Here is a 144,179-nt window from a genome sequence, read left to right on the forward strand (position 1 = left end):
CAGAGTGGTAGAACTTGATAGTGGCCAGAATCACAATTAATGGTAATTATGGCATTGATTAAAACAATTGAATCGCTAGAAGCAAACTTCAGAAAGGCCTAGGAATGTAGTATTGAAGTTTTGCTGTGGTTCCCCAAACTCTCACCGCCTCCATCTCCTTAATCATAGTAACTATCGAAGAGCACATTGCAGGGAAATGACCGCTTTGATTCTAGGATGGTGACTGATAGTCTTCAGCAGCAGGGTAGTTTGTGATCTCAAGGGTCATTCCAAAAAGGAAATAAGAATATAAATACCATACTGGGTCAGGCCAATGCTTTATCCCCTACAGAATTTTGTCATGTAGTTGCACTAAAGAATGACTGAATGAGTGGTCTCGTTATCCTTCTTCATGCTTTGCGATGTGACTTTGTCTAGTCTCAATGAATGTCTTGTATCTACCCCAGCACTTAGTGGAGTTTTGGGAACATATTAAGCACTTAGAAATACCCTAATTTACTCATATGGAGGAGCTTCACCACTCATCAGGATTGGATTATCATGGTGACCTTCTCAAGAAATGGAACTAAGGTCTTGCCTTCCCAGAAGTTGATCCAATTTTGACTCTCCCCTCAGGTGAATATTGGCATCAGCTGGTTCTCTAAACCTTATGGGTTCCCATCCCTGGTTGTGGAAGGTGTCTTCAAAAAGATCACTGAAGTGTCATCTTGCTGGAGTTCCTCGTTGTTTGGAGTGAGGATGGGACCAACGGTTAATAATGATGATGACAGCATTCATTAAGTGCTTACTATGTGCCAAGCCCTTGACTAATAAGCACTGGGGTGAACACAAGCAAATCGAGTTGGACACAGTCCCTGTCTCATGTGGGGCTCCCAGTCTCAAGCCCTATTTTACAGATGAGGGGGAATTGAAGCCTAAGAAGTGAAGTGACTTGCCTAAGGTCACACAGCAGACAAGTGGCGGAGCCGGGATTAGAACCCATGACCTTCTGACTCCTAGGCCCATGGTCTAGCCACTGGCTTAGAATGAGCTCTCTAGAAGGAAGAATCCCAAAGAAATTCCTTTAGGTGACATAATCCCTTTCATGACCTGGCACAGGCACCTGACAAAATGACTCCTTCCTGCCCTTAATTTTAAGAACTCCATCCCTTAACCTCTTATCCAACGTTGTTAAAGCTACTAGCAAAAGTGGCGATGGGCCACAAACTCAGAATTCTCCATCTTTTTCATCAGGGAGTGTCCAGAACTCAACCTCATTTTCTGTTGCACCTCCAGAAATTGCCCCGATTCTGTCCCATTCCTGGCATAACGAATCAAGACTGACACAAGGCCAGAGGGACTCTGGGAATTCCCAGCAGGAATTCTGAGAAGCTCTTTAGGGGGCAAATATCTCAATACCTATACCTATTTGAAAAAATAAATTGCCTTTTGCGCACTGGACTTCTGTGCTCACATATTCCTAGATGGTTCCTGAATGGTTGGCCATTTGAAATGTCAAGGAAATATTGTTCATACCCAAAATGAACTAGGCCCTCTCTTGTTGAACCGTTAGATATTTTCACACAGGGAAACAATGAGAGAATACACCCTTGTTAGTCCAGACTTTTCAAAGTTCCAATCTCCTTGGAAATCACGCTTTTTTGATTTTACTCTCAAATGTACCAAAGGGGATTGAAAATGTGAGCCTCTGATTTCACAATTTCTCCTTCCCCTAAGGCTCCCATTTAAGTGGCCAACGGTTTTTGTTTTGTTTTTATCCTGGCTAAGCCAAGTGACAGTATAGGGCTGCTTTGTTACAACCGAGTTGCCAAAACGATTCCCAAGCGCGAACGATGCTTTTGTGCCAGGTCGGGCTTCCTTGCCGGCAGCTATTTCCACATTCACGATAGAAAGCGTGTCTACGGGCACGAGCCGATACATGGGAAGGAGACACATCTCGGAGGATTATGAGAGCATTTGCAGGTGATGCATAGTACTAAAAGCTCCGCTGAACTGCTCTAGTACTGCTTGAGTCAGTAACAAATTGAAGCACTTTATAAAATTTGTAGCTCTTCAATAATTTTGAATCACTCTAAAGTGCTCATGCTCCAAACCATAAAGTCTTCCTTAACCACTGCAAACGTATAAAAGGCACATCATCAAAATGACGGTAATCAACTCCTTCAATTTAAGATGTGAAATTGTTCAGGATTTTTTCCCCCTTGTTTTTGTTGTTCGCCAAGCGCAAAAAAAAAGTGGTCCTAAGGACACAGTGTACAAAATTTCCATTTTTGATATCACCAGGTGATCAAAATCCCAAAGATTTCAGGTGAGGAAACATTTTTTAAAAGTAATTCCATACCTCCAAAGCAGTGATCTGTCTTTTTTTTTTTATCTGACATCTCAACTGAGAAAGGAAGAAGAATTGCGGAACAAGAATCTTCAGGAATGCCCCCACGATGGTATCAGCCCAGTGCAGTCAACAAGAGATAGAAAGCACAAATGGAATTGGAATACATACTCAATAGAGTGACAGTTTTCTTTATGTTAAAATATCTTTTCCCCCTGGCCAACGCTACTAAAGAAAGAACAGTGTAACATTGTCATGTTGACATGAATTCTCTGTTTGCCTTTGCCTTGTGGTTTATTGAGTCCACTCCATTCAGCTTAGTTACCTGTAGGGAAAAGGTCACATCAACCATGTTCCAGACTTGTTAAGAGTCATGTTCTCCTAATGTGAAATCCAACCCGCTCCAAACGAAGGGCAGGTTTGGGGCTAGTCCAGTGATCCCCAGTTACCGAGGTAGCACTTTTTCCCCAGTAACAATTCTCTTTTCCTTGAAGGAAAACTCAGTCTGACCTGCTACATATTTTAAACTAGTCTAGCAGTCATAAAAGAGAAGGCAGTATGGCCTAGTGTCAGGGGTTCTGGGTTCTAATCACATCTCCATGATTTGCCTGTTGTTCAAGTCTCCCCTCGCACTTAGACTACCAACTCTATGCGGCGCAGGGACTGTCTCAGACCTGACTGTCTTGTATCTACCACAGTGCTTAGTAAACTATTTGCACATCATAAGTGCTTAACCAATATCACAGTTCTTCATTATTACTAATGTGAGCAGGACCAAAGCCAGGACACTCCATTCATTCATTCATTCAATCATATTTATTGAGCGCTTACTGTGTGCAGAGCACTGTACTAAGTGCTTGGGAAGTACAAGTTGGCAACATCTAGAGACGGTCCCTACCCAAGAACGGGCTCACAGTCTAGAAGAGGGAGAAAGACAACAAAACAAAAGATGTAGACAGGTGTCAAGTCATCAGAATAGAGATAAAACTAGGTGCCCAACATTAACAAAATAAATAGAATAGTAAATATGGACAAGTAAAATAGAGTAATAAATCTGTACAAGCATATATACAGGTGCCGTGGGGAGGGGAGGGAGGTAGGGTGGGGGGGATGGAGAGGAGGAGAGGAAAAAGGGGGCTCAGTCTGGGAAGGCCTCCTGGAGGAGGTGAGCTCTCAGTAGGGCTTTGAAGGGAGGAAGAGAGCTAGCACAGTGGATGTGAGGAGGGAGGGCATTCCAGGCCAGGGGGAGGATGTGGGCTGGGGGTCGACGGCGGGACAGGTGAGAATGAGGCCCAGTGAGGAGGTTAGTGGCAGAGGAGCAGAGGGTGCAGGCTGGGCTGGAGAAGGAGGGAAGGGAAGTGAGGTAGGAGGGGGCGAGGTGATGGACAGCCTTGAAGCCGAGAGTGAGGAGTTTTTACTTGATGTGTAGGTTGACTGGCAGCCATTGGAGATTTTTGAGGAGGGAGTAACATGCCCAGAGCATTTCCATATGTGCAAAGAAGAGACAGGGGCTAAAGGGGGCAAATTATGAAGGAGAATAGGAATTTAATCCTTTCATTCATTCATTCATTCATTCAATTGTATTTATTTGAGCGCTTACTGTGTGCAGAGCACTTTACTAGGTGCTTGGAAAGTACAATTTGGTAACAGATAGAGACAATCCCTCCCCAACAATGGGCTCACAGTCTCAAAGGGGGAGACAGACAACAAAGCAAAACAAGTAGACAGGCATCAATAGCATCAAAATAGATAAATAGAACTACAGATAAATACACATCATTGATAAAATAAATAGAATAATATGTACAAATATACACAAGTGCTGTGGGGCAGGGAAGGGGCTAGAGCAGAGGGAGGGAGGAGGAGCGATGGGGAGGGGAGGAGGAGCAGAGGAAAAGGGGGGCTCATTTTGGGAAGGTCTCCTGGAGGAGGTGAGCTCTCAGTAGGGCTTTGAAGGGGTGAAGAGAGCTAGTTTGGCGAATGTGAGGAGGGAGGGTATTCCAGGCCAGAAGTAAGACATGGGACAGGGGTTGACAGTGGGACAGGCGAGAACAGGGCACAGTGAGAAGGTGAGTGGCAGAGAAGCGGAGTGTGTGGGCTGGAATGTAAAAGGAGAGAAGGGAGGTGAGGTAGGAGGGGGCAAGATGATGAAGAGCTTTGTAGCCAATAGTGAGGAGTTTTTGCTTCTTGCGAAGGTTGATAGGCAACCACTGGAGATTTTTGAGGAGGGGGGTGACATGCCCAGAGTGTTTCTGTAGAAAGATAATCCAGGCAGCAGAGTGAAGTATAGACTGAAGCGGGGAGAGACAGGAGGTTGAGAGATAAGAAAGGATGCTGATGCAGTAATCCAGTCGGGATATGATGAGAGATTGTACCAACAAGGTAGCGGTTTGGATGGAGAGGAAAGGGCGGCTCTTGGCAATGTGAAGGTGAGACCGGCAGGATTTGGTGATGGATTGGATGTGTGGGGTGAATGAGAGAGCGGAGTCAAGGATGACACCATGGTGGCAGACTTGTGAGGAGGGAAGGATGGTAGTGCCGTCTACGGTGATGGGAAACTCAGGGAGAGGACAGGGTGTGGGAGGGAAATTAGGAAGCTCGGCCTTAGACTTGTTGAATTTTAGGTGGTGGGCAGACATCTTTTAGACTGTGAGCCCACTGTTGGGTAGGGACTGTCTCTATGTGTTGCCAATTTGTACTTCCCAAGCGCTTAGTACAGTGCTCTGCACATAGTAAGCACTCAATAAATACGATTGATTGATTGATTGATCCAGGTGGAGATGTCCTGAAGGCAGGAGGAGATACGAGCATGGAGGGAGGGAGAGAGTACAGGGGAGGAGATGTAGATTTGGGTGTCATCTGCATAGAGATGATAGTTGAAGCCATGAGGGTGAATGAGTTCACCAAAGGAATGAGTATAGATGGAGAACAGAAGGGGACCAAGAACTGACCCTTGAAGGGGTGAAGAGAGCTAGTTTGTTAGTTAGGGGATGGGAGGGAGGGGAGCCCACGAAGGAGACTGAGAATGAACGACCAGAGAGATAAGAGGAGAACCAGGAGAGGACGGAGTCCGTGAAGCCAAGGTTGGATAATGTGTTGAGGAGAAGGGAGTGGTCGACAGTGTCAAAGGCAGCTGAGAGGTCGAGGAGGATTAGGATAGAGTAGGAGTCATTGGATTTTGCAAGAAAGAGGTCACTGGTGACCTTTGAGAGGGCAGTTTCGGTGGAGTGGAGGGGACGGAAGCCAGATTGGTGGGGGTCCAGGAAAGAGTTGGAGGAATCTAAGGAATGGAGAAGTTTAAGTGACTTACCCAAGGTCACACAGCAGGTGGAGCTGGGATTAAAACCCAGGAAGCACTGGAAAAATGCCACTGATTGATTTATCCTCAAACCCATGCTCATTCCACAAGGCCAAGTTGTTTCTGTTCAATCAATCAACATTATTTATTGAATGCCCACTCCGCAGCATGCTCTATTATGTTGTATTATGCACTTGGAAGAGAACGCTAGAGTTAGTAGACAGGCTCCTAAAATACTCTCAAGGAATTTGCTATCTAATGGCACCCTCAAAGCTATCGGTATTATATTTAGGCAACTCCCGGTTGACCATTTTCCAACCTTTCTTAGAAGGCCAGCCCAGCAAGTAATTCTTCTTTAGGTCTAACGAAACTCTCTCACTGCTACTCAAGTCCATTTCCTCTTTTCAGTTTCTGTGTGAATAGGAAACATTGGTCAATGCTTTCATAATAAATCCCTCAAATACCTGGACAGCTCCAAGCTTCCTCCCTCAGAATGCTGAGATAGTTTCACAGCTTCATCAAACCCAAAGCTGCATCTTCATCTATGTATCATGTCAACACATCTTTTTTCAGTTTATTTTTCTGTTGATCCTAGTGGGTCTGGATATACACTGGCATGTGGTACGCGTTTATAAGGCAACCATGTTGTATTTATCCAGTGCTTTTTAGATTTCCAAAGTGTTTTCACATAGGGCATCTCCAACTCTAACAGATTATAGAGGATTTAACAATATGGGTCAGTGAGAGAAGAAAGAAACCCCAAGTTTCAAAGGAGCAGAAGGTTGCTTCAACTCTCAAATTCCTTGTTTATGATAGAAAATAACTAATTCTGTTGTTTCGTACTCTCCCAAGTGCTTGATACAGGGCTCTGTCCACAGTAAGCAATTAATAAATGCCACTGATAGATTGAATGGACTTTGTTCCAGTATTCTGAAAGAGTAAAAATCTTTGGTCATGACAAATCTAAGATGACTGAATCAAATGTAACAAAAATAATATATAATTTCAATCACATGAACGGTAGAAGGACCTTGGCCATCAGGATGATAAAACACATGTTCGGGCCATGAAGAGGATCTTCATGCCTCAAGATCATCAAGAAAAAGAATCTTTGGCTGGCTTAAGGTATTCTTCTGCTTTGAGGCAGACTGGATAAAATGACCTCTCTTTACAATTCCATGATTCTAAGAATCATTTGGGAAGTAGAAAAATGGAGCAGGAAGTTAAGATAGTCACAATACAACAATAGCATTCTTTTTTTAACCGTCTACACATTTCCAGTATTTTAGTTCTTCTAGTCATCACGGCAGATATCTAAAACAGAAAAAGTATGCCACTTAAAACATAAATAAAATGGGTTAAAAGTAATAATCAGGGAGCCTTTCTCTCCACAGGATAAGAAAATGATTTACAAACAGACATGTCAAGAATCACTTCATCTACTGACACGGAGCTCTCTCTGAGACAAAGTACAGCAAAACTGTTCGACAGTTCACAGGAGGGTCCATAAAATTAGGAGACTATCAGGGGAAAAATACCATAATATTCATTCTAGGTAATTATTACTTTCACTTGTCTATGATCCCAGACTTAACTCCTTGGGATCAACCACGGTCTAGTTCCCTTCTTTTGAATTCCAATTCCCGGACCTTTTGAGTTCATAATTGTAACTGCATGATGTTTCACTGGATAATACTTAGTACAGTGCTAAGCGCTTAGTACAGTGCTCTGCACATAGTAAGCGCTCAATAAATATTGATGATGATAATAATAATAATAACGGTATTTTTTAAAGCACTTACAATGTGCCAGGCACTGTACTAAGCGCTGAAGCGGATACAAGCAAATCAGGTCGGACACAGTCCTTGTACCACATAGGGCTCACAGTCTCAATCCCCATTTTATTGATGAGGTAGCTGAAGCACAGAGAAGTGAAGCAACTTGGCCAAGGTCACACAGCAGACAAGTGGCAGAGGCGGGATTAGAATGCAAGGCTTTCTGACTCCGAGGCTCATGCTGCATCCATTACATCATGTTGATTCCCCAAGTGTGATACCCATTTATAATAATGGTATTTATTGAGCACAATGCACTATACTCAACATTTAGGAAATACAAAAAGAGACACACTCTCTGCCCACAAGGAGCTTACTCTTAAAAAGGGAGACAGAAACAAAATTGTGTAAACTATAATAAGAAACAATAAATCACATATAAACAGTAATCAAAGCAATTGTTCATTTGAATTATATGTACATATGTGTATGGATATATACACACACATACAAAACGGCTGAGGTTTGATATAAAGCATATCATTGCTGGAGATGCGGGTGGATTTGTCCAATCTGGGGTTCCGGGAACTGGGTTAAAGGGAAGGCTTGTTGGAAGAGGGATTTTAGGAGTACTTTGAAGATGGTGAGAACTATAGACTACTAGATTTGGAGAGAGATGGTATTCTAGGCCAGAGGGACAGACACCAGCAGCATCGCCTGGTGGACACAGCACTAGGAGTTAGAAGGATCTGAGTTCTAATCCCAACTCCACTTGTCTGCTGTGTGACCTTGGGCGAGCTGCTGAACTTCTCTGTGCCTCAGTTACCTCATCTGAAAAACGGGGATTAAGATGGTGAGCGCCAGGTGGACATGGACTTTGACCTGATTAGTTTGCATCCCCCCCAGTGCTTAGTACAGTGCCTGGCACAAAGGAAGTGCTCATCAAATTAAAAATAAAAAAAGCAGCTGAGGCCTAGTCCCTCCACAAAACCTCAGGAACACTGCGGTGGTTGCTACGTTAGTGATCATTGTGGACACAATTGTGATTGTAAGCACGTTGTGGGCAGGGAATGTGTCGGAAAAATGGTTAAACTGTACTCTCCCAAACGCTTAGTACAGTGCTCTGCACACAGTAAGTGCTCAATATGATGGACTGACTGACTGTGGACTCAGAGACACCACAAGTCTGAAATCTGCTCCTCTAGCCATGATACCTTACTGATCTCTATGCTTAAGTGATGTCCTTATCATCATCAATCGTATTTATTAAGCGCTTACTATGTGCAGAGCAAAGTGATGTCCTTATGCTGTGTTATGTGGCTATTACCAGTTCCCTCTCTCCCTTTTAATTTTTAGATTGCAATCGTCCCAAGGGATAGGACTGTGTTTAATTCCCACCTATGAATTCTTTCCCTGCACTTTGTCCAGTGCTCTGCACGCGGTAATCACTTAATACAATTACTACTACTCACCTGGTTTACCCCTGAGCAGTAAGCATTTCCTCAGGGGCTTGGGTGTTTTCTGTTCATGGAATCCTCAAAGCAGATTGACTGGCACCATCATTATTCCCCATGGAAATCCACGATTGTGCCATCTAAACAATCCTGAGCTGATGTTCTAACTCAATCCCTCTTTGACTGTGGTTTCGTTACTAGGCAAAATTTGGAAAAATGTGCTAAGATGATGTCCATTATCTTCTACCTTAGTAACAGAGACATTTAAGGTGATCTTTTATTCTTTTGGTCGCAAAAGTTGCAATATCTTTTGAAATAAAGTCCTAAGATCTAGATAAGTTTCAGATGAAGAGATTTAATCCTATTTGTATGGTTGGGTCGGCCACACAAACGCAAAAGTTGTTCCTTCAATGTTTTCTAGGAGAAATAAGGGTAGGAAGTTTCAGGATTTATACTTCTGCAAAGTCTAATATTTTGTTGGCAGCTACAACACTACTTCTAGTACTACAGAAGAAAGCATTCATTCATTCATTCAATCGCATTTATTGAGCACTTACTGTGTGCAGAGCACTGTACTAAGCACTTGGGAAGTACAAGTTGGCAACATACAGAGACGGTCCCTACCCAACAGTGGGCTCACAGTCTAGAAGGGGGAGACAGACAACAAAACAAAACATATTAACAAAATAAAATAAATAGAATAAATATGTACAAATAAAATAGAGTAATAAAAAAAGCATGTCTTCAGAAAGTCTCAACTCTTTCAAATACATGTAAGTTCACTAACAAGTATAATTACTTTATTTTTATAAGTAGTAATAATAATTGTGTCATTTATTAAGTGCTTACTATGTGCCATTTACAGATACAAGACAATCAGTCCCTGTCCCACAGAGGGCTCACGATCTAGGCTGGAAGGAGAAAAGCATTTAACTCCTATTTTACAGATGGGGAAACTGAGGCACAGAGCAGTTAAGCAACTTTCCCAAGGCCTCACAGCAGGCAAATAACAGAGCTGGGAGTAGAACACAGGTACCGTGATTCCTAGGCTTGTGCTCTTTCCACTAGGCTGCAGTGAGGTAAGGCGACTTCCTCAAGGTCACACTGTCAGTGGGAAAATTTGGGTTATGTAAATCATGTCTCCTGATTGCTACCTCAGTATTCCGCAAAAATCTCCACAAGATGTTGGAATAGGAGAGCGCTTAGTACAGTGCTCTGCACACAGTAAGCGCTCAATAAATATGACTGACTGAATGAGAGAAATCATCAATCGTATTTATTGAGCGCTTACTATGTGCAGAGCACTGTACTAAGCGCTTGACCCATAATCCCAGGAAGATAAAAATGATTTTTCAGTCATCTCATGGAATTAAGGCCAGGACATAGGAGAGCGCAGGCAGGACAGGCCTCTTCCTTCCTGGATCTCCCTGCCAGGAGGAGCAGTATACCCAGTGGAAAGGGCACAGGTCTGGGAATCAGAAGACCTGGGTTCTGATCTTGAACCACTTGCCTGCTGCTTGGCCTTAGGTCAGAACCCATGAAAAGGGGCTATTTTCCCCAAATGTGAAAAATAGCCAATAAGCAGTTGAAGCCAAGGGCCCTCAACCCTGTCAAGCAGGAGAGCTGGACTCTGGGGCCATTTTCATCCCAGGAATCACCAGCTCCTTTGGTGCCCTGCCCACTGACCTAGTGTAGAAATGAACAAAGCAATTAAATAAAATTCTATAAAGTAGCCCCATCCCCCTAAAGACTTCACCTTAAATTGACTCTTCCCACAGTCTTGTCAATTTCACCCTCTTCTTGGTGAGGTCTTTATTCCTGCCAGCAGAGAACTCTCAGTGTTCTCCATTTTGATGTCTGCAAATTTTCCCTTAATCCCATGTGACCCTATCCTTTGCAAGACATTCATTCCTGCGCCCAAACACCATTCAGTGACTTTCCTGAATAGCAGAGTCCAAGCGCTTAATCATATGCAATCTCCAACTGCCCTAATCCTAATTTCTTTCCACGGCTTGGGAGAATTGCTCACGGCCTTAGCGGCTTTCGACTGGTCCAAGATTCTCACACCACAATAGCTTGCAAGTCAATCCTTTGCGGTAAGGAATTACAGCTTTGGGAAGCTCTTTTTAAAAACCCGTTCAGATTTGTCTGGTGAGAAAGAGAACACTTGTTCCGAAGACACCGTGTCCCTGGAAAAACAAAATTATATGGCCAAACTGTGGATCGCATGAAAAAATAGTGAGCAAAGCCACACCCCTTTGCCATTCTCCACAGTCCCCTAGAACTCTGAGAACTTCTGAGGAAAAACGGGGGAGGACTGTGGAGTCCAGGCTGTTCTGAACCAGTCTTTGAAAATCAAGATGAGGTATTTTACCAATGCTATTTCTTAAAAGGATCCAACCCTCATCCCCAATACTCCAAATGGCCCAATATTTTCCATTTACTTAGAACTTTTGTTATCTGAAACCACTTATAAATTCTCATTGTGAAATTAAGTGTGATTCTGACCTTTTCACAGATCTAGAAACGTAATAACAGGAAAGCAGCAGGCCAAGGGCAAAACCAAAGCTTCCTTCTAACTTTCACAAGCCCATAACCTCAGCATTATCCTCTACTCATCTCTCTTATTCAACCCACCCATTCAAATTATTCATGAAATCATATTTATTGATTGTTGTGTGCAGAGCACAGTACTAAGCGCTTGTGAGGGTACAATACAATAAACACATTTCCTGCCCACAATGAGCTTATAGCCCACAGAGGGAGACAGACAATAATATAATTTACAGATATGCAATTACGGATACAGTAATCAAGGCAGCCTAGGATGTTTGGATTAAAATGGTAGTAGTTTGAGTAGAAAGGAAAGGGCAGATTTTAGCAATGTTGTGAAGGTCAAACTGACAGCAATTAGTGATGGATTGAAGCACTCAGATTACAATTGATTGATTGAGACTAGGAATAATTTCTCCAAGAAATATCTTAAAACTATATTCCCCTAACTATATTATAGAAAGCAGCATGGTTCAGTGGAATGATAAGGGACTCTGCCACTGCCCTGTTCAACAACTTTGGGGAGATTAAGTGGCTTGAGGGCAATAGCCCAACCAGCCTAACACAAAGATGACATGCATGTACATGAATTCCCTTGGGAACCAAGTCACAGCACCCATTTACTCATTTCTTTTGTAATGGTTTTCTTTTTGGTGGGTGGCATTATCTCTCTACTTTCTTCATTTTATGCTTCCAAACTGGGGAGATGAAATATCAGATACATTTCTCTGAGTTACCTAATTTTTTTTTTTTTTGGATGGCAGAGCATTGTACTAAACACTTGGGAGAGTAAAATAGAATTAAGACACAATCCCAGCCCTCAGGGAGCTTACAATCCTAACAGGACAGTCAGTCAGAAAATAATTTACAGATCAAGAGGAGAAGAGGGAATGGATGGACGGTGAGTAAACAAGGCCTTAAATAGTGGAGAACATAAGAGTGAGTATAAAGTCCATTGTTGTTGAGATGGTTAGAAGGAAACACAGGTAGAATTATGATCTAGCAGATTTCTGGAAGAAGTCTAATCTTTTAGGGAACATATCTACCAACTCTGTTGTACTCTCCCAAGCACTTAGTATAGTGTTCTGCACACAGTAAGCACATAATACCACTGATTGTTTTCTCCTCCCGTTCATTGGCCTTATGCAGACTGGAACGTCCTGGGCTTCCTTTTGGCTTGCTTTCTTTGACTGAGCTCCATCTTTCAGAAGCTAGGTTGCCCTGAAGCCACCCTTTTCAGCCATATATGTTGCCAATTTGTACTTCCCAAGCGCTTAGTACAGTGCTCTGCACATAGTAAGCGCTCAATAAATACGATTGATGATGATGATACAATGGTGACCACAGGAGGCCTCCACCACCTACCCTATGTATCAGGAAAGCATTCATGGAAATAGAAAAGACCAAAACCCAGAGGAAATACACTGTTGTGCTTTCCTGCTTAGAAAATATAAAACAAAACAATGGCATTTGTCAAGGCCCCTCTCAGGATCACATCTAGAGAGTTTCCAGTACTCCTCCAGTCTCGGCTACCTGAGGGAGAGTCAAGCAGAGGCAAAGCCATTCCATTCCTAGCTTGGCCAGTGGCTACCAGGTGGAAGGCAATCTGCTATATGTCAAAAATTACCTGTGCTGCGCAACAGCAGCATGGGAGAGAGTCGAGGGTGGAGGCTTAGGTTTCCTGAGCTGAAGGAGGCAATGGTAAACCACTCGCATATTTTTACCAATAAAACTCTACGGATACAGTACCAGAGCAATTCAGACGGAGAGTCGGGTGTGGTGGGAGAGATGTGTCCATGGAGTTGCTATGGGTAGGAGACGATTCGACACCATAAGACGAGACAAGATTTGTCAAATACTTACTAAAGCACCAAGCATGAGTTAATCAGGTTGGACACAGGTCCTGTTCCACATGGGGCTCACAGTCTAAATGGAAGACCATTTAGACTCAGGGGACCATAAAAATAAAATGAGTTGTCCCATCCCGATGTCAGCTCATCTCACCACCTTCTCTGCCACCTCTGCATCCTCTTGTGACAAACATGGGTCTAAGAGGGTGGAAACAAGCGGTGCTGGGAGTCATTACCATAGGTGCTTAATCCATGGAGGTCAGAGGGGTGAGGGCTGTAGAGTTTAAGCTCATTCCAGACCATAATGTTGCTGTGGGCAGGAATTTGTCTGTCTATTCTCGTATTGTATTCTCTCAAGTGCTTAGTACAGTGCTCCACACACGGTAAGTGCTCAATTAATACGATTGACTGACTGACATTACCTTAGGTGCTTAATCCATGAGAAGGGTGATGGCCCTCAAACCTCTTTGATCTAGGCTCTCAGCCTTGCTTACTCCAGGTCTCTGACGAGGCCTGATTGTTTCAAATAGACCCCAAATGGCCCATTAGCTTTTAGAAGTCTGTCCCTTTCCTTCCTTCACCCCAGCTAAAATTCTTAGTCCCTCTTCAGATCAATGCTCAAAATGAAAAATTGGTATTTAATGAAAAGTTGGTATTTATGGATTCTACCCCCACATTGTTTCTAATTATTGTCATCCCTTACCACATACGTAGAGACTAGAGAGACTAGCTGGTCAGTTGCTCAAATGACATATCAAATAATGACATTTTTATCAATGGTATTTACTGAGCACCTACTGTGAGCAGAGCACTCTAATAAGAGCTGGGGAGAGCACAGTGAAAGTTGGTAGACACATTTCCTGCCCACAACTAGATATCCGAAGACACTAAGGCAAACCCAGAGTCTGCATTCCCCTTTAGACTGTAAACTTGTTGTGGGCAGGGAACACATCTATCCACTCTATTACGCTATACTCTCCCAAGCACTTAGTACAGTGCTCTGCACACAGGAAGAGCTCAATAAATATAATTGACAGTCCAGATCCACCTGGAACATTTTTAATTTTCTCTTATGTGTAGTAGATGTGACTCCACCCAAGGGCGTGTACTATATGAATGTTTATGAGCACCTTATGTCTCCTTTCTCTACTTGATCAATGAAACAGCATGAGTTAGGGGATACCACAGTGCTTTGCACATAGTAAGCGCTTAATAAATGCCATCATTATTATTATTATTTAGTCCCACCTCTGCCACTTGTCAGCTGTGAGACCTTGGGTAAGTCACTCAAATTCTTTGTGCCTCAAGTTACCTCCCCTGTAAACTGAGGATTAAGACTAAATCCAATATGGAACATGGACTGTGTCCAATCTACTTAGCTTGTATCTACCTCAGCATATAGTAAGCCCTGAACGAGTAGCACTAAAGTGTGAATTGTCATTCACGGGTTGGGCTCATTCCTGGTCCCTCATGAGGCTCACAGTCTTTTAATCCCCATTTCGCAGATGAGGAAACGGAGGCACAAAGAAGTTAAGGTCCAAAGTCCAAAGCCCAGCAGACAAGTGGCAAAGCTGGGAGTAGAACCCAGGCCCGTGCTCTTTCCATTAGGTCACGTTACTATGGCATTTATTAACTGCTAGATTGTGAGCCCACTGTTGGGTAGGGACTGTCTCTATATGTTGCCAACTTGTACTTCCCAAGCGCTTAGTACAGTGCTCTGCACACAGTAAGTGCTCAATAAATACCATTGATTGATTGATTGGTAAGTGTTGGGCTAGATACAGGATAATCAGGTCAGATATTGCCCCTGGCCCAAATGGGGCTCACAATCCGCATTTTATAGATGATGAAAGAGAGGCACAGAGAGGTTAGGTGACTTGCTCAAGGTCACACAGCAAGCCCCTGTCAAAGTTGGACCCAGAACCTAGGCCTTCTGATTCCCAGACGTTCTTTCCACCAGTCCTCAGTGCCTTCCTTATAATTTTATGACTGGAATATTCTCCAATCACAGGGCCATTTCTCCTTCTGGCAGAACTTCAAGCCTTTGTTGATAAATTCCTCTCAACTAATAAGAGATATAATGAATCTCCCCCTTCTAGACTGGGAGCCCGCTGTTGGGTAGGGACCGTCTCTATATGTTGCCAACTTGTACTCCCAAGCGCTTAGTACAGTGCTCTGCACACACTAAGCGCTCAAATACGATTGAATGAAAGAACGAATGAATTCTGCCTTATCAATCAATCAGCATATTTACTGAGCACTGTACTAACGGCTTGGGAAAGTACCATAGAGTTGGTAGATACATTCCTTGCCCTTAACAAGCTTACTGTCCATTGCTATCTATCCCAAAACATCCTCTTCATTTGCCACATAATATGCCCATACTCTTTGCCTTCGCACACTGATGTGGTTTATGTACTTGGTTCAATCCTTATCCTGTTGCTGATATGTATGTATATATATATATATATATATATATATATATATATGTGTGTGTATATATATGTATACAGGTATATATATATGTATATATGTTTGTACATATTTATTACTCTATTTTATTTGTACATATCTATTCTATTTATTCTATTTATTTTATTTTATTAGTATGTTTGGTTTTGTTCTCTGTCTCCCCCTTCTAGACGGTAAGCCCACTGTTGGGTAGGGACTGTCTCTATATGTTGCCAACTTGGACTTCCCAAGTGCTTAGTACACACAGTAAGCACTCAATAAATATGATTGATTGATTTAGCTCTCTTCCTTTAAGGCCCTACTGAGAGCTCACCTCCTCCAGGAGGCCTTCCCACACTGAGCCCCTTCCTTCCTCGCCCCCTCATACCTCTCTCCATCCCCCTCATCTTACTTCCTTCCCTTCCCCACAGCACCTGTATATATGTATATATATATATGTATATATATGTGTGTATATATATGTATACATGTATGTATATTATATATATGTACATATGTTTGTACATATTTATTACTCTATTTTACTTGTACATATCTATTCTATTTATTCTATTTATTTTATTTTGTTAGTATGTTTGGTTTTGTTCTCTGTCTCCCCCTTCTAGACTGAGCCCACTGTTGGGTAGGGACTGTCTCTAGATGTTCCAACTTGGTCTTCCCAAGCGCTTAGTACAGTGCTCTGCACACAATAAGCGCTCAATAAATACGATTGATTGATTGATTGATCTTCCGATTACCTGGACCCATCTACCTCCCTTCGAATACGAAGTCCTAGCAAGCAGGATGAGCACGTCTAATACTTCAATGCAGCCACTCAACAGTGTCCTGCAGACTTGACGTGAGCATTAAATAGATTGAATGATCCAATCGGTGGTAATTACTGAGTGCTTACTCTGTGCAGAACACTGTACCAAGCGCTTGGGAAAGTACAACACAGATGGTAGATGTGATTCCTGCCCATAAGGAGCATACAGTCTACAGGGAGAATGAGTTTGTAATAACATACTGTGCTTATGCTTTGGGGTCAGATTTGAGGTGACCTTGAAAACAATTTCACAGCAAAGCCATCTGAAACACAGTGTTCAGATTTTTTACTCCCTTGGTCCAGATGTGAAACCGGGATCAAACACCTTTCTTTTCTGGAAAAGAGTGTCCTGAGTTGGGACTTGTGGGGAACATTATTATTATTATTATCATCATCATGAAAGTGTTCAGTTCAGTGTTTCAAATGAAAACATAGTTTACATGGTAAACCGGAGGAATATGAGATTATCCTCCCAGAAATCAAAGGCTGGAAAGAAAAACAAAAACAACAACAACAAAAATTACATAGTCTTGATTGGGTTCTGGACTGGAGGATCATGTGCATTATCACATGACTAGTGATAATGAATTGCAAAGTTATGCATCTCAAACCCTCCGATTTTTAAACCACATAATATTTTACATTCCCAAGAACGCTATGTGGACCAAGTATGAGTTAAATTATCTCCAGTTACTCTTTGTGGTGTTTACATGTACTTTTTTGTAATGTAATGTACTTGCAATAATTGCTATTCTTTTTCTAATGGTCAAAAAGGCCTTTTGTATATATTTGATTCCAATAAATGATCTAAAAGACATAGCAAATTATGTTTTAAAAATGTTACTTAAGGTCTTGTTTTTTTTCCGTGTTTTATAAGTCTGAAAAATGATGAGGGAGAAATGTTTGACAGATATACAAGATATAAAAATTTAAATACAAGAAAAGCAGGTTTTATTTGTCTGGTTCTCAAGTTGCTGTGTTTAGGATTTGGGTAGAATTGTGTAAAACAATGTAACAGTTTATACTACATTTGTGGGTATGGAGCATAAGTAATTTAAATAAATTGTGGGGGGGAAGTAAAATACATGCAGACTGTTATAACATATCAGCTTTTAAATAAGAGACTGTTTTAAACATTTCTGCCCCCATTTATAATTGTAGTTCACAATAATCATCAGTTTGAGCATTTCTTATAAAGAATAAAACTCTTCGTGTAGCCATTCGGAAAACTTCGATTTGCTCATTAAAACCAAATAAACCTCAGTGTTTAAACTTGTGCTAAAGCATTATTGACGGGGTACAAAAAATGTCACAGTCACTTGTGAAGGAAATATAAAAAGGGGAAATAAAAAAAGGCCAAAACAAACCCCTTCCACCAAAAAAACCCATGTCAATAAAATCTCACAGTGTTTATATCCTTGGCAATATTTTAGTGTAAATCTGCAAGTCTATTTCTTATCCATCCTGTTAATTAAAAATCTGCCTGGCATACAAACAACTACCAAGAAAGAAGATAAACAGCTTCTTTCAATCTCTTAATAAAATATTAGCAGCAAAATGACATGGGTTTCCTATACATAGTGTAGGAAAATGAATGTGTACAGTTCAATAGGTGCATAGGAGTAAACCCCTTCTCTCCCTGCCCTCCCAAATATATATAAAATTATTACAATAATTGATCAAGCCAATTTATTTCAGTCCTAGAAGGCTAAAGGGCTTTTCTTTGAATAATAATAATAATAATAATGGCATTTTTTAAGCACTTACTATGTGCAAAGCACTGTTCTAAGCGCTGGGGGGGGATACAAGGTGATCCGGTTGTCCCACTTGGGGCTCACAGTCTTAATCCCCATTTTACAGATGAGGTAACCGAGGCTCAGAGACGTTAAGTGACTTGCCCAAGGTCACACAGCAGACATGTGGCAGAGCTGAGATTAGAACCCACGACCTCTGACTCCCAAGCCCGGGCTCTTTCCACTGAGCCACGCTGCACTGCTTCTTTGAAGGTGTTCTTCCTTTGGTATATACACAATTATTGAATGCAAACAACTAAGTTTACAAGTATAATCCTTAACATGATCAACTCAAGATTACTCAAGTACTCTCATTTTGTAATTCGGATCTTATTTCCCATTGAATTACATTATCTGGAGAGCACAAGGTTTTCAATACTCAAAATTCAAGTTCTGAAAAAAACAGACCCTAACCTCAAAGCCCATTATAAGAATTACATTCTACAGTATACATGCACATTGTTTAAAAACGTATTTAAAAACTTAACGTTACTTTCCTGTTTTAGAGACATTTTCTTTTCTAGGTTTACATTATTCCTTCCTCTTTAGCTCTCTGCTTCTTACTGCAGCATAGTAAGCTATTATCCTTGACCGAAAATACCCTATCAACTATCCGCAGGTGGGTTTGGGCAGTGAAGTTCAGAGTTTTATATTTTCTTATTGCAACTAAACCTCACACTTAGTGCGACCCCAAAGGAAATGCAGAGGTGGAGTGCCATTATATTAAAAGGATTTTTTTTTTCAAAGTAGAGAGGATGGCTTTTGGACTGTTTATACTATAACACGAAACAGACAATTGGAAATAATTGGAATAAACTGCAGATGACAACAGGATATTAGGCTCTTGTCACAACTGGTCATCTCCGTCACCCTGCAGCAATAGGCACATGAACCCATTATATTTCTTTGTCACATTCGTTCCTTGATCTACTGAAGAGAATAAGGAAAACTGCTTATTAAATTGTGAGCACTACCATGTCTTAATTCTTACCTGTGTCTTCTCTCCCAGCTCTTAGTACAACACTCAGCACACAGTAGATGCTTCATAAATACTGTTACTACTACTACTGCTGCTTATATCATTCCAAATAGTTAATTTTCTCTTTCCTTGCTTCCCTGCAAAGGAGTGAATCTTTCATTGCACAGTTTTAAAGGTTTTGAGGTTCAGCAGTACTTTTATAGCTACTATCTGGAAGTAGGATGGTGTGTGCTTTTAATTTGCTGAACTCCTTATTAGTTTGGAAGCGTGGCTTATAGGTTCATCATCTCCTTGTCGCCAAAAAGTAACTTCCCTCTTCCCTCCTGCTCCCAATAAGCTATGGCTTTCAGTAATGCAATAACTAGCATTATTTGGCCTCCTAAGGACTCATGCTTTATGACAATAACATCAATAACTTTAAAAAAAATATGTCGTTTCTTGGCACCTATATTTGCCTTTAATAAGTATGCTCCACAAAGATGCCTATCCCCCCTTTTTGGTGACACTATAACATATGGAGCATCAAAGACCTTCATGCTAACCAATCTAATTTTGGGCGTGTAAAGTATTTCACTATATAATTTAGAATTTTAAATAATTGCTTTAAAAGTGAATGGGAATTTTTTAAAATGAAGACGTTATCATTTATATCTTTATTGGATACAAAAGGTAAATAAAGGTATTAAATGTGGCATTTTATACACTTTAAGCAGAAATAGTACAAGACTGGGAATCATAAGACTTACAAAAGAACTCTTGTATTTCTTTATCCTACTTTACAAACCACTCATACTTTTGAATGGTGCAAGTTTCAGATATAGACAGGTACACAAAGTTATAAAGATGAATAAAAATGATCTAAGAGCTTATGGGAACACTGCTCCACAAAATTTTACATGTGTTATTTGAAAAAATAAAGTAAAGCACACATATAAAATCCCCAAAACAGCCTTCCTAGTAAGAACTTTGTTGATCAAAAAGGAAATAGTAAAGTTAGTTTCATCACTTAAGTGATTTTACAATCAGTACAGCTATTCAGAGAATACTCTATTGTGTGATGCTTTTGAGATTCCAGACATTTCCCTCTGTGATTTGAAACAAAAGGAAAATATTCTGAAGCTAATACTACAACTTGGTGCACTTACAAATGATCAGGACTGACCTAATATAAAATCACAAACTTTATTTTCTCCATATGGACTATAGGACAATAGGCAGAAATCTCACAATTACAAAAATGGAAAGAAATGGGGAGGGGGAGAAAAACATATTTGGTGGGATTAAAACTAAAATACTATAAAGGAATTATTGAAAGTATTAAAAGTATCCAAGCATCTTTTGCTATCATTCCCAGTACTTACTATTTAAAAAATGAAAACTGATGTGGTTGCACTGTCTGAGTTTAAAACATTTTCAATGAAAATTATATCTGATTTTTTCTTAGAAAAGAAGCACATATTCTGTTTTGTCATTACAAAAAGCCTGAAAACAACAAACCACACTCCTACTGTGACTAAAGCTAATTCCAAGTTTTGCCCATCTTTATTTATTTTCAAGAATCTTAGTAGTACCTGCATAAGCCTACACACACTGCAAATGATTTCTAAATGTATAACCCTAAAACTATTTTGTATATACCACACTAAATTAAAACTGATGTGAGCTGTTTTATTTTGAGTCAATGGTTTGCCTCTGTACAGTCAGTAAATTTTCCTTAAAATTTAGAGCATCGACAGTTCTCCAGCCTGAGAAGCAGCGTGGCTCAGTGGAAAGAGCCCGGGCTTGGGAATCAGCGGTCATGGGTTCTAATCCCGGCTCTGCCACTTGTCTGCTGTGTGACCCTGGGCAAGTCACTTAACTTCTCTGAGCCTCGGTTACCTCATCTGTAAAATGGGGTTAAGACTGTGAGCCCCACGTGGCACAACCTGATCACTTTGTATTCCCCCCCAGCGCTTTGAACAGTGCTTTGCACGTAGTAGGAACTTAACAAACGCCATGAAACAAAACAGCAGCCTTCAGATTCATCTTGAGTTATTTTCTTTATCGAAAAAGTCAATGCTTACCCCATTTGCAAGTGTGTTTTTTTAAAAAACTTGAATATGCCCATTCCCCATTTGTCATCTTTAACAAAAATATCAACGGGTAAGTTGAACAATGCATTAAACGAAATCCATTTCAACCAGCTAAAACTCTGTTCCTTCAAGAGGAAGAAAGCCTCCAGGCAGGTAGTTGGTTAAACCATCTGGATCAATTGTGGTCTCGTCCTTTTTAAAAAAAGTTCTCCAGGGCAAGACTCCACAATTCACCTGCTAATCTGGTTTCAACCAACGGTTCCCTGCTCCTACCTAAACCTCTTTTCCCTTAGTTCTGACAACCGAGGACAAGGAAAATAACTGATTAAATTTCTCATAGGAACAGCAGCATTCCTAAGTGGAAGGACCACGGACCTGGGGAGTCGGAGAACCTGGGTTCGAATACTGGCTCTGCCACTTGTCTGCTGCTGCTGTTGGGTAAATCACTTCCAGCACTTAGAACAGTGTTTGGCACATAGTAAGCGCTTAACAAGTACCATTATTATTATTATTATTAAGATCTCTCTCCCCCTAATTCTCTCATCTCATTCATTCATTCAATTCAATCGTATTTACTGAGCGCTTACTGTGTGCAGAGCACCGTACTAAGTGCTTGGGAAGCACAAGTCGGCAATGATAATAATAATAATAATTGGAATTTGTTAAGCGCTTACTATGTGCAAAGCACTGTTCTAAGCGCTGGGGAGGATACAGGGTGATCAGGTTGTCCCACGTGGGGCTCACAGTCTTAATCCCCATTTTACAGATGAGGTAACTGAGGCCCAGAGAAGTTAAGTGACTTGCCCAAGATCACACAGCTGACATGCGGCGGAGTCGGCATTCGAACCCATGACCTCTGACTCCAAAGCCCGTGCTCTTTCCACTGAGCCACGCTGCTTCTCTCAAACGGTCCCTACCCAACAATGGGTATAATAACAGGTATAAAATACACGTTCTCTCTTCCACTATGAGCTCCATGTGGGACAGGACTGTGTTTGACCTGATTATATTTTATCTATCCCAAACCTTAGTACAGTAGCCAGTACATAGTAAGCACTTAACAAATACCACTATTATTACTATTTGGAGGCCGGCCAGTTAAGGTGTGCTGCCTTCTCCAGACTAAACAACACGGCATAAACGTGTCGAAGAGAGTGTAGTTCATTCTCCCTTATGTTCGCAAAGAAGAAAATGAAGAGCTGATTTTTTAGGTTCTTCAAAATAGGAGAAGCTTTGGACCCTAGTAATCAATCAATCAATCGTATTTATTGAGTGCTTACTGTGTGCAGAGCACTGTACTAAGCGCTTGGGAAGTACAAGTTGGCAACATATAGAGACAGTCCCTACCCAACAGTGGGCTCACAGTCTAATAGAACTTTCCCAAAAAGTCTAGAAAAATATAGAATGGCATTTCATACCCCATCGAAGTATTTTGAAGGTAAAAATCTAACTTGATAACCTGCCGAACTTGGCCTCCATGTGATATTTGCTTTTAGGGTGCTAAAAATCCTACATGTCTTTCAGAGTCACAGAAATTTTACAGCAATTCACATTTCCATCTACACGTAGTAGCACTTTTGAATACTCAGTTACCTTAACTGATGACGTTTATATAAATTAATACAAAGTTCATTAAGCATTGGACCTGTAAATTACAGGCATGTCAGGCTAGTATTGATCTTTGAAGCCCATGGGGAAAATCTATATCCATCCCCGCTAGACATTTAAAATACTTTCAACTTGTATTATCTCCTTCAACCCATATAAAAATGAAAATGTTGGTCAGGAAAGGTGTTCGATGACTTATGGTTGCCAGGAAAAACTGGCTGCAAATACTATAATCAATCTGGTGTGTCCCCTGAACTCCCAAGAGGATCCCAAGTGCCCAAAGAGGAGAACTAAGCAATATCTTTCAATGAAGTCACACTTCCCCTTGTGAGGGAGGGTGGGAAAGTGAGTTGTTACAGAGACATCTTATATCACTCCTCCCCTTGCAACTCTCAAGAGGTTCGGCCTAGTAAGTGGGGAATGATCAATCTGGGAATCTGGGAGAATTGGGGAAAAACTGGGATGGGGAAGAAGATTTCAGAGGGTTGGTGAACCGCTTGCAAAAAATGATAATAATAGTCCCAAACCATTCCTCCAGCAGTTGGCAAATTACTCCTCTAAGGAGTATGGGATGGAAAGTAAATAGCGCTGAGTTCCGGGTAATTTAGACACTTTCAAAGAAAAATAAGAATTATTTCCTAATGCTTTTTTTTTTGAGTTTTCTGAAACTCTGCTCTGAGACTGAAGCTTGAAACTAAAAAAGAAAAAAAAAAAGAATAGTGCTTTACATCTTGCTCAAAATGCTTGCTAGTGTTTTAATAGAAGCTCCTTCGGGACAGGGATTGTATCTTCTAACCCTACTGAATTTGCCCAAGCACTTACTGCAGTAGTCCACACAAAGCAGGCACTCAATAAATGCTATTGATTAATAGTATTAAGTCTTCATAGGCATAAGCCTGATTTTTAACCTCAGACTCTTCCCACAGCCTCTAGCCCCCTTAAATAACAATGAATTTAGGTAATAATGAAGTGAAGCCATTCCTTAAGGGTATATGTTAATCCGTATATTAAAAGACCACCTGCCATGTGAAGGAAAGAAGAAAAGTGTTTTTTGTCTACCGGAGAGACAAGTTATATTGCTCTAGGCACTGGGGACTCCTTTGAAACCCTTCGAGTCCTCAAAATATGAATGCTAATAAAAGCCAGAGGCACTCAAATTAAACCACACAACACCTGACTGACAACAGTATAGGGGCACTTTAGAAGTTGAATTCATTACAAGTTGAATCTTACTGTGTTCTTAGTAAAAAAAAAAAATCCCAGCCTTCATTTATGCCAAAAACGCATCACACCATACAATAAAGTGTTGCTCCGAGTGAACATAAGCATATCTGTCCACTACTTCACAGTAATCCCCATCAGGGATGACAAATCGCCAGCAAAGTCTTACCAGTCGTAGTATTTTATTTTTTTGGATCAATGAGACACAGGATAACTACCGAGAAAATGATGTGATGTCATTATCTGCACTATGAACAACCCAGGCTGTCCTGTTGGCTATGGGAGACGTGTATCTTTAGTATGATTGACATTTATTGTGCCCACTAAGTAATATGGTCAGTTGTCTTTGGAGCTATGTTTTTCTCAAGTTAACAAAAATCAGCTAAATAAATATGTACAATTTAATAGGATGGGTTGTACAGCTCAGCAGGAGGAAAGACAAAATACTCTTTTTTAATCCTCAGCAATATGTCTAATCATTGTACAAAAATGAGGTTCAAAAAAAAATCCGTCCACCGTTCCATCAAATAAGCTGTGGCCAGGGCAAATTCAGTCAAGGTGTGGCTAGGAATAGACTAACCAATTAACACAACCACACATAAAACACAAAAAGACTTGTTAGCAGAAAGGAATATTGAAAAATAAAACACTACTTTGGAAAATTTGACACGTGTTTTATGACACTGCCCATAGCCCTCCTTCTAAAAGTTATAAACAAGTTCAAGTTATGTGACACTGAGTTAATGATGCAATTACATGAATAGGAACTTTGTTTGCAACATTACATAATAACGGAGATCGAGAGAAGAGAACTAGAAAAAGAGAGAAATGTCAGTTCAAACTCTGGGACCACAAATGTCATTAGATTTGAATCTTTGAGTCAGTTAAAGCTTCATGATAACTCCATATTCGAAAATCCCGTAGTTTTGCTTTTTCTGAATGAATAATTATTTGCCATTTAAAAAAAAATTTCAATTATAAGAGAGCTCAGAAAATCTACCAGGCATTGTGGAGTTGATTATTTTATAAAAAAAAGGCTGGGGCTTTGAATATTTTGCAATACTTATCATTTTCATAAAAAGAACCACCTTCACATCCTGTGGGATTACTGTAATAATTTTCACCATCAAACTCGAGTTGGGTTTTTCATTACCCCCTCAAACTCCTCAACTGCTTTGGTGAATTTCCCTTCAGATTTTTTCCAGGATTCATTAATTGTTTTATTTTGCTCCTGACTACGCCTGGTTAAGAAATAATCTTTCCATGAGTCTGGATGTCCTTGCTCTTAAAAATAGCAAACTAATTCTATCCTCCACTCCAGCTCCTTAAAGTGCCATCTCTACACACAGACACTTAGTCAAACTTGAACACATTATTTGGGATGCCCCAAATCTGGAGTTTTTGAAAAATATGGTTCTAAGTGCAAGGCTAAAAGAGTTTTTGAGTTAGTTGTCACGTAGTGGGTGGAGACACCCTGACTGGAGAGGTACACAAATGGACAGAACTGATTGTCTTTATATAGAAAAGTCATTCAACAGCACAGAGTTCAAAAACTCAAAGTACTGCAAGCTTTGTATGATTTTAGGAATTCAAAGTTTAAAGGTATAAAGCCCACCTTTATAAGCACTATTAAAATGGTCCCTTTCCTTATCTGTCACTGTTTTTTTCTGATGGAACAAAGGGACGATGCTTTGAAATGCAATCGGTTATTTTTAAAAGTCAAGTTCTGTGGGCTTTACAGTCCTAATTTTGGTTACAAATGTAAAAATCCAATAAATCTAAAAGTGTAACATTTTTCATACTTAATTTTGAACGTAAAATTACTATCCTAATTAAGATAAAATCTGTCAAGGAAATACACTCTTGATTAATTCCTACCGCAAAAATAATATTTCTCAACCTAAAAAGCCAACAGTTTAAAACAGACCCACGTAATCCAGTCAGTCTTTAGTTAGAGCCCATTTAAGAGCTAGTCCCAAAAAGGGCAGGTATTTTAATTTCAATGACACACAGAATTAATTTTGGGGTAAGAGTTTTTAGTTAAGAACCCTGACCATTTGGGGGAATCCAAAGTGTCCTCAGACAGGCAACACAAATGAACAGCTCTTTCTACTGGACTTTCAAAAACACTTTTTAATATCCATTTGAGAAAGATTTTTGAACTTCTGGATACATAAACATCCCCAACCACATGTAATATACATTCAGCAAACGTATAATAAAAGGATTCTATATTTTCATCTTTTGTAGATCAATATATTATATATCCGATATATAATATATGTACACACACACACACACACACAATACAAACATACAAGTCAGCAGGATTACAAAGTAATTTGTAAAAAAAAAAAACGTGGATCAGTGTTGGTAACATAACTGGATCATTTTAGTGAATTGATGGACTGTGTCAAGCTATACGTGGGGCAACACAAAAATTGCGACCCAAGTGGATTTGGAAGGACCAACTTTAGCACCAAGCTGCACTTGCAAGTGTTCATATGGCCATTCACTACTTACAAAGGATTGCAGAGGTTGAGACAAAATACATTAACAACACTCCCGCTACTTTCGAGCAGGAATCCTTGCTGATAATACACACCTATACCTCCACTAAATGAAAATATGATACAGCTTCCTTTTACTGTAATATACAGTAGCTATTTCTTCCGTCCTTTTGGATTCTTTTTTTTTAACGTAATTCTCCTGGAAGAGCAACTAAGACTTTTCCAACAGAAGTGATTTTCTCTCCTTCCCCCTCCTCTCAAGTATGGCTCAGTTTCAAGATTGTTCATTAGGCAGCCACCCACCACCAGTACCGTAATAACTCTAAGGGTCATCATCAATGACAAACATCACATGCAAAATGGAGGACAGCTGGGTGTTTCTGGACACCATGGTGATCACAAGCATTATCCCCATAAATAATCCCCCCATTGGCCATACCAAAAGAAAATAATAAAAATAATAATGATAAGGTTTGTCACAGTTCCAATGCTGCAATTCAACAGTCAAGTTACCTGACATTAGGCAACCCAGTGAACAAACTAACTTGTGATTTTAAACAATACAACATTAATTCACCCTGAGACTGCAGAGGAAGCATTTAAAACAAGATATTCGGATGATATGTTTCCTCCTTTTCTTTACGCGTGTTTTCTTCTGGTTTTCTTCGGCCCAATGAGAGCGCATGGAGTTGACTCAAGAGTTTAACGCCGATATCTTTTTGTGAGCTGACTTCGGTTATGCCACAGTCAGGTACTGGTGATAAAAAAGCCCAAAAAGGCTCGTGGAAAAGAGGCAAGCAGCAATCCACCAGGTCAGAAATGACAGAAGCCCTCGGAAGAGCAGAGGAGTGAAAATGTTCTTCAAGCTGCTCAATGCCACGGTTACTTGTGTTACAGTTACCTTCATTTTTCCATCGGTAGATGGCAATTCAGGGTAAACAGAGGAGGAGCATGGGTTAACCTCCATTGGAGAGTCAGAGCTAAACTCAGGATAGATCCCCCAGGAATGATTCCCTGTAAAATCCAAGAGAGTAAATGAAGCATAAATGAAGTACAAATAGTACCAAACTCTAAAGCCTTTAAGAACCAGGTGTTATTATCTAAGCTAACAACAGCACAAATAAATACAAAAAATTTACCAGTCCTCTAAATTGCTTTAAGAGCCGGCCCTCCTCCCAAAAGGAGCACAAGTAATAGAATTAATTAAATCAGAAGTCTTCACAACTATCCTGACCATCTATCCTAGGTGAGTAGATATTTACCAGGCCATAATTGAAGGCAGACATGAAATTGAAAAACGTCTAAACTGAAATCTGATCTCATTACAGTAAATCCGGTAAAACAAATGAAAAAATCATCCTTTCTTTATAGCCAAGGTCTGAAGTCAAGTCTGATCTTCTACGAAGCCCTGCTTCAAAGCAAAGAAACCAAAACATTCAACATCCTTTCTAACAATGAAAACTCGTTTCTCTTAGAATTTGAATTTTCCAAAACTACTTGTACTTTCAAGACCAGAGGCTTTTTTTCCTTCACCCTAATAGTTTTCATTAATTTAGGTAATCTGTAAATTATAGTTTATAATTAAAAAATTTTGAGAATGCAAACTCCATGCATATATCTAATTGGGGTTAACAGAACTTTTACATTCATCATCACCACCACCTGTTATATGCAAAAAACCTACTAGGCCCTTGAGGACTAGAGAGAAGTGTAAAATACGAGCCTTCGGGGAGGGATTTACTATTTAGTGGACTCTCCACTATGGAATCCATATGTTCCTGTGGAATATACCTCATTCATAACTTTCTTAAATAAACCATTCTTCTCTACCCTCTCAGATAGACCTATGGAGTGGAAAAGAAAGGAGAAGCTATCAACTCAAAAGAAGAGCCTTGACTTTCTGTAAAAGGCTTTGTGGACTAAGTTTTATTATCCAGGAGAAGGAAAGGAAGGAAAACCAAAATCTTATACACAAAGAATGAATAATAAGAAAGGTTTAAAGTTCCAAGAATACAGAAACTGGAGTTTCCAGGAACAACCACTGTGACATTTTCCACGTAAACAAATACTTCTGTTTCCTCGCTACTTTTAGGGCTGTCGGCTTCAGCTGAGAAGGGCCCATGTCATTATGTGAACATTGCGGCACCCAGACACTGAGCACTTAGTAAATGCACTGAATTAATAAGAACATCTGCAGAGTGAACACAAACATTATTGTTCTCATTTGTCATATCATGCCTACCTAGTGTTTTCAAAAGCAGAGTTGTGTGGAGCAGCATTACCAGAGGTGCCACATACTGCAGGGCAATTACACAAAGGTAATAAAACACACGAGCCACCTGCAACCAACAAAAGTCTTGAATGACTGAAGATGCAAAAAAACCCAAACAAATCCTTAATTCAGCTGTCACGTTATGAATGATCACACCAAACCTCTAAATAGGTTGTCAATTTAACTGAGCTGCTTAAGATAGGTGACTTTTCTGAAAGAAAGAAGTTGAACACTAATATGCTTCCCCCACGACACCTAAAATATTGCCGTTGGGAATATCCAACTCTCTGGGACACCGGCTATTAAGAATACATGAAAAAAGAGAGGTTCTTTTATTTTTTCTTTTAAACGGTGACCAAGGTTATCGAAAAATGTTACACAACGAACAACTCACCATTTGGAAGGAAGAATATAGCTTGTCGATGCGTCAGAAAAATGTTAAAGGCTATTTTTGAAGAGCCTATTTTATTTCATCTATGAAAACTAATGTCTCAAAACAAGTGAACTCCCTCATATGAGTTACAAATACCAAAGTCAAATCTAGTGAACGGCAGAATATGTGGGACGAGTGCCTGAAAAAAGGCACCGGCGCTGCATGACTATGGAAAGTCATGGGGAAAGGGGGAGGGAAAGAGGCAGAGGAGTGGGGGAAGGGGAGGAAAAGGAAGAACCACAAAAAGAAGCAGAGAATAAAAATGTGTGGCATTTAGTACCGACATATAACTTCCATGTCATTAATGTGGGGCAGAACTAATCAACGATATCTACTGAGCACTGCGCAGAGCATCGTAGTAAGCACTTCGGAGAGTACAATCCAATACGGTAAGTAAACTTGATCCCTGTCCACAAAGAGCTTACAGACTAGAAAAACCTCAATAGATTTGTCTAAGAAGCTGATGGCAGCTAGAAAAAAATAGATGGAAGATAAGCAAATCTGACCCGTCATCTTAATGATGTTACCAACCTCCTTCCAATCGATCAACAGTATTTACTGAGCGCTTTTATGTGCAAAGCACTATACTAAGCACACAACAATAAAGATCAATCAATAGGAGCACTTTAAGTGACTGCAAAAAGTAATTTTTTTTAGGCAGTTCATTCATTCAATTCAATCGCATTTACTGAGCGCTTACTGTGTGCAGAGCACTGTACTAAGTGCAGGGAAGGGCTGAAAGTATTACACTGGGCTCTTCCAGGCAAGGCAGCTGTGCTATTTGGCTGGGGGATACAGACAGTTTATAACCACTGCCTGAACTTGCTAGAACTTCCAAACTTTCTCCCAGCCCTGCCACTGCCTGCCCATGTTCCTGGGGAATTGGAAAATTGTCTTTTACGGGGATGGACAGAGGACATGGAAAGGTCAAGATGCAGTCTACCTAACAGGCACAACTGATGAGCTATGGTTCTTCCATGGGGTACGTGGGTATGACCTCTACACTGTAAGCTCTTTATAGGCAGGGAACATATCTACCAACTCTCCTGCCAATCGATCAACAGTATTTACTGAACGCTTTTATGTGCAAAGCACTGTACTAAGCACACAACAATAAAGATCAATCAATAGAAGGAGCACTTTAAGTGACTGCAAAAAGAAGGAACTTTTTTTAGGCAGTTCATTCATTTAATTCAATCGCATTTACTGAGTACTTACTGTGTGCAGAGCACTGTACTAAGTGCAGGGAAGGGCTGAAAGTATTACACTGGGCTCTTCCAGTACTTTCCCACGCACTTAATAAAGTGCTCTGCACATACTAAGCGGTCAATAAATACCAATCAATGATTGAATGATTAATGCCCGGTGGTAAATGGCCCTCTAACGTGTGTTTTGCCTCCTTGGTTCAGTCACTGTTAATTAGATTTAACACAATTACATTTGCCATGAAGACTAGTACAGAACTTTTTACTTCTGAAAAATCATCTTAAGCATGTTCAACTATGCAGATACACAAACACACACACCCACACACGCAAGAATCCCACCTATTAGTTTCTTTCAGATGAGTACATCCCTCATTCTAACCTAAAATTTCAGAGTTAGTTATATTTATTATGCACTATGTGTTTAGCCCAGTTCTAAGTGCTTGGGTAGGTTCAAGATCAGATCACACAAAGTTCCTGCCCCACATGGGGCTCAGTCTTGGAAGTATGAATAACAGGTGACTTATCCCCATTTTACTAAGGCACTAAGGAGTTGCCCATGGTCACACTGCAGGATAGTAACATATCTATCCTATTTATTACATATCTACCCTATTTATTTTATTTTGTTAGTATGTTTGGTTTTGTTCTCTGTCTCCCCCTTTTAGACTGTGAGCCCACTGTTGGGTAGGGACTGTCTCTATATGTTGCCAATTTGTACTCCCCAAGCGCTTAGTACACTGCTCTGCTCATAGTAAGCGCTCAATAAATACGATTGATGATGATGATGATAGTAACAGGGCTGGAATTAGAAGCCAGTTCACCTGACTCTCAGTACTGAACTCTTTCCAGTAGTCTGGGCTGCCTCCTAGCAGGAAATCCAGAGCTAGGAATAGAAACCCAACTCGCTATCTTCTCTCTGTTCTGTGTCAACCGCTCTGATAACTACATTAACCTGAAGAAAAATGTTCAAAAATGGTCTACGCGAATGACACACAATTTCCTACATTTGAAGAGGGGCTAATTAACAGGCCTAAATTCATTTTTGTTCCTTGAAACCACATACCATTCTCTGCAGATCGACTGTACTTATCCTTCCAGCTTCCTTCTTCATCTGATCGACACACTTCTGGGCCAGGTTCAGGTAAGCTTGTAGGTGACTGCGCATCATAGCCAACCGCAAAGCGCACAACAGGATGATCAGCCACAGCCGTAAGGTATCAAATGTGGATTCTGTCATTCTGCAGTTTAAGAGTTGACACAGAGTTCCCAAAGGTCAAGGCACACTTCAGTGACATCTGAGTATTTATCTATTAATTGAATAATCTCCAGGCTGGACTGTAGTCTTAATTGGAGATTGCTTGTGACAGATTATAAAAAACTTCTCTACCTCTTGCTAATGATCTTCTTCTCTAGAAAAGAGAGGGCTGAAAAACATTGAGAGCTGCAGCTAAGAGGGAATCTGGAAGTAATACCCTTGCCCCATCACCCTCACTAAGATAAGAAACTTTGGGCCACCAGATCGAAAGGGCAGATCAGCAAAAAACACGTTTCTTTCCCTAGCTAGGAAGAAGGCTAAGTTAGCTCAGATGCTTTCTTGTATACAACTAATAGAAATAGTACTTACTGAGCACTGACTTTGTGCAGAGCACTGTACTAAGTATTGGGAGAGAATACACATTTGGGAATAAGACATGATCCCTGTCCCTTAGGAGGCACAGTCTAAGAACCCAACCTAAATTTCAGCATGTAAAAAACATTCGGATGAAACCTTCCTCTTCAGTTTGAGGCTATACTGAATACACTCTTTAATATACTTATAGAACCAAATCAATTATTAGGTCTATATAGGACTACGCATGGCTTCTCTGTTGGCAGCTAAACATTCTTTATTTGTACATCCTCTCTTGGAATAATGCAACCTAATCAGAACACTCAAATACTCTGAAGAGAATCTTACAGGTTTAATTCTACTGGACCCCAGACATTTAAAGTATTATATGTACACATAAGACACTACTTTGGAATGATTTATGACCAGACGATGTAGTTTAAGACAGCAGAGAATTAAATTCAATAGAACAATTATTAAAAAACCATCCATAATTTCAGTACACCGGAAAGTGCATTTATATTCTGAATATAAACGTGCCTTACAAATATTTGCCAAGCATTAGACTTTTACTAAGTACAGACCCTTGCTAAAACCATCAGGGACCAACTTTAGTTCTTTAAAATAAGTGGTGCAACAACTTAAAGACTAGTAATGGTTTTCCTAGAAAGGACGAAGGAAGCATTTAAAACAAAATTATTCCAATAAAGTGGTTCCGCCATACTAGCAAATTCTCTTCAAGTAATTCATGTGGATTTCAGGCCACTTAGGGGTTGAGTCTACACTACAGCCAATTTTGGCTTCTGATTTGCAAATACAGGATTTACATTCTATGAGCTTCAGTCTTCATTAAAGGAGGGGGGTCAGCTATTTTTTATGGTATTTCTTAAAGGCTCACTGTGCGCCAAACACTGTTCTAAGAGCTGGGGTAGGTACAGGTCGATTAGCTATTTGCTTTTTCTGTAACTTAATGCCTGATTGATGGAGACAAGATGCCTGCCTGGTTGCTTTTGCTAGCCAAAACAAGAGCTCCAAAATTTAAACAAACAATTTCGAAATTTACTAGGGAGCTTTGATTACTCAATGAAATTGTCCAGCAGTTGGCAGGAAGGTGGAAGGGAGAGGTGAGGCTATTGTATTTGAAGGGCGAAGAAAGACGGGAAGTTGAAAAATAGAGGGCTAATGAGGAAAATGAGGGGGCAAAGCTCCCAGCTTCCTGTGGCTCCATTTCCATAATGTTGGCCTAAAAATCGTGTCATAATTCTGCAGCAGAACCCGAGAGCCTCTTCTCTATTTTGTCTCCTCCTCTACTGAAACTGGGGAGGAGAGGAGGAAGAGCTCAGAAATGCTAACTAAGGAGTTTCAGATTAATGTGGGAGAGCTGGGTCTGAAGCAAGGTCAAATTTCAGAGGAAAAAAATATACCTACTATGATTTTCAAACAGGTGTGTTGTCTACATTCCCATACATTTCGGGACGATGAAAATTTCACTAACATGGCTTCAGTTTTCAATGAAATAAGCTAATTTGAACTGGGTAATATTCACCAGTAATGTGTAATTTGAGGCAAGTATCCAGGCACCCTAAACAGATTTACTTAGTTATATTACATCCTTACTATTGCCTAGGACTAATAAACTTTTGTTTTTATTTTTTCTATTGAATATGACAAAGGACAACTTAAAATGTTTATTTTTGGTATGTATTACCAATGCCAAATTATTTAACCTTTGAAATGGCCTTAAACAGTGAACAAATGTGTATCAATCATAATCAGAACCAATTTTTTTAAGCTACAGATATACGAAAGTTTGCTATTCTTAATTCTTAGCTTTGGAAAAAAAAATGAGAAAATATGATAAAAAGGGAGAGCTTTTAAAGGCTAGCTTAATGATTATTAACGATTAATTACCATGTGGGACAATAGGCCCTTTATATTTTCAAGAGTAAAATAGTTTCAATTTTAATATTGTAATCTTCACTATTCACAAACAAAATAACTTATCAAAATAAATCAGTAGCTACTGAGATCTTAAAATGACCCCCCCATCCAAAAAAATTACAAAACACATTCATACTTACAAGGGTACACTTTCTTTACCCAGCGGAGGGTTCATAATGTAGTCCTTGGTGATCGGTTTTACCCACAGTAGAACCATAAGCAAAGGTGCCAAAAAGTTTATATGAAGTAATGTTCTAAAATATGCAAAACGTAAACATGAAAACACTGAAAAGGAATAGGCACAGCTACTTATTCTGCAGAAACTGTGGTTATGATGGAAGAGGGAGTTCATTACTGGTACTCTGGGTTCTTCACTTTCAAAATATAATCGTGGAAGTGTAACGGTTCTCTTAACTGAAAGGTAGCAATGAAGTTTCTCATGTAGGGAAATCATCTTTATATGCATTTAACTGCTACTAAAAATGGGCCTCATTGTTCAACATAAAGTTACATCCATTAAATCGGTAATTTTAAAAAAGCCCTTCTATATAAGGCAAACAGCCGACAAAAGCTTAAATTGCAACACTTGAATTGAACCACAATTTCTCCAGTTCTTAATTATCATGTAAAAATGTAAATCACATCATCAGAACCATAAGTGATTCATAAACTTCCATTTCTTCTTGGATCATTAAGATGTACCGGAAATTAATTTCTTACCTTATACAAGTCAGAGGAATTTACTTCACTTCTGACAAGGCAATATTCCCCAAACAGAAAAGTACTTCAGAGCTATAGCTTCTTTGTTAATTGTACTCTGGATTTTTTTCCCCCATAGGACAAGTGATTGGAAAAGATTTTTTTTTTTTAATTGAAAGAATAAAGGCAACTTCCTTAGAAGAGCTATTTTATTTTACAGGCACTGGGTGCTTTGTGAACAACTGGCAGTGGCTAAAACAGGGAGAGGGTCAAAAGGGCTTATTTTAAAAATAGGAGGTAACTCAAATACTACTGCGTTTGCAAATGATAATCTTTTTAGGAAGATCCGACGAGTTGAGCAAATCGTGGCCATCTGATGTGTGTGGTGGCGGGGGGCGGGTGAGCGCACAGATATAAAAGTTTGGTTGTAGCCTAGTGATGCAGCAAGTTCTTGTGTCTGCCATGAGGGTGAGTTGAGAACAGATTCTCTGTGCCAGTTTCACTACACTCCGAGAAGAACTAGCTTGCCCACACTCCTGTATCTAGGCAGAGTGCTGCACACAATAGAGTAATAAAAGGCTGCATCAAATTGAAAATAAAAAGAGAGCGACACCCACCCCCCCAAACAGGAGCGGTAGTGACAAGACAATTTTCACTTAAGTCGCCACAAAAATGTCAGGGGGGTGGGAGGGGTGGGGGAGAAATCACTAAATGCCAAATGATTTTCATCTTGCAGGCTGAGTAAACCACTGGGCTCGGCGGAAGAAAGCAGCACTATTAGGTATGCAGTGTTGCTAGGGAACACTATAGTATCAAGGAGCAGCCCACAGCGGTTTCAGTAGCTTGTGAAGGGCTCCCCTCCACCCACCCTTTTCAGCATATTTAAATCATAACGCCGGGGTTAGTGGACTGAAGTGTGTGTGTGGAGTGGAGGGGGAGATTCTGGTTTTGTCTTAAAAGAAGCCATTAAAGAGATGAGTGGTGGGAGAAAGGCAGGATGCAGCCAAGAGCATGCTGAGTAAAGGGAGAGAAAAACGGGGAATGTGGAGATGTGGGAGGTGGGAACCAGTATACCCACACACAAAGCATGTGCGGAAAAATGGAGGTGGCAAAACAAAACAAAAGCACTGTCAAAATTCAGCACACGGAAACCCTACACGAGGAAGAGATATGAATCAAAACAGCCCTAAAAAGGAGAATGCAAAGAAGCCACATCATTAAACATTAGGTTTTGCAGAGGAGCGATGTCAGGAGAAATGATTATTCAGACGATCCCAGTGACTGTAAACAAACATATCAAAAGAAGCATTTTAAACTTGGGCTTCTGTTGCAGAAAACAACTAGATGGGAACTTGAACCTCTGAGCTGAAGGGGATATAAATCTGCTCTTCCCCAGTGTTTCTAGATCAAAAAAATAGCTATGCCTATCAGAAAAAGCGACTGAGAGTTTGTTGCAATAAGCTGTGAAATATTTGGAGACTCAGTAAAATATTACCACTTTGAAACCGAAAACTGATTTGGGAAAAAAATACATGTCCTATAATGCAATGTTCAGTGCTGGAAAGCAAATATTTATGTTGTGTTTGAGGGCACCAAATTCAAGTAAAATAATTGCTGACTTTCCCAATTAATGTCTGTAGAATGCACACTAGCAATAACATTGGTAAAAATTGATCAACTATTAGTCTGGTAGCTTTTAAATGACACATTTTTAGATTTCCTAATTAAAAAACGAAGCAAAGTTATGTCTTCTATTATAAAATGATGACACACACCTGCAGATTTGGTTATAAAGGCTGTAATGCTATAAAATTGTTCAGTTATAAGCATATGGAGAGAGAGAGAGAGAGAGAGAGAGAGAGAGAGGAGCTTTATATTTAACTCAAAATTTTTTTCATCTGTGATTTCTGAATGTTTTAACCTTGTTTTTACATACCGTACAATTTTCATATATAATTTCCTACAGTAAAACCAACTAAGTAAATCTTGCTTAACCAGCACTAGAAATAGAAAGTAAAGTAGGTCAAATAGTTACTTGATTCTTAATTTTCATTACAATGAATTGCATATACCTGCATCAAGATGGAAATACAAATATTTATCTGCATGTGCTTATGTACATTTTCCGCTTACTGTGTTATTTTTTCTGTTGCCAAATTCAGGGCATCCAGATGCATTTGAGCCAGTCGCAAACCAGGGAATGTCAAAAAAGCACCAATAAGTGAACAGAGAATCGCCAGGAAAAATTTGAAGGTTAGCTTAGAGACCGGACCCCTAAAAAAGGAAAGACAAAAATAATATACTTTGCAAGACTTCTGTTCAGTTCTGTCTTTCCCTTCCAGTCTCCAATTTCCCTTGTCCACTCCATACTGCCAATCACCGTTAATAAGAATACAAGCAATAAAACCAAGGTTGCGAAGTATAAACATTTTTCTCCCAGATCCTACACTGAAACTTGAAAAAACCAAAAATTACCAATCGTTTATGAAGCTTTCCATTTTCACAAGTGAACTACCACATTCTGATACTTATCCAAAAACATGCAAAAATACGTGAGTAAACTGATGCTTGAAACAATGGAGCAAAAGACCCTTTATTTGTTTATATATTTTTGTGGACAAGAATAGATCAGCCCGATAAGAACCCAGGTTAAAATAAGAAATAAAAGATAGAATCAGATCAAATCGATCCTAAAATTTTTAAAAAAGTAGAGTAACAATGGTGTCACCAAAGCAGTGGCCGTGGTACCCTCATTAATTTCTTCAGAGCCAGAAAACAAATATACTGAGCGAATCATAATGTCTGACGGTTGAATTCTCCAAAATGAAAATTTTTTATTTTTCAAAAACTTACTGGGATTCTAAACCTTGCTTTTCAAGAAACTGCATCGCATTTTCCGAAAAATTTGTAAACCCTGTGTGATATTTAAGGAAAAAAAATTGATTATTTTTATCATAGGGTCAAAACAGAATCTTTGGCAATGAAATGCTAGAAAGCTGAGCATCTTAAATTTTCAAGTGTCTAGCTTAGTTCTTTCATGTGCTAATTAGTATGCCACAATGCAATAAAATTTGGTTATTAACAAGAACAGTCTTTGAAAACATCCCTTTGATATTTGTACATCCCATGAACGTGAATAAAATTTGCATTAATTCTTTAAGAATTTGAGTAATTTTCCAGCATCACAGGGATTCGTTTAACTGTATGAGGTTAGGGGAGGATTAGAAAAGGAAAAGGTAAGCAAATAAAATTGACAAAACAAACAAACCACAGTAGGATATTAATCTGTTGAGCAATGTGGTGTGCAGTTACTCAGAATGCGCTTCAGCTGACACACCCCAAAGAGGAGGGAATTAAAACTGAATAAAATTTGGAATTGAACTTAATCTACCGCTACTAAATTAACAGTGGGCATGTATCACTTAAACAGCAATGTTTTGTTTTTTTTTTATGTGATATAACTTTTACCTGTTTCAAGTCCAAATTCTAGATAGTTTTCAGTTACAATCAGAATTGCCATGGCTTTGACAAAGAAAAAAAATCCAAAGGTAACACACACTGATCTTTCACCACCATCTTCTACTTTGAAATAATGTGTAGTTAATGAAAAAAGTACCTTGCTGGGGAAGAAAAAAGTTCAGGAAAAAAAAACCCAACTCGGTGGTTGTATAACAGAATTAGCTTTATATCAACTGACATGCTATTTTGTCATCTGTGGTTTGGTTCTAAAACATAGAAAGCCCCTCCAAATGACAGCAATTTGGAAATAACCAAGCTAGAAATCATTTCCCCAGGAAGCTGAAACCAAACTTGCAAGAATCTGGAAGGACGCTTTGCTTTAATTTGAGGAAGACGCATGGTGGCCATGTTCTATTACTCTAGATAATGGTTTGAATTCTGCTTGCCATTATATCACACTTGCAAGTCACTCTAGTCACTTCCAAGCTTCCAACAGGATCTCAATGTGATGAACTGTCACTAAAAGAATCCATTTATGAATGGGAGAGGAGGTGCTGACATTGTCACCTTAAGAGAATACACCCTTGTGAATCTTACCATAATTACTTCATAATTTTACGGTCATTTTCACAATTTTTAGTAGTTACGAGCATACTATAAGATTTTATACATACATAGTAATGTTCCATATTGAAAAAAAGACACCTCAGAAAGTAAAGTTTATCTACAAGTGAACGTGTAGCTGAAAAGGCCAGAGCCACGTTGTGCAATGCAAAAAGGTTGTTCCTTGTTATATCATCATCCTCAATGTTTCTTGTGACTGGTGTGGTTTTCTCTTTTGCCCTTCTGTCTCTCATAAGAGATGTTTAGATCTGAGGATCAATGTGGGTGTGTAGGCTCAAAGTTGATTGGGAAGTTCAGAAACCAAAATTCTCCATTAAATTCTGGGAAATCAAGCCTTTCCTCTCCTTGCTGCCACATCCTCATCTGATAACGACCCGAATAACAATGCTGATGAAACGTTATAGGCTTCCATGCAGAACTAATACGATAAAAACATTTAATAGATATACAACCACCAAACTAAAATAAAATTCAGTTAATGATCATTCATGCCACTATTGGTACACTTATTTAATGTCTTGGAAGAAAAACACTAGACAATTTCAACTTGACCACCAAACATCAGAAAAACCTGTGCATATAGTTTACCACCTTGGAAAAGTTATTTACAGTATAGTAACTGATGGAACAATATATCTGGGTTATCTTAGAATTAGTTCAATTAAAAACATGATTGCAATACATTAAAACTGCATTTCAGTACTGGGGAACTCATTGTATTTACACCTGGAAGAACATGAAACACATTTACCCTCTCCCATGCTTACAAATTCAATAAGCCTGATTTTTACACAGCTGCTGAAATTTTTCGAAGCTAAGCCCTCTCAACACGTTTCTAAACCTAACTGCGCGTGTTAAATACCGGACATTATCATTAGATTTCTTTAAAAATACCATAATGTCAAATACTTAAACAAACGGACTACTTGGTCTAATTAACTTTCAAGGTCCAAAACTGGTTGGAAGCAATGTACACATGAATTTGTCTTTCCACTGCAAGTGTGTTTCATCAGGAGAATTTTTCAGAGGGAAAAAAAAACTTCTGGTGTTTGCCCTAAATTCTACAGCACGAGGCAAGCTTTACACTATGACTGGACTCTGCAGACAAGTGCCCATTTTCAGAGAACCTTTAGGCTGGTCCCAGGGGCTTGAAAGTCAGCATGTCTGTCTGACAGCTGCATTTCTGACTTTTCCATTCTACCCTGCACCTCAGATTCCTTGGAAAGCAGCTACTGACCAAGAGACGGCTCTTAGACAAATTAAGAAACAGGCACAAGGAGCTATTCCTATCTGCACAGTGCTATCCCAACCCTACAATGTTGAGTGATGATAAAAAGCAGGATAAGCAGATCTCTTTATGAGGTGGCTAATTAGTCAGGTACCAGTTAGCACCCTTAAGACACAAGGGGGTTCTCTGAAATTTTCAATCTGCTGTCAGGTTTGCCCCAGGCAAACATGGCCCAGGTGCCATTTTGCATTATCAAACTCCACACTTTCAAACAATTAGCTTAGTGAAAGCGAGCTTATGTAATTTGACAACATGCATATTTATAACAATACAACGTTTCTGGATGCTCAAATCACAATCAATACAGGAAGGATACATTTCAATATAACTTGCCTCACCTCCATTTCAATTTACACAAGGCAAAATCTGTATATGAAATTGGAACAGAATTGTGCATACCCTTGATGTAAGATTACTAAACTGAAGCTGCTCCCCTAAGGGCAGATTTGTTTTTGTTTGACGCTTTGTAAGTAATTTTCAACCCAACCCATTTTAAAAAAGGGAAAATTTTCTGCTTCCCACTGCAGCCTCTCTCCCATCACATCTTCCCAGAGCCTCAATCCTGACCTGCCTTGTTCCATCCCAGCGGGAAGGGCAGACCCTCCTAAAGTACAGTAACTAACTAAATCCAGAACCATACAAATGATAGGTTTGGAAGGAGGAAAACATTCAATACTGGAATTTCAATACAACAGAAATAGCACAAATACCCCTAACTAATCACATACTACAAATTTTTGTTTTATGGGATTCATGTTTCTCTCCAAACAGTCCCAGATCAATTTGACTGAAAGATACTTCATCATCATCAATCGTATTTATTGAGCGCTTACTATGTGCAGAGCACTGTACTAAGCGCTTGGGAAGTACAAATTGGCAACATATAGAGACAGTCCCTACCCAACAGTGGGCTCACAGTCTAAAAGGGGGAGACAGAGAACAAAACCAAACATACTAACAAAATAAAATAGATATGTACAAATAAAATAGAGTAAAAAAATATGGACAGATACTTATTTCATAGATCTAATTTTTTTTGCATTGACACTGCCACTTAATAGCATTGACCTCTGAACACTAAAGAATATGACTGAAGAAGGCCGAGATAGTTACCTCATGAAAAGTTCATGGACTTGAGAGTCTTAGAACCTGGATTCTAATCTCGGCTCTCCCACTTGTCTGTTATTGTGGCCTTGGACAAGTTACTCACCCTCTCCTATTTCAGTTTTCTCATCTGCAAATGGGTATTCAATTTCTGTTTTCCCTCCTTAGACTGTGAGCCCCAAAAGAGGACAGGGACTTGTATCGACTGCAGCACTTATACAGTGCTTGGCACAAAGTACTTACATATCAGTTATTAATATCATTAAATCCCCTCCCATGAAATACCCAGGACTGAAAAATCGGGTTATAACACACATATACTAAAATTTTCAGTTTTAGAATATATTTTTTTTTTGAGAGAGAGTCATTTCTGAATCCTTGTCCATATAAACCTTTGACATTTTGGAAATGTTCACAGTAACAAGTCTAAACTAGCAGCAGGTTGCATTGGGCCAGACCAGTTATTCTGAACAATTGAAAGTGACTCCCTCTAGGCATATCTTGTGCCCTGAGTCCTTAGTTGGGTTATTCCTAAATTACCTTCAGGAGATCCTCTTCCCCTCGTCCCATGTCACTAAGGGCAATTCTCCTCCAGGGCTTCTCAGCAGCAAGAAAGAAAGCCCTGATAATGATCTGTACGGTATTTTATTTTTTTTAAAATTATTTAGCATTATTATTATTACTACTACTAATAGTAGTGTTTGTTAAGTGCCTACAGTGGGTCAAATACTACTAAAAGCACTGAAGTAGACATAAGTGAATCAGGTTGGACACAATCCCTGTCCCTCTGAGACTCATAATTAGAAGAAGGAGACTAGGCATTGAGACCCTATTTACAATTGAGGAAACTGAGAATCAGTGAGCTAAAGTGATGTGCCCAAGGTACACAGCAGGCAAGGGGAAAAGCTGGGATTGGAACCCAGGGCCTCCAACTCCCAGGCCTGTGCTCTTTCCACAAGGCCATGCTGCTCCTCACAGATGTGCTTACACATCAGAGAAGCAGCATGGCTCGGTGGAAAGAGCCCGGGCTTTGGAGTCAGAGGTCATAGGTTCAAATGCCGGCTCCGCCAATTGTCAGCTGTGTGACTTTGGGCAAGTCACTTAACTTCTCTGGGCCTCAGTTGCCTCATCTGTAAAATGGGGATGAAGACTGTGAGCCCCTCGTGGGACAACCTGATCACCTTGTAACTGCCCCAGTGCTTAGAACAGTGCTTTGCACATAGTAAGTGCTTAATAAATGCCATCATCATTATTATTATTATTATTGTTATTATTAAAGGAAAGGATTTTCCCTCACAAGACATCCCCATGTTCTTTTGACACTAAGTAACCCACCTGCATAAAATAAGAGTTCAAGGAAAGGATACTTATTTCAATGAACATTTTATTTCCTGCCTTCCTTTCAGCAGGGCCAGTAATGCCCGGCATGAATGCCAGTGGCTAGTACACTAGTCTGGCATACCAGCTTGCAGCACAAGTGGTAAAGGTTGCTTTCATCTCAGCTTCAGTGGAAAGGGTCTAGGTGGTGTCTACTACTGACAGCTCTGGTACTCTCCGGTGGCCATCATCAACCATGGGCGTCCCCTACGTACATTTCCTCTGGCTGGCCACATCTTTCTTCTAGTGGCAAGAAAACCACAGCTAGTGTTCCAGTTATGAAACAGAGAACTAGAAGCTGCAGAATAAAGGACAGCTTCCAAGTACCGGCCAGTGCTGTTCCTCTGGAGTTGGCACATGCCATTCCCTCTTTCCCAGAAGTGGCCCAAGAAGCAGTATGGCCTAGTGGAAAGAGCACGGGCCTGGGAGACAGAGGACCTGGGTTCTAATCCTAGCTCCGCCCCTTGCTGCTATATGACCTTGGGCTAGTCATTTAACTTTTGGGTGCCTCAGTTACCTGCAAAATGGGGATTAGGACTGTGAGGCCCAAGTGGGATGTGGACTATGTCCAACCTGATTATACATCTACCCCTGGAATGTAGTTCCTGGCACACAGTAAGCACTTAATGAATACCTAAAAAAAGGTCTTGAAACAATCAATCAATCGTATTTATTGAGTGCTTACTGTGTGCAGAGCACTGTACTAAGCGGTTGGGAAGTACAAGTTGGCAACATATAGAGACAGTCCCTACCCAACAGTGGGCTCACAGTCTAAAAGGGGGAGACAGAGAACAAAACCAAACATACTAACAAAATAAAATAAATAGAATAGATATGTACAAGTAAAATAAATAAATAGAGTAATAAATATGTACAAACATATATACATATATACAGGTGCTGTGGGGAAGGGAAGGAGGTAAGATGGGGGGGATGGAGAGAGGGACGAGGGGGAGAGGAAGGAAGGGGCTCAGTCTGGGAAGGCCTCCTGGAGGAGGTGAGCTCTCAGTAGGGCCTTGAAGGGAGGAAGATGAGGCTAAACATAGTTAAGGACTGGTCTAGTGCTTAGAACAGTGCTTGGCACATAGTAAACGCTTAACACATACCATCATTATTATATCTGGCACTGGTGTAAGCAACTCAACATTTCCAAATGAAAGAGCTTTCTAAGGTTAGAAACTCACTGAACATTTTTCTGCTAACCCTACTATCGGAAATAGTTATAACCTAATACATGGATAGTCCATAATTCTTCAGGGACCATCATATTACTTCTTTAGGATTACCTAGATTACTTAGCCGATTTTATTTTATGAAGTCACCGCAACTGTCTGTTCAAATGAACTGCTTAAAGAGGTAGTTTGAGTTGCCGAACACTACAAAACAGGCACGCTTTGTGGTTTCTTCTCTTTGGACCTGCCTGTAAATTCAATTATTCTTCACCCAAGAAGGAGGATGAAAAAAATCTAAACCTTTTTTGAAATTTTACATGAATCTGTAAATATAACTATTCAATCAATGGCACCTACTGAGTGCTTCCTAAACACTTGGGAGAAGCAGTATGGTCTAGTGGAAAGGGGACGGGTCTGGGGGTCTGAAGGATCTCAGTTCTAATCCTGACTCTGCCGCTTGTGTGCTGTGTGACTTTGGGCACGTCACTTAACTTCTCCAACAGTTATCTCATCTTGAAAACACAGATTAAGATGGTAAGTCCCTTGTGGGACATGGGCCGTGCCTACCCTGATTAACTTGTATCTACCCTAGAGCACAGAGAAGCAGTGTGGCTCAGTGGAAAGAGCCCGGGCTTTGGAGTCAGGAGTCATGGGTTCAAATACCGACTCCGCCACTTGTCAGCTGTGTGACTTTGGGCAAGTCACTTCACTTCTCTGAGCCTCAGTTACCTCACCGCTGTTGGGTAGGGACCGTCTCTACATGTTGCCAACTTGTACTTCCCAAGAACTTAGTACAGTGCTCTGCACACAGTAAGTGCTCAATAAATACGACAATAAATGAATAAAACGGGGATTAAGAGTGTGAGCCCCACGTGGGACAACCTGATCATCTTGTAACCTCCCCAGCGCTTGCATATAGTAAGCGCTTAATAAATGTCATTATTATTATTATTATTACAGTGCCTGGCACATAGTAAGCACTTAAATACCATAAAAAAATACAACAGAATTGGCAGATATGTTCCATGCCCATGACCTTACAGTGTAGAGGGGGAGACAGGCATTAATAAGCCCATTGTTGGGTAGGGACTGTCTCTACCTGTTGCCGAACTGTACTTTCCGAGCGCTTAGTAAAGTGCTCTGCACACAGTAAGCGCTCAATAAATAAGACTGAATGAATAAATTAATAAATTTAAAGTATAGAATTTAAAGACGTGCAAGTAAGTATTGCGGACGGGGTAAATATCAAATGCCTAAAGAGCACAGTTCCAAGTGCAAAGATGATGCAGAAGGAAGAGGGAGCCAGTGAAAAGAAGGCTTAATTGGGGAAGGCCTCTCTTGCAGATGTGATCTTAATAAGGCTTTAAAGGTGGAGAGCGGTGGTCTGGTCAATATAGAGGGGGAGGGAGTTCCAGGCAAGGGGGAGGACATGAGGAGGTGGTTGGCGGAGAGACAGAGAAAATAAGGGGACAGTGAGGAAGCTGGCATAGAGGGATGAAGAGTGGTTTGGACTGTAGGTGATCAGCGAGGTGAGGTAGGAGGGGGTGAGTTGACTGAGCGCTTTAAAGCCAATGGTATGGAGTTTCTGTTCGATATGAACGTGGGTGGGCACCCACTGGAGGTTCACGAGGCGTGGGGAGACACGGACTGAGCATTTTTCTTCTGGATAATGATCCGTGAAGGCAGAGTGGAAGTATGGACTGGAGTGAGGAGAGACAGGAGGCAAGGAGGTAAATGCAGGACCCAAAGAAGGAACTGTTCTATTTCCTTTACATTAAAGTTACATGCAGCTTGATACGTTTCTATACTCGGCAGTTTCCGCAATTTCAATCAAGTACTTTCAGGTAAATAAAGCAATTATAATAATCTGAACAAAATGAAATGCATCAATAATATGTTCTGATAATCCTCAGCAAAGCACAGGTTCCATACTTCCAGGATTTCTTGCTAAGGAATGTAGATTAGCTAATAATTTCACTTTTAATTATGGAGCTCTAGACTTTACTGAAAAAGGTATCTGGAAGCAAATGCCTTCACAACAAATGGCTAACAATTATAAAAGACTCCCTCTCCCTTACATTATTCATTTTACAACTTCATTCTACGTTAGACATTAATGAAGTAGGTCTTTTAGTAAATTTTCAAAAATGCACACAGAAAACTACTCATGCAAACAATCATTTTCTTTTTCTGTTAATGATTTTTCCATTCTTAACCTTAACCTCTCAGTACGACGAGCCAGGGACCACCTGCTGTCAGTGCTAATTCATTTTACTTTGTATTACAAAATTCCAACCTTACGAACAAAGAAAATGTGACGGTGTAAGGGGAAAGAAAAAATTTATTTTAAAAATTCTACATGAAGTAGACTTTATAGAGTTCTACTTCAGAAATATTGACATTTTTTGCTATCAGGTTGAGGTTGTAATTCTTATATGCATATAAATTGAAGAGCAATAGGAAAAAAATATTTGGGGGGAATGAAAGGAGCAATTGGCAAAAAAAATATAGAAAAATACTGCACGTTACAAATTTTCAACTTGCCGTGAGTCCTTATAGAAGGGTGGTTTTTACCACAAAAGTGATGTCTACTACTTAATTCCCCATGGTACCTACTAAAGTACCTCAAACACTGAATTGCCCAATGAGTACTACTGACTTATTGAGCGGATTCCTTTAGATAATATGATACGTGGCACCAGAGTTTCTGTTTTCCACAGAATCTCACATTACATTTCAATTAAGCAGGTGCATAAATCTAACTGTCAGCTTTTGGATATTGCTACCAGAGACATATGCAATTACTACCAATCTACAGATGAAATTTCCCTTCCCAGGTCACATACTTTATGACAAATAGTAGACATTTTAAATTTATTGAAGAACAAACTTGATTAATACCCAATTCTCATTTTAAGAAGTCATATCTTTTCCCCAAAACATATGATGCATTTTTGACTCAAGCTGCTTATATCCTGATCCTAATTAGTTCCCAAAATATTCTTGATCTACCCTTTCCTAGAAAAAAAAACCAATAACTGCTTCAAAAAGAAATATTTTGTGCAGTACTGTACAGACTTGATGGATCTTAACGTTACAGTGACTAAAGAAGTTGACATAAAATTCTATATCTTCTCTGCAAGCTGATCACCTTTTCCTTTAATAGATTTTCAGGCAAGCAAAGTTTTTTCTAGGAGAAAGCAATGAAACATCTCATTTTGTGATGACTGCCAAAACAATTTTGCATATACTATTACTATGCATGACAATAAGCTACCCAAAGCTGTAATTCAAGTGGTAGTTGTTTTTCATTCTCAAAACATCTCAACTTTCTGAATCAGTTTCCTACAGAAAAGGCAACAGTGCACAACTAAACCATGCATTAATGTTCTAAAAATCAATTCTGTATCTCAAAATCCTTACTATAAGCTATCAAACGTTCAACTGTGCCAACTAAAATTTTTAAATACTCCTTAAATACCTTGGCATTACTGAGATCCCTAGTTTAAAATATTATTTTTCCCATATCTCAAATGGAGATACTACCACTGCTCACATTTCTAAAACCTGAACATATTTTGGAAGCTCCTTCAAAATAACTTCTATTTAACCAGAACCTAAGTAGGGTAGACTTTTGTAATCGTTAAAATCAATTACATTTGAAAGGGTAAAAATAAATACTTTAGATACTTTTTCCTGGACAATGACTTCAGAAACACAAAATAAAAATTTGGGAAAATAATTTCACTGTAAAAAAAAATTAAGTCAATAACTGATAGACAGGGAACTTGGGTCTGATTTGGTTCCTACGCTCAGTCACAACTATTCTAGCCACAAGCTAATATAGGTCTCTGCCCTGAAAGCTGAGTAATTTGGGAGCATTCATGATACATATGCTACAAAGGCTTGAAAAAGAAGCAAGCTTTGAAGCAATTTATGTTGTCTACTGGTTTCCAAATACCTCAGACTCAACAGCTTTGATTCTTTAGCTTTGATTCACTGGGAGGTTTGATATGATAGACTTGTCTGTTTGAGGGTTTCGTATATATTTTCACTTAAAAATGACTAGAACATTTTCACAAAGTGGAAGCATAATTTCACTAACATCTACAGAATTCAAAGACTGTAATTCATTACATTTGTTCATTGTACTTAAAAACTTTTTATAGTTAAAAACTGCCTTCACTGATCCTCAAGCTAATAGGGCTGCACTATAAACATACAAAGTGTTTAGAACCCTGGTATTTATTTAATCTAAACTGTCTACTCTTTGAAAGATTCTTAGGTCAGATAAATATGAGTTTACAAACTTTTCCCAAATGATGTTTTTCAAAGAAGCCAACAAAAATTAAATTATAGCACTTTGCCCCTCAAATCGCTGGTTTTGAGTTATACTAGCACTGTAGCGACGTGACTATTGAGCCAATTCTTTTAACAAATACAATAGGACTATGAAGAAGCTTTCAGTACAACACTTTTCTTCTCACTACAATTCCTGAACTGGTCCAAGGTTTATACCTGGGCTATAGTTTGAAATAAAGTTATCTTTAAAATATTTGCAGGTAAACACTTGCAGAGCCATCAGACATTATTCTTAAAGTCTCGTTCTCAACCAATAGATTGCAAATTCTTTGAAGGTCAAACCATGACACTTTACTGCATGCTCCTAAAGCACTTAATACAGTGCTCTCTGCACAGTGGCTGCTGTGGATCATGATGGTGACACACAACACATTTTTTGATGGCAAAATATATACAGAAAATGACTTCTGCTCTTTTCCACCTGCTTGTATCTGCACAAAGCATACAGACTGTAAAGAAACCCGAACAACTTCATGGAAGTGGCTGGACCTTTGAGGGGCAGATGGCTGCACAGGGGGTGACTGGGGAAGCGTTGGGGGTGGTAGGACTTTATTTCCTGCCACCCCTATCTCTTTCTTACCGCCCCCACCACGTGCTCCTCCTCCATCTCATCAATTGATCAATCAATCCTATTTACTGAGCACTTATTGTGTGCAGAGCACTCAACTAAGGGAGAGTATAATGGATTTGGTAAATATGTTCCCTTTACGCAACGGTCATCTCATGTTGTTCAATGTCTTAAAAGAGGAAATGACCAGAATTCAAAATTATGTGAATTAAAAGCATGCTTGAGTACTGAAGATGGATAAGATTAGGAAAGAGATCATCCCTTCGCACTGTATCAGAACCCTTGCCCCCTCCCTAATCACCATCTTCAATTGTTCACTCTCCAATGGCTTCTTCCCCACTGCTTTCAAACACGCCCATGTCTCCCCTATCCTAAAAAAATCCTCCCTTGATAGCCTAGCTCCCTCCAGTTATTGCCCCAGCTCTCTCCACCCATTCCTCTCCAAACTCCTTCAGTGAGTTATCTACACTCACTGCCTGACGTTCCTCTCCTCCAGTTCTCTCCTTGACCTCCCCTCAATCCAGCTTCCGTCCCCTTCACTCTAGAGAAAGTCCTCTCAGAGGTCACAAATGATCTTCTTGCCAAGCTCAAGCACTTAGTACAGTGCTCTGTACACAGTAAGCGCTCAATAAATACGATCGACTGAGTGTGGTTGGAGAACAGGAGCTAGGGTTGAAAGAGAGACCATGCTGAGGACTGGAAGGTTGGCAAACATGGATGAGACTGATACTAAGAACCAAGGGAAATGTTTAAGATAGGTGGAAAGAGTTCTAGGGCTAAAGAAGAGATTATTTCTCTGTATTTATGACATATTCCATCGAATTGCCTTCTCATCATTCTAGGAATGCTCATTTGATCTCAAAATATTAAATCAATAGTATTTATTCAGTGCTTACTGTGTGTAGTTCACTGTAAGCACTTGGAAGAGTATAAGATAACCCAGTTGGTTATCCTGTTATCTGCCCACAATGAGCTGATTGCCCGGAGGGGGAGACAGACAATAATATAAATAAATTATGGCAATATGCTTAAGTGCTGTGGCACTGAGGGAGGAATAAAATAATAGAATATTATTGGTGCAAATCCAAGTGCAAGGATGACGTAGGAAACAGCAGAAGAAGAAAGAAGGGCTTAGTCAGAGAAGGCCTCTTGGAGATGTGCTTTTAATAAGGCTTTAAAGGTGGGGAGTGTGATTGTCTGCTGGATGTACAGAGGGAGGGCATTCTGGACCAGAGGCAGGCTGGCGGCGAGGAAGATGAGATAGTTACAGTGAGTAGGCTGGCATTAGAGGGGTAGGGTGTGCGGGCTGGGTTGTAGGGTGGAAATCAGGGAGGAAAGGTAGGTGGGATACGGTGATTGAGTGCCTTAAAACCAATGGTAAACGAGTTCCTGGTTGATGCACAAGTGGATGGGCAACCAATGGAGCTTCTTCTTGAGAAAGAGGAAGACACAAAATGAACATTTTTGTAGTAAAACGATCAAGGTAGCAGAGTGAAGTATGGACTAGAGTTGGAAGAGACAGAAGGCAGGGAATTTAGAACGAAGGAAGTAATCACAGCAGGTGAGTAATTAAACTTACCTAAATCCTAACAGAAAATACCCATTAATGCTCGACCAAAGGAGGGGACAAAGTCCTTTTTCCCTTTACTATTTCCATTATATTCACCAGTTCTGCATTTGATCTTTCAACATTTTATGTAAAAATTGGTAGAAAATCGATGATGCTTTACTCACCTCTAAATGAACTGAAATATTTAAATTACATATCATCAGTTGAGGTTTCTCCAAGTGGGACAATTCCACTAGTAAAGCCTGCAGAGGTATTCTGCTTCAGCTGACTTACGTGCCTTTTTTGGAATTAAGTAGGGCTTCTTGTCCCATATAATCAATGGAAACATGTGTTTGACTAATAAGCAGTCACAGACAACAAGAACAGGAACAGAAGCCAGGCAGAGGTCACCCCAACTAGACTCTCTGAACGAACGACTCAGGGAACGAAAGGCGCCCCAGACTTAGTATCTGAGATTGAAAGATGGGCCATCAATGGGACTGAAGGGTGGTATTCGCCCATATTAGTTTGATCATCTGGCACGTTCAGTGATCCCAGTCTTCTGAACAACTCGACACAGCTACAACAAGAGGGAAGAGATATTTTCCCCAATCCAGGAATTATCCGAAAAATTACGCACTCTGGTATGCACACATTACTGCATTTCCTCAGCACCCCCACATTCTGCAAAGGGTCAGACGGGGATCACGGGGGGAGGGAGTGGTGGTGGTGATGGTGGGGAGAATAGGCTGTATTCTAAGCCCATCAGCAAATTCTACCTCCTGTGATGGAGAGACAGCAAGCTACTGGAACCCTGCAGGGATAGCAGTGTTAGGAGACTTTCCCGAAACCTCTGCCAAAGACTAAGCTAAACCAATTCAATGCTGAAGACTGCGTGGAACCTTTGCTCTCATATTATTAGGCGGTGCTGACAGTGGGGTGAGAGGGGAAATGCACTCATATGATCAATAATTTGACTTGCCGTTCGCAAAGGAATTTTCTCAGTCTTTCCCAACAGGTATCAAGGACAATATCCCGATCTAAAATGAAGCTGCACAAAGTGAAAGGTTATACTTTTATGCACAAATGTTATGAATATTGTTTTCCCGGCAAAATACCCTGTGAGCAAAATGGAAAACAACTTGAAAACGCTTCATTGTAATTTACACCAGTCTAAAATAGTTAAAAACTAAAACTCAAAATTGCTGAAAAGCAACACTCTTGATCTAGACAGGGCAGTGTTCACTATCAAGCCAAATGTCTGCTTGCCTTTATGTCAGTTACCCTATTCTTTTGACAACTGATTTTAATAGTAATTTAGCGTTACATGATCTATCTTACTATTAAAGCAGCCCTTTCAAACCCCCAAATTTCAGTGTTTTAATTCAATCTGTTATCACTGCTATAAACAAAAAAGGACAATAGTCTATCAACTTACTCCATGTATTTTTCATGACTTGGGCTCCTTGTTTTTTCAAGATCCTGTCTGATATGATTTGGTTTAATCCAAGACATTCTGAATTTTATCAGAAAGAACATTACTAAAATTTTTTGTTATTTTTTTTCTTGATTATAACTCATGAGTACTCATCCTACTGCACAATCCCATAACAGTTTAATTCAGCATAATTTTAAACCAAAAAAGCCAATAATTCTAACTCAGAAAATATTATCATGTGTCTCAAACAAGCCTACTAACAAAGTTGTTATTTCCAAATTGTCCCTTTATAATTGAGAATTTATGACAGTAAAATGAAAATATAAGTTAATAAAGCATTATGTGAAATGAAAATGTTTAGTGAAGGATACACTGCAAAAGCCAAAACAAGCAGGCACCAGACTATGCTGATATTCATTTCTTGGGAGGGTTTCATGAAACTGTAGTAGACTTCAGTTACTAAATACACCATTGTAGCTGCCACTGTGAAATCCACCAGCCACTGATATTCAGGGAAATAATGCAATGCTGAAAAATAAAGATTTCAGGGAAAAATGTTTAAGCTTTCATGAATAGCCAATGAGAAGTAACCCAAAATTAACTCGGAACGAGTCAGACTCAGAACTGTTTGCTGACTTGCAATATGTTTACGAATATGATACTCCAAAAATTCTGTTGTTTAAGGAATCTTGACCCTCAAAAATTAAATGTGCGCTAATGTTAAAACTTCCTGAATTAAACGATCCAAAGAAATTTGAACTTATTACCTGCAATAAAATTGATGTTAAAAGGTATAAGATTTAAATAAGCTGATGTTTTCTAAGTGATCAGTTGCTTTTAAAAAAATTCTAATTTTGCTATTCAAAACAACTCATCTTTTCGGTATCTTTTTGGCAACTAAAACCAGTGCCGGATGCACAATAGGTTTGATCTAACCGCTTACTTCAGAGAAAGAGAAAAGGGGCTTAGTCCGCTTTACATCAAATCATTAACCTGGTTAATAGAAAAATAGCTGCACCATGTATTTCTGCAGGCTACAATTTAAAAGGAATGTAAGATTATTTTTTTGGCAGTAGTAGACTCCTCTTCAAACTGAGAAGTCCTTTTGTATTTTGCTTTCAGCCGAGTCCTTTTCCTGAAACCCACCCCTCCTCAAGTCCCTTCATCACCGTCAACATCACTTAAATGTGAACAAGACTTCTTTCACCAATTCACTTGATATTTCCATGTCCATTCACGTGACTTTTTAAAAATGGGCAAAGTGGTTAGTCACACTTACTCGACCCCAAACTGAAGTCAGAGGTTCAAATTCTGGTGGGAAATTGAGGCCCCAAACTAGTAGAGCAGTCAGAGGAAGGAGGAGGAAATTCATCAGCAGGCAGGTGTGTGTGTGGCTTTCTTTTTTCTTTTTGTGTGTGCGTTTGCGGGGGGGCGGAAGGGGTGCGGTGCCCTTGTTGGGTCTTTTGCCCTACACACATTCGGAAGCTTCCCACAAGATCACAATAATTACTTCTACAGAACAACATCACTAACAGAATAGTGTAACAGGCTAAATATGATCAACAACTACATTCTAACCCCTAGGGCAATTATAATGCCGTATCTTAAACTTCAATGTTTAGGGAAAAATACCAGTCCTGAGATTGAATAGGGCTGAAAAGGGTGAGTTATAATGGCAATTAAGATTTTTTTTTCAACGAAAAGTGCTATCACTTTTGAACTGAACAGATAGATGTTGCTGAAACACACACACAAAAAAACTATTCAAATGGAAAATTAACTACATTTTTATGCAAACTGGGTTTTTTTTGCTGGAGGGTGAGGGGGAAAGAGGGGGATAAAGCCAAACTGACTTCTACAAGTTCTAAGGATCAATCACTTTTTGAGACAAACTCTTGGTGTCCTTTGACATTCCCCTCAACATGTAGTAGGTGTTCAATTAATATTGTTGAAAGAATGCGTTATCTTCTGTCAACCCCTTCAGGTTTCACCTCACCAAATTTTCCTTTTATCCTTCTTTGTGTGTATGCAAAAATCAACTTTCAAACACTGTCAAAATAATAATTTGAAACAGGCATATCTATTATTACTACCACCAGAAATACTACATGTCTTGAATCTTCTTATATTGCAAATTTTCAACTTGTTACTTAATGATACAACTATTCCCTTGGGTTTATATTGCACCTTTTCTCTAAGAGCTACGAATGTTTTCACAGACATAAGTTCCTGAACTTAAACTCCCAACATCTCTGTGAGATAAGGGTGAGGCGAGAGGGACGGGAGGTGCTTCAGTTTCAGGTGGAGAAAATGAAGCTTGAAAAGGATCAATATCTTGCTCAGAGTCACAAGTCTGTGAGAGTGAACCTGGGATCAGAAACCTGTGCTTTCTGAGGGGCCATGTCATTAAATCATTTTGCTCTCTTTAGGAAATGACCACCACAAAAATATGTGAGACAGAGTACGGATAATTAGACACAAATAAAAGTTCAGTGACTGAAATAAATGAACGTACATGGGTTTGGGTTTGTGAAAAGAGGACGATCCTCAGAGACAAAAGGGGTGGGGGTTCTTACTGCTGCCTCAAATGACAAACACAATTATTTATATGGCTTTGGCATGTTTTTGGACTCTATGCTTATGGCCCTAAGTGGTATAGTAATAATGGTATTTGTTAAGTGCTTACTATGTGCCAAGCACTGTTCTAAGCACTGAAAGAGAACAGAGAAGCACCTTGGCCTAGTGGGAGAAGCACAGCCCTCAGAGTCTGAGTTTTAACCCAGGACCTGCTACTTGCCTACTAGGTATGCTTAGGCAATCACCTAACTTCTCTGGGCCTCAGTTTCCTCTTCTGTAAAACGAGGGTTCAATTCCTGTTTTCCCTCTTACTTCGACTGAGTGTCCCTTGTCGGACAGGGACTGTGTCTGACTTGATCATCTTAAATCCACCCAAGTGTTGATTATAGTGCTTGGCACATATTAAGTGCTTAACAAATACCACAATTATTATTATAACTAGAGACAATTACACGAAACAACTGGAATTTTTCAATGAATTTACATGGACTACCTACATGTCTTGGTATCAATTCCTAGTATTACTTCAAAACACATTATTTTAACTATATTTTATTCATTTGCAACTAAGCTTATCCATTCACAGAAATCTGCCTTACCCAAAGTGTCCATTTCAGTAACTGACTTTGTTTCCAGGTGAAGATCAATGTCCTTTGGAACGGTAAGAGGTTTATTTTCAATGTGGCCATTATATTTCCTATAGAAAGTAAGATATATGATTTATATAAAAGGGGGTAACACTCAAATTTAGCTATCAAACTAATCTAAAAGGTGGGTTTCTTTTTTTCTTGAAATAAAAAAAGTTCAGGATTTTGGAGAGGTGTGAAGTTGCGTTCATATCAATTATCAATCCTAGGAAGCAGTTACAAAGATTAAGCAAAATTATCTACCGAGTTTTATTATTATTAGAGGATATCAATTACCTGGGAAAATAAACCAGTAGTACAGAAAAGAGACGTTCCTAAAAGGAGCAAATATTTGGCTCCTAGCATTGATTAGTATGTGAATAGCTTAAAAAATAAACCCTCTACTGCTTGGAATAGGATTCAAAGACAATCCAAGGAGGCCTTCAAATGAAACTGTTGACGTGGAAACTTTATTCAGTCCGGAAATGAAAAAGGAATGAATGAAGAGAAAGTTGTGTTTGAGATTTAAAATAGGGGCTCTCCAATAAAAACTAGGTTTCTACGTGCATCAAGAATTTAACAAGGAAAAACTGCAAGAAAAAGTAAAGAAACTTCAAAACTGGTCAACATTACAGCATCTTTAGGGTGAGAAAGGGGAAGGAGGTGTTTCTCCAAGGACACTTTCATTGTGTGGTCTCCGGATATGTAAAAACATGTAGCAGGTATATCCTATCATACATAAAGGCTAAGGTGACAATATTTAAAATACCTGAAAATGTTTCACTTATTCTTAATAAAAATAAAATTGAGGAAGCAAAGCCCAAGCTTATTAAATGTTTACTTTTTTGAAAAAGGTTACATTTCAACAAATGTGATTACTGCAGCACAAAAATATATTAAAATAATGTAAGCATTTCAGTGTGTTACAAATAAAATTACCGTACATACCGTACATACTGGAGATAAATTATTGTATACACTGCTTTATCCCCACCATATGAAAAGTAAGAAATGAATTAGTCTGAAATCAAAAGAGCTAAAAAGTCAGAAATTGTAAAAGTTGGCCAGAAACTATGAATATACAGATGAAACAGCTTGAAAATACAGAGTTTATGTAATATTTTTCAGCTAAGCTCTTTTACTATGCCATTTAGTATGTATCACAATTTCTACCTTTACAATCAATTCTACCCCTCAGAGAAAATTTTTATCAACTGCAGCAAATGATGTCAAACACAGATACGGCATTTACCTATCTTTTTTGCTTTTTCCTTTTTGCTGCTTTCCTGCAAGAATTCTTAATTCGTCTTCTGTAGGATGCTGATACCATCTTAAACTGTGAAGAGAAGTCCATTTAAAATTAATTAGCCAAGAAAAACACCCAAGCATATTTACAGTAAATACCATAATGGACCATTTACTCTTGTTATTTTCCCCATTTAAATTGTAGCTACCTAAAGCAAATTTTCTGCATCAAGAGAAGAGTAAGAACAAAGCCCTGCCTTAAGTAGATTAAGATAATATGGGTGAGTATCACATTGAAAAGTGAAATCTACAAATAATTTTAACACCTTATTTTGCACATTATTTTCAACCTCCTGCCTTCCAACAGATCTTGGACCAGAGTTATTCACAAGTGGGAAAACTGGAAGAAGTTTCACTGTCCTGAGAAGTACTTAATGGGGATAAAAAGATCTGAAAGACAGGGTAGATGAAAGACCTACAGAACCAAAAGACCTAGAGAACCTCATGACTAGTTAAGTTGAGGAATAATTCAGTTTCCCTGTATTTGACTTACACTGTCCTTCCTTCAGAGTCCTGAAACTAATAACTCCCTGCTGGAATCCTAAAGACACTGGTCTGGATCAGCTCTCCATAGAATTAAAGGAGCTATTCATTAGAAAGTGTCAAAATTCCCATAAGAGTTTGTCTATAATGCCAAAATGAATTGCTCATTAGCATTTGAGAGAAGTGTCACAGACCTAGCCTTAAAATGAGTTGATCAATGTAAGGTTGTCTACCCTTGCCAAACCTATCAAAATATTGATTAATCTTCCCTAAGAATGTAGTTCTGGCTACAATGGTCCTGCACAAGATTCATACTTTGGACTGCTATCACCTTTCGAACATGTAGTACATTAAGGTTGCCATCACAAGCATGACCATACTGACGTTACAAAAAAGCACGACGACATATTTGGAACTAAAATACACAAAATGGTTTACAAACAGTGTAATCAGTTTAACTCTTTTTAATAAAAATAATAAAATAGTTCTTAGAAGGATTCTAACAAGACCAACTAAACTGAGGGAAGGACAGTAATGGCTTTATTTCTGTCAACAAACTCAGAAAGAACCTGTATGAAAGGCCCTGTCAGAAACCTGTTTAAAAAAAAACAACCCAAAAAGCAACCCAGGAGGGTTATAGGAGAATATGAATGGGGTCCAACCTTATAACCAATTTTAGAGAATTAAAAAAAAATTTTTCAACAGGCAAAATACAACTGCTGAAATTTATATTTAAATGCAATCACTATGCTTCTGTCCATTATACATACACTAAGTCCATGATACATTACGGAGTGCCCTTGCACTTGGATTTGATCCCTTTTGTCACGCCTCCCTCAGCCCCACAAACACTTATGTATATATGCGTATTTTTTTGAATTTATATTAACGTCTGTCTCCCCCTCTAGACTGTAGGCAGGGAGAGGGTCTACCGATTCTATTACACTGTACTCTCAAATCAGTTGTATTTATTGCGTACTTCCTGGGCGCAGAGCACTGTACGGAGAGCTTGGGAGAGTACACAACATAACAGGCACATTCCCTGCCCACAGTGAGCTTACAGTCTAGGGAAAAGAGTTTACTTTCCTGAGCACTTAGTACAGTGTTCTTCACACAGTAAGCACTCAATGAATACGACTGATTGATCGACTGCTAAGACACCTGTACTAACCATTTGAGAGAAGAATGACAAGGCATTGCTTCCTCTCCTCAAGGGGCTTACAAATTAATGAGGAAGCCAGACCAAAATTACTTATAGCAAAAGCAGGAGGAAGAACTAGAAGCTGAGGGAATTCAAATAATTATCACTAAGGTTTAAGGGACCAAATGATCAACTCCGGACACGTGATGAGTAACGATCACTCAACGAATCTTCTCTACTTTGGACATTTCCTGGGGAGGTAAAGAAAACGTAGCTGGGCATTTCAAGAGGTAAGAATCTGCTCATAGGCCTCACGTACTGTGCATTTGAATAGTAGGTTTCACCTGCAGGAAACACTCTTGGGACCAGGCAACATGCAGGGAGAGAGGCAAAGGAGTTCCAGAGGTTGGGTGTTCACATCCTTCTTTATGTATATATATATATATATGACAGCATTTGTTAAGCGCTTACTATGTGCAAAGCACTGTTCTAAGCGCTGAGGGGGATACAATGTGATCAAGTTGTCCCAGGTGGGGCTCACAGTCTTAATCCCCATTTTTACAGATGAGGTAACTGAGGCTCAGAGAAGTTAAGTGACTTGCCCAAGGTCACACAGCAAAGGTGATAAGTCTACTATGCATCTGAATAGATTTTTGCGTGGGGGTCAGGTGAGGAACTTGAAGCAGATGGAGACGTTGGGAAAAATGAGCAATGCAGGAGATTTAGCTGGAAACTGGGACCCTTTAGCAAATATAGTAAGGGCACTAACGTGGAGAACAGGCAGTTCCTTCCTCTTCCCCCATACAAAATCCACTATTCCAATGTACGAAGTGCAACCTATCACTTACCTCTCCGGGAAAAGAGGAGCCAATCATAAGAAGCCTCAAAACAAACAGGAATGTTTAATTATAACAAAAAACGCACAATTCTAAATCGAAGGCTTTAAAAAAAAAAGTGGGCAGGAGTGGTGAAAAACCACAGTGATTTTGTATAAGGACCAGGAATTCCTTTCTGCTAAAGAAACAAGTAAATGACAAATTACCCACCCTCACCCAAAACCCCTCCAGCTTGCAATCAGGTGAGGGAAGGATGAGTAGAAGCAGGGCTCCCCACAAGTCCTCTTGGAAACTGGGGGAGACAACCTTTCTTCCTGGCTTCAATCGGCTGCACTCTCCTGCTTGGGAGAAGTGCAAATAAGGCTCTTTGGCTGCCCTAACATTTTCAAAATAAAATGTTCGATTATATCTGTGATGGGAAACTACAGAAAGAAGAATGTGGAAAACCTTTCCAGAAGACCATCTGGAAAGAAGAGGAAAGAAAATCTAACATTTTTTCTACTATACCATTAGTACCCTGCACCCACAGATAGTGGAAATAGGATGGGTAGTCTTCAAAAAATAGATACCACATTTCTTAAGCTTCCTGCGAGGCTAACCCTCTTCTGCGGAATCTAAGACTGCTGTATTCAAATTTCTTTAGGCGTCTTCACCTACAAATACTTCTGAAAGGCAAGTGTCTTCCCCTTCCTATCCTCCTTCTTTTCTTCCTCCTCCCAGATTTCTCCCTGGAACTTGCTTCTGGACTGCCTCCACTTCCTAGCCATCGTTTTGAGCTGGTTGACTACCAACTCTGTTATATTTTACACTCCCAAGTGCTTAGTAGAGTGCTGTGCACACAGTAAGTACTCAAATACCACTGGCTGATTGTCACTACCACTGTGTAATGTGACAGGGTGTATCTGCTTTAAAGCCATAGCTGAATCAATTGACGTAATCAAAGCCACTGAGTGTAAAACAAACAGCATTCTCCCAAAGCATCGGTGGTGGCATTTTATATAAAATCAAAGAGGTGATAATTTTTGTGGTTTTCCATAAAGATGGTCAATGAACTATGTGGTATTAGAGACAGACAGAGAGGCTTAGTAGCAAGAGACCAGGGGCTTGGAAATTGGTAAACCCAAATTCCAGACCCAGCTCTTCCAGCTGGCCCGCTGTGTTACTTCTTTGGGCCTCCATTTCCTCAACTTCTCTCCTGCTTCTTAGACTGTGAATACGCAGTGTCTACCCCACCAATTAGAATGTAGTACACGCTTAAGATGTACCACCATGATAAATGTAGATGCAAATTTACAGTCTTTACCTGAGCCAACAAACTAAATTTAAGGCAGATGACAATGGTGGGCTAGTATATTTCACTAAGACTAGTACAGTCCATTCAATGAATTCTTGTCCTTCCTGTAGAATTACATGAAGTGCCACTGAACCAAATGGTGCACCATCATTTCACGACTCAGCTTTATTTCTTCTCCCCCTGTCCCCCACAAAGGAATGCATGTGGTGATTAAATGCATGTTAAAATAATTAACTTCATTAAATGAGCCCGGCCACACAAGGGTCTTTGCCTGTCCACATTCCTGGATCCCCACAGTGAGACACTTCTCTCAAAGGACCCACACTCCAAAAGCACTGATGCTTCCAATTTCCCACCACCTGAGTAGAAACAACAGGTGAAAGTCCATTTTTAATTCAGGAAATGAACAAACAGAATTCAAATTAATGAAACCACCTCACTTCTCAGTGCCTGAGACCTCTTCAGAATGGTTTAGGCACTCTTCAGTGTGCTCGCAAGGGGAAACGGAGTTTCTGACTTAAGCTGCGGGTCCAACAGTTTGAGCCAATCTGTTCTGCACGCCCAGGTGCAACAACACGGCTAACGACCTGATGCCAGGATGCATCATGCTAAGACACCAGGAATGTCCCAGACCGTACTGCAGTCTAGAGAGAGCACTGTTCCCTACTGGATCCCTGAATCCTGTCTATGGTGACCGGTTGTCTGATTTTACAAGAACAGTCTGGTTTTCAGCTGGTCCGTCTCCTGTCTGCTGTGGAAAGACAGTGTAGCTATCTAAACCCTAGACTGTAAGCTTGTTGTGGACAAGGAATGTGTTTAGATTATACTCTCCCAAAGGTTAATACATTGCTTGGCATACAGTAGGTGCTCAATACCACTGATTGATGGATACTGAACTGGATGTCTTTGAGTTCTGTAATTTAACCTTCATTGCTGAGCCTCCTTCCCCTGTGTTTTGGATGTGGCGGTGGAGGTCACAAAATTCCAGGAGGAAAACATCATGATCTGGCACAAGCAGAGGGCCCAGGGGACTCCGGACAAATGCTTTCGCTTTGGGTAAATTAGGCAAGCCTCCACAAAAATGGTATCCATATGATGGTATCCCATTATGTTGCAAATCAGAACTCTGGGGTGTTCTTTTTTTATTTTTTTTTTTAGGGGCCACTACTGGTCACCCTAACATTGTGCAGTACATAAGCTCTGCTTGTGGAGCTGAAGCCTCAGTTCACGGTCTGACTCCAGCTGGTTCCACCTGCACCATACTTGGAAGGGAAGAGAAGTTGATGGTGTCCTGTGATCATCTCCTACGGCTTTCTGAGCATACCACCAAACAGTAACAATACATAATGCCAGTACTTGCTAAACGCTATGTGCCAAGCACTGTACTAAGCAATCAATGGTATTGAGTGCTTACTGTGTGCACAACACTGTACTAAGTACTTGGGAGAGTACAATACAGTGGAACTGGTAGACATGTTCCCTGCCACAGCGATCTCACAGGAAACGTGGGGTAGATCCAAGATAATCATGTCAGACACAGTCCCCGTCCCACATAGGACTCACAGTCAGAGGAGGAGGGAGGACAGGTGTCGAATCTCCACTTGACATGAGGACACCGAAGAACGGAGAACATCAATGGCTTGCCCAAAATCCCACAGCAGTCAAGTGAGAGCCTGGATTAGAATCCAGGTCCTGTCTTCCAGGGCAGTGCTCTTCCAACTAGGCCATGCTGCCAGTACAGTAGAGCCAGGGATCATTTGAGTGTAGTCAGCTTTCCCAGTTGGAAGGTGATGTCCAATTTCTGAAAACAGGAGCTGCTTTTCAGAAATCAGATTCTGCATTTTTCTCAACAAAAATGCAACTAAAGGCTAATGAATTTAAAATGAAGAACAAGTTGGTGAATATAATAATAATTATGGTATTGGTTAAGCACTATGTGCCAAGCACTGTTCTAAGCACTGGAGTAGATATACGGTAATCAGGTTGTCCCACGTGGGGCTCACAGTCCTCACCCCCATTTTCCAGATGAGGTAACTGAGGCACAGAGAAGTTAAGTGACTTGCCCAAGAAGACAAGTAGCAGAGTCTCTGCTCTACTACCACTCATCAACCCCTTTGAGTACAAAATCCTTTCTCATGAGACCAGTAGCTAGCAACTGAGAGTGTTCCCAGGGAAGAGGACAAATGAGTAATGGCAGTGATGCTATGGATTCCAAGTGGCATATGTCAAGGACTATGAAGAAATGGAGGTGGTCAGGGAGATGAAATGGTAACGGGTCCTCAACGACTTCCATTTCCAAATCCTAATTGTGTGGTACATAAGCAGAGCTTGTGGAGCTGAAGACACACAGAGTTCATGGTTCTGACTCTAGCTGCCTCCACCTGCACCATACTTGGAAGGGAAGAGGAGTTGATCTCCTCCTCCGGCTTTTTGAGCATACCACCGAACAGAACATGAGGTACACAATACACTAATGATCCACTCCAAACTCAGTCTCAGAGATGCTCATGCCAAACTACTCGCTATGCTTTGTTCCTATCTCACTCACCAGACTCCTTGCTCACACCCTTCCTACTCAATGGAACTACCTCCAGTTAGGTCTGGCAGGCCGCTGCTCTCTCCATCTTCAAAACCCTTCTGAAATCCCATCTCCTTCCAGGAGGCCTTCTGGGATTAAAATCTCATCTGCCCACCCCATTTCTCCCTTCACGGCCACTTCAGCACTTCCACATCAGGTAGGTGCTCGACAGCACTTTTGACATCTTTAATCTCTGTTGCTTCCCCCTCCCTGTAATGTATTTTAGTGTCAGTCTCCCCTGCCACAGCTTCTTCAGAGCAGGGACTGTGTCTATTTAACCATATTGAAGTCACCCAAGTACAGAGTACGGTACCCTGCATAGCATAACTCAACCAATATCATATTTTTGAGCACTTACTATATATTTATTGAGCATTGTACAAAGTACTTGGGAGAGTACAATATTAAAGAATTGAAAGACACATTCCCTGCCCAAGTGCTAAATAAATACTATTGTCTGATTGAACTGGAAACAAAACGGCCAACTCCAGCAGCTACAATATCCCCTAAAGAGACTATCAACCATAGGCATGCATATTACTTTGAGATTTACAGCTGAATATATTTCCCTTCTCCTTCCCACTTCCTTGGGGCAACATACTTGGGAAGCCTAGGGAACCACAGTCGATTACCAAGTCAACCAGTCAGTACTCCCTGCACCTTCAGTAGGGGTAGAGGAATGCAATGGCTCTTGTGTAAAGGCTGAGATACGGGGTCCCCGCCCTGAGAAACGCTCTAAATTTGGGGCGTGGGTCAGACTCCCACATGACCTCACTAGAATCTGCTGCATGCCTGATCTCTACAAACAATGTCATCTTCAGAATGGGAGGGGAAGGCAAATGTTTCCTTCTCCCAAGATGGCTAATCCTGGCAACCAAGGGACTAAAGTGGAATATGCCAACATGAACCGGAGGGACTATGTGGATAGGGCCTGGGGACACACAAGAAAGGAGATTAAATCACATTTTCCTTGGTTCAATAAGGAAATGAAACTTAGGAAACCCTCAGAGCTCCTGGAGATATGCAAGGTACACAATAATAATAATGATGGTATTTCTTAAGTGCTTACTGTGTTTAAAGCACTGTTCTAAGCGCTGGGGAGGTTACAAGGTGACCAGGTTGTCCCACGGGGGGCCTCGCAGTTTTAATCCCCATTTTACAGATGAGGTAACAGGCACAGAGAAGTTAAGTGACTTGCCCAAAGTCACACAGCTGACAGTTGGTGGAGTTGGGATTTGAACCCATGACTTCTGACTCCAAAGCCTATGCTCTTTCCACTGAGCCACCTAGGCCATGATCTTTTCTCGCTCCTGTTGCCAGGGACATTCATTCATTCATTCAATCGTACTTATTGAGCGCTTACTGTGTGTAGAGCACTGTACTAAGCACTTGGGAAGTACAAGTGGGCAACATATAGAGACGGTCCCTACCCAACAGTGGGCTCACAGTCTAGAAAGTCTAACGACATTAGCTCTGCTTGCGCTCTCTCTCCTGAAGTAGTCACAATGTTATATCGTATTATGGGAAGTTGACACTCTACTAGACACTCTAGTAATCAAGGTAAGAAAGCATACACTTTAATGGGAAATTAACTGGGACCAAACTGTGTGCTCCACTGTATCTAGGGTGACACCATAAGTGACGATGCTCTAACAAAATTATACTGTACCTAAGAAGACATAAAGCATTAGAACTGGTGACAGAAGCTGTTCATACCTGGAGAATTCCTCCTAATGTAAAATTTTTAAAAGCCATTTGTACTTTCAGACTTTCGCTTAGGGAACTAAGCACTGAAAGCACCACCAACAAAACATTTCTCAAGATGTTTCAAGTAACTTATTTCCTACATCTCAAATTCAGTATAAACTTTCATTTTCAGTTGTATTAGGCATTTCATTCCGATTTGCATAAATTTGCCCATGCCTTTTCAACCGATTCTTCTGGGGTACTTGAACCAAACCGCACACTTGCTGGATTTGTGTGACTTGTAATTTGGCTATTTTACATCAACTTTTAGATTGTAAGTTCCTTGAGGGCAGAGACCATGTCTATTCTTTAAGAGTTACCCAAAGCATCATGTACTGGGCTAAATAAAAACTTGAGGACTCTCGGTACAATTAAAGAGTTTTTTATCTGAGCAGCTCTGCCAGATGAATTGCTCATGGACTCCAAAGGAAATTGATTAATCTTGATTAATGGGAACAGGAACCCAGGGGGTGTCCAAGCCGTGAAGAATCTCATTCTCAATAATGGGGGATCCATTCACTGTTCTGGGGGTCAGTGCTTCCCCTGCCCTCCCTTCTCTCATTTCCCCCTCACCCTCACTCCATACCCCAATGCCCCTCTTCGAGAAAGAATCTGTCCAGTTCATCTGAGTGTGCCTTGGCTTCTGGATTTAGTCTCAGAGGGTATTACTTCATCTCTAAGTGGGCATGCTTTAGCCTAGGAACTACAAGTCCTCTTCACCTTCCCCTGTTGCTGTTCACTGATATGAGGGAGGGGAGATATGTGTTCGAAAAACCACTCCTGTCTTAAAAAGGGCCAGAATACATTTGTCCTACACCCTATTAGAGTTTCCACCTATATCTAGTCAAATTAATGAATGCACTTTAGGTACGTTAATGAAAGTCCCCCAAATTAAGTTGTAAAAAGAAGCTGCTTGAGTAGTTAAAAAGGTTAATTATAAATTGCTTAGTAAAAAATTGTCTCTTGGATATTTAAGGAGACTACTGATTTATTTCAGCAAAGAAACACTAGTGTACTGTTTTATTATTGGGAATTGTAACCCCTGAAGTCTATTTAAATCCCCCAAATTTTTCCCCCAACCCCAACTCATACTCTTTCCCTTAATCTATCGATACTATGCAGCCTAAAGTTCTAAGGAACCTAGAAGAAACGGCACCATATCTAAAAGAAGAACATTTAAATATATTAACTTTCTCTTCCTTTCATAGATTGATCTCAGGCTTCCATTCGTAGCCTATGGCTGAGATGAGGGCTGGCATGAAAGGGAAAAGGATAAAGATTACATCAAGAGGCAGCACAGGGAAAAAGACCCCAGTATATGCTGGATTCGGTAACTGAGCAAGCAAAGCTGGTAGATACTAAGGTACGGTCTCGCTTTCTTAGGGATATTCTGTCAGCGGACTTATTACACAGCCAAAACTGTTTGGGGATTCCTGAGAGATAACTGTCACTGGGGCTTGAGAAATGTACAAATGACCTTATTTGGTTGCCTGACCCAAGGAAATTTTCATAGGCAGTAATGACAATTTTATGAAAATGTTTCTTTGCCAACTTTCTTGATCATGAAGAATACCTTGAGGTTAATTTGGGGATTAATTGCCCTTGATCATGGATTTTTCAAAGACAAACCACCAATTGATAACAACCCTTTATTCTTAACTTACCTGCCATTACAAAGAAGCCAACGAGCAAGAGAATAGTGAGGTATTATCTTCTGCATGACACTAGCCATCACCATGGTAACAACCAGTTGTACACCTATCACACCCTGTGGAAGAATAAGTTTGGCAATAAGTCAGTAACTGAAAAAGACACCTGGGATGTTCTGCAGATATTCCAAAAGTAACATTTTACAAGAACATGCCTACTGCAAGAAAAATTAACCAATACACTGTTAGCATTCAGGTGTTTTATGTTTCAAAATGCTGAATGAAATTATGACCTCTTCTTTTCATAGATTTTTTTTTCCCAAAGGCTCTATCCAAGTACATAAATCAACATCAAAAAGGCTTTCTGAATGGATAATCACGTGTGGGTGTGTATGTGTGTACATATTCATTCATTCATTCAATCGAATTTATTGAGCGCTTACTGTGTGCAGAGCACTGTACTAAACGCCTGGGAAGTACAAATCGGCAAAATATAGAGACGGCCCCTACCCAACAACAGGCTTACAGTCTAGAAGGGGGAGACAGACAACAAAACAAAACAAGCAGACAGGTGTCAATACTATCAGAATAAGTAGAATTACAGCAATATACACATCATTGATAAAATAGAGTAATAAATACGTACAAATATCCGCAAGTGCTCTGGGGAGGGGAAGGGGGTAGGGCAGAGGGAGGGAGTGGGGGTGATGGGGATGGGAGGGGGGTGGTTCTTCTTTTAAAAATTCAATCATATTTATTAAGCATTTACTGTGTGCAGAGAACTGTACTACTACTACTACTAATAATAATGATGGCATTTATTAAGCGCTTACCACGTGCAGAGCACTGTTCTAAGCGCTGGGGATATACAAGGTGATCCAGTTGTCCCACGTGGGGCTCACAGTCTTAATCCCTATTTTACAGATGAGGTAACTGAGGCTCAGAGAAGTTAAGTGACTTGCCCAAGGTCACACAGCAGACTAAGCACTTGGAAAGTACAATTCAGCATATGCATACGTACAAACACATATACGCATATACATGCAGACTTCTCCATTTGTAGAAGCCAGGATGGTCTAGTGGAAATAGCATAGGACTGGGAGTCAAAAGACTTTGGTTCTAGTGCCGGCTTTGCCATTTGGCTTGTGACCTTAGGTAAGTCACTTAACTTCTCTGAGAGTTTCCTCATCTGAAAAAAAAAAGGGGGTTAAAATAACTATCTGTTCTCCTTCCCCATTAGAGGGTGACTCCCATTTGGGACAAAAACTTTGATTACCTTGTATCTATCTCAGTGCTTGACGCACTGTACTTAATACCAACGGTATTATTATTTGTAAATTTCCAGTTCACCATTTGATTATCAGTCATCTTTCTAGGCAGCTATTTAAATCTTTACAATACTATCGAACCACAAAACTCAATTCTACCCTACCGGTTAGTTTTCCTGGGTTCTAAGACCCCTCGTTTCAGTGTCACCAGATTCCACCTGAAATCTGAGAACCTTTTACAGGATTCTGTTACACGGCAGTGGTAAGGATGGGAGGGGGCTAAAACACTTGAACAACGGTGGAGTATTAAGTCCACAAATGCAGGAACCTAATCTTACTATTTTCAAAAGGGCTAGCTTGCTTTTCCCCTTGAAGTTTGTCAACTTTTGGCAAGCTCTGCCAAACTGCCCGTGTTTGTGTGGTTTGCACACTGCCCATAGTTTGAATGCTTACATTCGTTGGGCGTTAACATTTTCAAGTTTAAATGTTATCTTTTTTAAAAAAAATAAAACCTCCTCTGTTGTCCTCCAGTCACTGTTTCCGTAATGAAAGGCAGAAGAGAGAGAAAGATACAGCCGGAGCCCATATGGCCAGATCCACCTTGGTCTTTGCACTGACTATATAACGAGCAATGGAGCCCAGGGTGAACTGGAAATGGCCAGAGACTCAAGGCTGACTGAAAACTGTAGTCTGAGCAGTCTAGAGGACCACTATGCACGTCAGTAGGTCCCAAGAGAGGTCAGGATCATGCCCAATTCAGTTACATCCCAAGTGCCACGTGGCAAAACCTACCCCAGTCACAGCTAGCATCCAGTTAGGTTGCTTTCTGTATATTTTATCCCCAGAGCCTCAAAACCTGGGGGCCAAGACAGGTGAGAAAGACGGATGCCTCCGTAAGCCACAGGAAATGTTGGCCAGAACACATGGCCACACTGTAATCTACCCATATAAATTTCAACCTGCTTTACTATCTCACAATTTGGGTATCAATGTCTCAGATTTGGAATTCTTGCTCGAGTAGGTAATTAACATTTTAAAAGGAGTTGTGTATAACTGCATCTTTATTATGTTCAATAAAAACCTAAATGAATAGGTTACTAAACAGAAAGAAAACCACACATCTAACCACACATTACAAGGACAGCCAAAAGGGCTCAGATGCACAACTCATCGAGTAACGTTCATTAGATAGTAATGACATTTTAGGCGTCCAAGTGCATAGAAGTACACGCTGATAGAACATTTATACCACACCTCTAAAATTAGTTATCGCTGGTATTTAATTCAAAAAATTAAAATGCTTTGTACAACTGGTACAAAAGACTGTTATAACCATTTAGAGCCCACTAGAAACTGTTGAAATACACATAATGACCATTTTTTCCCTGATCAAGGCAACCTGGTGAGATTTTGGGTAGGTTCAAATATGGCAAATGTCGAATTATGATTCTCACAAACATACAGTTAAGTATATCTCACTCAAAGAAATTCTACCATGTGAATATCTAAATATTTCTATAAGATAGCTATTTTCCCAAGTTACACACCAGTCAGTTATTTTACTTCCTTTCACACAAGGTCAAATGTCATAACTCTATTCTATTAGTACACAATATAGGGGCCATATATATATTTTAAATTTTTTTAGCTTTTTCATTACAGTAATCTTTAGTTTGAAAGAAAAAATAACCATTTTATTTTAATTACTTTGAATTCCTAAGCTTTGAATACTTACATGAGGTTTTGGGGTTTTTTTTCTTTTTAATCAAGATGGGTCATGAATTTAACACAGAAACAAAGGAAGTATATACTCCTTTAAATGGACAGAAAAATTCTCTACCCTTAGCTTTACATCTCAGCATATATTTTGTGAAGGGAAGTATGTGAAACGCCAAAGATACGGAAGGCCATCCGAGCCGAAGTCTCCAACATCACGCGGACATATGGGTCATTGACTCAAGGAGCCTTAATAGTTTTAATAATACTTCAAGACAATAACTTGACCAAGGAGATGGTTTCTGTCTAGATTCACTGCCCCTAGGCCCTGATTCTTGTGATAGTTGGGACTAGGGAAAGTCATTTATGAAATAGCTCGTAAGCTCCTAAGAAGGGTGAAACAATGGGGCAACTTGGGTTTCAACCTTTCTATATCTATTAACCTGAGGCCACAGATAGTATGATAAAGTTATTCATCTACGGATTTGAAAAATGATCACTTCAATTTTTGTCAGCTCTCTCTCTCACACACACACACACACACACACAAGTACAACTAAAGAAAATTCTCCAAAGATCATAAACAGTACTAAATTTCCAAAGTTATAACAACACAAGTACCTTTTCTCTTTTTCACTAACTTTGAATGGTGCTAGAATCAACTTCCATGGAGCTGACATTTTGCTATGTTTCATTAAGCCAGATCTCCTGCTGGTAAATAGATTGAAATAAAGGATAGGTCGTTTACCATTAGAAGGTATATCTGCATGTATATTTGGGACTCTCAGACCACCCCAAATGGTTTCAATTATCATCCCTCTGAATAAGAAATGGGGAGAATGCCAAATGTGGATATTACCCGGTGACCTTCCTATTTTTCTATTTCTTGAATGTTCTGATGTTATGGTGATAGCATCAGAAGAAATGCTGAGACAGACTTCTTGGGAATACTCAATTGGCTTTTACATTGTACTGAAAGGTAGTATACAGAGAGCACTGTGGCTTAGCCTGGGTTTGGCCGAAATCCTTAATTCTCAGTAAATCTCAGATAGCCTCGGTAAACCTGTACTGAATAGGGGATTTTCACACTTGAAGTGACAATATCCTATCATAGGCTTCACTGACAGAGGTCACTGGGATCCATGTTTGCGTATGTCCTAATTAACAAAGGGACATGAACAAGTTGGGGGCCTTAAGTGGCAGAACTGTGTTGTTATTGATGATGAGTATGTGTGAAGCAACTTAGAAAAATCTACTTTCTTCCAACAAAAGTCTCCACTTTCTTCTTTTTAAGTGTGATGCTTGCAATGTATCACCGGACTCTGCAGAAAGAAATGCAAGAGAATAAAGTGATCCTTGCTTCCACTCCTCCCTCAAAGGAGTAAGGACTGTCTGTCACACTACAGGACAGCCCTCTGGCATGACCGCAGATCCTAAGAACAGCCAAGTAAGCCTTCCTTCTTGATTTGGGACTATTCTAAGTAAATATGTCGACGCTCACCCAGGTCACATCAGTCATCTAGTGCCAGTTTGTCAATCATCATGGCTACTTGATTCTTCCAGCACAACCTAGTGGAAAGAGCACGGGCTGGGAGTCAGAGGACTTGGGTTCAAATCCCAGCTCCACCACCTTGTCTGCTGGGTGATCATAAGCAAGTCAATTAACTTCTCTATGCCTCGATTTCTTCATCCGTAAAATGGGGATTAAGGCTGTGAACCCCACGTGGGAAATGGACTGTATCCAACCTAATTAGCCTGAATTTACTCCAGTGATTACAACAGTGCCTGGCACATAGTAAGCACTTTAACAAATACCATAACTGTTTCTAAGCAAACACCAAACATAGGCTCATCAGAGCCAAGCATATAATCGCAGAGGCTCAGGCGTGAATCTGGGACTTCATAAGTAGACGTCTTTAAAAATGTAGCAAGTAGCACAGTTATGAGGTTGAGAAAATGGGAGAAAAAAGGAGAATCCCCAAGTGAAAGGGTCAGTACTAGAAAGGAGATGAAAGAGTATTAGATGTCGAAAAATATGAAAAAGGAGACTTCGATTCAAATTCAGGGAAACAGCATAGCTTAGTGGAAAGAGGCAGAGGACCTAGATTCTAATTCTGACTCCATCATTCATTCAACTATATTTATTGAGTGCTTACTGTGTGCACAGCACTGTATTACAAACTTGGTAAGTACAAATGGGTAACATATAGAGATGGTCCCTAGCCAACAACGGGCTCACAGTCTAGAAGGGGGAGACAGACCAAAAAAAAAAAAAAACAAAACAAAACAAGTAGACTTACTGTAGTAGTAGTAGACCACTTACCTGTGTGACCTTGGGCAAGTCACTTCACTTCTCCAGACCTCAGTTTCTCTTCTGAAAAATGGGGGTTAATACTAGGTTAAGTACCTCATTTTCCCTCTTACTTAGACTGCATACCACCTGACTAACTTGTATCTATCCCAGCACTTAGTACAGCGCTTGACACATAGTAAGGATTTACATGCCACAATTATTATTATTAGATTGATAAATGTTTCTGGGTTTTCAAATATAATGCTCCACAGAATTTAATGTAAAAATGAAGCCATTTGAAACAGAATTACCAAGTGACTGTGCTCAGACTATAAGGTTCTGCCCTTGCAACATCTCTATAATCCACCCTTTCCTCTCCACCCAAACTACAGCAATATTTCCAAAGCTGAATACTATAAAGGAAAGCACAGTATTTTTAATTTCTGCAAATTTCATCAGGTTAAATACTTTGCTAACATCATTTGAACAAGGGGACATAAATAAGAATGACTAAGAAGGCCTGATTACTTAAAACATTCAGCCTTACTCATCCATGTTAGTACTATAAAAAAATGTTACCTTTCACTTAAGTCCATAAGACTCAAGGAAGGTAATCGTGTTTGCAGTCTACTATTTAGATATTAAAATTTGACATATCTGCACTCATCAATATGAACTATATTTCCTAAATGTCTATCTGAAGATCACTATGCAGGACCAGGTGCTTGAAAAAAATACAATTATGTGGCTTCTGCCCTCCAGGGACTTACAATTTAGTGGGGAAGAACAGACACGGATGGATAAATATTGGCTAGAAGGCACATGACAATCAATGGTAACAGAGCTTACACTGGGCAGAATACTGTATTATGCACTTGGGAGAGTAGACTAGAGTAAGTAGACATGATCTTTAGTTTCAAAGTATTTACAATCTAGGGGGGATTGTTATGGGAGTTCACAATCTACGGAATCACAACTGAAAAGCACTTGATCACACATCTCATCTATCTCGCCGTCAACCTCGTCCCGCCTCTGGCCTGGAGCCCTCCCTCTTCATATCCAACAGACAATCACTCTCCCCACTTTCAAAGCCTTATCAAAGGCACACCTCCTCCAAGAGGACTTCCGTGACTAGTTCCAGTTTCCTCTTCTCCCACTCCCTTCTCTCTTACCCATCCTTCCCTCGGCCCCACAGCACGCATGTACATATCCATAACTTATTTAATGTCCGTCTCCACGCTCTAGACTCTAAGCAAACTATGGGAAGGAACACGTCTACCAACTCCGTTATATTGTACTCTCCCAAGTGCTTAGTACAGTGCTCTGCATACGGTAACCACTCAATAAATACGATTGACTGACCCACATTACTTTGAGAAATGAAGCTTGTGAACTAGAGGTCTAATAAGTGTTTTTAAATGACTGTAACTTGCAGTAGGACTGAGGAGAACACGTAGATTTAGCTGGATGTTTTCCTCCACAATCAATCGTATTTATTGAGCGCTTACTGTGTGCAGAGCACTGTACTAAGCGCTTGGAAAGTACAAGTTGGCAACATATAGAGACAGTCCCTACCCAACAGTGGGCTCACAGTCTAAAAGGGGGAGACAGAGAACAAAACCAAACATACTAACAAAATAAAATAAATAGAATAGATATGTACAAGTAAAATAGAGTAATAAATATGTACAAACATATATACAGGTGCTGTGGGGAAGGGAAGGAGGTAAGATGGGGGGGATGGAGAGGGGGACGAGGGGGAGAGGAAGGAAGGGGCTCAGTTTGCAATGTCTCTTCTGCTTCTCCACTCTCCCCTCTCAGAGGGTCCAACCCGGAAGGATAGGTCTACTCTACTCTAGTGTAGTGCAGTGTAAGGAGGTATGGATGGGCTCCAGACCTAAAAAACAAAGAGTAGCAAGGATCAAATCAGGATCACTCTGGGCTCCAAAGTACAGTGGGCTTGGAAGACCCTCACTTTGAAGCGCTACTTTGAGCAGAGGCAAACCCCTGAGGTGGCCCAGAACCCGACTCAGTCGTCGTTTTAGGGTTCTTTGAGCCAAGGAAAAACCTAGGGCCAGTTGACTGCAATTAAAATGGCACTTGGATGCCCACAACTTTAATTACTCATCCAGTCTGGATAGGCAGCCCAGCGGCTGGGCCAAAGCCAGAGTGACATTTAGGAGTTAGGAGGAAAGGAAAGTATTGGAGCGGTGCATTGAATAGCCATAATTCTCTGAATGAGATTCCATCAAATGTCTCTATGAAATCAGCCAGAATTAGGAAAGATTTAGTGCACATTAGAGGAAGAGGGCATCATCCAAAACCTGATCTAATGTGCAATTTATTAAAAGTAGGGAGGACAACATATCTCTTGAAATATCCATTATCACCAAAAAGACATGAGAAGTGGGAAGAGGGCATCATCCAAAACCCGATCTAATGTGAAATTTATTAAAAGTAGGGGGGAACAACATATCTCTTGAATTACCCATTATCACCAAAAAGACATGAGAAGTGGAAATTCCTAAATAGGAGACCTACACTGCAGTTCTCCACTAGCATTTGGTTTTAGGCAGGCAGTCTGTTTTCTCTCCTACAAAAGATGGTCAAAATAGAGGTTGGCCAACTGTGTCTCTCATGGCGTTTTGGGAGAATGAGCCCACCCCAATCTCTTCATAAAAAAGGCATTATGCCAGTAGGTCCTTGAGGACTTATTCTTACCCTACTGTAATAACGATGGCATTTATTCATTCAATCGTATTTATTGGGCGCTTACTGTGTGCAGACCACTGTTCGAAGCGCTGGGGAGGTTACAAGGTGATCAGGTTGTCCCACGGGGGGCTCACAGCCTTAATCCCCATTTTAAAGATGAGGTAACAGGCACAGAGAAGTTAAGTGACTTGCCCAAAGTCACACAGCTGACAATTGGCGGAGCTGGGATTTGAACCCATGACCTCTGACTACAAAGCCCATGCTCTTTCCACTGAGCCACGCTGCTTCTCTCTACTCTCCCAAGATCCTAGTACAGTGCTCTGCATGCTGTAAGCACTCAATAAATGCCATTGATTGACTGAAAACTACCTACAATGGCATCATCTGCAGAACGAAGAAAGACCAATTTCTTCTTGGAACCAGGCACTTGGTCAATTCTTCTCAGCCTCTCTGACCTACACTGTTAACATGGCAGCAGTTGATACATTTGGATCCGCCACCTTGAATCCCTGCTGAGTTGTTTACAGATCTAAAATTCAAGGTCACCAAGAAAGCTAAGTTTCCCTAATTTTAGTAGTAATTTCAATCAATCCATCAGTGGTAACTATTGGGCACTTACTGGGTGTACAATACAGGACCTTACTAAGCGTTTGGGAGTACACAACAGCGGAGTTGGCCGGCACATCCCTGCCTACAAGGAGTTTACAATCTAAAGGGGGAGGGGGACATGAAAATACAGAGATACACCTGAGTGCTGCAGACTGAGGGTGGGGTGAATATTAAGTGCTTTACAGTGTACTGTGCTTTGCACATAGTAAGCGCTTAAATGCCATCATTATTATTATTATTACTGCTAAAGAATAATAATAATAATAATAATAATAATAATGTTGGCAATTGTTAGGCGCTTACTACGTGCCAAGCTGCTTCTCACCTAACTTCTCTGTGCCGTGCTTACGTCAACTGTAAAATGCAAACACTGTACATACCATGTAGGATGTGGACTGTGTCCAACCTGATTAGTCTGTATCTACTCCAGTGCTCCGTAGAGTGTCTGCACATAGTAAGTGTTTAAATACTATAAAAAAGGTAAAATTCATTAATAGCTTTTAACGGGTTTATTTGAAGATGGTGATCTGAGCTCAGTTCCAAATTTGTAAACTGTCATATAACCCCAATTGGAAGCAGTAGACTGTGCTGTCCAAGGAAGTTACAGGGATGGAGTGATTATAAACCTGTTTTTTTTCTGGAAGGACTTGAGGGCAGGTGGGGCTGTAGAAATAGTGAGACCTATGAGTGCACAGTTCAGCTTCCTTAGCCAAAGGACTAGGGACAACCTGAATAACTGCCTTAGGAGGATGGAAGAAAGAAGGTAGAAGCTGAAAAGGAAGTACAAAGACAGGGCACAGGAGAACTACATATTTACATTTACACTGATTACTAGAGATTTGAAGAGAGAGAGATACTAAGGGCCAGCTACTCACATTTGGCATACACATGCAATTCTGACCACTGATCTGTCGATTTCATTAAATATGCACGTCTGAAAAAAACAGGGCTAACAAGATTTGACTGGAAATGGAAACAATGCCAGAAATGATCTCAGTGATAAATGGAGAGCACATTAATATTGTTCTTGGCCAAGCCATTCCAATTTCGAGATATTTCTGTAGGAACTTGCAAACGAGAGGAGTGTAATGTTCTTTTTGCATGTATTTCACAATCACAAAATAAATAAATTCCGGCTCTGCATTCTAATCCCACTAAATTTCTTATGATTGACTTCTAAAGCAAAAAGATCTTTTAAAATGTCAGCAGAAGCTTTTCAGGACAATTTGAGCCACATGGAAGGTGTGGACGAGGGGGCTAAAAAAAGACGCCGTATACCCAATTTGGGGCGGTAGAATCACTACTCCCAACTGTACTACACACATCACCACGCTCCAAAAGAAAAGTGCATTTTTCTTCCTGAAAATTTCTTCATGCTTCTGATGCCATATTTAAGGTCATATGCTTGCAGTTTAGCAGTCAACAGACACCAACAACACCTGACTCTCGTAGAGTAAGGAAGAAGCTCTCATTCGGTGAAAAATAGAGAACAATTTGCTATCAAAGACCATTAGGCAAAAGAGATGGGGCCTGTGGTTTTCAAACCTTTCACCATAAAAATAAGTGTGACAAGGTTAAAACTTTCAAGGTTGCCCTTTTGATAATCACATAAAATGAATGGGTAAGCAGCTGAGATAATGCTGTGAGAATACTTAACATTAATCTTAGAGAGAATGCACCATTTAAAAAAGATTTTTTTTTAGTCACATCCATTCCTATAGTACCAGATGCCCTCAAACTCAACGAATGTAAATAATTCTTCATTTGCAATATCTACCAAATCAATTTTTAGGTGTCCACCTAAATAGCCTTTGCCACGGGATTACTTTACATAACAAAGTTTGTTGAAAAGTCACTGAATAAGAATCAAATGCTGATACATATTATATATAAATTCAAATTGATTTATATTCCTCTATCAGTGTTTGTCTTCATTTTTCCCGACGTTGTTCTGTCTTGTCTTACGCTGTCGAGTCGTTTCCGACTCATAGCGACTCATTCATTCATTCAATCGTATTTATTGAGCGCTTACTGTGTACAGGGCACTGGACTAAGCACTTGGAAAGTACAATTCAGCAACAGAAACTATCCCTACTCAACAACGGGCTCACAGGCTATAAACGCATCATTAATAAAAATCGAATTATAATTATAAATGGGGATAGAGTAGAGGGAGTGGGTGGGGGCAATTGGTACCTAGGCTTTTGAGAGTATTTCTGGAGCTACATCTCTCTCACTTAAGGCCACCGTTGTGGACACCGAGGTCTCCTCCAGCTGGGTTTATCCTGGCTCCAGGGATTCAGGGGCAGGGGGGAGGGATTCCAACTCGGTGGAAGTGGGGAGAGGAACTGTGAGACCGTTGTTGGGTAGGGAATGTCTCTATTTGTTGCCAAATTGCACTTTCCAAGCGCTTAGTACAGTGCTCTGCACACAGTAATACGATTGAATGAATGAATGAATGGGGGGGGGGGCATACGAGAGATAGAGAGACCACTCAGTGTCTCTTGCCCCATAGATGCTGGGACCTTGTTGGTTCATTCATTCGATCCCATTTATTGAGAACTGAGCACTGTACTAAGTGCCTGGAAAGTACACTACAGCAACAAAGAGGGCCAATCCCTGCCCACCACGGGCTCACAGTCTTGAAGGGGGGAGACAAACATCAAAACAAGTAAAACAGGCATCAACAGGAATAAATAGAGGCTTCCCGTCCTCTTCCACCCCGGAGAGGTGCGGGATGGCGGCCTCCCAAAAACCCACCCGCGGCCGCCCAAAAACCCGGGGCTTCTAGGAGCCCAAAAATCGACCCAAAAAGGAAAAGTTCCCTGCGCTGCCAAGGACTGGGTCCAACCCAATTTGCTTCTTTCCACCGCAGGGCTTAGAAAAGTGCCTGGCACAGCATAAGCACTTAAATACCATAATAATAATAATAATAATAACAATAACGAGAGGATGGCAGTGGTAAGAATTCCAGGCAACCATGGACACATCTCTCCCAGAATGTCCCACCTCCATCTGCAATCGTTCTGGTAGTGTATACATAGAGTTTTAGGTAAACCTAAATAAATAAGATTTATTTTTATGTGTTTACTTCCTGGTTTAAATATACTGGTTAAATTCTGAGATTAAATGTCCAAGTTTAGTCACCGAGGCCTGCTGACAACCGAACTTTTCTAAACCTTGTGGTTCATAAAACTATCTTTAGAAAAAGATACCTTAACAACATTACCGTGTCTATTTTAAGAAGCTGCAAAGCAAGACTGTTAGGTTCTTTCACTGGTGATAGAATTTGGGATGCTAGAAGGCATCTGTGTTGATGCAAAGAATAAACATCCGAATATGGCGTGCTCTGCCCGCAGCAGGTGCTCAATAAACACTAGTGAATGAATGAGGAAATCTTTTTTTATCACAATACGTTGTTCTATTTTATTACTACAGCTGTACATCATTTACTGCTTATACTTCGGTTCAAGATACAGATGTTGCATAATTTTAAAAGTCACAACAACTAATCAATCACTACTTTCAGATTCCAACCACAGGACGTAGTATCGGCTGTCATTTCCATGAAAAGACACTAACCTCAATTTTAAAATCTGGAGTAAACTATTGATATTCAAGATATATGATAAAATGCTAAACGTCTACCTGTAAAACCAAAGTGGGTTTCTTTAAAGTGTTACCAGGTAAACTGGCAAGGTGTAGAAGCACAGCTGTGTGATAGTTCCTGGCCATGCTCATTTTTCCCCCAACGCAAACCCTTGGAGAAGCGACAAACGGCAGACAAAAACCTTTTCTGGGCACAAAGATTTTGGAGCCAAGAACAGGTAGCTGGAGACTGATTCAAGTGCTAGTGGTTGGCACGGTGTTGCTCGCACTCTGTACGCAGTGACCTCCCGGGGCACTGTCTTCGCCGCTCGTTAGCCAGCTATTTTCAGGATTCCTGCTAAGTCTGGCCCAACAGTGCTCTGCGCATAAGCGCTCAATCAATCAATCAATCAATCATATTTATTGAGCGCTTACTGTGTGCAGAGCACTGTACTAAGCCCTTGGGAAGTACAAGTTGGCAACATATAGAGACAGTCCCTACCCAACAGTGGGCTCACAGTCTAAAAGGGGGAGACAGAGAACAAAACCATACTAACAAAACAAAATAAACAGAATAGATATGTACAAGTAAAATAAATAGAGTAATAAATATGTACAAACATATATACATATATACAGGTGCTGTGGGGAAGGGAAGGAGGTAAGATGAGGGGGATGGAGAATAAATACGACAATGAATACCCACAAAGTTCTTGATGGTTCATTGAATCGTATTTACTAAGTGTTTACTGTGTGCAGAGCAATCAATCAATCGTATTTATTGAGCGCTTACTATGTGCAGAGCACTGTACTAAGCGCTTGGGAAGTACAAATTGGCAACATACAGAGACAGTCCCTACCCAACAGTGGGCTCACAGTCTAAAAGGGGGAGACAGAGAACAAAACCAAACATACTAACAAAATAAAATAAATAGGATAGATATGTACAAGTAAAATAAATAAATAAATAAATAGAGTAATAAATATGTACAAACGTATATACATATATACAGGTGCTGGGGGGAAGGGAAGGAGGTAAGATGAGGGGGATGGAGAATAAATACGACTGAATGAATACCCACGAAGTTCTTGATGGTTCACTGAATTGTATTTACTGAGCGCTTACTGTGTGCAGAGCACTGTACTAAGGAAGTACAAGTCAGCAACATATGGAGACGGTCCCTACCCAACAATGGGCTCACAGTTTCGAAGGGGTTCTTCTGCCAGAAACCTTCACCCACTGATGCCATCGCCCTAGCAAGCACCCCTATACCTCCACTGTTTCACCTCCCACCCTCCGGGCCAGCGAGGTGTAAGACAGACTCTCTACTACTGAGGAAGAAATCGAAACATGGTGCACAAAGCATAAAGCTTCCTTTCAGATTCAACTGTCTTGATACGCTGTGCTGAAGAACTACCAATGGGGGAAAATGAACAAAATGGCTGAAAACATCAGTTTTAGTTGAAATTGGGATCATTAATATGCCTGTCCCCTCCACAAAACTGCAAGTTCCTAGTGGGCAAGGATCGGGTCCACCAAGTATTTTGCACCACACTTTACCCAAGTGCTTAGTTCAGTGCGGTGCACACAGTGTTTTATAAATACACTGACTGATCCGGCTAAAATTTAAGAAGTTCCAACTGGCCAACGGCCAAAAGAGACAAATATGGGGAATGCATATTTCCAACATTTCACCAATTAGCTTTACAATGCACAATGCCAAAGAGAAAAAAATTTCTTCTCAAGAATTCTCTATAGAAAATATTTCAAGAATATCCTTTTCAAATAAAAGGAGGTTGGGGGGGATTGGAGATTTTTCTTTTTTTCTGGCCCATACTGAAAATTAGAAAAATTGAAAAAACATCCTATGAAAAAGCAAGAGTTGATTGAATGCCAAGTACTTTTCTTCACAATGTGGTTTAGGTTGGGAGCAGGGAAACGAGCCAAGTAAAGGGTGTGGCTTGCCCAAGGTCACAGAATAAGTCAGCAGGGGACAGAGCCCAGTTTTCCTCAACTCAATGTTTTTCTCACTACCTTCTCTCAAGGAAATCTTTCCATCTAAACAAAGAAATGTGTTGGCATTTGGCAGCAACCTGCTTACTTTGACAACTTGGTATTTTTATTTAAATGGTATTCGTTAAGCACTTACTATGTGTCAGGCCCTAAACTAAGCTCTGGGGTAGATATGAGTTAATCAGGTTGGACACAGTCCATGTCAAACGTGGGGTTCACAGTCAGTCAAGAGCACAGGCTTGGGAGTCGGAGGATGTGGGTTCTAATCCCGGCTCTGCCACTTGTCTGCTTTGTGCCGCGTGGCTCAGTGGAAACAGCCCGGGCTTGGGAGTCGGAGGTCATGGGTTCAAATCCCAGCTCCACCAACCGTCAGCTGTGTGACTCTGGGCAAGTCACTTAACTTCTCTGGGCCTCAGTTCCCTCATCTGTAAAATGGGGATGAAGACTGTGAGCCCCCATGGGAGAACCCGATCACCTTGTAACCTCCCCGGTGCTTAGAACAGTGCTTTACACATAGTAAGCGCTTAATGCCATCATTAGTATTATGATTATTGTTGTGACCTAGGGCAAATCACAACTTCTCTCAAGTGCCTCAGTTACCTCATCTATAAAATGGGGATTAAAAGTGTGAGTCCCACGTGAGACAACCGGATTACCCTTTATCTATCCCAGCGCTCAGAACATAGTAAGCACTTAAATACCAATAATAATCATTATTATTATTACTGTGGACAAAGCATTCACTGTACTAAGCACTTGGCAGAGTACAATATAACACTAAACAGACACATTCCCTGCCCACAACAAAGTTACAATCGACAGTCTTATTCCCCATTTTACAGATTAAGTAACTGAGGCACACAGCAGACAAGTGGCAGGGCGGGGATCAGAAGTCAGGTCCTGATTCCCAGGGCACATCTTCATCATCAATCGTATTTATTGAGCGCTTACTATGTGCAGAGCACTGTACTAAGCGCTTGGGAAGTACAAATTAGCTTATGCTCTTTCCAGCGTGGCTCGGTGGAAAGAGCCCGGGCTTTGGAGTCAGAGGTCATGGGTCCGAATCCCGGCTCCGCCACTTGTCAGCTGGGTGACTTCGGGCAAGTCAATTCACTTCTCTGTGCCTCAGTTCCCTCATCTGTAAAACGGGGATGAAGACTGTGAGCCCCACGTGGGACAACCTGATTACTGTGTATCCCCCCAGCGCTTAGAACAGTGCTTTGCACATAGTAAGCGCTTAATAAATGCCATTATTATTATTATTATTATTATTATTATTATTTCCAATAGGCCACAACGCTTCCCTAGGTGTACGTGGTATTTTTCTTCAGAAGACTACACCCAGGAGTGTAACTGTCTTTAAAGGGATTCTCTCTGATGCTCAGTCAGGGATGCAATCTCTTTGTCAGCATTGTCATTTAGGAATCAAAGGAGAAGTCTAATACCAATTACGCTTCGTTTTATGGATGAAAACAAGCACTTTGCCCAAGGTCAGACCCCAACGTAAAGGGCAGAATTTAGACTGTGAGTCCCATGTAGGCCAGGGACTGTCCAACCTATCTTCTGTGGCCTAATGGAAGGAACACAAGCCTGGGAATCAGGCTGTGGGTTCTAATCCCGGTTCTGTCCCCTACCTGCTATGTGACCTTGGGCAAGTCAAAGCTTGTTGTGCTCTGCTTCCTCATCTGTTCTCCTTCCTACTTAAGACTAAGGCCCAGGGGGACAAGGATCATACCCAACATGATTATCATCTATCTGCCTCAGTGCTTAGTACAGTGCACGGCACACAGTAAGTGCTTAACAAACGCCACAATTATCAGAACCAGTATAAAGGCTCAGCTGTTCAGTCCCACATGATTTCTAATTTATCATGGACTTTGCAAAAGCCCTATAGACAAGAAAACGGTTAATGAAGAGGAATCAAAACAAGAAAACAGATTTTCTTCTGGAAATGACCATCACCCCTTAATCAATCAACCAATGGGATTTATTGAGCACTTATTCACTCATTCATTCAACTGTATTCACTGAGCGCTTACTGTGTGCAAGGCACTGTACTAGGCACTTGGGAAAGAACAATACAGCAACACAGTCCCTGCCCATAACGAGCTCACTTATACGAAGCACTTAAATGAAGACGGTATCGATACAGAAAAGAGAAATAAAATTTTACTGAAGGGGTGGGGGGGGGACATGAACAGCACAAAGCTAAAAGGGAATCTGTGGAGCTTCCTCCTAGATAAAATGTGGAAATCCAATGGATGTAGGAAGAAGCTGTCCAAGTTCTGCGGTGCTTGGGTACAGTGGCTTAATGGGGATAAAAGTCGATATAAACTGGAAGCATAGTCCCTTAGTTAAACCTGTCATCGAAAAAAGCTGCCTGCTAACTACATTTCAATACCACGGTAAGGTATCGGTCGATTATTAAACCCTCCTGCACACATGAGGAGTTTGTCCAATCTACACTGGTCCTGCTTAGCCCCATCAGAGGGGCCAAGAAGAGAGCTGACTCAAGGAGGCTGAATCCCTCACTGACTTTTCTGCCTCTTCTCCCCCTGGACCTGGCTGTTCCCACCATGCCCTTCCCGCACTATTTGATCATCATCATCATCATCATCATCAATCGTATTTACTGAGCGCTTACTATGTGCAGAGCACTGTACTAAGCGCTTGGGAAGTACAAATTGGCAACATGATGGGATCGGTTTATGGAAGGGTTTCTACACAACACTGTAATTACCTCTAAAGCACGACAGAGAAGCAGTGTGGCCTAGTGGAAAGGGCACAGGTCAGAAGGACCTGGGTTCTAATTCCAGCTCTGCCCAATATTTGCTTTTAGACCTTGGACAAGTCCCTTAACTTCTCTGTGCCTCAGCTGTAAAATGGGAATTTAACACACGTAGGACTGCGATTCCCTTTGGGTGAAAGGGACTGTGTCCAGCCTAATTAACTGGTGCTTACCTCAGTGCTTAGAACAGTTCTTGATACCCTTGTACTTCCCAAGCGCTTAGTACAGCGCTCTGCACACAGTAAGCGCTCAATAAATACGATTGAATGAATGAATGATACACAATAGGTGCTTAACAAATGCCATAAAAAAGTAAAGTATATAAGCATCCAGCAAGTGAGCCAAAGAATGGCATTTACTAATGGTTCCCAAATTGCACGTGGTGTTCAAGTGGAAATCATCATCATCATCATCAATCGTATTTATTGAGCGCTTACTATGTGCAGAGCACTGTACTAAGCGCTTGGGAAGTACAAATTGGCAACATATAGAGACAGTCCCTACCCAACAGTGGGCTCACAGTCTAAAAGGGGGAGACTGATCAAATCACCTCATTAATAATACACAGACACACTCACACAAGTCTGTATGGCCATAAAAGTTAGGGCTGAAAGTTTGGAGAAAACTGAAAGGTCATTGTTGGAATGCCTGCAGGCAACCTAATCACCCTTGTTAGAATGGTTTACACCAATGACATATAATAATTTTTTAGCTGAGGAATTTGATAAAGTAACTCTAGTATTTGTCAAGTCAAGCATTGACCCAAACATTGGGGTAGATACTAGATAATCAGGTTAGACACGGTCCCTGTCCCACATGGGAATGTCTTTTCACTGAAGAAATCAATCAATCAATCAATCAATCAATAGTATTTATTGAGCGCTTACTGTGTGCAGAGCACCGTACTAAGCGCTTGGGAAGTACAAGTTGGCAACATGTAGAGACAGTCCCTACCCAACAATGGGTTCACAGTCTAGAAGGGGAATGGTGTGCAGATAGTTTTAATTCTATTTGTTCTGACGATTTTGGCACCTGTCTATATGTTTTGTTGTCTGCCTCCCCCTTCTAGACTGTGAGCCCGTTGTTGGGTAGGGACCGTCTCTATATGTTGCCGACTTGTACTTCCCAAGCGCTTAGTTCAGTGCTCTGCACACAGTAAGCGCTCAATAAATACGACTGAATGAATGAATGAGTCCCAATACAATCCATAAAGGAAGAGTTGCCTTAATGCACACCATTTCTTCAGTGCTTTGCACACAGTAAGCGCTCAGTAAATATGACAATGAACGAGTGAATCAAGCGCTTAGTACAGTGCTCTGCACACAGTAAGTGCTCAATACGATTGAATGAACGAGTGAATCAAGTGCTTAGTACAGTGCTCTGCACACAGTAAGCGCTAAACAAATAAGATTGAATGAGTGAGTGAATCAAGTGCTTAGCACAGTGCTCTGCACACAGTAAGCACTCAATAAATACGACTGAATGAATGAGTGAATCAAGCGCTTAGTACAGTGCTCTGCACACAGTAAGCACTCAATAAATAAGACTGAATGAGTGAATGAGTGAATCAAGCGCTTAATACAGTGCTCTGCACACAGTAAGCGCTCAATAAATACGAATGAATGAGTGAGGTAGGGAGTGAATCAAGCGCTTAGTACAGTGCTCTGCACATAGAAAGCCCTCAATAAACACGATTGAATGAGTGAGTGAATGAGTAAATCATGCGCTTAATACAGTGCTCTGCACACAATAAGCGCTCAATAAATGACTGAATGAATGAGTAAATCAAGTGCTTAATACAGTTCTCTGCACACAGTAAGTGCTCAATAAATACGAATGAATGAGGTAGGGAGTGAATCAAGTGCTTAGTACAGTGCTCTGCAAATAGAAAGCACTCAATAAATACGAATGAATGAGGGAGGGATTGAATCAAGCGCTTAATACGGTGCTCTGCACACAGTAAGCGCTCACTAAATACAAATGAATGAGTGAGGGAGGGAGTGAATCAAGCGCTTAGGGCAGTGCTCTGCGCGCAGTAAGTGCTCAATAAAGACGAATGAATGAATGAGGGAGGAAGGGAGGGAGTGAATCAAGAGCTTAGTACAGTGCTCTGCGTGCAGTAAGCACTCAATACGAATGAATGAATGAGGGAGGGAGTGAATCAAGCGCTTAGTACAGTGCTCTGCGAGCAGTAAGCGCTCAATACGAATGAATGAGGGAGGGAGTGAATCAAGCGCTTAGTACAGTGCTCTGCGCGCAATAAGCACTCAATAAATACGAATGAATGAGGGAGGGAGTGAATCAAGCGCTTAGGACAGTGCTCTGTGAGCAGTAGGCGCTCAATAAAGACGAATGAATGAATGAGGGAGGGAGCGAATCAAGCGCTTAGTACAGTGCTCTGTGAGCAGTAAGTGCTCAATAAATACGAATGAATGAGGGAGTGGAGGAGTGAATGAATGAGTGAAGGAAGGAGGGAACGAGCGAATGAATGAACGACCGAACAAACGAACGGAGAGAACAAATAATAATAATGATGGCATTTATTAATCAATCAATCAATCGCATTTATTGAGCGCTTACTGTGTGCAGAGCACTGTACTAAGCGCTTGGGAAGTACAAGTCGGCAACCATAGAGACGGTCCCTACCCAACAGTGGGCTCAGTCTAAAATGGGGAGACAGAGAACAAAACCAAACATACTAACAAAATAAAATAAATAGAATAGATATGTACAAGTAAAATAAATAGAGTAATAAATATGTACAAACAATAAACATGTACAAACACATACAAGTACGTACCCCCTCATCTGGAAAATGGGGAATTAAGCGCTTACTACGTGCCAAGCACTGTTCTAAGCGCAAGGGAGGTTACAAGGCAATCAGGTTGTCCCTCGCGGGGGGCTCCCAGTCTTCATCCCCATTTTCCAGATGAGGAACTGAGGCCCAGAGAAGCGAAGTGACTTGCCCCAAAGTCACCCAGCTGACAAGTGGCGGAGCCGGGATCTGAACCCATGACCTCTGACTCCAAAGCCCGGGCTCTTTCCGGCTGAGCCACGCTGCTTCTCAATGAACGAATGAATGGCCTAGTGGAAGGAGCCCGGGCTTTGGGGTCAGGGGTTCGAATCCCAGCTCCACCACGTCTGCTGTGTGACCTTGGGCAAGTCACTTCACTTCTCGGAGCCTCAGTGCCCTCATCTGTAAAATGGGGATGAAGACTGGGAACCCCACATGGGACAACCTGATCACCTTGTATCCCCCCCCAGAGCTTAGAACAGTGCTCTGCACATAGTAAGCGCTTTTTTTAAAAAAATGGCATTTAGTAAGCACTTACTATGTGCAAAGCACTGTTCTAAGCGCTGGGGAGGTTACAAGGTGATCAGGTTGTCCCACGGGGGGCTCACAGTCTGCATCCCCATTTTACAGATGAGGGACCTGAGGCCCAGAGAAGTGAAGTGACTTGCCCAAAGTCACCCAGCTGACAGATGGCGGAGCCGGGATTTGAACCCATGACCTCTGACTCCAAAGCCCGGGCTCTTTCCACTGAGCCACGCTGCTTCTCTGAGCGCTTAACAAATGCCATTAGTATTATTTTTTAAGCGCTTAGTACAGTGCTCCGCACACAGTCGGCGCTCAATAAATACGATTGAATGAATGAATGAACGGACGTGCGAATGAATGAACGAACGAGCGAGCGGACGAATGAACGAACGAGCGAGCGAAAGAATGAACGAATGAATGAATGAACGAACGAATGAACGAACGAATGAATCATCATCATCATCAATCGTATTTATTGAGCGCTTACTATGTGTAGAGCACTGCACTAAGCGCTTGGGAAGTACAAATTGGCAACATATAGAGACAGCCCCTACCCAACAGTGGGCTCACAGTCTAAAAGGGGGAGACAGAGAACAAAACCAAACATACTAACAAAATAAAATAAACAGAATAGATATGTACAAGTAAAATAAATAGAGTAATTAATATGTACAAACATATATCATCATCATCATCATCAATCGTATTTATTGAGCGCTGACTATGTGCAGAGCACCGGACTAAGCGCTTGGGAAGTACAAATTGGCAACAGAGAGAGACAGTCCCTACCCAACAGTGGGCTCACAGTCTAAAAGGGGGAGACAGAGAACAAAACCAAACATACTAAATAAAATAAACAGAATAGATACGTACAAGTAAAATAAATAAATAGAGTAATTAATATGCACAAACATATATCATCATCATCATCATCAACCGTATTTATTGAGCACTTACTATGTGCAGAGCACTGTGCTAAGCGCTTGGGAAGTACAAATTGGCAACATCTAGAGACAGTCCCTACCCAACAGTGGGCTCACAGTCTAAAAGGGGGAGACAGAGAACAAAACCAAACATACTAACAAAATAAATAGGGTAGATATGTACAAATAAAATAAATAGAGTAATAAATATGTACAAGCATCTATACATATATACAGGTGCTGTGGGGAAGGGAGGGAGGTAAGATGGGGGGATGGAGAGGGGGACGAGGGGGAGAGGAAGGAAGGAAGGGGCTCAGTCTGAGAAGGCCTCCTGGAGGAGGCGAGCGCTCAGCAGGGCCTTGAAGGGAATCAATCAATCAATCAATCGCTTTTATTGAGCGCTTACTATGTGCAGAGCACTGTACTAAGCGCTTGGGAAGTCCAAGTTGGCAACGTATAGAGACAGTCCCTACCCAACAGAGGGCTCACAGACTAAAAGGGGGAGACAGAGAACAAAACCAAACATACTAACAAAATAAAATACATAGAATAGATAGGTACAAGTAAAACAAATAGAGTAATAAATATGTACAAACATATATACATATCTACAGGTGCTGTGGGGAAGGGAGGGAGGTAAGATGGGGGGATGGAGAGGGGGACGAGGGGGAGAGGAAGGAAGGAAGGGGCTCAGTCTGGGAAGGCCTCCTGGAGGAGGCGAGGTCTCAGCAGGGCCTTGAAGGGAATGAATGAATGAACGAGCGAACGAATGAACGAACGAATGAATGAATGAACGAGCGAATGAATGAATTAATGAACGAAGTCACTCCCTCCTTCACGGGGAGGGCCTCTCCGAGACGCCCCGCCCCCCTTCGAGTAAGGGACTCACCATCGCGCTCCAGCCGCCGCCCCCCACCACAGCCGCCGCCGCCTCCTCTTCTTCTTCCTCCTCCTCCTCCTCCTCTTCTTCTTCTTCTTCTTCTTCTTCTTCTTCTTCTTCTTCCTCCTCCTCCTCCTCCTCCTCCTCCTCCTCCTCGTCACCTGGCCCTCGGTCCGAACCGCCCCTCAGCCCTCACGGCGTCGGCGGCGTCGGCCCGGGAGCTCTGCCGGCGCCTTCCGGCCCGAGGCCCCGCCCCTTCCGCTTCCGCTCCGGGACCGGAAGTGGGCGGGGCCTCGGGCCCGAAGGAAAGGCAGAAGAACAGGGAGGAGGAAAGGCAGCCCGCCCCCCCCCCACGTCCCGCCCCAACTATCGCGAGATCTCGGAGCCAGGACCGTTCGGGGCCGCCGGATCTCGCGAGAGCGGGGGTCGGTGACCCGCCGCGCGCCCCCAGAGGCAGGGAGGGGGAGGAGCAAGTAGCGCGGGTTCATTCATTCATTCATTCATTCATTCACTCATTCATTCATTCATTCGCATTGATTGAGCGCTTACTATGCGCAGAGCACTGTGCTAAGCGCTTGGGAAGTCCAAGTTGGCAACACATAGAGACGGTCCCTACCATCATCATCATCAATCGGATTTATTGAGCGCTTACTATGTGCAGAGCACTGTACTAAGCGCTGGGGAAGTACAAACTGGCAACATAGAGAGACAGTCCCTACCCAACAGTGGGCTCACAGTCTAGAAGGGGGAGACGGAGAACAAAACCAAACATACTAACAAAATAAAATAAATAGAATAGATATGTACAAGTAAAATAAATAAATAAATAGAGTAATAAATATGTACAAACATCTATACATCTATGCAGGTGCTGTGGGGTAGGGAAGGAGGTAAGATGGGGGGGTGGAGAGGGGGACGAGGGGGAGAGGAAGGAAGGAAGGGGCTCAGTCTGGGAAGGCCTCCTGGAGGAGGTGAGCTCTCAGCAGGGCCTTGAAGGGAACAACAGTGGACTCACAGTTCCTTCATTCAATCGTATTTGTTGAGCGCTTACTGTGTGCAGAGCACTGTGCTAAGCGCAAGTTGGCAATCATCATCATCAATCGTACTGATTGAGCGCTTACTGCGTGCAGAGCACCGTACTAAGCGCTTGGGAAGTCCAAGTTGGCAACGTATAGAGACGGGCCCTACCCAACAGTGGGCTCACAGTTCATTCATTCAATCGTATTTGATGAGCGCTTACTGTGTGCAGAGCACTGTGCTAAGCGCAAGTTGGCAATCACCATCATCAATCGTATTTATTGAGCGCTTACTGTGCACAGAGCACTGTACTAAGCGCTTGGGAAGTACAAGCTGGCAACATCTAGAGACGGTCCCTACCCAACAGTGGACTCACGGTTCATTCATTCAATTGTATTTGTTGAGCGCTTACTGTGCAGAGCACTGTACTAAGCGCTTTGGAAATCCAAGTTGGCAACATATGGAGACGGTCCCTACCCAACAGTGGGCTCACATTTCATTCATTCAGTCGTATTTATTGAGCCCTTACTGTTTGCAGAGCACTGTACTAAGTGCTTTGGAAGTCCAAGTTGGCAACATATAGAGACGCTCCCTACCCAACAGTGGGCTCACAGTTCATTAATTCAGTCTCATTTGTTGAGCACTTACTGTGTGCAGAGCACTGTACTAAGCGCTTGGAAAGTCCAGGTTGGCAACATATAGAGACGGTCCCTACCCAACAGTGGGCTCACAGTTCATTCATTCAGTCCTATTTATTGAGCGCTTACAGTGTGCAGGGTACTGTACTAAGCACTTGGGAAGTCAAAGTTAGCAACGTATAGAGACGGTCCCTACCCAACAGTGGGCTCACAGTTCATTCATTCAATCATATTTGTTCATTCATTCATTCATTCAATTGTATTTATTGAGTGCTTACTGTGTGCAGAGCACTGGACTAAGCGCTTAGGAAGTACAAGTTGGCAACATATAGAGACGGTCCCTACCCAACAGTGGGCTCACAGTTCATTCATTCAATCGTATTTGTTGAGCACTTACTGTGTGCAGAGCACTGTACTAAGCGCTTGGAAAGTCCAGGTTGGCAACATATAGGGACGGTCCCTACCCAACAGTGGGCTCACAGTTCATTCATTCAATCATATTTGTTCATTCATTCATTCATTCATTCAATCGTATTTATTGAGCGCTTACTGTGTGCAGAGCACTGGACTAATCGCTTAGGAAGTCCAAGTTGGCAACATATAGAGACGGTCCCTACCCAACAGTGGGCTCACAGTTCATTCATTCAATCGTATTTATTGAGTGCTTACTGCGTGCAGAGCACTGTACTAAGTGCTTTGGAAGTCCAAGTTGGCAACATATAGAGACGGTCCCTACCCAACAGTTTGCTCACAGTTCATTCATTCAATCGTATTTATTGAGCGCTTACTGTGTGCAGAGCACTGTACTAAGCGTTTGGAAAGTCCAGGTTGGCAACGTATAGAGACGGTCCCTACCCAACAGTGAGCTCACAGTTCATTTATTCAGTCGTATTTATTGAGCGTTTACTGTGTGCAGAGCACTGTACCAAGCGCTTGGGAAGTTCAACTTGGCAACATATAGAGACGGTCCCTACCCAACAGTGGACTCACAGTTCATTCATTCAGTCGTATTTGTTGAGCGCTTACTGTGTGCAGAGCACTGTACTAAGCACTTGGGAAGTCCCAGTTGGCAACATATAGAGACGGTCCCTACCCAACAATGGGCTCACAGTTTAGAAGGGGGAGACAGGCAAGAAAACATATTAACAAAATAAAATAAATAGAATAGTAAATATGTACAAGTAAAACACAGTAATAAATCTGTACAAACATATATACAGATGCTGTGGGGAGGGGAAGGAGGTAGGGTGGGGGGATGGGGAGGAGGAAAGGAAAAAGGCTCAGTCTGGGAAGGCCTCTTGGAGGAGGTGAGCTCTCAGTAATAATAATCATAATGGCATTTATTAAGCACTTACTATGTGCAAAGCACTGTTCTAAGCGCTGAGGAGGTTACAAGGTGATCAGGTTGTCCCACGGGGGGCTCACAGTCTTAATCCCCATTTTACAGATGAGGGAACTGAAGCACAGAGAAGTGAAGTGACTTGCCCAAAGTCACACAGCTGACAAGTAGCGGAGCCGGAATTTGAACCCATGATCTTTCCACTGAGCCACACTGCTTCTCTAGGGCTTTGATGTTCTCGCCCGTCCCGCCATCGACCCCCGGCCCATGTCCTCCCCCTGGCCTGGAATTCATTCATTCATTTATTCAATTGTATTTATTGAGCACTTACTGTGCGCAGAGCACTGGACTAAGCTCTTGGGAAGTCCAAGTTGGCAACATCTAGAGACGGTCCCTACCCAACAGTGGGCTCACAGTCTAGAAGGGGGAGACAGAGAACAAAACAAAGCATATTAACAAAATAAAATAAGTAGAATAAATATGTGCAAGTAAAATAAATAGAGTAATAAATATGTACAAACATATATACATATATACAGGTGCTGTGGGGTGTGAGCCCGCTGTCTAGAAGGGGGAGACAGGCAACAAAACAAAATGTGAACAAAATAAAATAAATAGAATAAATACGTACAAGTAAAATAGAGTAATAAATACGTACAAACATATATGCATATATACAGGTGCTGGGGGGTGTGAGCCCGCTGTCTAGAAGGGGGAGACAGACAACGAAACAAAACGTGAACAAAATAAAATAAATAGAATAAATACGTACAAGTAAAATAGAGTAATAAATACGTACAAACATATATACATATATACAGGTACTCTGGGGTGTGAGCCCGCTGTCTAGAAGGGGGAGACAGACAATGAAACAAAATGTGAACAAAATAAAATAAATAGAATAAATACATACAGGTAAAATAGAGTAATAAATATGTACAAACATATATACATATATACAGGTGCTGGGGGGTGTGAGCCCGCTGTCTAGAAGGGGGAGACAGACAACAAAACAAAATGTGAACAAAATAAAATAAATAGAATAAATATGTACAAGTAAAATAGAGTGAAAAATACGTACAAACATATATACATATATACAGGTGCTCTGGGGTGTGAGCCCGCTGTCTAGAAGGGGGAGACAGACAACGAAACAAAACATATTAACAAAATTAAATAAATAGAATAAATATGTACAAGTAAAATAAAGAGTAATAAATACATATAAACATATATACAGGTGTTGTCGGGTGTGAGCCCGCTGTTGGGTAGGGACCATCTCTATATGTTGCCAACTTGGACTTCCCAAGCGCTTAGTACAGTGCTCTGCACACAGTAAGCGCTCAATAAATACGATTGAATGAATGAATGAAGGAGGTAAGTCGGGGGGAATGGGGAGGAGGGGGAGAGGAAGGAGGTGTAATGCCCTCCCTCCGCACATCCGCCAAGCTAGCTCTCTTTCTCCCTTCAAATGATGATGATGATGATGATGATGGCATTTATTAAGCGCTTACTATGTGCGAGGCACTGTTCTAAGTGCTAGGGTGGTTACAAGGTGATCAGGCTGTCCCACGGTGGGGCTCACAGTCTTAATCCCCATTTTCCAGATGAGGGAACTGAGGCCCAGAGAAGTGAAGTGACTTGCCCAGAGTCACACAGCTGGCAATCGGCAGAGCTGGGATTTGAACCCATGACCTCGGACTCCAAAGCCCGGGCTCTTTCCACTGAGCCACGCTGCTTCTCAAGAGATGATGGGTCTTCGATTTCATCACCTTATTTCGACATTGGAATGGCGGCTTTTTTTTTGTCATCTCGTTTATTAAATCAGCCATCGTGACCCCATATGATGATCCTCGCCCAAAGCCGACCCCTCCTTGGGATTATGCTCGTTTCCAAACTGCGGCTTGAGAACCACACACGGCTCTTCTCGTTCGTCGCAGGGCTCGGGCACCTAAATACTCCATTATTCCACCACCAACACACTGAAATGTGCTCCTGCCCCAGTTCTTTTAGCGGCGACAGCGACCCAAGCCCAGAATGTCTGCTTTTCCCACTTAATTCCACGTACACACACTTTGTCCCTGCTAATAACCCGTGATGGACTAATTATACCAGCCTTCTTGAACTTTGATATTTTCTGCCTGTGCAACTTTCTGATCTAACAAGAAAAGCTAATTAGTATCACCGCAAACCTCCTGTAAGCAGAAGAACTTCTTAGGCCTCTTTATTTAAGTTAAGGTGCGTTTAAATGCTCACTCAGCTACACTCAGTTCTCCCATAATGACTGTTTTCACTGCATGTTTTGGAAAGAACTCCGGTAGGGAATTGGGGAATTTTATTCCAACAACAGGGGTCTCTCTGGATAGAACCCAGTACGCTTAAGGGGGGACAAAATGGTGACACACATGCCAGGTAAATTAGCCATAACGTACCTTCTGCTTCAGGCCGAGTTCTTCAGGAATGCAACTTCCACATTACAGAAGACCTGAGTGTAGTTAGTTTCCTCTCTGGTGGTTCTCTGTTGATAGAGGTGGTAGACTCGTATAATCAATGCAGAAAGAAACTGAGCAACCGTCACTAAATCCTGTCGGTCGCACCTTCACAACATCGCTAAAATCCACCCTTTCTGCCCCATCCAAACTGCTACCACGTTAATACAGTCAATCATCCTATCCCACCTAGATTACTGCATCAGCCTCCTTGCTCACCTCCCGGCCTCCCGTCTCTCCCCACTCCAGTCTATACTTCACTCCACTGCCCGGATTTTTCTCCAAAAACATTCAGGACAGGTCACCGCCTCCTCAAAAATCTCCAGTAGTTGCCTAGCCACCTCCATATCAAAGAAAAATTCACCACTGGCTTTAAAGCCATCATCTTGTCCCCTCCTATAATAATAATAATGATGGCATTTGTTAAGCGCTTACTATGTGCAAAGCACTGTTCTAAGTGCTGGGGAGGATACACCGTGATCAGGTTGTCCTACTTGGGGCTCACAGTCTTAATCCCTATTTTACAGATGAGGTAACTGAGGCCCAGAGAAGTGAAGTGACTTACCCAAAGTCCCACAGCTGACAATTGGTGGAGCCGGGATTTGAACCCATGACCTCGGACTCCAAAGCCCGGGATCTTTCCAGTGAGCCACGCTGTTTCTCTACCTCACCTCGCTTCTCTCCTACAACCCAGCACGCTCCTCCAGTGCTAACCTTCTCACCGTGCCCCGATCTCTCCTATCTCGCCGCCGACCACTGGCCCACGTCCTTATAATAATGGCATAATTAAGCCATTAATTAATAATATAATTAAGCGCTTACTATGCGCAAAGCACTGTTCTCATTCATTTATTCATTCATTCGATCGTATTGAGTGCTTCCTGTGTGCAGAGCTCTGTACTAGGCGCTTGGAAAGTACAATACAGCAGTAGAGACAATCCCTGCCCACACTGGGTTCACAGAGTAGAGGTGGGGAGACAGACAGCAATACGGGTAAACAGGCATCAATATAAATAAATAGACTTACAGATAAATACATATATACGTAAGTGCTGTGGCGGGGAGAGGTGAGGAGCAAAGGGAGCGACTCAGCCTCTCGCCTGGAACGCCCTTCCCTCCTCAAATCCCACCGACATTTACTCTCCATCCTTCTTCAAAGCCTTATTGAACACACACCTCCTCCAAAAGGCCTTCCCGGGCTAAACCCCACCTTTCCTCATCTCCCACTCCCTTCTGCATCACCCTGACTCGCTCCTTTTTCTCTCCTCCCCTCCCAGCCCCACGGCCCTTACATATAAATATTTGTAATTTTACTTATTCGTATTGATGTCTGCCTTTCCGCTCTAGACTGAGCTCGTTGCGGGCAGGGAATGTCACCATTTATTGTTGTATTGTACTTTCCCAAATGCTTAGTACGGTGGTCTGCACACAGTAAGCGCTTAATAGATACGATCGAATAAATGACGCCATCTGTGAAAATAATTCAGTAAAAAACTCCCACACATTCACCTTACAGCGTCTCATAATCATAAAACATGGGAGGCCTATAAAAACCCCGAAGAGAATACGCAGATCAAGCTAGGAAGATACCAAGGCTGAAGAGATTCAGTGAAAAACTGATTGCTGCCCTGCCTATAAATTTTATTCATCACTAAGGAAGCCGTAAGACCCTGTAAACAGTCCCAATAGCTTTCTAGAATCCTTCACTTTCATCACAGATGGGGCAGAAACCTGTGAACTACATTTCAAATAACCTTTTCAACTCCATCAAGGTTGAGGACTTGGAGAACTTGCTAGAATATGAAAGGAGGGCATTCCCTCCGACGTTTGAAGAAGTCACTAACAGAGTCAAAGGCATAAAAAATGAAAAAGCAACTGGGTCTAAGGGTATTCCAGCAGGAATCTACAAATAAGTTGGAAACTCAATGCTTAGATGCCTATATGAACTATTCCTCCACATACCGAACACTGACATTAGGCAGAAAGAGCTGACCATGTTATCTTCTCGAATGATGGTGGATCATATGATTGTGTATTGCCCCAGGAGATTGTAAGGTCTTGTGAGCAGGGTTCTATTCTACCAACTCTATTGTACTTTACCAAGTGCTCTTAATAATAATAATAATAATGATGGTATTTATTAAGCACTTACTACGTGCAAAGCACTGTTCTAAGCGCTGGGGAGGTTACAAGGTGATCAGGTTGTCCCACGTGGGGGCTCACAGTTTTTAATCCCCATTTTACAGATGAGGTAACTGGGGCCCAGAGAAGTTAAGTGACTTGCCCAGAGTCACACAGCTGACAATTGGTGGAGCCGGGGTTTGAACCCTTGAGCTCTGACTCCAAAGCCCGGGCTCTTTCCACTGAGCCACACTGCTTCCTTAGTACAGTGTTCTGCAATCAATCAATCAATCAATTGTATTTATTGAGCGCTTACTGTGTGCAGAGCACTGTACTAAGCGCTTGGGAAGTACAAGTTGGCAACATATAGAGACGGTCCCTACCCAACAGTGGGCTCACAGTCTAAAAGGGGGAGACAGAGAACAAAACCAAACATACTAACAAAATAAAATAAATAGAATAGATATGTACAAGTAAAATAAATAAATAGAGTAATAAATATGTACAAACATATATACATATATACAGGTGCTGTGGGGAAGGGAAGGAGGTAAAATGGGGGGGATGAAGAGGGGGACGAGGGGGAGAGGAAGGAAGGGGCTCAGTCTGGGAAGGCCTCCTGGAGGAGGTGAGCTCTCAGTAGGGCCACTGTAAGCACTGTACTGTACTGCACTGTACTGTACTGTCCTGCACTGTAAGCACTCAATAAATACTACTGATTGACATCACAAGTCTTCTATTCATTCATTTATTCAATTGTATTTATTGAGCACTTACTGTGTGCACAGCACTGTACTAAGCGCTTGGGAAATACAAGTTGGCAACATATAGAGACGGTCCCTACCCAACAGCGGGCTCACAGTCTAGAAGGGGGAGACAGATAGCAAAACAATACATATTAACAAAAGAAAATAGAGTAGTAAATATGTACAAGTAAAATAAATAGAGAAATATGTACAAACATATACAGGTGTTGTGGGGAGGGGAAGGATGTCGGGCGGGGAGGCTGGGGAGGGGAAGGAGGGGTCTCAGTCTGGGAGACTGCAAGCTCATTTTGAGCAGGGAATGGGCCTGTTTAATGTTGTATCGTACTCTCCCAGGTGCTTACTACAGTGCTCCATAGACAGTAAACACTCAATAAATACAACTGAATGAAGTATTCTGATGCAGTGCCATTCTTTATAGACAAGTGTCCCGTAATGCTCTGCACCCAGTAAGCGCTCAATAAATATGATTGAATGACTAATTCATTCATTCATTTAATCGTATTTATTGAGCGCTTACTGGGTACTAAGCACTTGGGAAGTACAAGTCGGCAACATATAGAGACGGTCCCTACCCAACAACGGGCTCACAGTCTAGAAGACGGGCTTACAGTCTAGAAAGACATGCTCGGTAGCCAGTTTGGTAAAGAAGCCAAGACAGCGAGGTAACTGAAGCCCAGAGAAGTGAAATGTCTTGCCCAAGATCACACAGCAGACCAGCGGCGGAGCAGGGATTAGAACCCAGGTCCTTCTAACTTCCAGGCATGTGCTCTGCAAAGGCAGTTCACATAGCAGACACATCCAGAGAAGCAGCGTGGCTCAGTGGAAAGAGTCTGGGCTTTGGAGTCAGAGGTCATGGGTTCGAATCCCGGCTCCACCACATATCTGCTGTGTGACCTTGGGCAAGTCACTTAACTTCTCTGAGCCTCAGTTCCCTCATCTGTAAAATGGGGTTTGACTACGAGCCCCACGGGGGACAACCTGATCACCTTGTATGCACCCCAGCGCTTAGAACAGTGCTTTGCACATAGTAAGCGCTTAACAAATGCCATTATTATTATTATTATTATCTTCAGTCTGATTCTAGACACCACAGAGGCTATTTTTGTTTATTTGAGCTGCAACTGACCCCACCCAGTTACAGTTCATTAAGTGACAGAGAGTTAATATGGCTCTCTATAGTTAATTTACTTCCAGGAAGTGGCTTTAGGCACTGGGAGGATAATAAAGCCCATAATCTTTTTCCTGGTTTCAGTTATTGTCTTGTATTTCCAGTGACTACGTCCTTAATTCTGATTTGTTTAATCAAAAAATTCTAGCCATACCTTAAAAATTGTATTCATTCCTTCATTAATAATAATAATAATAATAATGTTGGTGTTCATTAAGCGCTTACTATGTGCCAAGCACTGTTCTAAGCTCTGGGGAGGTTACAAGGTGATCAGGTTGTCCCACGGGGGGCTCACAGGTTTAATCCCCATTTTACAGATGAGGTCACTGAGGCCCAGAGAAGTGAAGTGACTTGCTCAAAGTCACACAACTGACAAGTGGCAGAGCTGGGATTTGAACCCATGACCTCTGACTCCAAAGCCCGCGCTCTTTCCACTGAGCCATGCTGCTTCTCTGTGAATGAATGATTCATTCATTCAATCGTATTCATTGAGCGCTTACTGTGTGCACAGCACTGTACTAAGCGCTTGGGAAGTTGGCAACATACAGAGATGGTCCCTACCCAACAACGGGCTCACAGTCTAGAAGGGGGAGACAGACAACAAGACAAAACACATGGACAGGTGTCAAGTCATCAGAATAAGTAGAAGTAAAGCTAAATGCACATCATTAACAAAATTAACAACATTTAGTGGCTTTTACCCCAATTTAGAGGTAGCCATTCAAGGCTACACTGATCAGAATTTAAAACTTTACTGTTGCAAGTTTGTAACTTTTGAGGCATTCCATGGCATGGACTCAGAAGCGTGTTACATATAATAAACTAGTAAAATCTTCCATATTTTTCAAGAGATGACTGGACATTTTCCTCATGCCCTGTGCTAGTGTAGCAGTGGAGAGATCTTTTTTAGGTACTAATGTCTTTTCTTGGAAGTTGTGATTTATCACAATATTCGGGATCTCTACTTGGAGATTTCTGCTATCAGCTGTTATTAATTTGGACAGAGGATCATAAACTAAAGGACTTTTCCTGTAGGCAGATAAGAATATCCCTCTTCTTTCCTTAATACCAACATGGAAAAACTACCCCTTCTTCTCTCCATAATAACCTAAATGGCCTGGGTACAGCATCGTGGCTCAGTGGAAAGAGCCCGGGCTTTGGAGTCGGAGGTCAGGGGTTCAAATCCCGGCTCCGCCAAATGTCAGCTGTGTGACTTTGGGCAAGTCACTTCACTTCTCTGTGCCTCAGTTCCCTCATCTGTCAAATGGAGATGAAGACTGTAAGCGCCCCGTAGGAAAACCTGATCACCTTGTAACCTCCCCAGTGCTTAGAACAGTGCTTTGCACATAGTAAGTGCTTAATAAATGCCATCATTATTATTATTATTGTAGGGATTAATGTCCTCTCATCCTCCTTCTTTCTCCTGCCTCCGAACCTAATTTGGTGTATATTTCCCTCTCCCACCACCCCATACACTCCCCCTAGACTTTAAAAGCCTCACGGGCAGGGCTGTTGTACTCTATTGGTTCTATGCACAGTAGGGGGCTCAATAAATACCATAATTTGGTTGCATAATTGCCATCAATCAATCGATCATATTTATTGAGTGGTTACTGTGTGCAGTGCACTGTACTAAGGGCTTGGGAGAATGCATGATAACAGAGTCGGCAGGTACATTCCCTGCCCGCACGAGCTCACTAAAGTTTAAAGGGGAATCAATCAATCAATCAATCAATCGTATTTATTGAGTGCTTACTGTGTGCAGAGCACTGTACTAAGCACTTGGGAAGTATGAGTTGGCAACATATAGAGACAGTCCCTACCCAACAGTGGGCTCACAGTCTAAAAGGGGGAGACAGAGAACAAAACCAAACATACTAACAAAATAAAATAAATAGAATAGGTATGTACAAGTGAAATAAATAAATAAATAGAGTAATAAATATGTACAAACATATTTCCAGACAAATAAATTCTGGATATGTTTACAAGTGCTGTGGAGCTGAGGAGGGAATGATAAAGGGTGCCACCCAGCCTAGATTTTTGAGGAAGAAAGAAAAGATTTTTTTTCTTAGCATTAGCACTCCAGGGTAGAAAGAAAGGTAGAGTCAGGATGCCTAAAATAGAGGCTCAAACTGTATAGATTTATTTTTGAGCCATTGGAGTAGAAGGAAGAGACCCCTGGCCTATGTCCTACCTATGGCTTGGAATGCCCTGCCTCCTCACGTCCTCCAAACTAGCTCTCTTCCCCTCTTCAAATCAATCAATCAATCAATCAATCGTATTTATTGAGCACTTACTGTGTGCAGAGCACTGTACTAAGCGCTTGGGAAGTACAAGTTGGCAACATATAGAGACGGTCCCTACCCAACAGTGGGCTTCAAAGCCCTATGGAGAGCACATCACCTCCAGGAGGCCTTCCCAGACTGAGCCCCCCTTTTCCTCTGCTCCTCCTCCTCTCCCCATCACTCCTCCTCCCTCCCTCTGCTCTACCCCCTTCCCTGCCCCACAGCAGTTGTGTGTATTTGTACATATTACTCGATTTTTTTATTAATGATGTCTATATAGCTATAATTCTATGTATCTATTTTGATGGTATTGATGCCAGTCTACTTGTTTTGTTTTGTTGTCTGTCTCCCCCTTTTAGACTGTGAGCCCGCTGTTGGGTAGGGATTGTCTCTATCAGTTGCTGAATTGTACTTTCCAAGAATTTAGTACATTGCTCTGCACGCAGTAAGTGCTCAATAAAAACGATTGAATGAATGAAAGAGAAGGGAGTGGAGGGGGTAATTCGTGTTAGTACCAATTATATGCAGCACTTGGAAGAATGCAATCAAAGCTAGTGCCCTCTTATCTCTCTTTTCTTTCTCCCCTTTCTTTTTTTTTTTTCTCCTTCTCCCCTTATCTCTAGATTTTGCTCCTACCCTGTTCATGGATTGCCCAAATAATGCAAAAAAGGAGCAATTATATGAGTAAATACAGTAGTTTTGATTGGCTGATCACTCATTCATTCTGGAGGCCAGGAAGCCCCTAGGAGAGTTTCAGATGACATTCCCTGGCTATAGCAGTAACATTTTTGAGATCCTGCTGAGAATCAATCAATCAATCAATCAATCAATCATATTTATTGAGTGCTTACTGTGTGCAGAGCACTGTACTAAGCGCTTGGGAAGTACAAGTTGGTAACATTTTAGACTGTGAGCCCACTGTTGGGTAGGGACTGTCTCTATATGTTGCCAATTTGTACTTCCCAAGCGCTTAGTACAGTGCTCTGCACATAGTAAGCGCTCAATAAATACGACTGATGATGATATAGAGACAGTCCCTACCCAACAGTGGGCTCACAGTCTAGAAGCAGCGTGGCTCAGTGGAAAGAGCCCGGGCTTTGGAGTCAGAGGTCATGGGTTCAAATCCTAGCTCTGCCAATTGTCAGCTATGTGACTTTGGGCAAGTCACTTCACTTCTCTGTGCCTCAGTTCCCTCATCCATAAAATGGGGATGAAGACTGTGAGCCCCCCGTAGGACAACCCGATCACCTTGTAACTCCCCAGCACTTAGAACAGTGCTTTGCACATAGTAAGCGCTTAATAAATGCCATCATTATTATTATTATTTTTGAGAGCCTGCTGAGAAGCAGCGTGGCTCAGTGGAAAGAGCCCGGGCTTTGGAGTCAGAGGTCATGGGCTCAAATCCTGGCTCCGCCAATTGTCAGCTGTGTGACTTTGGGCAAGTCACTTCTCTTCTCTGTGCCTCTGTTCCCTCATCTGTAAAATGGGGATGAAGACTGTGAGCCCCCCGTGGGACAACCTGATCACCTTGTACCACTCCAGTACTTTAAAAAGTGCTTGGCACATAGTAAGTGCTTAATAAATGCCATCAGTATTAAAAGGAGTTCCCTTTGGTCACTTCTCCCACCCACCCATGAAGTAAGGGTTACTTAAGAGGCACGGCCCTGAGCCCTCCAAAGGGAAAAAGTGATCATCATCAATCGTATTTATTGAGCGCTTACTATGTGCAGAGCACTGTACTAAGCACTTGGGAAGTACAAATTGGCAACATATAGAGACAGTCCCTACCCAACAGTGGGCTCACAGTCTAAAAGGGACTCACAGTCTAAAAGTGATCATTTACTTCAGGCACTACTGTCCCATTCCCAGGTGAGAATCTGTCAGCCCTACCAAACTATACCATTAATCTCTACCTGAATTCTTCCTGTTTGTTCTATTTCTACTTCTAGCACTCTGTACACAGTAGATGTTCACTAAATATGGTTGACTGATTACGACCAAGCAATTATCTTCAAGTCTGGTTAAAATCTAGGTCTCAGAGATAGAGAAATTTTCCCCCATTCTTTGAGGCTGCCTGCTTGGGAGGGATTAAGCTTCAGTACTATCCCAGCAGCATGGCTCAGTGGAAAGAGCATGGGCTTTGGAGTCAGAGGTCATGGGTTCAAATCCCAGCTCCACCAATTATCAGCTGTGTGACTTTGGGCAAGTCACTTCACTTCTCTGTGCTTCAGTTCCCTCATCTGTAAAATGGGGATGAAGACTGTGAGCCCCCCGTGGGACAACCTGATCACCTTGCAACTCCCCAGCACTTAGAACAGTGCTTTGCACATAGTAAGTGCTTAATAAATGCCATCATTATTATTATTATTTTTGAGATCCTGATGCGAAGCAGCATGGCTCAGTGGAATGCGCCCGGGCTTTGGAATCAGAGATCACGGGTTCAAATAACGGCTCCGCCAATTGTCAGCTGTGTGACTTTGGGCAAGTCACTTAACTTCTCTGTGCTTCAGTTACCTCATCTGTAAAATGGGGATGAAGACTGTGAGCTCCCCGTGGGACAACCTGATCACCTTGTACCGCTCCAGTGCTTAGAAAAGTGCTTGACACATAGTAAGTGCTTAATAAATGCCATCATTATTATTATCCCAATCCGAGCCCGTTGTTGGGTAGGGATTATCTCTATCTGTTGCCGAATTGCACTTTCCAAGCACTCAGTACAGTGCTCTGCACACAGTAAGCTCTCAATAAATACAATTGAATGAAATAGAATTCCCCTTTGGTGCATCAATTTCCCTCTTAGCGCAGCAAGACCGAGGTGAGTGACTGTTCCTCATCCTCTCACGTTGAGGACATGGAAGCACGGGAATACACTGCAGCTTCTTTTACATCCTCACCCTAGGGCTCATCCTCCTTGTCTTCAAGGTTGAATTGCCAACTCGTCGGTCAAAAGGCGATGCGACTGAGTCATGTTTCGCCTGCAAGTGCTTTGGCCCCATCTCCGAATCAGTCATTACATCTTCAGGCAGATATAACTAGAACTACTGTAATAATGATCTGACAAAAGACCAATCCCTCCAACATTACCAATCATTAACTCGCCAAGACAAGATGCTACACGCCACTGTCCTCAGACAGTTCATCCAGGAGGAGTTTCTTCTTGACAAATATAATCTCTTTTCACCTTTGTTCGTGACAATTTTATTTCTTCCTCAGTGTCAAACTACCACTTTTTCCAAGTCAGCATTCTCTTACCAGGCCAAGGGGCTCTATCTTCACACAGGGTTTTATTTGCACTTGCTACTGTGCCTGTCGTTCAACACCGTACAATAGAAGATTAAATTCCGTTAAAGCATTGGTCCTTCTGTAAAGGACGAAAAACCAGGGAGTTATTGGTCTGGACGAACCGACGCATAGCCTTTTTTTATTATTTTGCCCGAAAAGCCTTCATTTGGGGATTTTAAAGCTGTGCTTTGAACATGAACTGCTTCTCCATATTCAAGTTCCAGGTCAAATTTCTAGTCTCCATGCACCTGAACCCTGGGTGGCTAGAACCTGGACAGCTACGGGGTTAAATGTCTGAATGTGCTGGAGCAGTATGATACTTGATTACTGGATTCCTAGTCTTAATTTAATTTGCTTAATTTACCCTTCCAGATGAGTCTGCTTTTTAAAGAGCTTCTCTTCAATGGGGTTTCTCTTTGATGTGGAGGTGGATGGGCAATCCCTGGAGGTTCTTGAGGAGTGGGGAAGCATGGACTGAACACTTTTGTGGAAAAGTGATCTGGGCAGCAGAGTGAAGTATGGACTGGAGTGGGGAGAGACAGGAGGCAGGGAGGTAGCCCGAAGGCTGATGAAGTAACAATCAACCTTGCCCCCTTCTACCTTCCTTTCCTGATTTCCTACTATAATCCAGCTCACTCTTCGCTCCTTTAATACTCTCTACTTCGATCTCATCTTTCTTGCCACCGATTTCTCACTCATCTCCTGCCTCTGGCCTGGAACAGTCTCCCTCTTCATAGCTGACAGGCGATCGCTCTCCCCACCTTCAATGCTTTATTAAAACTACATCTCTTCCAAGAGGCCTTCCCTGACTAAGCCCTCATTTCCTTTTTTTAATGATATTTAAGTGTTCACTAGTCATTCAATTCATTCGATCACATTTATTGAGCGCTTACTGTGTGCAAAGCACTATACTAAGAGCTCGGGAGAGTATAATGTAACAACGGATACAATACTGCCCACAACGAGCTCACGGTCTACAGACTGTGCCATATGTGCCTGGCATTGTACTAAGCACTACGGTAAATATAAGCTAATAATAATAATAATGATGGCATTTATTAAGCACTTACTATGTGCAAAGCACTGTTCTAAGCGCTGAGGAGGTTACAAGGTGATCAGGTTGTCCCACGGGGTCTCACAGTCTTCATCCCCATTTTACAGATGAGGTAACTGAAGCACAGAGAAGTGAAGTGACTTGCCCAAAGTCACACAGCTGACAATTGTGCTTAGAACAGTGCTTTGCACATAGTAAGTGTTTAATAAATGCCATTATAAAAATTGGAGGAGCCAGGATTTGAACCCATGCCCTTGACTCCAAAGCCCGGGCTCTTTCCACTGAGCCACGCTGCTTTAGGTTGGTCACAGTCCATGTCCCACGGGGACTCACGGTCTTAATTCCCATTTTACAGGTGAGATAACTGAAGCCCAGAGAAGTGACGTGACTTGCCCAAGGTCACCCAGCAGACCAGTGGTGGAGTCAGGATTAGAACCCAGTTCCTTCTGATTCCCAGGCCTGCGATCTATCCACTAGGTCATGCTCTCTCATTCCCTTCTGTATCACCTTTGAACTTGGATTTGCACCCTTTATTCACCCCTCCCTCTGCCCCACAACACTTATGTACATATCTGTAATTTATTTATTGATATTAATGTCTGTGTCCCCTTTTAGACTGTAAGCTTGTTGTGGACTGATGTGGATTGTTATATTGTTTTCTCCTAACTGCTTAGTACAGTGCTCTGCACACAGTAAGCATTCAATAAATATGATTGATTGGTGGTTTGATTCCTCATGAAGAGGGGTAATTGCTGCGGAATATCCTTGTCCTTCTCTTTCCTTCTGCAATTGTTAAATTTTTTGTGGAAAAGAAAAAAAAATAAATAGCACTAGAAATAAAACATTGGGAAGGACTAGTTTTCATTTTTGTGAAAACCAACAGTCACCTCTCAGTTCCCCTGGAGGGTCTCATTAGCCAGGAGCAAGAAGCAACTCCCTGCCACATTGCTTAGGGTGCTGCACAGAAGGTAGAAGTTAGATATGGTCCTTAGACAGTAGGCTTAAAATCTAATTAGGTAAAGAGAACCATAAATTTTGGAGAAAACTAGGATGATAGACTCAAGAAAGCATGGGTGACAAATTGCAGAAGGCTCTCCGACTGTCTTCAGGTGGCCTAAAGGCCAAGGACAACTTTCTACAGAAAGTTTTGTGATCAGATTGAGTTCATCGTTGGCAGGAAACGTGTCTGTTTGTTGTCCGTTCATTCGGTTGTATTTACTGAGCACTTACTGTGTGCAGAGCACTGTACTAAGCACTTAGGAAAGTACAATTCAACAATAAACAGTGACATTCCCTGCCCACGTGAGCCTACTATATTGTTCTCCATCACGCGCTTAGTACGGTGCTTTTCACACAGTAAGTTCTCAGTAAATAAGATTGAATGAATGAGAGTTGACTAACCAAGGAATAAATGCTTAATGGGGGAGAAGATATGTCTAGATCTCAGATGGTGAACTCTAGCATTCAAAGAAAAAAGGACTAAGTTAAACCAATTAATCAGTGGTATTTATTAAGCACTTACTATGGACAGAGCACTGTACTAAGTACTGGGAAAAATACCAACTTATCAAAGAATGAGGGTGAAGAGGATAGGGAAAAATCATTCTGAAGGACAAGTCAGATATAATGGTATTTGTTCAGTGCTTACTGTGTGCAGAGCACCGTAAGCGCTGGGGTGGATACAAGGTGGTCAGGTTGTTTCACGTGGGGCTCACAGTCTGGATCCCCATTTGGCAGATGAGGTCACTGAGGCCCAGAGAAGTTGGCCGACTTGCCCAAGGTCACACAGCTGACAAGTGGCGGAGTCGGGATTGGAACTCACGACACCTGGCTCCCAAGCCCTGGCTCTTTCCACTAAGCCACCGGCCCAGCCCAGACCCAACTATTCACCCCCAATGTCATTAAAGCGCTTAGTACAACGGTCTGCACACAGTAAGTGCTCAATAAATACCATTGAATGAATTAATTAATTAAAGAATGAATGGGCTTAATTCCCCCACTAAACCCTCTTTTCCCCCACTCCCTCTCCCTGCTGCATCATTGATGCACTTGGATATATATATGTTTGTACAGATTTATTACTCTATTTTACTTGTACATACCTATTCTATTTATTTTATTTTGTTAGTATGTTTGGTTTTGTTCTCTGTCTCCCCCTTTTAGACTGTGAGCCCACTGTTGGGTAGGGACTGTCTCTATATGTTGCCAACTTGTACTTCCCAAGCGCTTAGTGCAGTGCTCTGCACACAGTAAGCGCTCAATAAATACCATTGAATGATTGATTGATTGATTGAATGAATGAATGAATGAATGAATAGCAGGGTAAGGATTTTAATTTTTTTTAGGGGAAAAAAGTATTTATGAATTCTTAGGGTAAAGCTCAAAGAAGAACTCTTCGATTAGCAAGTAGGCAGGGAAAAGGTACTGCTAAATGAGTCAGTGGCCCCTTACGCCCTCACAATCTCCCCGAGCACTTGCCAACATGTACTTCCCAAGCGCTTAATACAGTGCTCTGCACACAGTAAGCGCTCAATAAATACGATTGATTGATTGGCTGCTTGACAGAGAGCACTGAGGAGAACAAGGTGTATTTTTATGTGGGAGAGGAAACAAAAACGGTCAAAGGGAGCTCATGCTAAATGAACCTTCACCCCACAGTGCCGGGCCTGCTCAGGAAGAATTTCCACCTCTCTCTCCAAGTATCCAAAATGTCTTGATCGATAACAGTATGTTTCCGGAATCTTGAATTTACCAATGTCATTTTGGACTTCATTCAGTCAGTCATATTTATTGAGTGCTTACTGTGTGCAGAGCACTGTACTAAGCGCTTGGGAAGTACAAGTCAGCAACATCTAGAGACGGTCCCTACCCAACAACGGGCTCACAGTCTAGAAGGGGGAGACAGACAACAAAACAAAACATGTAGATAGGGGTCAAAATCATCAGAACAAATAGAATTATAGCTATATGCACATCATTAACAAAATAAATAGAATAGTAAATACGTACAAGTAAAATAAATAGAGTAATAAATCTGTACAAATATATAAAAGTGTTGTGGAGAAGGGAAGGAGGTAGGGGAGGGGGGAGGGGGAGGAGGAGAGGAAAAAGGAGGCTCAGTGTGGGAAGGCCTCCTGGAGGAGGTGAGCTCTCAGTAGGGCTTTGAAGGGAGGAAGAAAGCTAGTTTGGCGGATGTGTGGAGGGAGGGCATTCCGGGCCAGGGGAAGGACGTGGGCCGGGGGTCTATGGTGGGACAGGCGAGAATGAGGCTCAGTGAGGAGGTTAGCGGTGGCAGAGGAGCGGAGGGTGCGGGGTGGGCTGGAGAAGGAGAGAAGGGAGGTGAGGTAGGAGGGGGCGAGGAGATGGAGAACCTTGAAGCTGAGATTGAGGAGTTTTTGCTTTATTTGTAGGTTGACAGGCAACCACTGGAGATTTTTGAGGAGGGGAGTGACATGCCCAGAGTGTTTCTGTACAAAGATAATCTGGGCAGCAGGGTGAAGTATAGTCTGAAGTGGGGAGAGACAGGAGGATGGGAGATCCGAGAGGAGGCCGATGCAGTAATCCAGTCGGGACAGGATGAGAGATCCTATCCTCCAATGCCCTAGCTAAATCTTTGGTCCCTTTCTTCCATTCAGGAACCTTCTGCCTCCCCTGAACTTAATGAACATGATTGCTATTGATCATCAGATAATGGATCAAAAGCAATTCCAGGCCCAGGTCCAAATCCTACAGGCCCGTCTTCTTGGGTTCTCTCAGTTGAATGATCTCATTGATAGCATTTTTTTTCAATCAGCCCCACTAGCTGAATGTAACAATGTGGAGCCCTAGGCTACAAGTCCCCAGTTAGTCAGTCAATGACATTTACTGAGTGTTGACTTTATGCTGAGCAGTAGACTATACACAAACTGTGGCTCACTAGTTATCCGATGAGAATTCTCCCTTTACAGTCCTCCACCCACTAGAGTATGGTTTTCCTGGGCTACCTTTGGTCCCACCAGCCACAAGTGACCCTCCGAACCCACAATTCCATAACTAAGTCTGTCTTTCCCCTACAGTCTCCTCGTGGTGACTGAGAGACACACACACACACATAAACCCCATCATATGCCTAATTCTGGCTCTCATTTATTCATTTTATTCAATGTACAGCTGCAGAACGGAATCAAAAGCTAGGGCCAAAGTCAATATGGAATGTTTTAGGATACCCAAACAACTGCTGCACAGAGGGAAGAAATTCGGAAATCATAAGCAAGGAGGACAGAGGGCACGATTTAAGAACACACTGTAAAAAAAAAAAAAAAACCTCTGACAAGGCTGGGTCTCAGTTGAAAGCCGGGAGTCAATTGACAAGGATGGACGAGCATGACTCACTGCTATGAAGAAAGGAGTGACTTTTTTCTGAGCAAAAGCTTCAGAAGGAACAAGAGACAAGGAGACAAAAAAAAAGAACGCAGTGCCAGGCACTGCAAACGTCAAAAATAAAAACACAAGAGGCACTTTTCTTGTGTGCACACAGGGGCCAGGGATATACTGCAGGTGAAGCTCACCCTCAGTGGCTTCTTCTTCCCTTTGATCTCTTGCTGTAAAAGGATTAGTCTGACAGAACTTTTTCTGGTAGTAGAAAGTTGATTATCCAGACTGATTGGAATAAAGACTAATCTGATAATCAGATCGTTGAAAGTTTGAATAATTGAATCAGATTGGGTTTAGCTATCTTGGGCAGACCAAACAAGGCCTGTTCATTCATACAGTTTTCCCCACCTCCAAGTCCCCAATTATCCAAATTAGCATTGGTTTAGATACCAGATGCTCAGATAATTTGCTTTCTGCTGAATGTGTAAAGCATCTACATTATTTGATAAGGATGTTTGTTCCTGGAAACAATGCAGAGAATAGTGTTTTCCCCAATTAGAGGGAAAAAAATGAAGAAAGGAGAATTGTTGCCATGAACAGGAAATGCTCAATCTGGTTTGAATGCACAGGTAAAGAAAAAGCTTGCCGTATATTGTAGTTGTAAAGGCAGCATTGATACACACCAAATACATGATAAGTTTTTATGTTTATCTCAGTCCCAAATACAGCTCTGTTCATGTTTTTGAATAGGAGGTTAGCAATGATCAAATGAATTAAATGTTCATTTTGAGGCCAGATAAAACTTTTGGGACCCCAGAATCCTATTCAATGCATTTAGATTTTTGAATATTGAAGGGAAGATGGAAACCTTGGCACTAAAAGATAGTTATCTGAACAGCAATCACCTAGGGATTGTATAGTTTCAACAGCTCAAGTCCAGTTAAAAATATACTGTATAATAATTGAATCTTCAAAATAATTGGACTGCCCTTTTTCCTTTTAAATAGAAAAGCAGGTTCAGGAGTAATTTCCTAAAATCATATCCAGAAATTAAAAACAAACAAAAAACCCAGCATACATATAGTACGAGGAAAGCTGTGCTTTGGTCATCTTACTGTACTAGTTTGGTTGAAAAATTATGGATTTCAGTTTACAAGACCGACAGTGGTACTAAAGCCACTCAAAAGTAATCAGTTGTATTATCTTAGGTATTACAGAAAGAAAATAAACTAGTGATGATATTAAGCATTTATTAATTTTGTTATAAGTTCATACCTTGTCCAGTGTTAATGTGAAACCCAAGGTCTGCCCAGTGTGAAGATGTGAGATGTACTTCTTAAATGGGGAGGACACAAGATCTCTTCCAAAGGGCAAAATGAAACCACAACAAGTAAATAAAACATGTTCAACATACCATAAAATGGAAGCAGCAATTTCATTAGGCCAGCGTTGCTCAGTGGAAAGAGCATGGGCTCTGGAGTCAGAGGTCGTGGGTTTAAATCCCGGCTCTTCTGTCGGCTGTGTGACTTTGGGCAAGTCACTTGACTTCTCTGTGCCTCAGTTACCTCATCTGTAAAATGGGGATTAAAACTGTGAGCCCCCCGTGGGACAACCTGATCACCTTGTAACCTCCCCAGTGCTTAGAACAGTGCTTTGTTGCCAACTTGTACTTCCCAAGCGCTTAGTACAGTGCTCTGCACATAGTAAGTGCTCAGTAAATACGATTGAATGAATGAATGAATGCTTTGCACATAGTAAGCGCTTAACAAATACCATCATTATTATTACCCAGGTAACACAGGTTTTTGTTAAAAAAACAGGCAAAGGTAAGAATAGTAACAATAATCTTTAAAAGGGGAAGTAGATTAGTTATTGCTGCAGTGCTAGTAGAGAGAATCACCTAAAATAAATTCAGGGCTGGTAACTGAGGGAATTAACCTCTAGATTGTAAACTCATTGTGGGCAGGGAATGTGTGTGCTTATTGTTATAGTGTACTCTCCTAAGCGCTTAGTATAGTGCTCTGCACACAGTAAACACCGTGTTCAGCCAGAGAAGCACTGTGTTCACTTCCAGCCACAGAAGTAGCATGGCTTAGTCGAAAGAGCCCAGGCTTGGGAGTCAGAGGTCATGGGTTCTAATTCCGACTCTGCCACTTGTCAGCTGTGTGACTTTGCTCAAGTCACTTCATTTCTCTGGGCCTCAGTTACCTCATCTGTAAAATGGGGATCAAGACTGTGAGCCCCAAGTGGGACAACCTGTTAACCTTGTATCTATCCCAGCACTTAGAACAGTGCTTGGCACATAGTGAGCACTTAACAAATATCACCATCATCATTATTATTATTACTTTTAACCTCTTCAATGGAATCTTTTACCAACAGGACTAACAAGTAGCAATATTAACTGACAACTTTCATCTCCTCTTCTTTCCTCCGTTCACGCTCTGGCAGAAGAGCTAATGAACAGTGAAAAGTCAAATTCAGGCAGCAGTAGGTGAAAGAGAAGCAAAGAGCTTAGATGAGCCATATCTGGTCAAACAAGAGCTGTCTGGATTTATATTTAATTAAAGATGACATTGCTTTTCTCTTCCAAAAGTAGAGGGATTACTAGTTGTCATCCATATCCAGCTTCGGCTCTTGACCATCTGGTTCAAAACCCTCTACCAATCAATCAATCATATTTATGAGGGCGTCCTCCAGGCACAGCACTCTTCCAGACTCTTGGGAGAGAACAAAAGAGACAGAAGACACGCTCCCTGCCCATAGTCCAAGAGCTGGCCGGCTCTATTCCCTGTCCTCCGCATTTTTCAACCAACCTCCTCACGATCCCCTGATTTTGACTCTTCCACTTGACCCATTTTCTCCCTCACTCCCTCTCCCCTGTCTGAAAAATAGCATGGCCTAGTGGAAGGCTTGGCAGTTAGGGGACTTGGGTTCTAATACCCAATCTGCCACTTAGCGACTCTGTGACCTAAGGCAAATCATGAAACTTCTCTGTGCTTCAGTTTCCTCATCTGTAAAGTGGGATCGAAAAAAGAAAACCTGTGCTCCCGCCCCATTAGTCTTATTCTTATTCAGTCATATTTATTGAATGCTTACTTTGTGCAGAACACTGTACTAAGCACTTGGGAGAGTACAATACAACAATAAACAGACACAATCCCTGCCCCAAATTGAGCTTAAGAGACTTTCCAGACTGAGCCCCCTTTTTCCTCTCCTCCTCCCCATCCTCCCACTCTACCTCCTTCCCCTCCCCACAGCACCTGTATATATGTTTGTACAGATTTATTACTCTATTTTACTTGTACATAGCTGCTATTCTATTCATTTTGTTAATGATGTGCATCTGGCTTTATTTCTATTTGTTCTGACGACTTGACACCTGTCCACATGTTTTGTTTTGTTGTCTGTCTCCCCCTTCTAGACTGTGAGCCCGTTGTTGGGTAAGGACCATCTCTATATGTTGCCAACTTGTACTTCCCAAGCGTTAAGTACAGTGCTCTGCACACAGTAAGCACTCAATAAATACAACTGAATGAATGAATGAATAGATGGTGGGAGACAGACATTAATATAAATAAATAAATTACAGGACATGTCACCCCACTCCTCAAAAAAAGTCCAGTAGTTACCCATCCACCTCCACATCAAACAAAAATTCCTCACCATTCGCTTTAAAGCACTCCATCACGTTGCCCCCCGCCTATCTCACCTCACTACTTTCCTACTATAACCCAGCTCACGCACTTTCCTCCTCTAATGACTACGAGCCCTGGGTGGGACAGGTACCATGGCTGACTTGATTATCTTGTATCTACCCCAAGCTTAGTTCTGTGCTTGGCACATAATACGTGTTTAACAAATACCACTAGTATTATGATTATCATTACGGTAATTTTGATTAGGCGTAATAATAATAATAAAAAGTTGTGCTTCCTCCGTTTTCCTCAACTATCTTCTCTCCTTCAAAACCTCTTCTAAATTCTTGCTTCCTACATGAAGTTTACTCTAATGCTCTCCTTGCTTCTCTGCTCATAAGATTTAGATCTATTTCTTTTATTCATAAGAAAGCAGCGTGTCCTTGTGGCTAGAGCACAGACCTGGGAATCAGAAGGACCTGGGTTCTAATCACAGCTCTGCCACTGGTTTGCTGTGTGACTTTGGGCGAGTCACTTCACTTCTCTGGAACTCAGTTACCTCATCTTTAAAATGCGGATTATGTCTGTGAGCCCCATGTGGGACAAGGACTGTGTCCAACCTGATCAGCTTGGATATCCCCAAGTGTTTAGAACACTGTGTGACACATAGTAAGCTCTTAACACCACTGTTATTATTATTATTATTATTAATCTCCTGCATTTTCTCTATTTGTTCATATTTCATGTTTGCCTCTAATACATGCACTGACTCTCCCTCCTCCCATTCAAATGTAAGATACTCAAGGTCAGGGACTTTGAATTACATTTCTCCCATAACTCACCAAAAAACCTAATACAGTGGATTGTACTGAGAGATAGATAGTCCTGGTTCATAATGGACTATGAATAACTCTCCGGTATTCTGGGTATTGGAAGATGTTATCGGAAGATGTCCCCTTTTAGACTGTGAGTCCACTGTTGGGTAGGGACTGTCTCTATATGTTGCCAATTTGTACTTCCCAAGCGCTTAGTACAGTGCTCTGCACATAGTAAGCGCTCAATAAATACGATTGATGATGATGATGATGATGTTATCAATCGATTAATCAGTGATATCTATTGAATGCATATTGTGTGCAGAGCACTGCACCAAGCACTCGGATTAATCTAATACAATAGAGTTGATAGATACTTTCTCTGTTCACAATGAGATCCCAGTCTAGAAAGGGAGACAGACACTAAAATAAATAAATTATGAATATATACATAAGTATCATGGAACTGAGGGAGGGGTGAGTATTGAGTGCTTAAGTGCTTATTACCAAAAGGGCTTATTTTTGATTACAATTTACTGACCAGGAAACTCACATCCAGAAAAATGAGATTATTTACCTGAAATCACTCCAGGGCCAGATCATTTGGTAAAGTGGTCACACAACACTGGGTGTGAGAGATGAGAATGGCAGTGGTCCCTTGGTATTCACTGAGAATTGGTTAGGAGACCTCCCTCCCGAATGAGGTGAAACCATAATATCATCTGGGCCTGATGGGGATAGTTTAGTCAACAAGTCACAGTTAGTCCTGACTGCTCAGGGGAAGAAAGGTTAGTCTATCTGGTTATTAGTGAGGAGGCGGGGTTGCGGCTGCTGGCCACCAAAGAGATGAAAGACAGCAGGAACTGGGGCCAGGGCCAGGGACCATCACTGCCACAGATGTTCAGACTGAAGTACTGTTATAATAATAGGAATTATTATTATTATTATTAATGGTATTTGTCAGGCACTTACAATGTGCCAACCACTGTTCTAAACGCTGGGGTAGATACAAGGTAATCGGGTTTTCATTCATCATTCAATCTTATTTATTGAGTGCTTTCTGTGTGCAGGGCACTGTACCATACAGTGCAGAGCACTGGTTGGATATTGTCCCAAGTGGGGCTCACAGTCTCCATCTCCATTTTACTGATGAAGTAACTGAGGCCCAGAGAAGTGAAGTGACTTGCCCCAGGTCACACAGCAGACAAGTGGCAGAGCCGGGATTAGAACCCACTACCTCTGATTCCCAAGCCCGTCCTCTTGCCACTAAGCCATCAATCAATCAATTAATTGTATTTATTGAGCACTTCCTGTGTGCAGAGCACTGTAGTAAGCACTTGGGAAGTACAAGTTGGCAACATATAGAGACGGTCCCTACCCAACAGTGGGCTCACAGTCTAGAAGTGGACTCACAGTCTAGAAATGCCACTTCTCTAATAGGAATAATAATAATAAGAATAATAGCGGTATTTCTTAAGTGCATACTATGAGTCGAGCATGCTACCAAGTTGGAGGAAATACAGGATAATCAGACTGGGCTCAGTCCCTGTCCTACAAGGAGCTCACAGTCTGAAAAGGGAGCTGTGAACACAAAAATCCTCAATTGCCAAGGGACTAATAATATACTACTATATACCGTATCCTTCCGAGGGAGCCTAAAAAAAGTTATTTGATAAGTAATCTATCCCCATACTTCCCTCACTGGAAATCTACAAACTTTGTCTGCATCTAGAGGAGAACTTGGGGAGAGTATACTGCTGTTAACAGGGAGAAATGCACCCAGTTCTGCCCTAACACACGTTTTCACTACGTTTTGGCTAAAATGCTGATATATCTAGGAAAAGTTCTCGCAATGCAAGTCTGCGTCGATACATTGTGACATAATACTGGAAGAAATATCAATGCACATATGTACGACTACAGACATGAGCAAGAAAAACATCATTTTTTAAATTATCAATCATTCATTCTCATTTATTGAGAGCTTACTGTGCACAGAGAGCTAAGTGCTTAGGAGTGGACAATATAACAATATAACAGACACATTCCCTGCCCACAGTGAGTTTTCTGCAAGAACACAACCATCACATTATAAAAGAACTGGGGTATAGTGGGATGGCCACCCTGGGAAAGCTGCCACTTTTGTGTTGGCAGGACTGGTTGTCTAAACATTCAGGTTTCCTCTGGGGAAGAACTAAGAGACTGACGTGAAAAAGAAAAAGGAAATCGGAATGTTCCCTTCTAAGGAACTATATTTCCCAGAAGATTTTGGGAAAGGGAGCCAATCAAGTGGGTGGATGCCATTTAAGTAGAGTAGACTCATTGCCGCTGTGCTTTTTACACTGATCTCTGTTCTGCTGATTTCTAGTTGCATTTGCTTTCTGCTTCCAGGGAAAATCTTACTCTGTGTTCGCTGGGTGTGAGAACATTATTTGAGAAACATGTTTATCTAAAAAATGTGCTTATAAGGTTATAGGAATGTGTGAGTGTTTTAGATGTAATTTCAATGTAGCTTTCCTCTCTTCCACTTTCTTAGACTTTTCATTCATTCATCCAATCATATTTATTGAGCACTTACTGTGTGTAGAGCACTGTACTAAGTGCTTGGGAAGTACAAGTTGGCAACATATAGAGATGGTGCCTACCCAACAACGGGCTCACTGTCTAGAAGGGGGAGACAGACAGCAAAACAAAACATGTAGACAGGTGAACAAAACATGTAGACAGGTGATTTGTAGACTGGAAATTAAACTCTATGTGCTTCAGTTTGAATATACGGGCGCATAAAGTTAGATTATGAATTTCTCTTTTACCCCTCTTTCAGCTAGTAGCAGCTAATACTGCTGGTCTTTTGGCCCATCACAGTTTGGGATAGAAGGTGATGACACAATTAGGGAATGTTTTTTCAATAGTGGGTGTCTGCTAGACATCACACGATGTGGTACTGGAAGTAAGAATTTTGTGCGTGTGTAGGATGTTGGGCCTGGAATGAATGCTTTGAAGAGTCAGGGGTTGATTCATTCATTCAACCTATTTATTTGAGCGCTTACTGTGTGCAGAATACTGTACTAAATGCTTGGGAGAGTACAATACAACAATAAACAGACACTTCCCAGCCCACAACAAGCTTACAGTCTGGTGGGGAGAGACAGACATCAAAGCAAATAAATAAATGACAGATATGTACCTAAGTGCTTTGGGGCTGGGAGTTGGGAGGAACAAAAGAAGCAAGTCAGAGCAATGCAGAAGGGGATGGGAGACAAGGGGAGGCTTAGTCTTAGAAGGCCTTTTGGAAGAGGCTTTGAAGTGGGGGAGAGTAACTGTCTGTCAGATTGAGGAGGGAGTGAGTCCCAGACCAGAGGCAGGCCTTGGGCTGGGGGTCGGTGATGAGATAGGCAAGATCCAGGTACAGTGATAACGTTAGCCCTTAAGGAGCAAAGTGTGAAAGCTGGGTTTTTAGAAAGAAAGTAGGGGTTCTAATCCCAGCTCTGCTCCTTGCCTGCTGTGTGACTTTGGACAGATCACTTAACTTTTACGTGCCTCAGTTTCCTCATGTATAAAATGGGGATTCAATACCTGTTCTCCCTCCCACTTAGTCTATGATCCTCATCTGGTCAAGGTATTGGATCTGATCTGTTCATATTGTATCTGTCCCAGTGCTTAGTGCTATGCTTGCCACAAGATAAACACTTGACAAATATTCAATAATACTTATGATGATAATTATTATTGTTCCTTATTGTGAGAGTTCTGCTAAAATCCTCCCCACCCCCATTACTAAAGAATTGAATGTAGATTTGAAAATGATGCAACTAATAGTTTGACTTATGGGTGCAAGGGGGGCTAAAAAGATAGATATAGAATGATAGTCCCAAGTACACCATGAAACTACAGAGTGGGTACAGTTGTGCTAATAAAATTCCAAAGATTGCATTAAGAAAATTTTTAAAGTTTATTATACATTGCCATGAAAACCACCTTTCCACCCCTTTAAAAATAATCTAGCTATAGGGGTTTTGAATGTGGCCAACAGGGACTTCGCTAGATGATAGTATCTTTTAAGTTAATGTATTTTTGTGACTCAGTTTTACATGAAAAAGGTTCACAGAATTATTTTAGTCGCCATAAAATTCATTAGTCACAGTGTCTTCCCATACAGGGTATAAGTAGGTATGCAGAGATTCATTCTCCAAAGGGCCAAGGACCTCTGTATTTTTAGATAGTAATTTGGATTTGGGGTCTGCATGGCTAACCAGCTATTAAGAAGGTATACTTTTTGGTGGTGGAATACAGAATTTAAAGGCTAATTTCACAAGATCAGGACAGCTTGACTTTTAAAAAATTTTCTAAAAGAAAAGAGAACAAATGGCACAGCAACAGAGAGTTTTGGAAATAAACCTTCTCCCACCTCAAAAACCCAGCTGAGGGCAAGAAATAATTCTAGGTAAATCAATCTGTTATTCATTTGAGATTTAAATACCTACTCTTCTTTAATTGATCACTCAGGGCTGTAAATGGTTTTGAATTCAACATCCCTTTTTCTTTTTTTCAAATCTCAGCAACAGTTTTTAAGGATTCCCTTCTTCTTGCTTCTCTTCCCTTCCAGATCTTTTCTTCCCAGCCACACCAAGCTGGACAGCTAACAAATTTACACGGCTTAATCTGAGCTTGAATACAAGTGAGGCTCAGACAGTTTTTTCAGGGGCTCTTATATTTGAGATCATAAATATATAGATGAACCAGCAACACATAGCAAGCACTTGCCTCTAAACCTATTTACAAGTGTCAGGGTATTGAAATGGAAGCAGAATAAGGGAACCTTTCCTTTTCTTCTCATTTTTTAATTCTTTTTATTTTACCTAGTAGCTTCTAGACCATAATCCACACATTCTAGATTTCTAGATTTACTTCTCAATGTGGTGGCTGAGACCTGGTGGGTCAGAGATGGGGGGATTTGAACCCTGCCGGTGCTCAGAAAAAAGAACTGGTAAAATAGAAATACTTTCCCTCGGGTGGGATGCAATAAATTTGGCCTTTTCATTTTAATCACACAAGATTTTTGGAAGGGAAGAATCAAGGGCTGGGTGAACTTGTACTAGCCCTCTGCTAGGGTGGGCAGAATAATAATGATTATGGTATTTAAGTGCTTACTATGTGCAAAGCACTGCACTAAGCCCTGGCTTGATACAAGATAATCAGTTCGGAAACGGATCCTGTCCCACATAGGGCTCACAGTGACAAGGAGTAGGAGACGGAAGAATCGAAAGAGAAGTACCATTAGAAGGTTAGTGGGGGAGGTAGTGAAGAGGGCAAACTAGGGAGTAGTGAGTGAAGAGAGCCGATGTGTAAAATTGGATGCTTATTATTAATTCTGTCTCTCCTCCCTTGCTCAGAGACCCACGTGAGCCAGGACTGTGTCTTAATTGATTTTCATATAATTGCCCCAGAACTTATCTCATGTTTTGGCTATTGTAACTGTCGAATAAATGTTAGTAATAATAACAATAAAAGTAATTTGGGAAAGTTTCCTTTTGATGGAAGGAAAATAAACCCAAATATTGTGGGGCTGAGTTGTGCACAGTGGTTTACTTTTCATTATGGAATGTGGGGCCCGAAAAATCGAGAAATTAATTTCTGCAGGAAAAAAAACAGGATCGAACTGGCATGGTAAATGTGTATCAAGTTGAGCATTTCTCCCCCTCTCCCTTTCAGGTGGGAAATGCTCCTTGAGTTCCACCATTCTTTCCCTCACGTGCAGGACAGTGAGGCATGGAGAAGTTAAGTGACTGAGGTTCCTTTTACTGGAGGCTGGACCAGCAACATGGGGGACCTTGCCTGACCCATTCCTGATTTCCCTCCCAATTATTCTTTTTATAGTGAACAGTTAACCAAGAGACGCAGTGGGATTCTCAAAAGTGTCTTCTTCAAACCAGAAGACAACTCTAGTACTAACAAAATCCCCCTTCAAACTTGGAACTCCTGCGAACACGGCAAGGATGACTGCACATGAGAGAAGGAAGGAGAGCAGGCCGGAGCCAAGTAAGGGTACACGCTCAAGGAAATCTGAAAGATTACCTGGGTTAGAGCTGGTTTGTCCACTGCACTTTGGAGACGGGAATCCTCCCTCTAAAATGACCCAACATTACCTGACAGAGCACAAAAACTTCATTATGTCACACCACTACTCTTTTCTGCTCTAGCCACTGAAACTGGTTTTAAATAACCTTGGAACAAGAAATCCATTCATTTCAGCCAAGCCCCCTTCTTCTCTTTCCAAGGTCATCTAAGAATTCCCCCGCAGTGTCTTGCAACAATAGTCCCAGATCATTTAGCAGCTGTTCTGTTCTTTTGCAGTTCTGAGGCAAGGATTGTGTTCCCTACTCAGAGTGGTTTGTTAGGGGGCAAAGCTGGGAGTTCTTCCTCTTGTTCCAACCAGTCTCCTCTCTTTCTGGGAAAGGTGGAGATAACTTAGAATGCCTCAGGACAGCACAGCCTAGTGAAAAGAGCATGGATTTAGAGTCAGAAGACTTGGGTTTTAATCCCTTGTCTGCCACTTGCTGGCTGTATGTCCTTGGATAAGTCATCTCAGTCTCTTAACTTTTCCATGCCTCAGTGTCCTCATCTGTAAAGGGGGGGGTTTCAATACCTGTTTTCCCACCCCCTTAAGCTGCGAGCCCCATATGGAACAGGGACTGTGTCTGACCTGATTATCTTATACCTTCCCCAGCACTTAGTACAGTGGTAGACTGTGAGCTCATAGTGGGCAGGGAATGTGTCTGTTTGTTGATATATTGTACTCTCCCAAGCACTTAGGACAGGGCTTTGCACACAGTAAGTGCTCAGTAAATATGATTGAATGAATGAATGAATGAACAGCAGGTACCTACCACAGATACTACGATTATCCTCATTAAGATGGGAGAGTAGAAATCTGCCTATTGTCTTTAGAATGTTTCTGCTCAGTGCGGGGCTGTGTCTTGATTGACAAGTTTAACTTAATTAAACTTCTTTGTACATCAGTTTCCTTGTCTGTAAATTGCCCCTCCCCACTCCAGTTCATACTTCACTCTGCTGCCTGGATAATTTTTCTACAAAAACATTCAGTCCATGTTTTCCCACTCCTCAATAACCTCCAGGGTTTGCCCATCCACCTCCACATCAAACAGAGACTCCTCACCATTGGCTTTAAATCCCTCAGTCCCCTTGCCCCCTCCTACCTCTCCTCGCTGCTCTCTTACTGTAACCCAGACCGGAAACTTCGCTCCTCTAGTGTCAACCTATTCACCATAACTGAAACTCGTCTATCTCACTCCCGACCTCTCACCCGCATTCTGCCTCTGGCCTGGAATGCCCTCCCTCCTCCAAGAGGCCTTTCCTGAATAAGTCCTCATTTCCTCTTCTCCCACTCCCTTCAGTGCCCTGATTTGCTCCCTTTATTCACCATTCCCCTCAGCCCCACAAGCACTTAAGTACGTATCTGTAATTTATTTCTTTATATTAATGTCTGTCATCCCCTCTAGGCTGCAAGCTCATTTTGGGCAGGAAATGTGTCTACTAACACTGTAATACTGTTATATTGTACTCACCCAAGTGCATAGTACAGAGCTGGGCACACAATAAGTGCTCAATAAATATGACTGATTAAATGATTGGAGAGTCAACATCTATTCTCCATCCTACTTAGGCTGGAGCCCCATATAGGACAGAGACTCTGTCTGATCTGATTATCTTATGACTGCCCAAGTGCTTAATATAGTGCTTGGCACATAGTAAGTGCTTAATGAGTAATAATAATTATGGTATTTGCTAAGTTCCCTCTCAGGGTCGCATCTGTAGAGTTCCCAGTACTCTGCCAGTCTCAACTATGGGAGGGAGAGTCAAGCAGTGGCATTTCCATTCCATTCCTAGCTTGGCAGTGGCTAGTAAGTGGAAGGCAATCTGCTACAAGTCAAAACTCACTTGTGCTGGGCAGCAGCAGCATGGGAGAGAGATGAGGGCAGAGACTCAAGTTTCCACTTCTGTATTTTTATCAAGTAAACTCTATGGATCCACTACCAGAATGATTGCGGATGGACGTGGGGCATTCTGAGAAAGATGTGTCCATGGTGTCGCTATGGGTCGGAGACAACTCGACAGCATAAGACAATTTGCTAAGTGCTACTGAATGCTGGAAGGATATAAGCTAATTAGGTTGGACATGGTCCCTGTCCCACGTGGGACTCACAGTCTCAGTCCCCAGTTTACAGATGAAGTAACTGAGGCACAGAGAAGTGAAGTGATTTGCCCAAGGTCACACAGCAGACAAGTGGCAGAGCTGGGATTAGAACCCATGACCTTCTGACTCCCAGGTTCATGCTGTATCCACTATGCCATGCTGCTTCTGACAAGCGCTATTATTTTTCTTAGTAATAAGAAAGAGAAGGAGAAGGAGAAGGGGGAGGGGAAGGAGAAGAGAAAGGGAAAAGAGAAGGGAAAGAAGAAAACTTGAAAAAAACCCAGCCTCAAGCAATAAGATTCCAGGACAGAAGCAATCAAATGAAACGCTTTGGAAATTCAATTTAAAAACTTGAACTCCTAAATAGTGTGTCCGGATTCACAAGCATACACTTGAAAAGATACCTTTCCTCGTTTTAGGTACCCAAATGGCATATGCGGGCATGGGAGTCTGAAAATTAGTCTCTCCATATCTGTTGTGTAATGGTTACAGTTCTCCTAAAGCTAACTTTTAATTTAGTTCTCAATGGTGAAAGTCTATTTCCTTTGTGAGTTAAGAATCAAGTTGTTCAGCGGAAAGTGGATTCTTGCTGAGCAGTAGGGGAAGAACTAGAGAGCCCTGTGGTGTGTTATGACTTAGTTTAACCACTAAATACTAATATGCTCTTAACAATGACTCTCATTGGAGGGCTACGTTTCTTTTGAAATAAAACTGAGCGATTTGGGTATTTTCGTCTTTAGCCACCATTTGGGTAGTTCCGTTTTAAAAAATATTTACAGTTCGAGTACATTCAAATCCTTCAAAATTGGTGTTGGAGAATGATAATAGGAATTTAATTAAGTTAAATGTAGCCTATTCCCCCACCGTGTTCTGCATACATGAAGGTCTTCGCGTGATTGAGAGTTTAAAAGTGAGGAAAATGTTCCAGGAGCCTAGTGCACGAAATGTAAAGGCTCTTGGTCTTTCAGGACTCTGGTTAATAGCAGAAGGGAACAATAGACTTTTGCCTGCAGTGTGTGAGTGGTGAAGGTAGTTTCTGCAGGTCTGCAGGAACTGCATCACCAAAGGTCTTTGGGGTCAGAAATGGAATTTAAAAATCACTCTACTGCTTCACAGGGAACTGGTGTAAAGAATAAAGTCAGAACAGTGTGCTCTGAGGCTAGGGAGCAAGTTAACAACCCGATGGCAACACTCTTCAAAAGCTGGGGAAAAGTCCTCCCGGCCCACTCGGTACTCATTCGGCTCGGTAATGTATTCTGAGGATGGGGCTCAGCACTCCTTCTCCTTGATCCTCTGTTCTGATTAAAAACAGAACAAAGGGCTTTGCCGACCAAGAAAAAACCTGTCCATCTGGGGGCACCTGAGGTGTAGGGTAAGGTTAATTTCCTCCCCAAATTGCATCTTCAATGACAATCATAGTCCATAGCTGTACATTTACAAAGCAAAGCAAGGCTATGCTTTTACATAATAATAATGATGATGGCATTTATTAAGCGCTTACTATGTGCAAAGCACCGTTCTAAGCACTGGAAAGGTTACAAGGTGATCAGGTTGTCCCCTGGGTGGCTCACAGTCTTAATCCCCATTTTACAGATGAGGTAACTGAGGCACAGAGAAGTTAAGTGACTTGCCCAAAGTCACACAGCTGACAATTGGTGGAGCCAGGATTTGAACCCATGACCTCTGACTCCGCAGCCCACGCTCTTTCCATTGAGCCACGCTGCTTCTCGTAGCAAGCCTTATTAGCCTTCCAATCCTTTATTGTACATTTAAAAAAGCACCTGTGATAATCTCACTCCAAAATGACTTTTAAAAAATTCCTTTAAATCGCCATTTGGACTTGAAGAAAAAACTCACTCGACTGTTGCCGCAGAAGACACTGAAGATATTAATGAGCCAGAAGTTAAGCGACGGGAAAGTGGCAAACCAGTACATGAATTATGTAGGGATTTCCTCACTAAGAGGATATATTCAGTTGCTCATTATGCATTGTTTATGCCTAATAGTGATGATGTATTTTAGTGCTGTAGGGGCGTTAAATGGAAACGGCATTTTCAATTTGAAGGGACTCCTTAAAAATACAAAATGCAGTATAGCCTGAATTAGGAGCGAGCACAAGTATCTTCGTGTTAAGTGCTGTCAACCACGTATAGTGTTTTGCTGAGATTACAAACCAACCCTGAGGTAAAATCTAAAAAAAAAAATAACATCTGGTATGGATGACCATTAGCTCCGGGTAATAATGAATAGATCAATAAATAGGATAATCTAATTTCTCATAACTAGGCTCAAGCAGTCAATATTTTGGCTTTCCACAAGAAACTATTCTTAGCAGGATTTCGACTGAGTTTGTAGAGAGCTCTGATAAAGCACTGTGCTTTCAACCATGCCATGGTGGGTTATTTTGATTACAGAAAGAGTCCCAAAGGAAAAATTTAAATATATTTTTTCATATTTTAAGAAACTCCTGTCAGTTCATTTTTTCATCCAAAGCAAACAGCTCCTGGGAAGCACATCATCAAGAATATTAGCAATTATTACTAATAATGGCCATTAAATATTTATATCAACAATGAACACCATTATTTTTCCTTAAAAATTTACTTTGTAATCAAGCAAATGTACTCTAAACCTGATCTTAAACAGTGCACTGGTGAGTGAATATTTTTCCATTTAATATCTTTGTTCATTCTTCTAGATGCTTATTTGTATATTTCTATTGATGTAATAATTTGCAAGAAATAAAGAGCCCAAGTCTCTGCCTCCAGGTGGGAGCTTATGAATATGCAAATAATATTTGCTGTGGTGAAGTTTCTCTTTGCAATGAGTTGTGCCCTCCAAGTTATACTGAATATTACCCACAGTTTGGAAGAGTTCAAGGCCAAATATGCATTCTAGTTCAAATGAGGAAATCTCTGGTACTCTCTGACTTTAAAATAAAATCTATTGTTGAATCTAGTCATCGCCATTTAGTAAATGTTTTGTTAATAAGAATAACTGACATTTTAAAAATATATCTGGTCTTCTTCAAGCCCGGAGAGTAATTCTCAAAATTATAATGCAGGGGCATAACTAAAGCGTTTTAAGTTAACCTCATGCATTATTTTGGTAAGATATCCTGGCTCACCTACTGTACAGAATAAAGAACATGTAGATGTGTAAGTACTTACATAGTAGGGTCTATAGGTCAGTATGTACAAAAATGTTACAGGTAGATGAGAGAGCAGGAGTGCATATTTGGCCCAGAATTGCAGAAATGGAAGTTGGGGTGGTTTGGTGACCAAAGGAGAAGTAAAATGAATCAGGAAGGCCTCTTGGAGAACACATGATTTTAGAAGGGCTTTGAAAATGGGAGGGAACCATAATCAGACAGACCTGAGTTTCAAGAGAGTTCCAGAGTAGGGGGAAGGTTCTGAGCCAGAGATCAGCAGTGGGAAAAATGAGAATGAGGCATGGGGATTAGGTTAGCCTGAGAGGACTGAAGAGTGTAAGCTGGGGTGAAGTGGCAGAATAAAATGGATAAGAGGGAGAGTGATGATCGATTACTTCGAAGTTGATAGCAGAGGAATAGGAATTCCCTGGAGGTTTTTGAGGAATGGGGATACATGTGCAGAGTGATGTCTTGGAAAAACGAACTGGGAAGGCTGAGTGAAGTATGGACTGGCGAAGAGAGAGAGTAGAGACAAACAGAACAGCAAGCACTCAGTAAATACAACTGCCGTCGACCCCCGGCCCACGTCCTTCCCCTGGCCCGAAATGCCCTCCCTCCACACAACCGCCAAACTAGCTCTCTTCCTCCCTGCAAAGCAATACTGAGAGCTCACCTCCTCCAGGAGGCCTTCCCAGACTGAGCCCCCTTTTTTCCTCTCCTCCTCCCCGTTGCCCCCCAACTTCTGCCCTACCTCCTCCCCCTCCCCACGGCACTTGTATATATTAGTACACATTTATTACCCTATTTATTTTACTTGTACATATTTACTACTCTATTTTATTAATGATGTACATATAGCTATAATTCTATTTATTCTGACGTTTTTGACACCTGTCTACATGTTTTGTTTTGTTGTCTTTCACCCCCCACTGCTAGACTGTGAGCCCATTTTTGGATAGGGACTGTCTCTAGATGTTGCCGACTTGTACTTCCCAAGCGCTTAGTACAGTGTTCTGCACACAGTAAGCACTCAATAAATGCGATTGAATGAATAACTGAATACCTGCTAGAGGGCCATGGACCAGGTCCGGCCTTCAGTTAATGCAGCCCTGGATGTCAGGGCTTTGCGCCTTTTACTTTAAATGTATGCTGCCAAGTACCTAATATAAGGCTCTCTGCCCATAATCACTTAAATAATATTGCTGCTGCTGTTTTTGTGTTGCAACATTTTACTTTATACTTAGAGACATCTTTTCTGCAGGACACTTGGAGCTAAAAAAAACCTGGAAAAAAGATTCAGAAGGGGAAAGAACGGGGGATCTTTAGGCTTTTAAAGGAATTTTAGGCGGGTAGATGTTCCTTGCTGGAGAAATTCTCTATTTTCATTTGTATAAATATTTGTAATAACTGTCCTGAAAAAGCAGCAATCTCTACCCTTCCTAGGCTAGTAAAGTAGAGAGTTCTTCATTGATTAAACCATTGTAAAGATAGCCTCTGCTGTCTGGGGAGGCAAAAGAGCATTTATTTGTCAATAAACATGTGACCTTTGGAAAAAAGTGCCTTTTGGTGGATAATTAATTGTGGAAGCCTACACAAAACCCAACATTTATGTGCATTAAAGTGCACTGACAGTGTGGTTTAGGGTCAGCCTCAGTCACGTCTCCTTTACCACATTTTTGCAACCCCTCCCCATGGGAAAGTATGTGGTAGGAATATTATAGCATCCTCACAGGGGTTGTGATATTTTAACAATATTCAGAAATATTTCCTCTCTTAGCCAAGAGCATCTCCAAATATTGTAGCTGTCGTATTTACCCCTGAACCTCGTGGGAAATTTTCAACACCTAGGGAGTCTGGAGTATTTCCAACATTGCCTGATTCTGGCCTCTCTCCTCTGCAGTCTTATATTTCTTCCCTCCTTCAGGACACCTCTACTTGGATGTCCCACCAACACCTCAGAGTTAATATGTCCAAACCCAAACCCATCTTCCCTCCTTAACTCTGTCCTCCCTTTGTCTTTCCCATCATTGTAGACAACAACACAATCCTCTCTGTCTCACAAGTCCTTAAGCTTGGCATTATCTTCTACTCAACGCTCTCATTCAACCCACATATTCAATCCGTCACCAAATCCTGTCGGTTCTACCTTCACAACATCACTAAAATCTGCCCTTTCCTCTCCATCCAAACTGCTACAATGCTGCTCCAGGTACTTATCATATCCCATCTTGATGACTGCATCAGCCTCCTTGTTGATCTCCCTGTCTACTGTCTTTCCCCAGTCCAGTCCTTCACTATGCTGCCTGGATCATTTTCTTAAAAAAAGTGCAGCCCACTGCTCAGAAGTCTCCAGCTGTTGTCCATCCACCTCCACATCAAATAGAAACTTATTGCCATTGGCTTTAAAGCACTCAATCAGCTCGTGCTTTCCTGCCTTCCCTCACGGATCTCTCATTACAACCCAGACTGCACACTTCGCTCCTCTAATAATGATAATAATAATGGCATTTATTAAGCACTTACTATGTGCAAAGCACTGTTCTAAGCGCTGGGGAGGTTAAAAGGTGATAAGGTTGTCCCACACTGGGCTCACAGTCTGAATCCCCATTTTACAGATGAGGTAACTGAGGCACAGAGAAGTGAAGTGACTTGCCCAAAGTCACACAGCTGACAATTGGCAGAGTTGAGATTCGAACCCATGACCTTTGACTCCAAAGCCCATGCTCTTTCCACTGAGTCATGCTGCTTCTCAACGTACTAATGTCAACGTACTCACTGCACCTCGATTTCATCTATCTCACTCCAGATCCCTAGTTCACATCTTCCTCCTGGTGGAAGTCCCTCCCTCTTCATAGACAACACGCTACCACTCTCTCCTTACATTTCAATTAATAGTAAAATAACATCTCCAAGAGGCCTTCCCTAATTTAGCCTTCAGACTCCTACTCCCTCTCCCTTCTCCAATGCCTGCGCTATTGGACCCTTAATCTTTACACATCCGGCCCCACAGCACTGATGTACATATCTACAGCACATATAAATATCTGTAATTTATTTATTTACATTAGCACTTGTTTATATATGTACATATTTATTATTCTATTTATTTTATTAATGATGTGTATACATCTCAAATTCTATTTATTTATATTGATGCTATTGATGCCTGTCTTCTTGTTTTGTTTTGTTGTCTGTCTCCCTCCTCCTAGACTGTGAGCCCACTGTTGGGTAGGGATTGTCTCTATTTGTTGCTGAATTGTACTTTCCAAGCGCTTAGTACAGTGCTCCACACACAGAAGCGCTCAATAAATATGCTTGATTGAATGAATGAATGAATAACGTCTGTCTCCCCCTCTAGACTGTAAGCTCGTTGTGAGCAGGGAATGTGTTTATTGTTATATTGTACCTCCAAAGTGCTTAGTACAGTGCTCTGCACACAGTAAGCATTCAATAAAGACGGTTGGATGAACAAACGAATGAATCGATATTGTATTGTAATTATATCACAAGGATTGTAAGCTCCATGTGGACAGGGACCTTGACTACCAGCTCTGTTATATTGTGCTCCCCCAAGCCCTTACTACAGTGCTCTGCACACAGTAAGTGCTCAGTAAACACCATTGATTGAAAGACTGATTAAATAACTTAGAACCAAGAAAAAAATTCCTCCCCGTTCTACTTCATCCTTTAGCAAATGTTGATTGCTTCTTAGCCCTGAAAAGGCACTTGTTAAGATGAAGTAACACTGACGTTTGGGGACTAGGATGGGGCGGGGGGTAGTAGAAAAAAATAACCTTTCCATGACCCATTTAATGAGAGCAGGTTTCTGAGAGGAGATTTTGAACACAGGTAGCATGGCTGGGAAAAACTCAAGCTGCAAATTTTAGATTTCTGGGAAGGCTGTGGCCGTGACTGTAGCAATACTAGTTGTGATATTTGTTAGGCATTCACTATGTGTCAAGGGCTGGGGCATATATAATTTGATCATATCACACAGTCCCTGTCCCATATGGAGGACACAGTTGAAAAGGGGAGGAAGGACAGGCATAGAGAAGCTATGGGACTTGTCCACAGTCACATAGGAAGCAAGTGGCAGCAAGGCCTAATGAAAAGAACAAAAGGACCTGTGTTCTAATTCCAACCCAGCCATTTGTCTGCTGTCTGATTTTGGACAAGTCCCTTAACTTCTCTGTGACTCAGTTTTCTTACCTGTAAAATGGGGATTAAATACCCGTTCTCCCTCCCACTTAAACTGCACTCCTTATATGGGACAGGGACTATGTCCAACCTGATTATCCTCTACTACCTCAGTGCTTAGCACATAGTAATTTCTTAACAAATACCGTAATTAAGTGGCAGGGAGAAGATTAGAACCTATGTCTCCAGGCTCCCATTCCTGTGTTTTTTCCACTAGGCTACACTGCTTCCTCAGTGAATACTTTTCATTTCACTCTCTAGCTCCCTGTCCCTTCATCAGTTTCCAGAGCAACACCCCGTCCTTGATCTTAGTGTCCCTGTCTTTGCTTCAAAACTCTGTCTTTTTCTCAGAGGCTCCAAGAACGTAGTCACTGCCTGCTCCCTGGATCCCAATTTTGACCCTTGTTTCCATGGCCACGTCTCTTCACTGTCTTTTTCCATCTTTCTTGCTCTCTCTCTTTTCCATCCTTATTCCTCCATTTTCAGTCTCCCATACTCCCATCCTTTTTCATTTACTGGATTTCTACAGGACAGTCATTCACATTAACAGGACTCCCAATCCCATCCGTAGCAATAAATATGCTTCATAATTAATTATATAATCTATGGGGTTTTAGAAATTCATTTTGACAAGTACGATATTGCCGAAAGTGGAGATATTGCTAGCCGAGAGTCTAAATGTAGCAAAAACTCAAAATTTTCTTTAAAATTTGATTATATGGAATTTTGTGATAAATCTAAGTTATAAACCAAGTAGATTATATACATACATATATATGTATATATATAATATGTATATTTGGTTTATCTACCTTGGTTTTTGAATAAATAAAATGTCCATATATATAAAATGTCTTTTTTTGTTGTCTGTCTCCCCCTTCTAGACTGTGAGCCCATTGTTGGGTAGGGACCGTTTCTATATGTTGCCAACTTGTACTTCCCAAGCACTTAGTACAGTGCTCTGCACACAGTAAGCACTCAATAAATACGATTGAATGAATGAATGAATAAAATGAAGTTCAGCCTAAATTAGGGTGGCCGCTTTTCCAGGAGAAGTTGAGGAAGTTGGGACTTTAGGGGGTAAGAACAAAAAGGCAGGCTGAGCAATGGCCAAATGCTTAGAATGGTGCTCTGTAGAGCATAAATGCTCAATAAATATAATCGATTGATTCCATAGCAAAGACAGATCTAGAACAGAAGCAGAGAGAAGCAGTGGTTCCACAGAGAGAGAGGAGGAGGAGAGAGAGCAAGAGAAATACTAACACAGAGAGGAGGCAGAGAGTGAAAGGCAAAGACGGGGAGTGAGGGAGAGAAATAAAGAGAAAGAAGCAAGACAGTCAGCTCTCTCACATTCACTCAGACATTTTCTGCACAGCAGCAGCAAGCAAACAGAACCAGGTGAGTAACCCTCTATCCTGCTACTATCTCCAATCAGGTGCTATTGATGCTGCTGTTGCCATCTCCACTACAGACTGAAGTTTTCCAGAGCAGCTACCTTAAATGAAGTTCCCATATGCCAAAGAAAATCTTAGGGAACAACTTACAACAGGCACAGCAGCAGAGGGAGGAGAGGGTGAGAAAGAATGCCCACCTGCCACTCTTCTGAATTGGGCTTCCTCCCCACCCTGCCCTGGCCAAAAGTCAGACTTTTTAAGAGGTTCCACCTTTGGGGTAATAATAATAATGATGGTATTTGTAAAGCATTACTATGTGCAAAGCATGGTTCTAAGTGCTGGGGAGGTTACAAAGTGATCAGGTTGTCCCGGGGGGGGGGGGGGGTGGCTCACAGGTTTAATCCCCATTTTACAGATGAGGTAACTGAGGCAGAGAGAAGTTAAGTGACTTGCCCAAAGTCACACAGCCGACAGTTGGTGGAGCCGGGATTTGAACCTATGGCCTCTGACTCCAAAGCCCATGCTCTTTCCACTGAGCCACGCTGCTTCTCATAGTGAGGTAGACCTGAAGGTGGGGCATATCTTGCATGATGCCGGCTGTCTAGACATATTAGTCTAATTACTGAGTGGATTCTAGCCTACTTTGACCGCTTTAGGCTCTGTCATCTAACTGTATCTGAAGGTTTTTACAGTTTACCCCATGATTCTAATAAGGCTGATTGTAACAAGTAATGTTAGCAAAGAAAGACACGAAAATTCTTGAAAATGCCATCACCAACAGCATTTCTTTGATTCTTCCATTACTACTACAATGTCAGAGTGCCATTTTCTTCCATTTACCTCTGTTCTCATATCGTACACATTAGGAATACCTAAATGTGAAATATTAAATATTGGCACAAATCTCAAATGTTAATTAAGAATTTAGTCACCATCTCCTGAAGACAATGTGAATCTTAAAAGCGCTCTTCTATTATGTACAATCATTATAATCATCATAAATGATAATAATTGTTATTACTATGACATTTTTAAGGGCTTACTATGTGCTATGCGGTGGGATACATGCAAGGTTTTGAGATTGGACACAGTCCTTGTCCTTCCTGAGACTGGTAATCTGCCTTATCCCCACTTCATGGAGAAAGAAACTGAGCCCCAGAGAGGTTAAGTGACCTGCCCAAAGTCCCGATTAGGCCAGCTGGCTCTAGAACGCACATCTCCTGACTCTCAATCCTGTGTTCTTTCTACAAGGCCACGGTGCTTCTATTAAATCATTCTCATTTAACTCTTAAAAAATGAATTTTCTGAATGAACCCTGCAGTTCAGATTATAGAGTATAGATTAAAATGTGTCCTTTGAAGACCATTCACTTGTCTCCCATTTATCATCCCCCTTAAGTAAATGTTTGTAGTGTGTGAATATTTTAAAACAAAGCCATTATTGCATCTGAGTACATACTTGAATCAACAATTACAAATCCTCTCTTGTCACTTTAAATGTATATAGCTATTGATGCACCTTTACTCCATGCATAAAATAAGTTTGAGTAAATACTGTAATGGGAAGGAGGCATGATTGGAGAATTTGGAGTTTGGACCTTACTTATTTCACAGTTCCAAAGATTCCGTAGAGCTTCCCAGCAGGACATTGTGGGTATTAATTCCTTAACTGGAAGAGGTTTTCGATCTGACATGTTGAAAATGAGATTAGCACTTCCCTGATTTTACATTAACTAAGGCTAAAGTGTCATTAGCCTTATCAGGGGAATAAATTCAAGACAGAACAGATGAGCAAGGTGGGTTTTGAAGAGAACTTTAAAATATGAAGCAGGTTTTATGCATGGTGCTTTGAAGATAAATAAATTATGTCAATGAAAGCCCAGATAATCTAGATGAAAGAAAATGTAAATGTAAACACACTGTAACAATGGAGTTCCATCTATGGACGATGCTAATTCTCTGTTTGGTGTATGAGAAACCAATCGCCAGAACATTAATAAACAATTCCCAGAGAGGGATCATTTCTTGTCTGAAACCAACCACATATTCATAGGAGAGGACGTGGGTGAAGCTAGTGGGAATTTTTAATTCCCATTGTGGACAGCCCTTTTCATTTCTTAGAACTCACAAGTCTCTATTTATATATATTGATTAAAGATGAACCACTGTGAAAGCTATTTCAAATTTAGAAGTGGGGCTGCCTCAATTCCCTAGTTAATCGATCAATCGATCAGTCATATTTATTGAGTGCCAAGTATTTACTAAGTACTTAGGAGAGTACAAAAGAGATAATAGACATGGCCTCTGCCTTTATGGAGCTTATATTTCAGATAGACTTAATTCTGTTCGGTGATGCTGGAGAGAGGGCATAAGAGAGGCGGAAAGGAGAGGAGAGAAAGTACCTCCCTATGCACTCAGCATTAATAATCCCTTGGATGCTATGACAGCTAATCCCAGCCCTTAGGGGTGTGGTCCGTGGAAGAGGCAAATGTGAGAGTTGCCAAACATTAAACAGTCAATCAATCAATGTTATTTATTGAGCATTTACTGTATACAGCGCACAGTACTAAGCATTCAGGAGAGTATGATAAAATAGAGTTGTAGACATGAACCCTGTCTGCAAGGATCTTACAGTCTACAGAGGGAGATATGCACTAAAATTAATGAATCAATCATTCATATTTGTTGAGTGCTTATCACGTGTAGAGCATTGTACTAAGTGCACGGGAGAGTGCAATATAACAGTCGGACACATTTCCTTCCCACAGTGAGCTTACAGTCTACAGAGGGATACATATATGAATATAAATAAATAAATATGGTTCTGTACGTAAGTGCTGTGAGGCTGATATTGGGGTCAATAAAGGGTCCTTACAGATAGAGGAAGAAATTAGGGAGAGAATCTCAAAGGGGGCTCGAGGAAGAGCCTCCTTTGCTTTTTCTTTTCCATCAAGCAATCAATTATTCGTTTCTATTGAGTGTTTACTGTATGCAGGGCACACAGCTAATATTACTACTACTACTAATAATAATTGTGTTATTTGTTAAGTGCTACTATGGGCCAGGTTCTATACTAAGCACTGCGGCAGAGACAAGCAAATAGGGTTGGACACTGTCCCTGTCTGGGCTCCCAGTTCTGATCCCCACATTAGAGATGAGGTAACCGAGGCACAAAGAAGTTAAGTGACTTGCTCAAGGTCACACAGTAGACCAGGGGCAGAGCAGGGATTCGAACCAGGTCCTTCTGAATCCTTTTTGACTCCCGGGCCGAGGATCTACCCATTAGGCCACACTGTTTCTCCAAGTGTTGGGAGACTACAATACAAAAGTGTAACAGAAACATTCCTTGCCCACAATAAGCTCAAAGTACGCCTGGAAGAAACCTTGCTAGGGAGCACCAAGATCCATAACTCTTAGCCATCTCACAAGACGAGTTTGATTTAACTGGTCCTGAGATGCACCAGGCTTTATGCAGGGGTTAGAATCTCTCACCACTTCTTTGAGGAGCAGCACTCTGAGGTTGTCCAGGGATACATATCATTGATTGATCGATTAATTGATTGGGAAGCATTATAACCTTGCATAAAGAGCCAGAGCCTGAAAGTCAGAGACATTGGATTCTAATCCTGGCTCTGCCACTTGCCTGCTCTGGGACTTTAAACAAGTCCCTAAACCTCTCTGGGCCTCAGTTTTCTTATCTGTCAAATGGGGATCAATACCCGTTCTCCCTCCCTCAGACTCTGAGGGACAGGGATTGTGACTGACTTGATTATCATCTATCTACCCCAGTGCTTAGAACAGTGCTTGGCACAGAGTAAGTGCTTAACAAATACCATATTATTATTATTATCATCATTATTAATCTCCATTTTACAAATGAGATAACTGAGGTACAGAGAAGTGACTTGCCTAAGATCAGACAAGTAGTGGTAGAGCATGGATTAGAACACAGATCCTTCCCATGCTCTATTCATTCATTCAATCGTATTTATTGAGCACCTACTGTGTGCAGAGCACTGTACTAAGCGCTTGAGGAGTACAAATTGGCAACATATAGAGATGGTCCCTAACCAACAACGGGCTCACAGTCTAGAAAGGGGAGACAGACAACAAAACAAAACAAGTAGACAGGTGTCAATACCATCAGAATATATAGAATTATAGCTATAATGCACATCATTAATAAAATAGAGTAATAAATATGTACGAATATACACAAGTGCTGTGGGGAGGGGAAGGATGCAGAGCAGAGGGAGGGAGGGGGGTGATGGGGAGGGGAGGAGAGAGGAAAAGGGGGACTCAGTGTGGGAAGGCCTCCTGGAGGAGGTGAGCTCTCCATAAGGCTTTGAAGGGAGGAAGAGAGCTAGTTTGGCGGATGTGTGGAGGGAGGGCATTCCAGGCCAGGGGAAGGATGTGGGCCGGGGGTCGACGGTGGGACAGGCGAGAACGAGGCTCAGTGAGGAGGTTAGCGGTGGCAGAGGAGCGGAGGGTGTGGGCTGAGCTGGAGAAGGAGAGAAGGGAGGTGAGGTAAGCGGGGGCGAGGTGATGGAGAGCTTTGAAACCAAGAGTGAGGAGTTTTTGCTCAATTCGAAGGTTGATAGACAACCACTGGAGATTCCACTAGGCCACACTGCTTCTCATCCTGGTTCTGCCTGCGGGGGCTATGCCAGCAATAGTGCGGGCTAGGGCAGTCTGCAAGATGGACGGGCCCAGCAGGAATCTTGAAAATCCTGAAAAAAGTCCAGCTAACATGGGCAGCAGAGACCAGAACATCTACATTGGTGCAACAGCTCAGTGTCAGCCCTATGGCAAGGGTAATTTCAGTCTAAACAAGTCCCACACCCTACAGTGAATTGTGCCCCTGGCAATCTAATACTAATAATAATTTTGGTATGTGTTAAGTGCTTATTATATGCAAAGCACTGTTCTAAGCATTAGGAAGGATACAAGGTGATCAGGTTGTCCCACGGGGGGCTCACAGTCTTCATCCCCATTTTACAGATAATAATAATAATAATAATAATAATAATAATGGCATTTATTAAGTGCTTACTATGTGAGAGCACTGTTCTAGCGCTGGGGAATTTACAAGGTGATCAGGTTGTCCCACGTGGGGCTCACAGTCTTCATCCCCATTTTACAGATGAGGGAACTGAGGCCCAGAGAAGTTAAGTGACTTGCCCAAAGTCACACAGTTGACAAGTGGTGGAGCTGGGATTTGAACCCATGACCTCTGACTCCAAAGCCCGTGCTTTTTCCACTGAGCCATGCTGGCACTCAATCAATCAATCAGTCAATCAGTGGGATTTATTGAGCACTTACTATGTGCAGAGCACTATACCAAGCACGTGGGAGAGTAATAATACTAATAATTATGGTATTTGTTAAGCACTTACTGTGTACCGAGCACTGTTCTAAGTGCTGGGGTAGAAACATGGTAATCAGCATGTCCCACGAGTGGTTCACTGTCATAATCCCCATTTTACAGATGAAGTAACAGGCACAGAGAAGTTAAGCCACTTGCCCAAGGTCACACAGCAGTCAAGTGGCAGAGCCAGGATTAGAGCCCACATCCTCTGACTCCCAAGCCTGTGCTCTTTCCACTGAACCATGTTGCTTCTCCGAGAACAATACAACAAAATTAGCAGACAGGTTCCCTGCCCATAATGAGCTTACAGTCTAGTGGGGGAGACAGATATTAATAGGAAGTGATATCAGTAAGATTAAAGAGAATATTAGTGGCACTGTGTAGGTCACTAGCATTGTTTTACGGTATTTGTTAAGCACTTACTATGTGCCAAGCCCCGTGGTAGATAAAAGCTGATCAAGTTGGACACAGTTCATGTCCCTCATGGGACTCATACTCTAAATCCCCATTTAGATTTGAGGGAACTGAGGCACAGAGAAGTTAAGTGACTTGTCCAAGGTCACACACAGCAAAGCGGGGATTAGAGTCCTGGTCCTTCTGACTCCTAGGCCTATGCTCAATCCACTAGGCCACGTTGTATTATAAGCAGTCTGTCCGTGCAGGTTCTCGGGCACAAAGTGGCTCATCCTCTGGGTCCAATGTAGGACTCCATCGTCATCATCATCATCATCCTCGTGAAGGATCCTGGGAGCTCGATTACTTCCCAGGGCTGCCTGGAGTTGTGACAGGTATGTTTTTGTACGTGTGTGTGTACATTTTCTGTAAAAGCTAATTCCCACCTGTGCATCCTTTCCCAGTGCTTAGTACAGCGTTTGGCATGCAGTAAGTGCTTAATAGATTTCCTTACTTCTAAAAGCTCCAGTCAAGGAAAAGCGGGGTCACAGAACTATCCTACCACAGACACGAGACTGGTAAAGCATAGATGCCTCATCTTTCAGCACTAACTTTGAGGGCATCAACCTGGGCAGAGAAAATAATAATAATAATGCTAATTATCATCATATTTGTTAAGTGTGCCAAGCACTATACTAAGTGCTGGACCAGAGATAAGATAATCAGATCCCACATGGGACTCACAGTCTAAGTAGGAGGGAGAACAGGTACTGAATCTCCAGTTTATAGATGAGGGAACTGAGGCACAGAGAAGTTAAGTGGTTCACCCAAGGCAACACGGTAGACCAGCAGTAGAGCCGGGATTAGAATCCCGGTCCTCTGACTCTCAGGCCCTAACTCTTTCAGAATAAAAACCATCACCTTCCTTACATGGAGGTGTCACAGGGGAAAATGCCTCTCCTAGGAGAAACTGGTAGACAGAAGCCTTGGTAATAAAGATTTCTAGCAGCAATTGAGAATGGGTAGAGATAGGAAGTTCTGTTGATCTGGATAGGATGTTGAGGGAGGAGGGACGATGTGACTCTGACATGAAAAAGGAAAACCTGAAGCCATGATAGGGGCACAGGAACAACAACAAGAAACCTCCTAGGAATGAATGTTGTGTTTAGGTTACATCATCAGGATTATAGAGGCTGTAAACCTCTAGGGATGTGGAAGCCTTTTTGAACTGGATGTTTTGAAGTAAGGTTGGCCTAGGAGTAGAGAGATAAACCGGAGAGGGAGGGGGAGACAGAGGAGGGAGGAGGAAGAAGAAAGAAAGCCTGAAAGAAGACTCAAGGCTCCTGTAAAGATTGTGAGATTATGAAGATAAATATTTACCACTCACATGTTCCTTATCTCTTGAAATAAAACCATTGATGAATAGTGCTTCCTCAGTATTGCAAGAAGGTGGCATTGTGAGCAAATCGACTGTCACAGATGATTTGACACATTTTGATTTCTGTTTAGGAAAATATCCGCTAATCCTATTAGGGAGAGAATCCTGAGCAGTAGGTATAAAAGATCCAATTGCTCATCTATTTGTTGTACTTTCTTGAGGTCAATGTCCTTAAATCCTAGCCACCTCAGGGAAGCCAAGGGCATTCTTGGGGGCTAGCCCTACATTCTCACTCAGTAAGTCAATCGTATTCACTGAGCACTTACTGGGTGCAGAGAACTGTACTAAGCGCTTGGGAGAGTACAATATAACAATATAACAGACACCGTCCCTCCCCACAGTCCTACCTCCCTTTGCCCCACACCACTCTGATTTTCCTTCTGCCGCATCCTGGCTGAAAAAGAGTATAGGATTGACTAAACCCTGTCTCCACCCTAAGCAAAGAGAAAGATATTTGGTTAGCATGATTCTTTCTTCTCCCCCTCCTCCGCACAGCATTCTATCCAGGTTTCCTTTTTCATACCATCCAGTGCCCGAGGTCCCGCTGTGTTTGACAACAGAAGCAAAATAGTTGGTTGTTAGCGGGGAGAGAGACTGCCTCCGTTCTTGTCTGAGCCAGATTTCCCTCTGGAGCATTATCTGCATCCACCTTTGCCTTCTAAGGACCTCGGTAATAGCCTCACTCTCCTGGGGATGGGACCAGTTCATTCTCCGGATCTACTACCTTCCTCTTCTGGGGTTTGAATCTCATCCGGTTCCTGGAGACTTGGAGGACTAGAAAGGGGATTGTATTTACAGGGACCAAGATGTTGAAGAAGTCTTCTTTTTAGATTCATGTACAATGTCGCCCTTGGAGGGAGCGATAATCAAGCGAGCAAGCGGTAATTAGTAAGCACCTTCTGTGTGCAGAGCTAAGAGCTCAGGAGAGTACAGTACAATTGGTAGGCATGGTCTCTGGCTTCAGGGAGCTTACAATCTAGCAGGGGAGACAGATCAGTAAGTAAATTATACTTAGGAGGAAATAATAGAGAATAGAAATAGGTAAAGAATTGGTACAAGCTAGTGGCGGCGATATCCTCCCGGGATCACAACTGGAGAGTTTCCAGTACTCTACCAGTCTCGACTACAGGAGGGAGAGTCAAGCAGAGGCCTACCCATTCCATTCCTAGTTTGGGCAGTGGCTAGCGAGTGGAAGGCAATATGCTACATGTCAAAACTCACCTATGCTAGATAGCAGCAGCACAGGAGAGAGTCGAGGGCAGAGACTCAGGTTTACTGAGCGGAAGGAGGCAATGGTAAACCACTTCTGTATTTTTACCAAGAAAGCTCTATGGATCCGCTACCAGAACGATTGCAGAATGCAGTGGGGTGCTCCGGGAGAGATGTGTCCATGGCGTGGCTATGGAACGGGAACGACTGGACAGCATAAGACGACAGCAAGTGGTGGTGATGGCGGCTGAATGCTTATGGGGTGGCTGCAATGGAAGTTGGGGGATAAGGTGGGGAGATTAGAAATCCATCTAAGAAGGCCTCCTGGAGGAGATGTGATTTCAGAAGGGCTTTGAAGATGGGGAGAGCCGTGGTTGGTAGGATGTGAAGTCGGAAGGAGTTACAGGCAAAAGGATGGCAGTGTGAAGGGGTGGAAGGGATGAGGATCAGGCACAGAGAATAGGTTATCTTGAGAGGAAACAGTTTGAGCTGGGGTGCAGTGGAAGAAGGGAGTAGATAAATAGGAGGGAGAAAGCCGAGTGCCTTGTAGCCAGTGGTCAGAAATTGCACTGTTTGACAGAAGTCCCTAGAATTTGTCTTTATGATCATTCAGTAAAATTTAACTGGCATGAAGATGAAAGTTTCCCTCACACCCTAACTGTTTAAAGGCCCCCAGTCAGAAAATGCTCTTTCAACCACTCACCCTTCCTTATTTCTTGAATTTCACTGAAAAAAATAAAGAGCCTGGAAAAGGAAAAGCTGCACAGTGTTTGTCATTATTATCAATAATGATAATGAAAATAATAATAATGTTTTTAAGCACTATGCACAAAGCGCATATGCTAAGCACTGGGGTAGGTATAAAATGATCAGGTCAGACACAGTCCCTTGTCTAAGGCAGGGTGATGACAGAACAGGACCTGGCTTTCTTCATCTTTCCTTTCACTAAGGCAGCTGAGAGACTCTCAGGACTTTTAGCGTTCATAGGATGTCCTCTGCTATGGCCAGAGATCTCCACTATAAGGGATGTAGAACCATGGTCAGTGCTTTTTAAGCTATGGCAGGTTGTTGTACATGTTATCTCTCTCTTGAAACTACCCCTGAAAAATCTCCCTTTAAAAAGAGGCATTGATTTTTTTCAACTAATGTCTTCGTAACTGTCACGTTGATTTTTCAGATATTCTGTTCATTTCTGTTGCTGCCCGCTACTGGGCTAGGTAGAGCAGAGATGGGGCTGGCAGAAGTTCAGGTTTCTTGGAGAGCAAGGAAAAGTCCAGCCCAGCAAGCAGCGGGATGCTCACATCCCAGGATGGGGTGGATTTGGGGGATTGTTTTTCCCTGCTTCTCCTTTTTCTTCTTGTTTTGTTTGCAGAAGGTTGATTTTGAACTGGAGGGACATGGCCGTTGTCTTGTCACTTAGCGTGATTTGAAAGTGAGAGTCTGTGTAGTGCTCTAGCCTGCCCTCAGCAATCAGCTTTCCACTCACCAGGCTTTGATTGTAGGAGTTGCCTTATTTGCATTGATGAGGATGAGCCAGCTGCTGGGGCATACAGAAGTGCACCTGACACAATCACTGAGTTCAGGATTAGCACAGGGAATCAGGAATCCACTATGCTATATGGCAATCTCAGCCTTACATTAGAGTCACTCATGCAAAATGACCCAAATTTGCAATGAGCACAATTAGCAATCCAAAGATGCATGTTAATTTGGGGGCTTGATGTTTTCTTGCATTTTTCCTTATTAAATGTAATAACAATATGCAGTTTATTAGGCTAGTCCAGACGTGAATGACAGGTTTGTGGACTTAAAAAAAAATATAGCTGTGAGCCCAATTTTTTACCTACAGCTACTGAATTCGGTGTGGCAACAGTGAGGGTTTATGTGCCATGTGTCTTCAGGGGTAAATACAAAGCATCTCTTCGGAGATCTAAAAAGAATAAGGAAAAGGTGCTGTTTTGAAAAGGGAAAAACTGCAGATTTGGTAATTTTTTGCAAAAGATACTTGTGGGTATTTTACATCACCTTTTCATGTTCCCGAGCTTACATTTGGGTAATACCTAGTGAGATACACACAGCTCTTTCAGAATTCCCTAAAAGTGTAAATGAATATGTTGGATTCTGATAAACGACTTTATAAATCAAATTGAGGAGCAGAATCCAGCCCATGGCTGGGTTCCATATGTCTGAACTCTCAGGTTTTGAAAGGCTCACCTATATACTTTGAAAAAAAAAAAACATTTTGCAAAAATTGAATAAGTGATCATTCGAAGCAAAAGCAAGCAGTTCAAAAGCTAAACCTCCCATTGGAGAACAGAAAATTTAATGAGCTTTTAATGGAATGCAATGCTCAGAGTAGTAAATTATTTGTTAGTTGACGATGCAATCAGCATGCTGATTAAGGTTGCTTGGTTTTTTACTAAACATTAACTGAATGAAAACTGGGTAGAGTCCCTTGTTCTGCTTGGGGGGCTTTAAGGAAGCAAATGGACTTTCAGAACACAGATTGTCAATAAAGGTGAGTGCACTCCAGGTGTCATTTGAATATGATGATAAAATACTTCTGATAAATATTTAAAAGCATTTTAAATCCACAATGTTCGCCTAGTGTATTGTAGGCTCTGTTTAAAGCAACAGTGGGCCCTAGCAGGCCTTTACAATAATTCCTCTATCTCTCTAGAAAGAAATATCTAGAGCTGCTTTCTTCTATTGCAAAAGAGGGGGACAAAAAAGAAAAGGAAAGGAAAGGAAAGATAGGCTTTGAAAATACAAGCTTAGCATGGGCATGGAGACCAGAAACTGCTTGAGAGTTTGAAATGTAAATCTGCAGCATGCAAAACAAAACAAAAAAATCAAAACAAAGAGAAAAAAATTACGAGAAAAGAAAAGACGTGTTTCTCTGGCTAGATTGAAACGAGAGGACAATTAGGTAGTTTTCATTATTCCTGGAGTAGCTTTGTATTCCGATTATTGAATTTTAAAATATACTGGTTGTAGTTTTTTTAAAAGGTGTAATTCATAGAGCAAGAACATTTTAATCCTGGAGTTATTTTCTTTCTTTTAAGGGAAGTTCTGAAGGGGCATTTGGCAAAACGGAGAGAGAATTTATGGATGCTTATTTTATAGTTTTTTGACTAAATACTGAATCCTTAGATATTGCCAGCAATCATAAATTGTTTTAATCAATTAAAGTATTGCTTATATAGTTAGCGTTTTTAAGACGGCATGAAATTTTATTCTTTGTATGTCTTTTTGGCAGGGTAAATTTACGAAACAAAAGGGGGATTTATTTTTCCAGAAACTGAAGAATTATAGGTTCCTGATTACATTCTATTTTCAGGGTTACAAAGTTCTATAAATCCCAATTAGTTTCATTATCGGTTATTTTCTGAAATGATCAGATACCCTTAAAATCTGATAAATAACTATCTCTGTGTTTTAACTATTCCTGTTTATGACCCAAGAGGTTAAAAGCCTTTGACTGGCATTTGACTTCTGACCTCATATAAATGTTATCTTATCAGTTCCTGCTTGTTAACTTGTATTGAGTGCTTGTCCCTGATGGCTTTAGATAAAGGGGTGGTGGGTTTTTTTTTTTTTCCATTGGAACTGAACCATTTGGATTGTTCTTAGCCCGCAATCCCAACACACATAGAAACCAGCTAACTTATGTCCTGCTTAATTGTCTGAAAACCAGCCTCTGGACAGTTTATTTAACCCAGCCTTATTTTGTATTTTAACTGGATGGGTTGGATTTGGTAATATTTTAAATATCTTCTCGATTATGGTTATTATTATTGGTAGAATCTGAAATAATAATTGGCATAACTCTTCACATTTCTACCAGATAATTTTTACCTTTTTCAACATAAAACACAATTTTAGTTTTGCACTTTGCTCCAGCGTGAATGAATTACACAGATAAATTATGGAAATGATGCTCACCAGTCCTCAGACGTCCTCCTAATGAGGGAGTCATCAGTATAATATGTCTTAAAAAAAAGTATGCCCTGTATAAATCTGTGAATACTGCATTATCCAACCTTTGGGGAAGAAAAGAGTGACTCTGGTGTTCTACTCTGTCCTTCTCCTATCCTAAGATTTAGGCTGAATTTCTGCCCTTTTTTTTGTGTGTGTCGGGTGTGTGCATGTGCTTGTGTGTTTTTTACACATACAAGTGTCTTTGAGTCTATTCACTGTCTACACATCTAAATACATTCGAATGTTTGCATTTTAATCTCTCACCATACCATGACCAGAGCAATACAGTATTCCAGGCAGATCACGGAGTCTCTCTCATTTGCTAACGTGATTCTAAACAAAATATTATGTTAATTTCCATGAGGAACTGGGCTGAAAGGAGAGGGGAAGGAAAAAAGGCAGCCATCTTGTGGGAGTCATTTTGCCTTTTTATCCTTATTCTTTCTATTTCTAAAACTCCACTATTAGGATATTGTCTGACTTTAATTAGTTCCGAAAATAATACCAGGTGCACAGAAATACTTGTGTATTCTTGTTTAGAGCATAAATAAGTTGCATCACCATTTTTGGACTTAAAAAACACACTGTGGCTACAAATAAACTGCATCTGTCCTTTTCTCCTCTTCTATATAAACATACATATGGATGAAGCATATGAGACAGATTGGGCAACAGAGAGATCAGTACAAAACCTCTTTAGGAAAAGCACCCATCTATGAGTCTTTCAGTTTTTCCAATGCACAAAGTTGATGCATCAGCAAATTAGTCAGCCTAGCCACACCCAAGAATGTTCAAATTAAAACATTTACCAGCCTTTGTATCATATTCCCCCTGTTAGAGTCTGCTTTAGGATGTTTTGGAAGTGGATGGCAGCTTTTTTTTTTTTTTTTTGGTTTGACAATTTTTTCTGGTCTGTTTAGAGAGCTGCTTGGGGCCTTTGTGATGTCACAGGGCTATTCACTGGGCTCATATTCCTGGAACACAGAGGTTTCATGGAATTCTTCCAACTTCTCATTTCAACTATTGCTTTTTTAGTAGAGTCCAGAGTTTAAAGGCAGGAGTAACAAACAAACAAAATACCATCGGAGTAAAACAAACCCACACCAAATTGATGCTGGGCTTTTCTAAGCTGAGACCCTTTCACCGTAGTTATAACACGAAATCTCTTTACTCCCTGTTTTGATATGTTGAAGATTGTAAAGGCAGAGGATATTTCAAATTTTCAGTATTAAGTATTTGAAAAGCCTTCTGAAAGTATTTCTCAATCAAATCTGTGGGCTGGAGTAGTGCACCACACTGCTCAATTGAGCAGAATGACAATTTGCAGCCTGATGCTATCGTGGAAGGCAAGCACCAACTGAAAAAAGTGTTTTCCCTTCTTCTCTAAATGTTTTGTGGCTGTCTACAGAAGGGCAAACCATTAATACAGGCATCTTTTTGGCATAATTAAAATGAAACTTTAAAACAGGGCCTCCCCTTGCAGCCCCAATCTAAAAGAGCGGTTACTGCAGAGAAGAAACGAAAAGGTTGTATATTGAGCAACAACAATTTATAGTCTTGAGTCTGGCTTTCAACAAAACAAACCTTAAACCTTTTCAGTGTCAGTGACCCTAAAAATCCCAACTAAAGGTATAATGTTGACACCCCCACTGTTTCCATTTGAGGGGAAAAGAAAGAAGTAAATATGAGTTCAGAGAA

The 144,179-nt window shown here is 41.4% G+C and overlaps 1 protein-coding gene and 2 non-coding genes across 3 annotated transcripts; 2 read left to right on the forward strand and 1 right to left on the reverse strand.

Annotated features, from left to right (window-relative positions):
• Positions 1–26,322: 26,322 nt before the first annotated feature.
• TMEM161B (transmembrane protein 161B) lies at positions 26,323–88,230 on the reverse strand. Its single transcript, XM_038765505.1, has 12 exons — positions 88,177–88,230; positions 66,073–66,176; positions 56,278–56,361; positions 54,999–55,096; positions 52,194–52,350; positions 38,350–38,501; positions 37,735–37,795; positions 37,015–37,155; positions 34,323–34,436; positions 31,696–31,870; positions 28,962–29,058; positions 26,323–27,733 (listed from the first exon to the last, which is right to left on the reverse strand). Exons 1-12 carry the CDS (start codon positions 88,177–88,179, stop codon positions 27,456–27,458), a joined length of 1,464 nt encoding a protein of 487 aa, XP_038621433.1. The 5' UTR covers positions 88,180–88,230; the 3' UTR covers positions 26,323–27,455.
• Positions 88,231–120,948: 32,718 nt separating this feature from the next.
• LOC119944929 lies at positions 120,949–121,085 on the forward strand. The gene has a single exon (XR_005456070.1). It is a non-coding gene; the product is annotated as a small nucleolar RNA SNORA7 (small nucleolar RNA).
• A 17,279-nt stretch (positions 121,086–138,364) lies between these two features.
• LOC119944976 lies at positions 138,365–138,502 on the forward strand. The gene has a single exon (XR_005456113.1). It is a non-coding gene; the product is annotated as a small nucleolar RNA SNORA7 (small nucleolar RNA).
• The last annotated feature ends 5,677 nt before the right edge of the window (positions 138,503–144,179 follow it).

This window comes from Tachyglossus aculeatus, chromosome 23 (genome assembly GCF_015852505.1).
Source record: "Tachyglossus aculeatus isolate mTacAcu1 chromosome 23, mTacAcu1.pri, whole genome shotgun sequence".
Lineage (NCBI taxonomy): Eukaryota > Metazoa > Chordata > Mammalia > Monotremata > Tachyglossidae > Tachyglossus > Tachyglossus aculeatus.

What these genes read in the sequence shown, in the direction of transcription:
- TMEM161B (XM_038765505.1), bottom strand. An exon ending in GGTAAAGAAAGTGTACCCTT is followed by an intron (nt 31,871 to 34,322) that starts GTAAGTATGAAT and finishes CTTAAACTGCAG; the next exon opens with AATGACAGAATCCACATTTG. An exon ending in TCTGCTTTTGAAAACACTAG is followed by an intron (nt 27,734 to 28,961) that starts GTAGGCATGATA and finishes TGGATTTTACAG; the next exon opens with GGAATCATTCCTGGGGGATC.